This window comes from Mangifera indica, chromosome 13 (assembly GCF_011075055.1).
Source record: "Mangifera indica cultivar Alphonso chromosome 13, CATAS_Mindica_2.1, whole genome shotgun sequence".
NCBI classification, from domain to species: domain Eukaryota; kingdom Viridiplantae; phylum Streptophyta; class Magnoliopsida; order Sapindales; family Anacardiaceae; genus Mangifera; species Mangifera indica.
In genome coordinates, this window is record NC_058149.1 from 1,810,314 (window position 1) to 1,954,492 (window position 144,179).

The window sequence follows — 144,179 nt, forward strand, 5'->3', positions numbered from 1 at the left end:
GATTAGGTGGCATTGTGTCAAGCCATGAATTGGCCACTCAATATAGTGGAGTTTGAATGCTTGGATTGTTGGGCAAAATTTGTCACTGCACCGAAAAACAAGAAAGGCAAAGGGTCATTTGTAGCTGCTGAATTTGGAGCTAAATAATGAGAGAGATGATAAAGATTATTATAGAGGAAGAATATGCTTAGAAAGTAAAAGATTTTGCATTAGCGATAGTGGGTTTAGTCAATAATTAATCAATTAATTGAATGATTTTGGAGGGATTAACATTAATCAATTTGTTAATCTAAGGTTAGTATATCTTCTATGATGTTGCAGTTTACACGTATCATTTTCCAATCTTATGCTCTATTGCATAGTGTAATTCATAATTCAAGATGATTTATCTATAGATGATCCTCGGATTCGTAGATTTCTTTTTCATATAGTGGTTTTTCTAGCGGGTAATACAAAACTAATCCCCAACCCTAGAATTATACCTTTGTAACCAATTATCTAAATTATACACTAAATTGCTTTCACCACAATTTTCAACAAAACCCTAATTTAAAAAATAACTGTATCAGTAGTAATTAAAAAGTCTCATTTTCAATCTCCATCACTTGAATTCAAAGAAGAAAGTTTGTTAAAATCATGTATTTAGATGAAAGATTAATTTTGGAAATCCATTTATTTAATTATTGTATAGCATAGTATGTGGATTTTTGCCTTTATTTTTCATTTTTTATAGGGTTAGATTTAATTCAAGTTAAGCCAACTTTGCAATTGGCTCGAACTCATATATGAGCTATAATGCATAGCACAAGCTTAAAGCTTGTTCGAAGTGGCACACAATATCGTTAGATGGTCTAATAGCTAGTAGTATAAACAATATTGTTGGAGAATGAATAACGTAGTTGATGGGATTTACAGTATAATCGACAGATAAATGAGTCAATCTTGAGTCAAATTACGAAACTAGAGCTTCAATTCGAAGTTGACTTATTTAGGCCAAGTCATGAATTCATTTTGAGCCAACTCAGATCACATGCATCCTAATTATTTGTATATGTATGTAAGGAAAAGCATTCACTTTTGAATGATAAAGGTTCTTTCTTTTAGCTTGGAATAATAATCTGATTTTGAAGCCTCTCCACTCACTTCTCAAGCATGCAACTTCCACTCAAACTTAGCTTCAGAAACTGGCAAGATAATCATCATTCAGATTCCTGCAATTCCAAGCAGACGCAAGCCAAGTTTTATACTGCGCCTAAGATTCTGTCTTCTGCAGACGTGTTTTAATGAAAATGAACGAAACATAAGCAAATAATTTTTTTTAACTTCTTATAGATCTCTCAATATACATAGAATTAGGGTGTAATCTCGTGCAAGAAAGCAAGGAGACAATAAGCAAGACTTTTAAGAGGTAAACTGACCTATAATTCAGAAACCTACATCATTGTTATATAATTGATGATTTAATAGTGTGTTGTATCTATATGTATCTATATGTATCTAAAATGTCATAATTCATACAAAAGTTTTAAGGGCGTCTTGATTCGGTGAGAAATGATTTATGGTTTTGAATAGAATATGAATGTGTTTTCGTGATAGTGAAAAACTGAATTAGCCATATAACTATGGGACGGAGGAAATCTGTCAAGTTTAACTCTTTTCAGTTTTTTTATAATTAAGGTCTATAAATCATCTGATAATCGAGAAACCTACATCAGTGTTATATAATTGATGATTTAATAGTGTATTGTATTTATATCTATCTAAAATGTCATGATTCATACAAAACATGAATGTGTTTTCGTGATAATAAGAAACTGAACTGGTCATGTTAGGGTAACTGTGGAACTAAGAAAATCTGTCAATTTGGGTTACTCTGCATATAGGCACATGATCAATAATTAATTATGAAAATAGTATTTTTTTTGGTGTTATTTCTGTGAGTTTGACTATCTAACACCCATGGATTCTCACATGTCTAAGAAATCTATTATTATGTTTTAATTGAATAATATAATTATAATATCTAATATAATTTTATTCTAGATTTATTTTTTCAAATATATTTAAGTGAATTAATTCCAAAGAGCACATTATAGATTATTCCAACTATCAATATTTCACAATCATCTTCAAAATACGAAAGGACTCAACTTCAGCAGCATCTTCTTATTTTTATACAAAATGGTGAAACACATTTTTAGTAAATAAAATTTTAAACTATCTTAATATGTAAATTTCTTGGCCGTAAAAAAATTCAGTTGCCGCGGCCCTCACCATAACCCTCGCCGTGGCCCTCACCGTATCCTTCACCGGCGCCATTTCCTCCTCCATAACCTCCGCCACGTCCCCCACCATATCCTGAACCACCTCCATTACCTCCCCGGTTTCCTCCGGATCCTGAACCCGCATAGGAGCCTGCATAGGACCCAGCTTCAGAACCTGCGCCAGAATTTCCTGAAGAACTGGACGAAGACGAGGACGAAGATGAAGATGATGACCTTGAACCTGAACCAGAACCAGAACCGGCCCCTGCTCCGGACCCCGAGCCACTGCCTCCGCCCAAGCCAATGCCGACTCCAGCTCCAATTCCGACCCCAATCCCTCCAAGGTCCACCCCCAAGTCCTTTCGAGCAACTCGGCACTCGGATTCAATAATGGATAGAGTTACAAGCAAAGACATGAAAATGAAAGAGGTTAATGATGCCATATTGGTGAAAAGAATGTGTATGAACTTGAAAGGAAGCCTTGGAGAAGCTTTTGTTCTTGGCAGGAGGAAGTATTGGGAGAGTGAGGTATTTATAGTTGTTAATGGAGGTGTTAGTGGGAGATTTGGTGGAAGCCTGATGCTGACAAATGGGTCTGACTTTGCCGACCCATTTTGATAGTGGGGTGTGACTGTATGGCTTGATTTTGTGAACGCATATTTGACTTGTGAAAAAAAAGAGTTTTAGGTTTGAGGTTGATAATTGACGTGCACTTATGAGAAATGATATATTCTAGTACGAGTTTGGCCAGCTCAAGTTTATATCAAAGATATAATATCTAGTTTAAGAGTTTGCTCAAACTGATATCCAGTATCACTAAAAAATTTATAATAACACAAATAATATCGTCGTATGGGTGAATAATAGTATTAATATGATTAATAATATCAGTAATTAACAAATGAACTATTTTTAAACGAAACTATTAGGTTGAAGTTCTAGTTCAAAATTAATTTATTTGAACTAAGTAATGCATTAAATCCAAGTTAACTCATGATGAAATCCACTTCTAATTCTGTATGTGTGTGTATACAACTCCTTAGAAGTAAACTACTTAATAATTATTTGGTTCAAGATAAGGTCTTTAATAGTGAAGTTTTTGTTTATGTGGGTTTGATTAGACTTTCCAATTACCTAGACAATGGTACTAAATATTTTATATATATATATATATATATTATAATAAATTCGCCGCACTTCAATTTGTTTTTGTAATGTTTAAGTTTGTTTAGGGAAGAGAAATAATATCTTATAATGAGTTACTATCTAAAGTGTGATTATAAAAATGTCTTAGTTTGGAAAACCATGAACATTTGTGTTCATATAATGAATTTTTTGTATGTACACATTTGCAAGTACACACAGTTGTATTATGTGTGAACATCTAACTAGGTTTTTTTTTTTTTAAGTGCAATTGTCAAGTTATTTAGTCTATATTCGAATTAGTTTTTTATTTTTTAGATATATTATTGTGATTTTTTATAAATGTCATCCTATGTTTTACTCTTGTTAGGTATTTGAACTAGTTTTCTTCTTTCAGTTGATGAACTTGGATATTCTCTATTTTATGTGCTAATTTTGAGTGCCATTTTAGAGGTTCATCTTTGTTTGTTAGTGTAACTTCATTATGCAATTTCTCTTTCTGTTTGTTTCTTTTATTCATCTTGCAAGTTAGCTTACTTACTCAAGTCATGGATATACATTTGTTACTCAACCTTGAAGGTATTTCAAGACTAGAGGTTGTAAGGATTTCAGTCTCAAAGTTTAGAGGGAGTTTGAACCATTGAGTTGGATGCCCAAAGTACTTTAGATTTAAAGATAAGTTGTTGTATGGGAGTTTTGAAAGTAATATTGCTATTTATTTATTTGTTGAATATGTATCATATGAATAATGAAAACATACCTGATGCTCTATTCATTGTTGTTTAAGTAAAATAATATAACACAAACTCACATATCTCCTTTGAGTGTCTTCTAACTTATATCAACGAAGTATAAAATAACAATATAATGATAATATTGTTATAGACATTTTTTTTATACTAGTTAGACTAGAGACCTTTCATTTGTAGGTATTTTGATAAAAAAAAAGTTTTATGCCATCATGGAAACATAATTGGTGTATTGAATATTAATTAACTATTAGTCACAAAGAATTAATGTAAAAGCCATCTTTAAGTCTCAAAAGGGAGTTACAAAAACTTAACATAATGCCTAGTAAGTAGGTCATTTTTAAGTCTTAAAAGAGAGTTACAAAGAATTAACATAATGTCTAATAAGTAGGTCATTTTTAAGTCTTAAAAAAGAGTTATAAAGAATTAATATAATATCTAATAAATAGATCATCTTTAAGTTTCAAAAATGAGACGTGTATAACATTCTCTCACTTGACCTACTTGAACAAACTGATAGTTGAAAATTATTATGATCATCGATGAAAACTCTAGTATTGATGATGAAATGGTCCATTTAAAATCTTGAAGACATACAAAATTTTTTTGTGCATAAAATAATATTTCCTTTATTTTAATTTTCTTTTTGCAAAAATTATTAACCTAAACATCCAAATAAAAAGCAAAATAAAATCAAAACTTGAATAAAATAACAAGCCTCATACAATCCACATGATCTTTATACTATTTAGCCAACAATCCTCTAGTCATAGAATCAACAATCATTAGTTTTGTACTAACATGTTGGACATCCATTTCGTACTTCTTAATATGATCTTTAACAACAAGATATTTTATGTCAACAAGCATGCTGCGACTTCCACTTTTGTCATTTTTTGAGAAAAAGACTGTTGTTGAGTTGTCACAATAAATCTTTAAGGGTTTATCTATTGAATTGACAATTTTTAATCTAGAAACAAAATTTCTTAACCATAATGCCTGTGATATAGCTTCATAGCATGCAATGAATTATTGTCTAAGATAAACACCCGAAGTGGATGAAACAACTATTGTTTGTTTAACACTTCTCCAAGATATAGCTCATTCAACAAGAAGAAAAATATTACTCGAAGTGGACTTTCTTGTGTCCGTACATCCACCAAAATGTTAGTCTTTATATATAACTAATTCCAAATGGTTAGTATACCTATTAGTAAACATGTTTTCTTTGGTCCCTTGCAAATATCTCATGACCTTTTTAGCAGCTTTCCAATGTTCCAATCTTGATTACTTTGATACTTGTCAAACATTCTTGCTGCAAATGCAATATCAGACCTTGTACAAACTTGTGCATACATCAAACTTCCTACTTTAGATGCATAAGGCACATCTTTCATTTTTTTCATTTTTCAAATCACTTTATGGACATTGAGTGTGACTAAATTTGTTCCCTTTAACAATAGGTGCTAGAGTAAAAGAACAACTTTGCATCTTAAATCTTTTTAAAACTTCATTAATGTAGGCCTTTTGAGATAAACCTAATATCCTTAAGAATCTATCTGTGTGAATCTCTATGCCAGTGATGTAAGAAGCTTCACCTAAATCCTCCATTTCAAAGTTTTAGCAAAGAAAGTGTTTTGTTTCATGTAGCATAAACATTTCATTAGTTGCTAGCAAGATATCATCAACATATAAGACTAAAAAAATGATTCTACTCCTATTAACTTTAAGGTATACACATTGATCAACAATAATTTCAATAAAATCGAAAGAGGTTATAGTATTATGAAATTTTGTATACCATTGGCAAGATGCTTATTTTAGCCAATTTATTGATTTTCCTAACTTGCAAACCAAATGATTTATCTCACTAAAACTTTTAGATTATATCATATATATCTTTTCTTTAAGATCTCCATTAAAAAATATTGTTTTTACATCCATTTGATGTAACTCTAAGTCAAAATGAGCTACTAAAACTATGATAATTCTAAATTAATCATTCTTTGAAACTGGAAAAAAGGTTTCATGGTAGTTAGTACTTTCCTTTTGAGTGAAACCTTTGACTATTAGTCTAGTTTTTTATCATTCTACATTACCTAAAGAATCTCTTTTGGTTTTATAAACCCATTTACAACCAATAGTTGTTGCTTTTCTTGGTAACTTAATGAGATCCCAAACTTTATTTTTAATCATTGATTACATCTCTTCTTTTATGACAATAAACAGAGTGCAAAATTGCTACCATTCATGGCTTGTGAAAAATATTTAGGATCATCTTTAGGTCTGACGTCAAATTCAAACTCTTGTAGGTATATAACATAATCATTAGAAATTGTTGATCTTTTTTCTCTTAAGGATCTTCTTACTCTTATTGTTTCTTGAATTTCTTGTTCATTATGAACTTGTTCTAGATTTTCATTATGAATTTGTTCCCCATGGAATATTTGCTCTTGAATTGGTTAATTTAATGTGAGATTCATAGTTTGGTCTTTTATTCTCTCAAATTCTATTTTTTGAGGGAAGTCACTTCCATTATACTCAAAATTCTTAAGAAATTTAGCATTTCTAGCTTCAACAATTCTAAGAGAATGATTGGGATAATAAAATTTGAGTCCTTTAGAGTTTACTGTATAACCAATAAAATATCCACTAAAGGGTCATTTAGTTCCAGTATTTAAAGATTACCTTTATAATTTATTTTTTATTACCTTGTTTGGTTTGTTAATAATAAAAGATTACGATAATTTTCTATTATCAATATTGACATGACAGATAATATAAGTGATAATCTGATTATCACCTTTACCTTAGGTATTAAAAAATTACCAACGTAATTTTGATTTTATTATAATTATATTATTATTTATTAATTTTTTAAAACAAAAATAAATTTATTTTTAATTAATATGACAAATAACATAAAAATAATTAAATTCAAGGGCATTTAAGTAAAATAATTTACTAGTATTTTTTTATTACATTTAACCAAACACAATAATTATTTATACCTATCAAATTTTATCAAATATCGTAATCATTTATACCTAGTAATTTTCTAAGTAATTTATCTTCAAGGTAATTTTTCTATTTTGGTAATAAAATATTATCCAAACCAAACGCCTCATAATTGTTCTTGGATTTAGTTTCTTTAAGTTTGGGTTATATGTCCTTACTTCAACTGGGCATCCTCATACAAAAATATGATTCAAACTAGGCTTCCATCATTTCTACAATTTAAAAGGTGTTTTAAAAATAGCTTTTGATGGAACTCTATTTAGGATATATACTACAATTTTGAAAGGTTCACTCTAAAAGGACATTGGAGGATTGGTTTAACTAATCATGCTTTTCACCATGTCCATAAGCATACAATTTCTTATTTCAGTTACACTATTTTGTTGTGATGTACCAAACATAGTATGCTGATCAATTATGCCTTCTTCCTCAAGAAATTTAACACATGGATGCATATTTGTCCCTTTTCTATGTACCTTCTATAATATTCCCCACTTCAATCTAACCTTATTATCTTATTTTCTTTTTCTTTTATTTCTCAACTTTTGTTTTATATATTTTAAAGACATAAAGTGCTCTGCTTTATCATGTAGAAGATAGAGATACATATATCTAGTATGGTCATCAATGAATGAAATGAAATAATTCTAACCATTGAAGCAAGGAATATCAAATGGTCTATATATGTTTGTGTGTATGATTTTTAAGGTTTCAAAACTCCTTTTGACATCTTTAGTGGTCTTGTTGGTTAGCTTTCCCTTTATGCAACTTAAACAAGTACTAGAATTAGTTTTTTAAAAAAAACCTTTTAGAACTCCATCATTTACTAGTCTTTTGATTCTCTCAATGAAGACGCATCCTAATCTCTTATGTCATAAACTATATGAATTCTCATTAATAATACTACGCTTTTTGCGAATATTGTTATCATGCACATCTAAAAAATTGCATTCATAAATATGACTCAAATTAAATTTTTATAAACCATCAACTAGCAAATCAGTGCCAATAACACTTTAAAAAAAAATGCTAAACATAAAGTCTTCAAAAGGAAAACTAAACCAATTTTAACAAGTTTATAAATAGAAACTAAAATTTCTTGAAAATGAAGGAACATAAAAGGTGTTTTCAAGATCCAAAATAAAACCACTTTCTAAAACCAAACGAAGAGTCCCCACAACTTTAACTTGTGAATGCATCTGATTGCTAGAATGGTTACTTTGTTCACGTCCCTTTGGCTTCCTTTGGTTGAGAGATCCCTACATGGTATTGACAATGTGAATTGTAAAACCAAAATCAATCTGCTAAGTATTATTTGGAACATCAACCAATAAGGATTCATAATACACTAGGGATACGAAAGTACCTTTCTCTTTTAGCCACTTCTTATACTTGGCACAATCCTACTTCATATGTCCATTCTTCTTGCAAAAGAAGCATGTATCTTTATTACCAATTTTCTTTATTGACACTTTTCCATCCTTCTTCCCTTTAGGAATAGCTTTGCCATTTGTCTTATTCCTATTTTCATGAGTCACAAGATTAGCACTTTCTTGCTTTATATCAAGTTTCTCATGTTTCAATCTTTCTTCCTCTTGTACATGTAGTCAAAAGTTCATTGACTGACCAATTTTTCTTATGTGTATTATAGGATTTCTTGAAGGGGTTGTACTCCATAGGCAAAGAATTAAGGACAAAATGCATAAGAATAGAGTTTGAAATATTAATGTTCAAGAACTTGAGTTTACCAACAATATCTCCCATCCTTATAATGGGCTTACACACTCCCTTAGAATGGTCAAATTTTATTCCTGAAAGCTTTTTCATGAGGGTACTTGCTAATGTCCTACATAAGTTACAAATTGTTCTTCAGTTGCCTTCATTAGATCTTTGACCTTCCATATTGAAGGACTCATCCCCTAATGCTCTTACTCACATGAGCCTTCATGAGCATCATGCTCAAGCAATTAGATTTCTCTCATTGTTCATGATGAGCAATTTGTTATGGCGTGCTTGATTCTGTAAGAGTAGGAGGCTTTTTCTCATGAATTGCCAAGTCAAGATCCATACACCCAAGTGTTAAGAGGATTTATTCTTTTCAATTAGCAAAATTATCACCACTTATCATTGGAATATGAGAAGTGTTGTTAAATAAAGTTGTAGGAAGATTGCAATAAACCTAGAAATATATAAATCTCATGTAACAAAGTAGAAAAATAAATCTAACCTCCCTATAGACAAAGGTTGTGTCAAATATGAATTTATCAATTAACTTTAAAACTAATGAGGTTCAAATAAAAAACGAATTATTTATACATGAGGGTTTAAGAGTATTATTTTTGCATCTTAAATTCACTATCTAATAATTAATTTATAAAAACAATCACATTCCTATGGGTAAGGTGACTATATTCTATAAATCAATTATAAAATTTATATGTCTATCAATCTTTGTTCAATATATATATTGTTATACTTTATGACTTAGGATGTTGTGTCCATTCATAAGATATCAATATGAAAATCTAATACTCAGAATGAGACATCCGTAGAAATCTGTATCAAAGAATAAGAAACCAAATATTTAATACTTTTTTTTTTATGTATAAAACAAAGGTTTAACATACATGCATATATGGTTTTTAAAACTAGAACTAAAACTTTATACCATAGTGTGCATGTACAAGTCCATCAAACTCTTTTAATCAAAAGTTAAAATTCATTTATATACATTTATGCTTTTATGTCCAATCCAATTATTTATAAAGAACTTCTAATGGAAAATAACTTTAAAACAGGTGCAATAATTCATACTCTCAACCACTAAGATATGTAGATCTTGAGATAAATACATGCATAAAAAAGAAATCAAATTGATAGCCAAAACTTGAACAAGCCATATGATTCAATTTCATAAAATTATATGATATCAACATCATATATATGTATGTCATATACGATTAATCTTATAATGCAAAATAGATGACAAGAAAACTATGACTTAAATACTAAACAACATGGCAAAAGTGAGGCTCCAATATCACTATTGAAAGCAATATTGCTACTTATCTATTTGTTGAATATGCATCATATGAATAATGAAAACATACTCGATATTCCAACTATTGTTATTCAAGTAAAACAATAAAACACAAACTCACACATTTCCTTTGAGTGTTTTCTAGCCTATGCTATTGAAGTACAAACCCTTTTTTTTTTACTGGTTAGACTATGGATCTTTCATCTGTAGGTATATTAATAAAAAAAAATGTTTTCCACCATCAATAAAACATAATTATGTGTTAGACCTTTAGGTGTTTTGATTATCTCAAAACTAAGTTTAAAGTTGATAATTAATATTTATTGAGCTAATAAAGTCCATGATATAAAATTCCTATGACTGAAAGATGAGTGAAATATAAATGTTTAATTTTTCAGGTTAGGGATGCCAGTTTTAGATGAGATGCTAGTTCTTGTGCTCGTCCCATATTGTCCCTAGAAGATTGGAGCTCTTGGGAATTTTTACAAAATGAATAGAGATGACTATCCTAAATTAAGGGATTCTTGTCCCATATTAGAAGACGACCATAGGATGTATGTTCCTTCTTCGATGCATTCATATGCAAAAATGGGATGGTCAACAAAGTCAATATATTGGGACACCCGTCCTCATGGTAGTCCCTTGCCTATCATTTCATGTTTGATGCTCTCTGAAATTTTAAGGAGCAAAGCTGGATGCCCATCCTGGAAAACGGGTTGCCCATCTTTCAAGTGATGCATTTCAAAAATTCGACCATTGGATGATTATTTCGGATCTGCCAAAGTAGCGATATGTAAGAGGACGCCTGTCTATTCGTGTTTTCAATGCTAAAATGTCAATTTTACAAGTCAACGACTAGTAAAATCATTCCCATTGATCTTTCAAGTCTCAAGGCTATATGAACAAATTGGATTAAAGTCAAAAGGGTTAGAGAATATATCCAAAACATTCAAGAATCATTATCTTAATCTCTAAACTCTTAATCTCCCTCTAGAAAACAAAAACTCATATCTTTAAGAGAAACACTTGTACAAATTAGTAAAATTACCCTATTAGAGACATATTCTACTTGTAAATCTTCTTTCTAATTACGCTTGGGTGAAATCTTGTATCACTATTGTAAAAGGGTGCAATCTCGGTTCAGCTAGTGTAATTTGGATGTAATTCGAATGAAAACTTCAAATTGGTTGCTTGAAGAAGTGGACGTAGGAGGTTTAGAACAAAAAACTCTGAACCACTCTAAAAATTCTAAGTATTCTCTAAACTCTACTCTTTTATATTATGCTTTGGTTGATTATTTGATTGTTGTTTGTGGAAATTTGATTAAAAATTTCATTTAATAATTTTGTGATTAATTTTTTAATAATTTTATTGACTTCCCTCTAGGATTAATTTGCATTAGAGGTTTTTCATGGTGTATTAAATCTTAATTAACTATCAGTTATAAAGAATAAATGTAAAAGCCATCAAAATCGACTTACAAAAAATTAACATAATGCCTAAAAAGTAGGTCATCTTTAAGTATCAAAAAAGAGTTACAAAAAATTAACATAATACCTAATAAGTAAGCCATCTTTAACTTTTAAAAGAGAGTTATAAAAAATTAATATAATGTTTAATAAGTAGATAATCTTTAAGTCTCAAAAAGAGAGTTATAAAAATTAACATAATATTTAATAAGTAGACCATTTTAAATTTCAAATGAGAGTTATCGATAATTACCCAAATGCTTAACAAGTAGACCATTTTTAAGTTTCAAAAGATAGACATGTACAAGTAGTTATAGATATTGGTTGAGTGGACAGATAATATTCATTTATGTGTTAGTTTCAACTTGTAATTGAAAATTGGTTTATTATTTTGTGAATTATGTTTGTTGGAATTGATCCAATAAATGTTGATTATGTTAGTTTAGTCCAACTATGTAAAAATTATTGCGTCCACTTTATATTTCTATTTTTTCGTTTTACTTCCACTATGATTGTTGATTGTATGTGAAGACTGGTTAATATCATAACACAATTTAAGCTAAGTACAAACTTAATAAACTAAACTTGTCTTCACATGTGGTGAAAGTTTCAAAATGTTAAGATTGTATCTTAAATCTTTAACCTACATCGTTTGTTTATTAAAAGGAGGGGTAAAATAATAATTTTATTGTTTTTTTATTAAAATTTATAAAGTTTATTACTTTTCCCTCCCCTAAAGTTTTAAAAACTAATATTTCACCTTTACCTAAAGTTTTTAAACTTTAAAAAGTAACATTTTCACCCCCAAACCTAGAGTTTTCATATTTTTCAAACTTAATCGCGTCTCATAACTTTCACAACAACAGTTTCACCCACATTCTTCAACTTCATCTTCAGGCGTTGTCTCTGGCCTCCTCTTTCGCTTAGTACGACGGTTGTAGTGCGACGAAGAGACCACCCAGATGATGAAGGAAGACGTTTCGTCGTTCTTCATCACTCGTCGCATCGTCCAAACGTGACGACGAAGCATCGTCCTTCGTCTGTTCTTCCAGATTTGAAAGATGAAAGGTCATTCTTTATAGTCAGAGATGGAAGATTGGTGAAAAGCATCGACCATCGGTGGTGGCCAGAAGAGCAAACAAACTCTAGGGGTGAAATCTAAATTTTTCAAACTTTGAAAATGGGTTGAAAGTTAGTTTTTAAAACCTAAAGGGCAAAATGATTAAAATTTTAAATTTTTAAAGTTTATAGGTAAAATAATGATTTTAGCCTCGTCTTTAACTGAAAATTTGGACGATAGTTTATCCATAAGTGAGAGTTTGAGCTTTTCATCTTCCATAGGTGTGAGTTTGAATTTGGGCGAAAAATAGTCCTTTTCCTAATTGATTAACAAGGAATGTTCGATTGTATTGAATGCAATGTGATTGTCAGAACAATTCAAAAATCGAATTGGATTGGTTGGCCAAATCGGTTGAACCATTGATTGAAAGAAGAAATAAAAACTGTTCATTAAAAAACTAATTGGACTAAAGGCTTGTCACCGCTCCGCGGTTGAATCCAGTTCAATTACCGGTCCATGATAATTTTAGTTTAAAATTAAAATGAAAACAAGAAAAAAAAAAAAACTTTTATAATAAGGAAACGTCACGCATACAAAGCTGAAGGGTAACTCTTGTTAAAGCCTTTACAGCAGAACCAGAGAGCAGACTACTTCAGTTTTTCTCCCGCCACGCACGAACACAAGCCTCCGCCAAAATCCCAATTCTTCAATTTCAGCTCCACGTATCCCTTTAATATATTGACGGACTACTCGTAAAATTAATCTACCCACAAAATTTGATCATCAGTTCTGCCTCAAAACTGGCCGGGCTCTGAGCGTGCAGGACCTCCATATCGTATGTTATTCTGATTCCCTTTGTTGCTTCATTTTCTTATTCTTTTTAAGCTTCAATGGCGTTAAATTTTGTTAATTTTAAATTGGTTTTGTTTAATTTTTGTTAAAGTGTTGATAGATTTTGATGTTGCATTACTTTATTGAAACCAAACAAATGTTAAAGTTTCATTTTTGATATATGGGTAGTTTTATTTCTGTCACTTAAGGTTAAAAGTCATTGAATTTAATGGGAAAATGAAAAGAATATAAAGAGGTAGTAGAGTGGATTATGATAATTAGTTAGGGTTTGTTTTTATCTCTCATTGCTGTGAGAATTCAATAGTGTTTTTATTTACATGATGATTCATTTTTTGGGTTGAATGTAATTTGCTTTTTACGTAAATGAATTTATTACTTTGATTGTTATTAAAAGTGTTGATATTTTTCTATGTTGAATTAACTTTACTCCATTGTGCACCGAGTAAGTAGATGGGTGGATACATGGGCCTATATATTTTTGCTAGTTTGTCCCTTTTCATTCTAATATGGGAATTGGGTAGGAGTTAAAGGGATTTTTAAGAAGTTTGGAGTGGAACATAAGATTGTGAATTAGTGTTATTGGAAAAAGAGGTCAGAAAGATTGTGTAGAGGAAGATGGAAGATTATAGGACCGTACATTTTTATATACAGCTTGTTTAGGGAAATTGTAAATTGAAGAGAAGACTTCAACTTGTTTGTATGTATAGCCTTTTACACTTATCAGTGATTCTATTGATTGCTAAACATAAGGTAGTGAATCAGGGTTATTGGTGGAAGATTGCTTTGTGAATTTTTTATTGGATTTCATGGACAAAATGGAATGTTTTTTTCTTAGCCCTTAGGGTAGACCAAATAGTCATTGTAGTTTTTATTTATTAAGAGGAGTACTGGCCTCCGTGATTAGTACGACAAATGATTAAACTGAGGAAAACACAATTGCATGTGCCTTATATACCTTTCTGTGTAAACAGGCTTGAAATTAGTCAGAAACCTATATCTTGATTAGTTATTATACTTGAAGACAACCAAACCAAGCCTGATAATTTATGAATATGCATTGAATACATTGTAAAACAATTTCGAATATATCTTTGGCATTCCTTTTGTTGGGCTGCCTCCTGTTAGAAGCTTTCAGAATCTGGTTTCATCACAGCTGGAACTTTAATCGTAATTGGAGATATTCTCATGAATTTACCTGTTACTAGTTATACTTTTACATGGCAATGATTGCTTGTCATGATTAAACAGCAAGTATTAACATCTCAGGACCTGGATTGTCACTATATATGTTGGTCATAGATTGAGTGGATTCTCTGAAAGATGGCTGGCAGAGGACGTATTACAGCTTTTGAGGGGCATACCCAAGCACCTGGAATGTTGCAGCATGGTTCATTTCGTGGTTATCGAACGTTGGAGCCACCTCCTCCTGAGCTCTTAGAGGATAAAATTGCTGTTCAGGCAGCAGAAATTGAACAACTTGCTGTGGACAATCATAAATTGGCAGCTTCCCATGTTTCCTTGAGGCAGGAACTTGCTGCTGCTCAGGAGGAAATACCAAGACTCAAGGCACACATTAGAAGCATCGATGCTGAAAGTGATATTCAGATCAGAGTGTTACTGGGTAAAATAGCGAAAATGGAAGATATTATTAGGACAGGTGAGAGCGTGAAAAAAGACCTTCAACAAGCACACATTGAGGCACAGAACTTGGTTGGAGTCAGACAAGAGCTGACTGCCAAAATTCAACAGGCTTCACAGGAATTGCAGAAAGCTCGGCGTGATGTTAACAGTTTACCTGATTTATATGCTGAACTTGACAGATTGAGGCAAGAACATCAGAGTGTACGGTGAGTAATGCTAGTTCTTAAGTTTCTCTTTCAGTGTTTCCCATATTAGACAGTTAAACCTTTACTTGCGATTATTACAATAACCACTGCAAGCGTTATAACCTATACCTTTTATTATGCTAAAATGGGTATAATAAGGTGAAGATTGCATTATTGCAGTTTAAGGTTCCATTTCTACTTCTAGCATTCTGAAAATCTTTAGTTTCAAGCCTTATTGAGGCTAATTATATATTTTAGTGCATGAGGTGAGAAATACTGTTAGTCATAATAAGGGTTCCATTTCTCCCATTATTATGTTTGGAATATGAAACTGACTTTCAGTTGCTAGTGCCTTTGATGTAGTTTGAACAGAGAGATCGTAAAGCATGGTGTGATAATGAACTTATTTGTGTGGATTTACAACAATTTCATTTTCCGGGTTTGAGGAAAGTGAAAAACACACCCAAGGGTTTTGGATAGTAGCAAATGCATGAATTTTTTTTTTTAATTTTACTAAAAAGACTATAATAACCCCTTTATCTTTTTACATATTCTTCAATTTTTCAGTTGAGACCAAACCCTTAAACTTCTATGTTGAAGTCATACTATGGGTGATGATTATGTTCTCAAGTGTGCCAAGGATACGTTAAAATATCTTTGTTTCAGTTTCCATGGTTATTTTCTTCTTTTGGCAGGACTCAGCAATTTATCTGTTTGTTCTAACTTGATTCCATTTATTTGTTTTAATCTGTTGATCGGGTAAAAAGTGCTATGTTTGAATACGAGAAGGGTAGAAACATAGAGAAAGTGGAGCAATTAAAAGTGAAGGAGAAAGATTTAATTGGGATGGCAAGAGAGATGGAAAAGTTACAAGCTGAGGTGAAGAACTCTGAGAGGATAGTACATGGTAACTTTTCTTGTGCATATGCATGGTTTTATTGGTTGAAATTTCATTACTCTGATTCTTCCAGCTTGCTGTAATGCTTATACTGGTGTTTTTTTATGCAGCTCCAATCCCATACACTGCAGGTTACATGAATCGTTATCCTGCTTACCCTCCACCTATACAAGGTGGTGCCATCTATAATGGCTACAGACAACCTCCTGTGCATATGGGTGTTGTGCAAACAGTAGAGGGAACGACTCCACATGGAAGTAGTAAAGAGATGGCTGCTTCCGGCATGGTCAGGGTTGCTGATGTCCCCACAGCCGGTGGTGCAATGTGGGGAGGACTGTATGATCCATCTCCTGCTCGGAGGTGAAGTTGGACAAGCTGCAATTGTATGTGCAGACAATTTTATTCCTGTCCCAACATTGCTAGCATGCGTCAGAGGATGAAGTATTCAGTTTTATTGTTGTGAAAACTATAGTTACTCTGTCATGCTTGCAAAGAATTGTTCATTTATGTATACTCTCTTAGTTCTAGTTCAGTAGGTCATTGAAAGGAAGTTTTTCTTTCCTATTTAATCTGGAGCCAACTGCATGAGGAAACTGAAAATTGGGTGATAAAGTCTATAGCAATGTTTATGAACAGAGGCTTTACATAATTTAAAAAAATTTTCTTAGGCCCCCCTAGTTATTTCTGAAATGCTACATTTTGTCTCTTTTAAATGCAGAGTTGAGAGAATTTTGGTTCGGCTTAAACCCTCTTATCATGTCAGTATCGTGGTATATGAGCTTGTTTTGCTCTAGTTAAGCAGGTTTAATCCTGAGTTAGTTTTTATTTAGGTTTAGTTTGGTTACAATTCATCTTTACTCAGTCATAAAAATATTACACCTTGGTTTTTAACTGATTCTCTTGATTAAAAATCTTTTAGTTTGATTCGAATTCACTTTTATATAAACTTTTGCATTATAAATTTGAAAGATGATTATGATCGAACATCTATAATTTGACTAATTATTATATATGAATTTATATTGAAAATCTCACAAATCAAGCTCTCTTATATAGTCTTTAAACGGACCGAATTGGCTGCTTAAAGAATTATCGAGTCAATGTTTAGTCTAAGTTTGAAAACATTTATCAAGTCGACAAAAATGCAAGTGCTTTGATTAGTCTTTTATTAATCAAAGTAAAACCTAGCCCTTTACAAACAAAAATAAAAAACAGAAAAGAAAAGGAACACTATCCCAAAAAAGAAACAAAACAGAGCTTGCCTTCTAGTTCTAACTTTGCCTAGACGGCAAAACGCTCCAACATGGTGGCAATAAAGAGCAACAAATGAGAAACAATGAGCAATAAAGCAATTAAAACGAGGAAGAGGCCAAACTTCCACCACTTGCTTCTCAAGGTTGAGAGAAAACCGTCTTTGCAGGCTTGGCAACTGTAGCACAAAATGGTTCTGTCATTTCCCCAAATATCGCAATCTGAATAACATGGAGCTGATGAATCGTTCATGGTTGCTTCATTTTTCCTCCAAAACGTTGCGTTCACGAACTCCATCTGACAGACCGATGGTGGCTTGCAACATCCCGCCTGCAAAAATCACAAACATGTTTATTGTATGCACCTTTTAAGTATTGCAAATGTGTTTCACATTTGTCCCTGCAGCTCACTAGATGATATCCCATTGTTTATTTTATCGATGACATTGTTTACTTTTTTTTTTTATGTTATATTAATAGTTTTTAGGGGATATTATACACCAATTCAAATGAATTCATGTTAGATATTATGACTTTGATTTGAGCTTGAGTCAACTATAGACCCGATTAGGTTCGGATCGAATCCACCCATAACATTAGCATGAGGGTTAAACTGCTCTAGTTATCATCAATGAAACCGTAACCTGAGATGATTCATCTAGTTCAACCCCTGATCAATGTGGTTTGATGAGTGATGATTAGAACAAGTTTTAACTATAAATTAGATCAAATTTGTCATAGTTCTCAATTAGACCATCTAATTTTATCGGCATTTTAAAACACTCTATTAACCTAGAGATGGAACAATATTAATGAAAATGTAGGCAAAACTTTATTAGTGACACTGTTTACCCTTCTGGTAATATTATTCACTTTGTCAGTAACCCTCTGGTATTATGCATCAATTTGAATGAGCTTGAATTAGGTATTATGACTTTGATTCAAGTTTGAGTCGACCATAGACTCAATTACATTAAGGTCAAATCCAATCGTAACATCAACAGGAAGGTCAAACCAGTTTGATCATATGATTGAATCAAAACTTGACACGATTCTCCAGTTTAACCTTAAATCACTTTAGTTTGATACTAAATCGAGTTTTAAACATGAATTGTATTAAATTTGTCATCGATTTCCTGCTAGACCAGCCAATCCGTCCGGGCTTTAAAGGAACTAGAGATGAAACAATGCTACTGAAACTATAGGCAAAACGTTATCCTGCTGGCAACACAAAACTATAGAGGGAACAGTATGATAAAGTTTTTTACCTCGATGGAAGATAACTTGCTCATACTAAAATCATAAGATTTGGAGCTGATTGATCTTGAAAACAAATCATCACAAATTTTTGTCTCATAAATGCAGGTTTTGATATAATTCCAATTCAGAGGATCTGTAACCTTCGACCTCAACCATTTAGGTGAAGCAGGAATTCTTCTACTCTCCAAATCATAAGCCCCCACGAGAGCCAATCCAACGACAAGCATCACCAGCAGCGGCACCATAACCAGGAGGAAACCCGGCATCGGAAACCGCCGACTTAGCACCAAGGAGGCAATGCAAATGATGAACATGAAGATCAACGCAATGCCGATCCCAAACTGAAGCTGTGGCAGCCTCAAGAGGCTCTCGCAGTCAGATTCTCTCATGTAGAGAAGCCATATGACTGAGGCGAGAACTGGAAGCGACAGAATGAAAGACAGCATTGTCAATAACCCTGAAATGACTTTTGCTTTGACAAGTGCTGCTTTTGGGCCTCCTGGTGGCAGTGGTGCTTCTGCGGCTGCTGTTTTGTCTGCCATTTTTGTGGGTTGGGGAGGTGCTTCTGCGGCTGGTGCTGGTGGGGTGGATTTTTCTTCAGTAGTTGTTGTAGTTGCTAAAACTGTTTCAGCCATGCCAGTGTGGAGTAGACTGATTGGGGGTAATAAATGTTGATTTTCATATTTCATTTTTGCATGTAAGAAATATTTAATTTACCAAGTCAATTGTCTAAGTTTGTTTCAGAGAAATCCATGGCGATTCGAGAGATATTAGGGGAAAATTAGGAACAACTATTTTGACATTACCTTTCCAGGTTTCATTAAAGTGAAAACCCTAGGGTTTGGTGTTATAACGTGGTTTTCCTTCAATCTTGGAAATTCAACGTTGCAACCTCAAAGAAATGGCTATATCGCTCATAATATGCAGAGGTGCCCATGGTCGAATCTTGACATAAAGGGAGACATGCAGTGTAATACTGGCATAATAGTTGGTGGGTGAATTGTAAATTTTTAAAGATGTTAGGAGTGTTAAAAAATTTTTAGAGGGTTTTTTGAACTTTCAATAGAAATTTGGGGTGTACTTTAAATTTCAATATGTGCCTCAATAGTTTACATAAGAACAGTTATACCCTCAAATAATTGAACAAAGACACAAATTTTAAGGTTGGTTTGAGTTCTGACCTTTGTAGGGATTTAAGTGATGAATTTTAAATTGCTAATAATGTATTGATAATTTTAAGTGTAAATGACAATTCTGTAATTTCAATAAAAGGACAAAATAATCATTTATAAGGAAATCATACATAATTCATTAATGAAAATAGATGATTATGAAAATTTAAATTTTTAAAATTTAAAAAGGTGAGAATTTATCGTTTCATCATCCTTAAGTGGGAAATAATCATTTGGCCAATACTTAACTAATCAACTAGTTTGATCAAAATTTTTAGTAGTTTTACTAACTATGGCAATTGTTTGGTAAAAATCAGCAGGGTCAGAAAATTTAACAATAAAATTAAGTATACATATTTTTTAGTACATAAATAATATATTACATATGATTATATTATTTTGAATTAAAAATAAAATAATATTCAGTCATATAATAATATAATATTTGTATACCTAATTATATATTTGGAAGAATATAACATTACTCAAAATCTAAATATAATTTAGGGTAGAAAAATCAGTTTACCAAACTTTGGGGGAGCGGCCATACTTTGTAAATATTATTTTAATGTATAAATTCTTGAGTATGAACATATGTTAATAATATATTTGGAAATTTAGTTTTTTAGCCATGCTATCTGCACATGGTTTTTAGTATTGGTACTCAAATAATATATTATTATATAATTGAATGTTACTTTATTTTTAATTCAAAAATTTCTAATCACGATATATCATTCAGGTATATAATTAAGTAGTTGAAACCCGATATACATATATTTATTATTTTTTTCAAGAAAAATAAAAAGTAATTGGTATATCTAAGTAGATATTTTATTGTTCTTATGGGGCATTTGATTGGGAGTATATAAAGATTATTCTAATAATCTATATTTTATTATTTACATTACTATATTTGATTTATAAGTAATAAAAAATTTCGATAATTTTTTATTACCAATAGTATTGTGATAAGTAATATAAGGGGGTGTTTGGTTATGAGAGATTAAAAATTACTTGATAATTTATATTTTATTATTTATATTACTTTGTTTGGTTTATAGGTAATAAAAAATTCTGATAATGTTCTATTACCAATAGTGATGTGAGACCACCTCTAACTTATATATTAAAAGATTACTAAAGTAATCTTTATTTTATTATAATTATATTATTATTTATTAATTTTTTTGGGGGCACAAATAATCTTATTTTCAATTAATATAACAAATAACATAAAAAATATTTTAAAATTGTTATACCTAACGGTATTTAAATAAAATAATATAGTAGTATTCTTTTATTACCTCTAATCAAACACCTTAATTATTTATACTTACCCAGTTTTATCAAATTTTATTAAATATAGTAATAATTTATACCTAATAATTCTCAAGGTAATCTATTATCAAGGAAATATTCTTCAAACCAAACGCCTCATAAAGATAATCTTATTACCAATTTCACTTTAGATATTAAACTATTACTAATATAATTTTGATTTTATTATAATTATATTTTGATTTATTAATTTTTTAAGATAAAAATAACTTTATTTTCAATTAATATAAGAAGTAACATAAAAAATATTTTAAAATAATTATATATAAAAATATTTAAATAAAATAATATTTTTTAAAGGAAAAATAACTATTTCTTATCTAAGTTTTAGCTGAAATTTAAAATCACACCCGTAACAGTTGAAAAACCGAAACTCTCACTTATAACCCAACTTTTGTTAACTTTACTATTTATATTAAAAAGATAAAAAATTTGTTACTTTTTGTCAGAGTAAAATTGAGTTGAGTGATAAAGGTAGGCATGTGACAGAGTGAGAAGAGAGGTTAGTGAAACAACAACAGTATAAGTGAAATGGTGTGTATAGCCCAAATGCACCGTTTCAATAATGAAGAAAAATGAACAGTTTAGTGTTGAGACTTTCTTAGTCTCTTGAAGAAAAGTTCACGCAGAGTGTCTGTTTCCGCAAGACTTTAGTTGCTAGTTTCACGTGAAAGAGTATGGTTTTGGAGTTTCAACAAAGAGTTTTGAAGATAATTAGATATGGAGTTTGATCAACGGTGCTGATATAGTCCCACCAGGTTTTTAGAAACTAATATTTCACCATTGTCTAAAGTTTTCAAACTTTGAAAAGTAATATTTTCACCCCCAAACCTAGGATTTTCATATTTTTTAAACTCAGCCGCCCTTAGAACTTTCAAAAATAGTAGTTTCACCCCACTCTTCACCTTCAGTGTTTGGCATCCCCTTCGACATTGTCTCCAACCTTTTCCTTTTCCTTTTCCTAGGAAGACAATAGGTGATTTAGGGTAGAGATCTCTGTGTGACAAAGAGACGGATATCTCTTCGTCATATGATAGGATGAAGAGACAAAGATCTTTACCCTAAATCACCTACCATCACACTAAGAGAAACAGAAGGCTGGAGACAACACTGGAGATGACATTGGAGGGAATGTCGACCGTTGAAGGTAAATAGTGGGGGTGAAACTGCTATTTTTGAAAGTTCTGAGGGGTAGCTGAGTTTGAAAATTATGGAAACCCTAAGTTTGAGGGTGAAAATGTTACTTTTCTAAGTTTGAAAACTTTAAGCAAGCGTGAAATGTTAGTTTCTAAAATCTGAGGGGTAAAAATGTTATATCTTTTTAATATAAACAGTAAAATGATCATTTTACCTTTACTTCTAACAGAAAAAGTTAACAAAAATTGGCTCATGGGTGGAAGTTTGAGTTTTTCAACTGTTATGGGTATGATTTAAATTTCAGCTAAAGCTTGGGTGGGAAATAGTACTTTTCCCCTTTTTTTTATTATCTCTAATAAAATATAATAATTATTTATACCTACTGAATTTTATCAAATATAGTAATCATTTATACTTAGTAATGTTAAAAGGAATTTATCTTCAAGATAATATTTCAATTTTAATGATAAAATATTACTCAAACTAAACATACCTTTAGAGTTATAGTCAAGATCCAATACGCTAATTTAAGACTAAAACCAACTATACAATGGCAAAATGAATCCTACGTTATAGTTTTTCTTATTTTTATTTTCATTTTTATCTCTATCTTAACTTATCATTTTCATTTTTTAAAACACAATACAAAGGCTCACTCGTCATTTTTATTTTCTAATACGAATTACAAGAAAAATAGAGAACTTTATATATAAGGTCGAGCTAAGATAGTTTAAAATGAGTTGTAGTTATAATTTAAATTTGAGTTACGGCTGCACAAGTTTGAATCTAGTGACTCATCAAAAAATTTGTCAATAAATTCATCTTTTTTAGTAAATTTTTTCTTTTTTGACAATTATTTTTCTTTATCATCTTCGACAATCTTTTATTTTCTTTAATGTTTTTTTAACTATTTTATTGCTAATTTGAGTTATACTTTAAATATTCAAACGAAACTTGGGTCATTCTCTGTTTGAACTCAACCAGGTTAGAATCCATCTCTAAATTATTTATAGATAATTTAAAAAATTGAAAAACATTCAAATAGAAAAAAAAAATTTTAAGTGAAAAATCATAAGTATATAAACCATGTGACAAACACGTGAGCTGTTGGCTCATTTTAATTTTTACACGTGGCTCAGTCTAATATGCAATTGTACAAACCTAATATATAAACTTTGACAGAGAAGCACAAATTCATTTTGTTAAGGCTTTTCTTTTGTGCCATCTGCCGAGTCGCTATATAAAATTCAAAACCACAAGTTTTTCGTGTTCGTTGATCGGATCACTCATGGCGGACGAGGTAAACTTTCTGTTTGGTTCCCTAGAAACTGCAGGAAAGTAGATAAAATTTCGAGCGAACTCGTTTCTTTATCGGATTCAAAATTTATTTTTCACGCCGTCGTATTATTTTTTTTATCGCCATTAACTCGTTTCGCTAAATTGATTTCGTTATCATCTCAATCGCGGTTAATTGTTTTTTTGATTTTGCAAATTTTCGTCTATATATAGTTTCAGGTTAGTGTTCGTGTTAGGTCTGATAACGTTACCTGCCTCTCGTGGCCGTTGGATTGATAATTTTATGTTTACGCCAGTTTGTTAAAAGTCGTTTATGTTTGCAAGATTTTTAATTGGAAAAAAATAATTGTCTAGTAACATTACAGGGACTTTGCATTGCAGTAATTGTTTGCCATTTGTGTGTGGTGTAATTTTCTATCGGAATTGTGGTTTTGTTGTTTAGATTGAACTCAAAACAGCTCCTGCTGATTACCGTTTTCCAACTACTAATCAAACAAGACACTGCTTCACCCGCTACATTGAGTTTCATAGGTAAAGTTCATGAATTTTGTGCAGTTTTTGTTGTGATGGAAATGTTTTGTGTATATTGTGGGTTTTTCATGAGATTTGAATGCTTGTTGTAGATGCATTGCTGTGAAGGGTGAAGAATCAAATGAATGTGAAAGATTTGCCAAATACTATCGTTCGCTCTGCCCGGGTGAATGGGTGAGTTTGCTGAGCTTTGTATCCTAAGTTACTTGCAGTTCACTTAGTTGTAAGATGTAAATTGTTATCTTATAAGATGAACTTTGAGTATATTGGCTCACTCTTATGGAGTCCTGTTTTCTATTTCCTAATTTTGAGATATCAATTCCTTTTTATGGGACAAGGAAATTATACTAGTATTTTCAAGGGATTGGAGGAAACTGCTATATAATAATTATCAATTTATCATGTCAAACTTTTAGGGTGCTACTCTTTACTCCATCAATGCCTGACATTCATATATACATGAAGAAATATATCATCATATATTTGCATGTCCATTTAAATTTACAATACTGTAAATTCATTAATATACTCGATTGTACTCACACTGTTGTTTCTATGTTAGACTAGTTGTATCTGTGTCAAATTTTTGAGACTAATTCGTGAATATTCATATCATCAAATACTGGAAACAGTTTCTATATATGTAAAAATCGTCAAGGTTGAGATGGCGATGGGATAAAATATTATTTTTATTTAAGATCTAACCCATTGCTTTTCATTTTACATATTGATAATGGTGGTTTTCAATATCAAATTCTGTCATATAGAAGAATGTGCTTATGATAGGCATTATCTCATCTATGTTTATGGAGGTCAGCTGATACTTAGCAACAAATGTTTTGTTGAGTTGAAATTTGATTTTGAGAGTGTGATTAAATCACAGGATGCTTGCAAGATATGCTGGTTTCATTGTTCATGATCAAAACTGAAATTTCTTTCTTTGTTCAGTGGTTGTTGGCATCTGTATTTCTGCTGAAACAGTGAAGTAGTTGTTTTTGCATTCATTTGTTATCAGATGATTACTTTGTAAGAAAGGATCACTGTTTGTTAGATGGTCATTTGTATACCATAACCTTTTGTTGGATGTTTTCTAATTGCTTGGGTGGTAGTGATTTGCATAAATGATTGGAATAGACCATCATTTATTTCTTAATCTTTGTTTGTTTTTAAATTGCTGCAGATTGAAAGGTGGAATGAGCAAAGGGAGAATGGGACTTTCCCAGGTCCTCTTTAATCATTAGCAGCTTGGTTGACTCATCTGGGGTGTGGGAAGTTTATATTTCTCTCTTTATTTGCTTTTATGCTGTTTCATTTGCTGTCATTGAATCGTCCAAATCAATAAAGCACCATGGAGATTCTTTTGAGTTAATTGAATCTCAATTGTTGTGTATGGAAAGTTGCTAAAGAACTTTGGAAGCCTGACTTCTTTCTGATGTCCTTAATTTTATGATCCTGCACAGCAGTTTTCTTGTTTTATTATGCTCCAACCTGGGATATTGTTTTGTTATGCTTCAATTAGAATTGGTGTGATATCTTGTCTGTGTGTTTTATCGGCATGTATCCTCCCATTTATGTTTCTTATGCACCCCTTAGATGATGCTTTGAGACTGAATGAAGTAAATAGAAGACAAGATAAGGTCTTAGCCTGGATTTTAAGAAGTTGCATGAAGGAGGGGGAGAAGCTAGAGCTATCTACATAGGTTTGTCTTTAGATTGAATTAAAGTACGTGGGACTGTTGAGAACAAAGCAGTGTGGTTGAATTTCTGGTTGATATTTTAGTTAAACAAGTAGGACTCCGCAGACAGGACTTGGACTACATGTTAGAGGCTGTAAAAAGTGAAGAGGATTTAGATTGTAAGATATGAAGGGCGTCACCTGACCCTTACTTATATATCGGACTGACAGTTGACCCAAACCAAGGCCTATGTAAAATAACTGTCTCATAAAATATAAAAGAACTTTGGTTTTAACCATTCATAATATAATGAGTCAATTTTTAAAGTTTTAAAGTATCATGTGATAGTGGCGTTGGATAACTTATAAAAGGGCATTTTATATCCATTGAAATATTTTCCGTAGGCAATGGTTGCAAAATTATGTTTTTTCTTTTTCGTACCATGAGATATGAATAGTTGTTTTCATCTAATTGATTTATTAAGATTAGATAAATAATTGTTACTCTTTGGAAAAAATATGTGCTTATTAACATATATTTGGATATTTTGATTGATTGTTTTTTTTTTTTCTGCAAAATCAGCCAATTATTCTAATATCATTTTTTAAAAATTTATTATAATTTGATAATAAACTGAATAGGTCGGTTGGATCGGTCAAACTGTAAATTAGTGGATAACCAATTTAATCATCAGTTTAATTTTAAAAATATTGATTGATTTCATTCTCCTTTGAGAGACCTTTGGATCTCAAGCAATTATTTGTACATATTTTAAATAATTTTGTAACTTTCAGTTATATCCTAATTTTCATTTATAATAATTTTGTAAATATTAGAGAGATATATTTCTTTGTAAAGTTCTTGCTGTTTCTACTTAAAATACTTATCCACAACTTAAATGGATGAATGTAATTAGTTGTTTATCATGACTCGTTTAATAATGTACATACAAATTGAGATATGGAAGAGTTTTACCTTTCATATATATATATATATATATATATATATATATATATATATATATATATATATATTTATATATAAATTGATTGTTGATGAATGCCCATGTGGTGTAATGTGAAGTGGTCCACACATTACACGTTCTGAAACTGACAGCAAGGCATGTTTTGACTTGTCTCGTTGATATTTTTTATATTTGTCAAAAAAGTAATTATCTTATGGGAAATTTTAAAAAATAGCCAAAATGCCCTCCCATTAAGCCAAAATGCCCAAAATCACTATTTCCAAGCCAAAATGCCCAAAATCACTGTTTCAAAAAAAAAATGCCTATGACTTTTTTTAAATACCGAAATTACCCTTTCCCTCATATTTATATAACTCTCCCACTCACTTTAGGGGTTTTAATGGAATTTTAGATAAATATGGGGGGTTTTAAGATATTTTACACTATAAAAGATTTTGATATTTATTTATTTATTTAAAACTTTTTTCTAAAATGACAAAATTACCCCTCCCTTCATTTATATAACTCTTCTCACTCATTATAGGGTTACATGTCATTTAGGATAAATATGGGGGGTTTTTGGATATTTTACATTGTAAAGGCATTTTCATATTTATTAATATATTTTATTACTTTTTCTAAAATGTCAAAAATACCCTTCCCCTCATCTATATAAACTCTCCTCACTCATTTTATTTCCACACACTTCTCATATCATTCAAACATTCACTCTCATTTTCATTTTTTTTCAACATCAATTAGTAGGGATTCGTTCGGACGAAGAAAGTTCGTATTTTTGAATTCGATTCGAAAAAATACTATTAATCAAAAAAAGGTATTTATGTCAATCTTATCCTAAAACTTCATTTTATTTGTTAAGTATAGTTTTTATGTCGTAATATGGGGGTTAAATGTAATATTTGACAAGTATTGGGGGTTAAATATAATTTAGGATAAATATGAGGGGTTTTTGGATATTTTACATTGTAAAGGCATTTTCATATTTATTTATCTATTTCATTACTTTTTCTAAAATGTCAAAAATACCCTTCCCTTCATCTATATAAACCCTCCTCACTCATTTTATTTCTACACACTTCTCATATCACTCAAACACTTACTCTCACTTTCATTTTTTTTGTTAACATCAATTAGTAGGGATTCGTTCGGATGAAGGAAGTTCGTATTTTTGAATTCGACTCGAAAAAATACTATTTATCAAAAAAAGGTATTTATGTCAATCTTACCCTAAAACTTCATTTTATTTGTTAAGTATAGTTTTTATGTCGTAATATGGGGGTTAATGCAATATTTGACAAGTATTGGAGGTTAAATGTAATTTAGGATAAATATGAGGGGTTTTTGGATATTTTACATTGTAAAGGCATTTTCATATTTATTTATATATTTCATTACTTTTTCTAAAATGTCAAAAATACCCTTCCCCTCATCTATATAAATCCTCCTCACTCATTTTATTTCCACACACTTCTCATATCACTCAAACACTCACTCTCACTTTCATTTTTTTTGTTAACATCAATTAGTAGGGATTCGTTCGGACGAAGAAAGTTCGTATTTTTGAATTCGACTCGAAAAAATACTATTCATCAAAAAAAGGTATTTATGTCAGTCTTACCCTAAAACTTCATTTTATTTGTTAAGTAAAGTTTTTATGTCGTAATTAGGGGGTTAAATGTAATATTTGACAAGTATAGGGGGTTAAATATAATTTAAGATAAATATAGGGGGTTTTTGGATATTTTATATTGTTATGGGGGTTTTAGATATTTTACAATATATACAGGATTTATATAACATGTTAAAAATATATAGGGATTGCTTTGATACAAGACGACATACAAGGGTGTCAAATGAAATGTTATTAAAATTAGGGCGTATTTTCATGTTAAACATTGTAGGCGCATTATAATTAAAATTATAGGTTTTTTCGAGTTTCACCGCTTTAGGATATATCAATGCACATTTTTCTTATTTCTGAAGAATTTTTCGATTGTTGTCATTCTATGGTATTTCAACTTTTAGGATTCAAATTTCAGTTTTGTTTTTTTGAATTTCACCGTTTTAGCATATATCAACTCGTATTTTTCAGATTTTTTTAGAATTGTTCGATTATTACCATTATAGGGTATTTCAATTTTTAGAATTCGAATTTAAGCTCAGTTTTTTTTTTAATTTATCGTTTTAGGATATATCCACTAGCATTTTTCAGATTTCTGCAGAAATTATTTATTATTGACATTTTAAAGTAATTCAAAGTATAAAATTTGAATATCTATTTCAAAGTATAGATATTATAAAAACGTTTTAAATAAAACGTTACAAACAGATAGATGCATTTTGATATAAGATAACATACGAAAGTGTTATATAAATTGTTAAATAATTATAGGGGGGTAAATAACATATTAGAAAAATATGAGGAGTTTTTTTTTTAATTATTAATAATTGTACGGCTGATTTACATAGTTATTATTGATTTTTTTTTATACCTGAATAATTATCTTCAAAAACTTGTCATTGCAGGATTGATATTTAAAATGGAGGGTTATGCATCGGTTTGTTACCAGGGAGAATGGATTCAAGGTCGCAACAACACAATGAAATATGTTGGAGGAGCCAAACAATTGATTAAAATCCCTTATGGAACAACATTCGAGGGATTTATTGAGCTTTTGACGGAGTATTGCAGTATTGATCCAATGAAAAACTACATTCAAGTATCAATGAAGCCAAGAAAAATTGAGCTCGACTGTCCCATCCAGATCCAAAATGATGAAGATGTGCAAGGTCTTCTTGAGATGTCCCAGTACTTTCAGGAATGTATTCCTGTTTTTGTTATATGTATCCCAATTGAAGGGGTGCGAACCAGTGGACCCTTCCGGACGATTCGACCACGTGCAGTACGAACCAACTGCATGTTACAAAAAACTATTAATTCATTATTTCATTCAACAAAAAACATACACATTATTCGATTTATGTTACCTTCTGTACGTATGCGGGAGGAGGTTTAACCGGAGAATCCTGAATCACGGTCAAGTCAATATCGCGTGCTCCGTCGACAGACTGCATAATTATATATTCAAATATCTTAGTGACATATATTTAACAATTATATTTATTTAGTAATTATAATTGACAAACCTCAATGTGAACGGTCTCATAAACATCCTCTTGGACGTCCTCCTCCTGTGAACTAATACCCACAAGCTTTTTGGTCGAGCTCGGGATATCAGCAAGTAACCAGAGTCGCTCATCCTGAAAAAGAGACAAAACATCATTTAAAAAAATATATAATATTAAAGACAAATTGAGTCATCTGGATATTTTTTAAATCCCCATAACCTGAACTTCCGGGGAAGGTGTCCGGAGATAACCCTCGATCGATGATATGTCAATGTCGAGTCCCTATATATATGAAAAGGAAAAAATGGTTAATGATATTTAATATAAAATATCATATGAACAATAATTTTCATACCTCCAGTGGATGATCTAAAACGATAGGAGATCGGATCGGTGAAGTCACCGAAGGGTCAAGCGGTGCCCCATCCTGTCGATGACCCTAAGATAATAGTAATATTAAAACTATTCAGTGACATTTTATATATAACGATATTGTAATATAATAACAACATTGGACATTAAATATAAATTTGAAATTATATTCGTACCTCATGTGACTGATGGGATGGTATTGCGGTATCAATGGGGGAGGTCATCCCAATAACGTCATCCCTCTCCTGTACGAATGGTTCGAATAGTTGTCAGAATAATAACACTAAACGCATTTTATATAAGTAATAAATTAGAAGTAATTTTATAACCTCAACGACGGGGGCTGAATATGTACGCGTGACGATGTCCTCCAAATGAGTCATACGATCCTCTAATCGAGTCATCTGGGAATAGATATCGTCACATAATCGAGTCATCTGCGAAGAGATATCGTCACGAAAACTCGATATCTCACGTAAAATCGTAGCACCCCAGTGCGCTAATGTAGTATCTGATGTAGAAATACTGGGTGCTACAAATGGGGGACACTGCTCGGTGGCGTGATAGGTAGTGCGGTCCTCCACACCAGGATGCTCGTCCACGTTAGGGTGCTCCTCCATTCTAGGATGGTCTGTCGTCCGTGGGCTCTGAACAACAGGGGAACATACATGCTGCTCGATAACAGGAGGCTGAATAGGCTCCTCACGTGTCTCAGAAGTCTCTACGGGTACATCTGAATGTCTCGAGGATGGAAGAGCCACGTCTGCAGTCGCGGTCGGGGCCGAAGAAGATGAGGAGGAATCAACATCCGATAAACCGGTGTACTCACGAATCTCAGCATACCACGGTAAACCCTCCTCGATGACTGATGGACGAAGAGGGAATGTGACATCCTCCTAATGATGAAGATATATAAGTCAAAATAATTGTAATATATAATGAATTAATCGACTTATTAATTTACTAGTACATACCGGATCACTAGTGAAAATACGACCGATATGAGTCCAAACAGGGACGTCTCGCGTACGCCACCTCAACATCCGTGGGGACACATAGAGATCGACAAGGTCAATCCACTCGTGTAACGTCTCTAGAGTCTCATATATCCAATACTGCAATATAATCATTTACGATGTAAATAAATCAATTTATATTTTTGCCAATTAATATATATAAATAATAATATAAAACTTACCTGAAATGCGAAAGGAAATCCGTAAAGGTCGTATTTACGGATTTCCTGCATCCGTCCGGAACAGACTCTCTCACTCGCCTGTGACATAGAATCGTATGTCATCTGCCATACAGCGACGCCCCACGGGTAAGAATTAAACCCGTCCAAATGATCAACTAACTGTAAGTACTCCGTGGACACCTTCTTTCGTCGATCATTGCCCAACAAAACCATGTGTAGAATATACAACAAGGCGAGCTTGACAGCGTCAACATCGTCATCCCCCCATGGCCTCGACAAGAAAACACGCTCGATGTCGTGATACTGCACCTTCGGACAACCGCGAAAGTACGTAGATCTGATCCTATGTCCGGAGGAGCGAGGAATATATGAAGAAACATTGGTCCGACGGCTAAACGAAAGCCCTGTCACCAACGCAAACTCGAACGGACTAAACCTCACATCAACCCCGCTAACCCTAAACCAAAACTCGTCTCTGGCAAATGGTGGATGTAACTGTCGGAGTAAAAATGCATGAACCAATATCCCGCAGAATTTGGTTTCGGGTAAACGAAGGAAGGACTCGAAACACGTCCTCTCAAATAGTCGCAGCTGCCGAGGGGTCAATGTAGAAGAAATCCGGGATAATGCCGTACGCTGTGCACGAGATATCGCATCTGCCCGGAAGTGTCTGGACTCGTCGGGAATGCGCAGCTCGCTCTCAATCCGTCTTCTTTTGCGAGAAATATCCTGTAACAATCACGTAAAATTTGTTAGATATTCATAAAAATAAATATGTAAACAAATGTATTAGTGAAAATAACATATAAAGATGAGAAATACCAAATAATTAAAAAGGAAATGACAAAACTTAACAAATAAGAACAGAAATTCGAGTTCTATACGTTCAACTTCTGTAGAATGTTAACAATCGAAAAAGTTATCCTTAAATGATGGAAAATAGAAAAAATGAAACTGAAATTCATACTTTATAGGTTGAAATACCTTGAAGTGACGATAATCAGAAAATTGTTCGAAAATTTTGAAAATACGAATCGCTATATCCTAAAATGGTCAAATTTGAAAAACGGATGTGAAATTCAAATTCTATACGTTGAAGTACCTTAAAGTGATGATAATAAAAAATTCATTAAGAGATCGTGAAAATACGAATCGATATATCCTAAAATGGTTAAATTCGAAAAAACAGAAATGAAATTCGAATTCTATACGTTGAAATACCTTAAAGTGACGATACTCAGAAAATCATTCGGATATCGTGAAAATACGAATCAATATAACCTAAAATGGTGAAATCCAAAAAAACGGAACTGAAATTCGAATTCTATACGTTGAAATACCTTAAAGTGATGATAATTGAAAAATCGTTCGGAGATCATGAAAATACGACTCGATATATCCTGAAATGGTGAAATTTGAAAAAACGGAGTTGCAATTCGAATTCCATACGTTAAAATACCTTAAAGTGACGATACTCAGAAAATCATTCGGAAATCGTGAAAATACGAATCGATATATCCTAAAATGGTGAATTTCGAAAAAACGGAACTGAAATTCGAATTCTAAACGTTGAAATACCTTAAAGTGACGATAATTGAAAAATCGTTCGGAGATCATGAAAATACGATTCGATATATCCTGAAATGATGAAATTTGAAAAAACGGAGTTGCAATTTGAATTCGATACGTTAAAATACCTCAAAGTGACGATACTCGGAAATTCATTCGAAAATCGTGAAAATACGAATCGATATATCCTAAAATGGTTAAATTCGAAAAAACGTAAATGAAATTCGAATTCTATACGTTGAAATACCTTAAAGTGACGATACTCAGAAAATCATTCAGATATCGTGAAAATATGAATCGATATAACCTAAAATGGTGAAATCCGAAAAAACGGAACTGAAATTCGAATTCTATACGTTGAAATACCTTAAAGTGACGATAATTGAAAAATCGTTCGGAGATCATGAAAATACGATTCGATATATCCTGAAATTGTGAAATTTGAAAAATGGAGTTGTAATTCGAATTCGATACGTTGAAATACCTTAAAGTAACGATACTCAGAAAATTATTCGAAAATCGTGAAAATACGAATCGATATAACCTAAAATGGTGAAATCTGAAAAAACGAAACTGAAATTCGAATTCTATACGTTGAAATACTTTAAAGTGACGATACTCGGAAAATCATTCGGAAATCATGAAAATACGAATCGATATATCCTAAAATGGTGAATTTCGAAAAAACGGAACTGAAATTCGAATTCTAAACGTTGAATACCTTAAAGTAACGATATTTGAAAAATCGTTCAGAGATCATGAAAATACGATTCGATATATCCTGAAATGGTGAAATTCGAAAAAACGTAGTTACAATTCGAATTCGATACGTTGAAATACCTCAAAGTGACGATACTCGGAAATTCATTCGGAAATCGTGAAAATACGAATCGATATAACCTAAAATGGTGAAATCCGAAAAAACAGAACTGAAATTCGAATTCGAAAAAACGAAACTGAAATAACGTCGTTACATCGTAAGTTGTGTCAAAAAACACCAAAATTTGAAAACTCGAATTTGAAATTTGAAAAATACATATAGGAAAACCTAAAACAGAAAAAACGGATATAAAATTCGAAAACTATACGATCAGAAACCGTGGATAAGAAAAATCTCAATTTAACCCCTAATGAAAATTCTTTAATTTAAAAGGTCCAATGTTATATCAAAAATTTCCATAAAACCCCCTTTGTTGTAATGAATCTCATCCAGCTCTCCAAGATTTTAAAAAACCCAATTTACCCCCCAACTAAGTTTGAAAAGGACGCTGCCGTGGGAAATTTCGCTCTGCCGTGGGAAACTCCGTTCCCACGGCAGACTGCCGATCCAAGTTTCAGCCAATTTCGGCCAATTTTTGGTCGTTTTGACCTCCGATTTTTGCATAAATCAAATCTACACATTGTATAACATAAAACCCCTCAATCAATTCAACAAAAACAACCAAAAATCCAAACATTTTAAGCAATATTCAAAGCGTAAACCCTAGATTTTCAAACCCAAAATTCTCAATCAAATCTCAATTATATCAGCAATAAATTGATCCAAACAAGATTACGGGAGATATACTAACCTTCTTTGCCATTTGCGGTTGCCGGGAAGCTTCAAAATCGACGGAAATGACGGTTGCCGTGGGATTGACGTGGGAGGAGGAAACTTTTGCGTTTTTTCGTGGAAATGCAGAACCTGCCGTGGGAAAATTTTCTTTGTATATAAAGGGGGGCAGTTTCGTAATTGCGCTTTTCCCACGACAATGTGCGAAATTTCAAAAAAACCCGACGTGGGCTAAGGATTTTCCCGACACCCCAATGTTTTAAAAAAGCCAGTTTACCCCCCCACAACCCATTGTCCATTCAACTGCCGTGGGAGAATTCGTCCTGCCGTGGGAAATTCCGTTCCCACGGCAGACTGCCGATCCATTCGGCAGCCAATTTCGGCCAATTTTTGGTCGTTTCGACCTCCGATTTTCACAAAAATCAAATCTACACATTGTATAACATAAAACCCCTCAATCAATTCAACAAAAACAACCAAAAATCGAAACATTTTAAGCATTATTTTAACCGTAAACCCTAAAATTTCAAACCCAAAATTCTCAATCAAATCGCAATAATATTAGCAATAACTTGATCCAAAAACGATTACGGGAGATATAATAACCTTATTTGCCATTTTCAGTTGCCGGAATGAAAGAAAATCGACGGAAATGACGATCGCCGTGGGATTGCCGTGGGATGTGTTAAAAATTCGAATTTTCTCTCTCTTGTACAGTGAAAATTTGCTGTGTTTATATATGGGGGCATTTTCGTCATTTCACAAAACCTGGGCATTTTTGCTTAATCCTGAATTTTTTGGGCAATTTCGCTTAGACCCCTTTGATTTTGCCTAATTTTTAAAATTTCCCTTATCTTATCCTGAAAACTTTTCTTGTGTCATTTCAATGTGTACACATCCATATTTCCACATTTTTAATTGAAATTGAAAGTTATAATATTTGTGGGACTCATTCGTAATGGAGGACAGGTAAGACCCCACGAGATTATTTATGGGATTTTTTTTTTTAAGGTATAATAAAAGACAAAATTATCACTTTCAATAATTTCTATGTGAAACGAAAATAAGGTCAAGTTTTACATTAGGGTTATTAAATTAATTGTAGTAAACATTAAAGGTTTAAATAAAATTATCTAATTTTTTAAATTTAAGCAAAAATATCTTATTTACATGAAATAATCAAAATGCCATTATATATCAACAAAACAAAATTCATATCTCCACACATATTTTCCCTATTCACTGGTTCCAAAATCAGAGAATTCTTGAGGCTTTCACGAAGTAAAGGTGACAACGAGATTTTCAATTTTTTGGACGACATATTTGATGTTTTCAACAACAAAAATGACAAATAATGTGAGTAAATCGTCACATATCTTGTTTGAATAATTTTGGAGTTTAAATTTTATCGATTAGAAAATAATTTCAGATGTTTTTGGTTTAGGATTTTCGGATTCGAACAATTGGTTTTGTGACTTAATTTTTGCTTGTTTTGGATGAATTAGTTTAGGGTAATTGTGTTTTAATAGGTGTAAAATCGTTTGTTGTTGAAATGGTAGTCAAAAACTGAGATTTTGGTTGGAAAATACTGATTTTTCATGCTGGGCATCACCTTGAGGGAAAAATTTCAACTCGAGGAATCCTGGGTTTGATAAATATCCCTCGAGTTAAATTGATACCACTAGGGAGGGGGGAATGCTATATTTTAAATAGTAACCACATCGGGAGGTCGATGGGAGAACCTTAGGGGAGGGAAAATTGTGCTTTTTTGAACAGTATCCCATGGGGGAACCTCGGGAGAGGGGGAGAAGTTTAGATTTTTTAAGTACTGGAACCCATGGGAGGGGGGAATTTTAGTTTTTAAACATTTTGGACTTGTGGGAGGAAAATTGTTAGGGGGCAAATTGATAGTTTTTCCCTTATAGGGTTTATTGATGCATAGTTCTTGAATTTCATGTCTCTTTTTTCTTCTTCTAGGGTATTTCGATGTATAGTTTTTAAATTTCAGATTGATTTTTTAATTTTTGTTATTCTAGGGTTTTTTGACTTATAGTTTTCGGATTTCAGATTAGTTTTTCGAATTTTGTTATTCTAGAGTTTTTTGACATGTAGTTTTCGAATTTGAGATCTGTTATTCAATTTTTTTCATTCTAAGATATTTTGATGTGTAGTTTTTAAATTTCAAATCGGTTTTTTGATTTAAACCATTCTAAGGTTTTTCGATATGTACTTTTTGAATTTTAAATTGGTTTTTGGATTTTTGATATTCTAAGGTTTTTGACGTGTATTTTTCAAATTTCAGATCGGTTTTTTTATTTTTGTCATTTTAAAATTTTTTTATGTGTAGTTTTCGAATTTTTGGTTGGTTTTTTTTATTTTTGTCATTCTAATATATTTTGACATGTAGTTTTTGAATTCCATATAATTCTCTTTGCCTCACACGCCCCTACACTTTACTTCTTATACAAAATTCCATGACCGATTCTTTATTTGCTTTTTATGCTGTTTCGTTTGTTGTCATTGAATTGTCCGAATCAGTAAGGCACCATGGAGATTCTTTTGAGTTAATTGAATGTCAATACTCAATTGTTGTGTATGGAAAGTTGCTAAAGAACTTTGAAAGCCTGACTTCTTTCTGATGTCCTTAATTTTATGATCCTGTATAGCAGTTTTCTTGTTTTATTATGCTCCAACCTGGGATATTGTTTTGTTATGCTTCAATTAGAATAGGCGTGGTATCTTGTCTGTGTTTTTTATCGGCATGTATCCTCTCATTTATGTTTCTTATGCACCCCTTAGATGATGCTTTGAGACTGAATAAAGTAAATATAGGATAAGATAAGGTCTTAGCCTGGATTTTAAGAAGTTGCATGAGGAAGGGGGAGAAGCTAGAGCTATCTACATAGGGTTGTCTTTAGATTGAATTAAAGTGTATCAGTCTGTTGGGAACAAAGCAATGTGGTTGAATTTTTGATCGATATTTTAGTTAAACAAGTAGGACTTAGCAGACAGGACCTGGATTACATATTAGAGGCTGTAAAAAGTGAAGAGGATTTGGAATGTAAGATATGGAGGCACCTGACAAAGTTGGAGTGTTATGAGTTACACAACTGATCTTATTCCTAATATTTTGACAACTTTGGGAAAACACTGAAAGACCATTTCTTTTAGCTCACCATTAAGAGATTATGTCGATTGCATTTCTTTCAACGACGTTTTGATGATAAGTTATGATCAAATTATGTAGTGAACTAAGTAATCAGATGCCATTGAACCCCATTAGGAAATCTCAAGTTCTGAACAGAGCCCGGGTTTGGCCCAGTGTAGTGGAAATTACATTTTGGTGGATTCAAATCGATCCTGGATTAAGTTCCACCTCGACACAAGTTTAAGGGTCATTGGTGTCACCATATCAAAGTTTTTTTCTTTAGCAATTCATTTTTCCAACTAGTATTTTTCTCCTTCAATTTTTTTTAATCTTTTTGGTATTACTATTCACCATTTGAATTGGCTATTTCAGATTTGATTTGAGTTTGGATTAGTATTTGTTTAGATTCAGTTTGAATCTATCCTTGTATTTTTTAAAAAAACTTAAGCTATTCTTTCTTTTGTACCGGATGATAAATTATTTGAAAACAAAAAATAAAATCAATAATTTCTTGAGAAATTTATATATTGGTTGAAAACAATGGTAGGCAAGGCAAGCATATTTTGGTAGGTCAAGTTTCCCAACGACTGCCACCAACTTCTCCCTTCTGTTGGAAAATGCTGTAGTACAAACATAAATTGAAATAAACTTATGGTAACTTATTGATTAGGTAATGTTATTTTCTGTTTCTTCTACCAAGGAATATCTTGTCCATAGCAAAAAGAATAAATAGAATCATGAAGCAATCCAAGCAATTCCAAAGTTCCATCGTCAATATTGGATTTAGCCATAAAGAAAGGATGTCATTATTATGACCCTGGGGTGGATACAAACCAATCGAGTTTGAACATTTTCTAGTTTAAGATTAGCTCAAATTAAAAAAAAGGTGGTATGAGTTCAGCTTAGTCCTTAAGTTTGAAGCTCAATTTGAGCTCCTAATTGTGATTTATGGTTTGAGTTTATGATTCATTGGCAAAACGATATTTTACCAAATAATGGGCAAAAAAATATCATTTTGATTATTTCTAGATATAACTCAAGTCAAACCACAAATCGAGTTCAAATTGAATCGAGTCATCTGTTCAACTCACAAGCTATATCGAGCCAAATGCTCTCTACCTTGAGTTCGATCTGATTTAAAAAATGAGTAAACTCTTTTGACTCAAACTTGATTTGAATTTGCCTTAAACAAATTTGAGTTAAGTTTAATTAAGCCGAGTCAATTTTCAAGAATGAACCAACTTATTTTGGGTCCCACCCTAATTTGAACCCTAAAAGGATTGTTTAATTTCATAAGAAATCGGTTTATTAAAAGATGTAAGTTTATACAATGAACTATTCAGAGTAATACTATATATGTAAATATTCTCTTACTAATGTATACAAACAAATTGATGTGTCTTTATAATATTGAGTAATTTGATCGTTTATTTTATCTCGAATTCAAAATCATCTAATCAAATGATGATATGAGATGAATTCGAGCTAAACTGATTTAAGCTTGACTCGGTGTTCTATTATAAAAATCAGACTCGAGATAGGGTTACCTCAACTCAACTTGAGTGAATTGATAACAAATTCATTTTCTTTAATAACTTTTCTGATAATTAATCTTCTTTATCATCTCCGATAATCTTTCATTTTCATCTCTAATAACTCTTTTTTTTATTCTTTCAACTTAAATCTATCCTTATTAATAATACGTCAATTTATATCTATTAATATTCAATGTATATTTATGAAATATTTATGTCTTGTTAAAAAATAATAAATATGATACATTTCAAACTTTTTAAGGTGATCAAATAAACCTCAAATACAAAAAGATACGAAACAAGCGAAGATGCTTAAAAGAATTTGTGAATCTGAGAGGACTGTCAACTTTTATCGGCGTGGCTATCTTTCCAAAGAATAAAGAGAACGAACAAAAGAAAGGCACAATACAAACCAGAGGAAGACAAACCATTCATATTCTTACTTTATTTTTGTGAACGAATCCTAGTATGGACTGCTCAGAATTGAGAATAATTGCACATAGAAGGTGGCTGTTTCAACAGTATATTATTCATGTCGAGACAGTCACCACCGCAGACGCTCTAGAAGAGAATTGCAAGAATCAAACGTGTACATTCAGTGTAAGTGGGGTTGTAATAAACATTAGTTAATCAAAAAGGAAGGCCCCAGGTTGGGTCAACGACGGTTCAATTGACCTAATCAATGATCAAACTGATAAAAAATTAGAAGGTGGTTTTGTTGAATTTTTATTTAGAGGTCAAATCAATAAATACAAAAAGTGATTTTATTATTTTCATTTTATATAAGAACTAAAATAATATATATTTTTTTAAGGAAAGCATAAAAAAAATGTGAAAGGTTGAAGAAACGCTAGGTTTTGTGATAGAAACCTTAGCTGTTGATCTCTTTTTTGGCAACTTTTCTTGGAAAGTCATATAAACCTTGTATTAGAAGTCTATACTTGTTTATCTAAGTTTTATACCTTACATTTGAAATTCTAACACACCATCACATGTCATAGCGCTTATGCTTACACAAATTAGTTGTATGTTAGTTTCCTGCTAACAAGGACAAACCTTGCTAGGGTCAAGAGGGGTCAATTGACCCTCTTGCTGTTGAAAAATTATAAATTTGGTATATGTAAAATATCGTTAACTCCTTGATTTTGAAAAATTTTAAGAATATATTTTCCTTTTATTCAAACCACCCTCCTCCCCCAAAATTTTATTTATGGGTCTATCACTGTCTGCTAACTTTAGGCAAATAGGGCAATACTTGTATCATCATTTATGTTGTATGATTATAACTAAAAGACATGATAGTGACTTTGATATCAAATAATTTGAATTGTGAGATAACCATACATCAAAAGCTAATTATAGAAATTGAAGAGTCCAAAACCATATAAATCATATACCAGAAGTTCATAAATTTTAATATGAGATTCAAGTCTCATACATTATATAAACAAACCTTTAAAAAAAAACACACATATTTCTTGTAATTGAATTTTTTTTTTTTGGCCAAAGGACTTATTCCCACCCAAAGTATGTTAATTTTCCAAGTTCCCACCCCTTGAGTTCAAAAATCTCATTTACCTACCTATAGTTAAGTCTATTAGTTTTAAGGGCAAAATCATCATTTTATATTTAATATTAAAAATAGACTTAAATTTCATTTCATTTTCCCCTCTAAACCCTAAAAACTAACAATTTTCCCCTAACCTAAGTTCTCAAAAATAGCATTTCCCCCTAGGGTTTCCAATTTTTCGAGTTAATTTTTTCAGGCGATGAAAAGACTTATTTGATGATCTCCAAGTAATGTCTTTTACTTTCTGGCAAATCCTCTTTTCGGTGCTGTGTGGTATTGTTGTCATTAGAGAAAGAAGACGACTCGTCTTCATAAGAGCGTTGAAGATGACTTGTCTTCATTAGAGCGTCTTTGTATCTGGATGAAAACAAGTTGTTTTCATTCTCTGATGATGATGATGCTGACATCGCATAATGCCAGAAGAAGGACTTGTCAGAGAGGAAGAGATATTGTTTGGAGATCGTCGAAAAGTCTCTTCGTTGTTGAAAAAATTGAATATGAAAAATTGGAAACTCTAGGGGGAAAATGCTACTTTTGAAAACTTGGATGGGAAAAAATTATTAGTCTTTAGGGTTTAGAGGGGAAAATGATATAATTAACGGATTCAGTTAATTTTAACTGTCTATAGGTGGATAAATGAGATTTTTAAAGTTAAAAAGTGAAAATTTGAGAAAATAACATACTTTGCTTGAAAATAAGTCCTTTGTGTTATAAATATAATATAAACAAATTGCAAGATGAGTTAATTGAAGAATGGGAACTATTATTTCATTAAACCAAGGCTGCGAAAAAAAGAAGAAAAAAGTAAGAGTGAAGAAACAGGGGGCAAGAAGTAGGGAGATTTTATGAAAGTGTTCCAGCCAAATGAAAAAAAAGGGTAGGAGCCTTTATATAGCCAATATCTCCTGCTAGCCTTTATTCTCATTTATTGCATTCCCACCAAAGTTTTCTAAATTGTCTGCTTGGCTTCTTCTTCTTCCATTAAATGCATTCCCATTCTATTTTTCAATTTTTACTGTATGTGATGGAAAATCCATCAGATATGTAACACTCTCTATTAGATTTCCACCATTTACAGATAATTATATTACCCTTGCTAAGGAAAAACTCAGTGAGATAAAAACCGAAGCAAAAGAACATAATTATTAAATGTCTTGTAAGTTGGCGTTGGATGTGCTTAAACTGTCTCATTAAAAACCTTACTAGGAAAACCCAATGGGACAAAACCTAGTAAAGGAAAAAATAGTATAGTGCACCTTTTGTCCAATATTTGATAAACTTCAAAATTTTCCCTGATGAATGCTTCCCCTCTTTGTAGTAGGATTAATTTGGTTGCTTGTTGAGCCACCGCATACCGATGTTATACACTAACTTTTCAAATGTTGATATTGGTAGTGTCTCAGTAAACAAATCTGCAAGATTCTCACTAAATCTTATTTTCTTGACATCAATCTGTTTGCTCTGCTAGAGCTCATAAGTGTAAAAAAACTTCAGTAAGATATGTTTGGTTTTGTCTCCTTTGATGTATCCACCTCTAATTTGGGCAATACATGTTGCATTGTCTTCATATAATGTGGAAAAAGTGTCTGTTGTAGAAGAAAGACTGCATGCATTTTAGATAAACTGTAACCATATGCCTTCTTGGTTGGCTTCATGGAGAGCTAAAATGTTTGAATGATTTGAAGAAGTTGCAACCAAGGTCTGTTTGGTAGAGCACCATGATATAGCTGTGTCATTATAAGTGAAAACATATCCCGTTTGTGAACGGGCCTTATAGGGGTCAGAAAGATAACCAATATCTGCATATCCAACCAAACTAGGATTTTTAGGGGATTTAACAAAATAGAATAATCTCAAATCTCTAGTTTCACATAGGTAACGGAGTATATGTTTGATTCCGTTCCAGTGGCGACAGGTTGGTGTAGAGCTAAATCAGGCCAATAAATTGACTGCGAAGGATATATTCGGTCTCGTGCATTGGGCCAAATATAATAAAGCTCTAATGGCATTAAGATATGATACTTCAGGACCAAGTATCTTTTTATCTTCTTTTTTAGGACGAAATGGGTCCATTTTTGGATCAAGAGACCGAATAACCATTGGGGTGCTCAAAGGATAAACTTTATCCATATTAAAGCGTTTTAATAATTTTTCAATATACGTTGATTGATGGAAAAATATTCCATTTGAACTGTGCTCGATCTGCAGGTTGAGATAATATTTTGTTTTCCCCAAATCCTTCATTTCAAATTCTTTTTTTAAATATTAAGCAGTTTTTGAGAGCTCTTCAAGAGTCCCAATTAAATTCATGTCATCAACATAAACTGCTACAATAGCAAATCTCAATTCTGACATTTTGATAAAGACACATAGGCATATAGGGTCATTCACATAGCCCTCTTTTTTCAAATATTCATTGAGGCGATTGTACCACATACGTCTGAATTGTTTTAATCTGTACAATGATCGTTGTAATTTAATTGAGTACAAGCCTCTTGAATTGATCCTTTTTGCTTCAAGCAATTTGTATCCTTAAGAGAGTTTTATATAAATTTCAGTGTTCAAATTTTCATACAAATAAGGAGTAACTACGTCCATTAGACGTATATCCAGTCATTCAGAGACTGTTAAACTGATTAAATATCTGAATGTGATTATATCCATCACAGGTGCATATGTTTCATCAAAGTCTATACCAAGCCTTTGGGAAAAGCCTTGGGCTACAAGTCTGGTTTTATATCTAACAATTTTATTTTTTTCATTTCTTTTTCTCACAAATACCAATTTATATCCAACGGGTTGTACGTCTTAAGGTGTTGGAACTACAGGCCCAAACACTTGACGTTTTGTTAGAGAAGCTAATTCTGCTTGAATTGTTTTTTCCCATTTAGGTCAATCATGTCTTTATTTGCACTCAGCCACAGTACGTGGTTTAAAATCATCATTATTCAGAATTTCAGTAGCTACTGCAAATGAGAATATATCATCAATTATAATTGTTTCACGATTCCACATCTCTCGTATATGAACATAATTTAAAGATATTTCAATATTTTTATTTTCCTGTTCTTTAAGATTTTGTACCACTTTAGGGGTTTGTGCCACTTCAGGGGCTTGAGTCTCTTCAGAGACCATAACCTCTTCTGAAGGAATATTAGAGAGTGTGGATTTTTCAATTATCTTAGGATTATCATGATTGATATTTGTTTGATTATTCGCCTTTTTTTTTTTAGGAATAGTATCTTTCGATCCAATAGGTCTACCACGCTTCTGGCGTAAGGTAGATTGATCAGTCATGGCTTGAATAGACTATTCAACAATCACATTGATTCTTGCTGGTACATTAGTAGCTGGAACATGTGATCTTGTCACTTTTGTCGTATCTACAAATGCATCAGGCATTTGGTTGGGAATAATTTATAAACGTACTATCCTCTGTACTTCAGTTTCACTTTGGGATATGCGAGGATCTAAATGAGACATGGTAGGTATATACCAAGTAAGTTCATGCTTAACTTCAGAAGACATTTTCTTTTTTCCTAAAGAAGGGAAAGTTGTCTCATTAAAGTGACAATCTGTAAATCGTGCAGTAAAAAGATCACATGTTAATGGTTCCAGGTACTTGATAATGGATGGTGAATTATATCCAACATATATTTCCAAACGATGTTGAAGTCCTATTTTTGTGCATTGAGGAGACGCAATAGGGACATATACAACATAACCAAATATTCTCAAATGAGATACATCAGGTTGGTAACCAAGGACTAATTGTAGGGGAGAATATTGATGATAAGAAAAAGGTCGCAAGTGAATTAACGTTGCAACATGTAATATAACATGTCCCCACATAGAAGTAGGTAATTGACTTTTTAATAATAAAGTGCATGCAATTACCTGAAGTTGTTTGACAAAAGACTCAGCTAATCCATTATGTGTGTGGACATGCGGGACTGGATGTTCAACCTCAATCCCCATAGACATGCAATAATCATCAAATGTTTTGGATGTAAATTCATCAGCATTATCTAGCCGTATTGACTTGATCGAATAATCTGTGAAATATGTCTTTAATTTGATAATTTGTGCTAACAATTTAGCAAATGCAACATTTCAAGTAGGTAATAAACAAACATGAGACCATCGTGCAGATGTATCAATTAAGACCATAAAATATCGAAATGACCCACTTGGTGGATGAATGAGTCCACATATATCCCTTTTAATCCTTTGCAAGAATGATGGGGATTCACCTCAAATTTTAGAGGGAGATGGTCTTATTACTAATTTGCCTTGAGAACAGGCGATGCAGAATTGTTCATTGGATGATAAAATTTTATAATTCTGTAATGTATGTCAATGTGAATTTTCAATAATCCTACGCATTATTGTAGATCCTAGGTGGCCTAAACGGTCATGCCAAAGCATAAATGCTTTTGGATCAACAAACTTCTGGTTCGATATTGCGTAGGTTTCAATTGCCTTTATGATTGTATAATACAATTCAAATGATAAAGCATACAATTTTTCTAGTATAAACCTTCTTCCAGAGGCATTATTAGTTATATAGATGAATTTTATATCATTTTCATTTATGGTTTCAAGATGATAACCATTTTTCTTTATATCTTTAAAACTCAATAGATTTCTCCTGGATCTATTTGAATATAATGCATCATTGATGCTTAATTTGGTCACATTGTTTAACATAATTGTGGCTCTTCTGGAGCCTTCTATCAGATTAATTGATTTTGATATGGTATGTACTTTAGCTTCAATTAATGCTAAAGTTGAGAAAAATTTCTTTTCCTTGAGAATTGTGTGCATTGTTGCACTATCCACCAAACACATGTCTCCCACATCAACTTTTGAAGTTAATGCTTCAATTTTGGAGTCCATTTTCTTTTATTTAAAAATTACGTTAGTTATAACGTACACAAAATATTGAAAGGAAGATAACATGATACTGAAAGATAAAATAATATTTATAACTCTAAAATATATATGATGGACTTATAAAAATTTTGGGCATCCTTGTCACTATTCAAGTGACCCATATTGTTATTCTTTGAAAGAAGATTTGAAACATCAAGAATTATTAGATCGACAGGATCTAACTTATTAAAAATTTAATTTTTATGAGTGCTTAATATAGATCCACCCAATGTTTATGTGTACTACAGGTACACCACCAATTATATTTATAACCACACTTATTATTTTGTGGTTTACTCTGCATTATAATTTACTTCATCTCAGTCTTAGTCTACTTCTGGTAGTATGTCTGAGATTTTCTATTATTTCTCACATCCATGATACTCATACTCATGATAATTACTTCTAGTAGTTGTGTTCACTTCAGGGAACGATGTATAACGAGAAAATATTAATTCAGAATTTCTTTTTCCGATATTCCTACTACAGGAGCATAAAATAAAATGTGAAAAATATTTTATCTTCCACATTCAGGAAAAGATTCTGAACATTGCAGAGTTATACTAAATTATAGAATCATTGAGAGTATTATTAAATTTGATGTTCAAATCTATCTTTCAAATTTCTTCACAAATTTAATGGATTTATCATTATATCTATATTTTGGCTTGCAATCCTTTAGGGATATGATGCCGAAAGATAATAGTCTTGTATTTGTCATTCTGGGACATTTTATTTGGTCAATTTTTCAAGGCTCATCAATTATAAGTAGAGAATCATGTAAAAAGCCCATTTAATATTATCCATCCAATTTTAGGAACTTCAGGTTCAATTATTGTTATATTTACAAAACTTCTGGTTTTGTAGACAATATATATGAGTTAATCTTTGAAACTTTAGGTTCAAATATTATCTCATATTTACAAAATAGCTAATTTTGTAAGAAAAATATTGAGATTAATTTTGGAAGCTTCAGGTCCATATATTATCTCATATCTACAAAACTTCTTGTTTTGTAATTAGTATTCAGAATATTATAATACATATTCTGATTATATTTTGGACTTCAAGTCCATATTTTCACACTTAATGCAAACTTCAAGTTGCAAAGGTGATATCATTATTCTAAAATAAAGACTTTGGTGAAACTTGGAACTTCCGGCCCATATATATGTATTTTCATGATTTTACAAACTTCAAGTTGTAAATCGTAAAACTTGGGACTTCGGGCCCATAGATATTGTCACGATTTTACAAGCTTCAGGTTGTAAATTGGATATAAATAAAAATAAAGATTCAAATAAATAAAGATATAAATAAATAAATATTTAAATAAATGGAATACAATAAAAATAAATATTTAAATAATATCAGAACTTCTGATCCAGATTCTTGGTTTTTGTAAACTTCAGGTTAAAAATGATATTTATGACTTCAGGTCTAAATTTATGATTTTATAAACTTCGAGTTACGAATGATATTTAGGATTTCAGATTCAGATTCTTGATATTCAGGACTGCAAGTCTAGATTCATAATTTTGTAAACTTCAAATTACAAATAAGATTCAGAACTTCGGGTCCAGATTTATGATATTTCAGACTTCAAGTCTAGATTCATAATTATGTAAACTTTAGGTTACAAATAATATTCAGGACTTTAGGTCCAAATTTATAATATTCTAGACTTCAAGTCTAGATTCAAGGGTTTCAGGACTTCAGGTCCAGATTTACAATTTTGTAAACTTCGGGTTGTAAATATGATACAATTATAAAGAAAAAATAAATAGAAGCATAACAGAAATTAAAAGATAACTGAGATATCACAATTGGGATATTTGTATTTATAATATATGAGCAGTATAACGATATAATGGAAAGATTATGATATGCCTAAGCTGATCGTACTGATAACTTGTTATAAATATAATATAAACAAATTGCAAGATGAGTTAATTGAAGAATGGGAACTATTATTTCATCAAACCAAGACTGCGAAAAGAAGAAGAAAAAAGTAAGAGTGAAGAAACAAAGGGTAAGAAGCAAAAAGATTTTATGAAAGTGTTCCAGCCAAATGAAAAAAGGGGAAAAGAGCCTTTATATAGCCAATAACTCCCGCTAGCCTCCATTCTCATTTATTGCATTCCCACCTGAGTTTTCTAAATTGTCTGCTTGGCTTCTTTTTCTTCCATTAAATGCATTCCCATTCTATTTTTCAATTTTTACTGCATGTGGTGGAAAATCCACCAGATATGTAACACTTTGGTTGTTTTTTCTTTATTTAGCAAGACTTTTCACCAGAGTGAACTTTTCTTTGGTTGGTAAGAAAAAGCAGATGTTTCACATTCCCCTTTGATTGGATCAACTATCAAGACTCAAACAGAGCAAAATATCCATGAAAAAAGCAGCAAACACATTACTGGTATTCACATTCTCCCTAGATTGGAACTAAATCAAGTTGGTTTGATCTCAAAAGTTGACTTAATTTAGTTTGATTTAATTTAAATTTATTTAAATTGAATTTAAATTAAGTTCGAATTGAGAATGTCAATTTGTTTTTTACCCTAAAACCAACTTAAACTCAAATCGAATTCAAACTAAATCATTTTTTATTTGAACTAGAAGGTGTTGATTCAATTCAGTTCGTATCCACACCTAGATTCAGCAAAATTATTAACTTCCAAACCTTAATCTTAACATTTATTCCAAATCATAACAATTTATACTAATAATGTCGACTTCCTCCCTCGCAAAGAATCACCTAAAAGAAGTAATGTTGAAAGCAAATTAATCACCTTAATTCATATTTGTTATGATTAATGTTCAAATAAGTGATTGGATCTTTACAATGCAAAATGACTCCAATATTTTTCTTGAAAAGAGAAAGAAAAGTAGAAAAAAATGTCAGATTCATAGGTTATATGCATGAAAGTTGAATCATATATCATATTATATATTTTGTAGAAGTATATTATATTGTATCGTATGATATACTTTAAAAAAAAAAAAATTCTTGTTTATCTCATCATTTTTCTTAGAAAATATAACAAACCCCTTAAAGTTTTGAAATTTCTTAGATATACATTTTTTCATATAAGAAAGGTGTATTAGTCCGTATTAGTGAAATTATTGATATATACTAATAAATATTATATCATATAATATCATATTGTCTCGTACTAATTTTCTTATATACCCGAAGATATGTGGAGTTTTCTACTAGTATTGTATTGTATTATATGGCAATAATATAAGATAAATAAATCATAAATATATATCTATTGTTAATAAGATTTTTCATCATCAAACAAATGTCTTTAATTTAGATTTTTATGCAAAAAATAGACAATGGTACTAGCACTGATAAGAGGCCATAAATCAATCCTGTAATCTATTATGCTGTGGTATAAATGAAAATTTAATAAAAATATGACTCATGTTGTAAATATAAGTTAAACAAAATAAATGAGACTTGAAGTAAAGAAGATAAAGGAGAATTGAAGGAAGAATTGAGAGAAAAAAGTGAAAGAGATGGAGAGTAATTTTTACGTATAAATCCGGATATTTCAATTACAAAGGGAAAGGGACTATTCATAGGCATTCTTGCCGCCCCTCAAGTCAAGAAAAATGGCTATATTTTCTAAAGATAATTTGCAAGGCATTTAATATGTTTAATTGTCATAAATACAATTAAATGCCCTAAGAATGACTTAATTATAGACAAGGGTGTTAAGAAGAATCGACATATTTTTATAAAGGTTTTTCAATACATTGGAGGATAATTTTTAGAGATAAATTATAAAAATATTAAAAGATAATATTAATAGTAGTTAAAATCTTTATAGATTGTATATAGTTATATATTATGTATTTTATTAATAATAAATTAAAATAATTTGATAAAAAATTAAAACAATATAAATATTTTGAATAATAAAAATAATAAATAATTTTATATTAATTTAAATCAAATTGGATGAATTTAAATATTTAAATATAATTTTAATTAAAAATTTTTAATATAAAATTTAAATTAACACGTGGAAAACTACCAAGTCATTATAATCCACAAATAAGAGCGGGAATGGAAGGATGATTAAATGGATAAGAAGGACAAGAAGCACCATGTGGCGTATTATCACGTGGCCCACAATTGCACGTTATGAAACTTAGAACCAGACAAGCTTTGATTGTCTCCTTGATATTAAACAATTATCTTATCTTCAGTTCACCCAACTTTTCCTGCACTATATTCCTGTGTACGCATCCACATTTGAAGTCAATGATCCTTCATTTTTATAATCAATGTTTTTTTATTTAAAATTGTGATTATTTAATTAATTATTTAGACGATATAAATTATAATTAGATATTATTTTTTTAATTTAAAATTATTTAATTATATATTATTTAGATATTTAATTAGATATTTATAATTTGGTATACATAATTTTATTATTAATTTTTATTTAATAGTAATTTTTGAAATTTATAATTAAAATTAAAAATTATAACATTTGTGGGACTCGTTTCTGATAGAGGACAAGTAAAGCAGTCTCAACTCAATTATTAAGATCATAAGACATCGGGGCCTCATGATATTCCTTTCCTTTAATTCATTCTTCGGGGTATTAAACAAAATTATTACTCAATAATTTCTTTATGAAATGACAAATATGGTCACGTTTTCAGTCACCTTCCACTAAAAGATAAGGGGTGTAATATAATGGGCATCTAGGATGAAATTATATAATCCCATATATATATATATAAAATTTTAAAGTAATGATATACGTATAATTTTTATATAAAAACAATTATATGTTATCAAATAATTGAATAATTAAAAATTAAAGATAAAATAACATATAATTATATGATGTGTCATTATGTGTGTGTATATGTTATAACCGTTTTATTATAGGAGTAATGCTATTATACTTATTTTTTAGCACATAAATAAATACATATATGATGTGTCATCATATAATTAAATGTTATTTTATTTTTAATTTAAAATTAATCAATCACGACTATTATTTTATTTTTAATTCAAAATAACTCAATTACTTAATGACATATACCAAATGTATATTTATTTATACATTCAAAATAGGTACACTAATTTTATTATTACTATAATTATATAATTTTCACACTTAAATATCGATGAGGATTCTTTAAGGGTTGTGCTAAAATTTAACTTATTGGAGTTAATGGCCAACTCTAAGTTGGTTCAGATTTATGACACTAGTTTGAAATTGATTTCAACTTGTTTGAATGGTGAATAATACTTTGAAAAAAAAAAATCAAAGAAGAAAAAGTCATAAAAAAGGAAGAATTGTTCAAATAAAAAATAATTATTGGCGAGACAAACTTCGATCCAACAATACAAATGAAACATTCATCTTAAAATTTTAAATCAAACTCAACTTATTTGAGTGTAGTGACAACATGAGTTGAGTTAGACGCCTATAATTTCATCGGTAAGATTGAAACCATATCTTTTAGAATCATATAAACATGACTAGAGGACTCACATTATACTTATATAATATATATAGAATTTTTTTGAAGGTCAAAGGACTTATTCCCACTCAAGTTTTGATGCATTTGTAAAGTTTCAGTCACGAAATTTTAAAAATTTAAATATTTATCTATGATTGTTAACTTTAACCGAAATTATTAGTTATAAGAGGTAAAATCGTTATTTTATTACTAAATCCTAAAACCCTCAGAATTTATATAATTTTCTCTCAATCCAAAAGTTTGAAAAATATACTTTACCCTATAAGGTTTTTTCTTCATTCTTTGATGATCGAAATCTACTGCTGTAGTCGATCGGTCACCCTAATATCTTCTTCTTTGATTGTTGGCCTTCCCACCAGAGCAAGTTTGTTAGATGAAGATGAACCATCTTCGTCTAACAAAGAGTCTTTTTGTCTCTTCGGCTAGACGAAGACGATTTGTCTTCATTCGACAGACTAATCGACATTAGAAGAATCTTTTGATGTAGATCTATCGGCCAGACAAAGACAATGTTAGTTAAAGACGAATCGTCTTCGTCTAGTTGAAGAGACAAATATAGTTCATCTTCCTCTGACAAACCTACTTCGGTGAAAAGGTTGACGACTGGAGAAGAAGATGCTAAATAACGAAGAAAAAATCTTAGGGGGAAAAGTATAATTTTTAAACTTTTGGGTAAAAAAAATTGTTAGTTTTTCAAACTATTTTTGGGAGGGGGGGGGGGAATGATATACTTAAGATTTTAAGGTTTAATGATAAAATAATTATTTTACCCCCTATAACTAATAGTTTTGGTTAAGGTTAACAACCTATAAGTAGGTATTTGAGTTTTTGAAATCTTATGAGTAGGACTTTGAGAACATATAAGGGTGTGCATGGTCTAGTTTGATGCAGGTTAAAAGATTTTTCAAACCAAACTAAAAAAAAAGAGTTTAAAAATTTTTCAAACCAAACTGAAAAAATATGGTTTGGTCCAGTTTGTATTATACTTTGAATTATAGTTATCAGTATTTTACGATACATGATATGTATCATACGATATGATATGATATAAATAGAAAATGGTATGTATTATAAGATGTATTAAATTAATATGATATAATAAATGTATCATACAATATAATGTGTCTTACAATACGATATATATTATTGATACACTTTTTTTAAAGAAAATGATAGTGTAGCAGGGGTGTATATGAAAAATTTTTAAATGTCAAATATGTTTATGATAGTTTTCAAAATGATTATGTGCTAATTATAATATTTTATTAGTGTTTTATTGTTTTGATTTTTAAATATGTGTCATACGATGCGATTAGACATGTCAATTGGCCAGGCAAATAGAGGTCTAATTTGAAACACGAATTTAAAGCCCAACTCGATAAGGGCCCACCTGATACTGTAATATATCAGGCTAGGGTTGGGCCTAGCTTATGGGCCTTTTAGGCCATGCCATAGGTGCCAGCTCAGGCCGGCTAGTTTGATGCAGGTTGAAAGATTTTTCAAACCAAACTGAAAAAAAAAAGTTTGAAAATTTTTTAAACTAAACTGAAAAAATACGGTTTGATCTGGTTTGTATTATACTTTGAATCATAGTTATCAGTATTTTACAATACACGATACGTATCCTACGATATGATATAATATAAATAGAAAATTATATGTATTAAATTAATATAATATAATAAATGTATCTTACAATACGATATATATTACAAATACAAATTGATACACTTTTTTTAAAGAAAATGATAGTGCAGTAGGGGTGTATATGAAAAATTTTAAAATGTCAAATATGTTTGTGATATTTTTCAAAATGATTATGTGCTAATATAATATTTTATTAGTGTTTATTATTTTGATTTATAAAGATGTGTCATACGATGCGATTAGACATGTCAATTGGCCAAGCAAATAGAGGTCTAGCTTGAAACACGAATTTAAAACCCAATCCGATAAGGGCCTGTCTGATACTGTAATATGTCGGGCTAGGGTTGGGCCTAGCTTATAGGCCTTTCGGGCCAGGTCATAAGTGTCAACTCAGGCGACCTATTACTATTTAAAAAAATAAAAAATAAAATATATGTATATATAAGAGGACATTGCTTCTACCACAAAGGCAAAAGCCTTTAACTTTATTTATTTTGTTTTAAATTTATTTATTTCTATATAAAACAATCCAACTCTTCTTCAATTTTAATTTCTCTTCATCTCAATTTTTTCATTATATTTTTAATCTCATTTTCTTTCATCAACTCTCTTTTGAAAACTATTTAAATTAGCAAATAATAATTATTTGGGTTTATAATTTCATTTTTATTATTACAAAATATTATAAATGGATTAAATATCAAAAGAATTCAGAAATTTGGATGTTAAAAATGAGTAGATAAATAGTATAACATATATATTTTATTTATGTTTGTAATTTATATAGTGTGTAAATTAATTTATTTATACTATATTATAAACTTATAATATTTTTTCATCATGTAACCATAATATTCTTCCGCAAAAAAATGAGAGATTATAAATAAAATGTTCAAGATATTGTCTTCAGTTTTAATAATTGAAAAATAATGTGTATTTAAAAATTTTAATTACTTTTTCTTTAAAATTGTTTAAATGGGCCAGACCAGCCAGTTTAAGATCTGACCCGACCCAATTAAGGTCTGACCCTATATATATATGGCTAAGCCTTGGGCCTTCACATATTAATGTGTCGGCCTAGCCTGGAGGCCCATTATTGTATGGGCCTTGACCCGACCAAGCCTAGCCCATTAGCCGGTGGTTCGAGTTGGAGCTAACTGGACTCGGCTCGATCTAACCCATTGACACCTCTGGATGCAATATATGATATAGTAAATTAGGTTTTTGATATACAATATGAAAAAAGATTTGACTATCATAGTTTGAACATTTTAAAATTATTCATTTTTAAATGCATATACATTTAATAAAATTCACTGAATTATAGTTTTATAAGACATAATATATATGTGTAAAATAAATATAAAAAATATATATACAATATACATGTAAAGAGAATGAAAAAATAAATATGAAAAACAAATTATACACTTAATTGCTTATTAAATTTTTTTTATCAAATATAATTATATATATATATATATATATACTTTAAAAAAAATGATTTATAATTTGATTCAGTTTAAAAATTACTTGACTCATAACCCAAATTGAGAAAAATAGTATAAAATTTTTTTAAGTAAATTAAATAATTTTATAAATTAAATCAAATTAAATTATAATTTTTAAATAATTTAATTCGATTCAATTTTATAATTTGACATTAAATTATATACACTTTTACAAACGCGTTAATACTTAGGTGGGAAAATGTCCTTAGGCCTTTTTAAGAATTATATAATAATATCCACTATCTGTCACGTTGTGATAGAATTTTTTAAGTTGCAAATTTGAGTACTGTTGACCGTCAACTCTTTTAAAAATCATTTAAAAATAAATAAACAGAATAAAAATATTGTGAACATTTCAAATTTCAAATTTGGTCGACACCGACTCGCTTAACTTATTAAACAGAACACGCGTGTACGGTACGCGAATGACCCAATCAAAGCGTTAGCCGCGGCTAACAAGAACATCAGAAACGGATCACACATGCAGATGAAGTCACGTGGAGAGGATAAATAGTTATCATGGGCAAGAGCACTGGGGATCATAACCGACGCGGTGAACCGAAGAGCCGTTGGAAAAGCGTATGATTTCTAACATCACAGGAATACGTAAAAGCGAATAGTGACAGTCATGCCACGTTTTAATTGCGCAACATTACGGGGATGTTTAGTACAGTTACCGAGGAGGATTTGACCGTTAACAAAATGAAGTTTGACCACAAAGTTTGGCGTGTAAAGGCTTTATGCTATCTTATAAACTGAGTCAATGTGTAGTTTTAATAAAATAATAAATCAATTCTTTAATTTATTTTTTATTTTTTAATTCAGGTTAAAGTTTGAGTGTTCCAAGTTATGATTTCGAATATAAATTTTTTACATTATTTTTTTATAAGAGATTTGAATTTTGGTTTTTCCTATAAGATTTGATTTCGTTTTTTATTTTATATAATATATAATTAAAATATTTAATTATATTATTAAAATAGAAAGACATAATTTTTATTAACCACAATTTTGTGTTAGCTTTTTTGGGTGTTCAAAACTTAAAAATCGAATATGTTTCACAATTTTTTAAATTGAACCGAATTTTTGATTAATTAATTTTAAACAAAATTATAAAATATTATTTTATTAATTTTTTAAAAACCGATTGATCCAATCAACCAATTTTAAAAATATATAAACTAATAATTAAATTAAAAAATCAATTTTTTTTATATTTTTAAATTGATATTCAAACTTTTTTTAATTTAAAAATTAATTCATTTAGATTAGTTTTCACCTCCCCTAGTTCTCTCTAAGCTAATAATAAGATGTAAACCATTCACATTGGGATTAGAGAATTCATGAGGAAAATCCTAGTGACTCAAGCAATATATATATATATATATATATATATATATATATATATATATATATATATATATATATATATATAAATAAAAGTCAATAATTGATATAATATTTAATAATTAAAAAGAGGAAATTACTACCAATTCATCTATTAGGTTACCTGTTCTGACATTTTTTTGTAAGAATGGAAATAGTCTTTCTCATAAATATTTTCTTAAACGGAAATCCATTTATTGAAGGATTCCCAATTCTCCACGCCTTTACTATTTATTCCTTTTAAAGTTCCATAATTATCACAATTCTTAGATAGCACAAAAAGAATATTTCTTTAAAAAAATAATATTTCTAAAAATTTGGATAATCAAATTGGTAAATTTAAAAGAGATTAATACAATATCGAAAAAGTCTTTGATTCAAAACTTTTTCTTAAGAAAAAGTATCAACAAGTTTTGTAATTATAAAATATATAATATTTATCTCTAATTATTAAATTTTTAAAATAAGTTATACTATTATTTATTTATATTTATCGACTTTTTCTTTTGTATTTTTTATATTTGATAAGAATTTAGGCATGTCTATGTATGCTGTATCCAAACACAGCCTTACGAAATCCAGATATCAAAAGTTCGCGTCCATTTGAAACATACCCAATACGCCACGTGTCCAAATCAAAGGTCACCAAAAACGTGTGCAACCACAACAACTATTCCCCAGATAGTAACCACCATCTTTCCTCTCTCTCTCTTTAAGAGGAACTTTCTCCGCAGTTACTCAAAAAATCTCAAACCTTTTCTTCTTCACAACCATATAAATTCCCCCTTCGAACCTCAGATCTTCATCAAGGGCTTCTGTTTTTCTCCCTAAAGCTTGAAATTTTCTTCACCTTTTTCGTCCCTGTACCTAGGTTTTTGTTTTCACAATGTTTCGTTTGAGTAATAACTTGATCGGCATTCTCAACATCATCACTTTTCTTCTTTCGATTCCCATCCTCTGGGCCGGAATTTGGCTCTCCAAACATGGCGCTTCAGAGTGCGAGAAGTTCCTCGACAAGCCGGTGATTATTCTCGGAGTGTTTCTCATGTTGGTTTCTTTGGCCGGTTTGATTGGCGCATGCTGTGGAGTCTCCTGGCTTCTTTGGCTCTACTTGGTGGTCATGTTCTTGCTGATTGTCGTCCTGTTTTGCTTCACCATCTTTGCCTTCGTTGTCACCAACAAAGGCGCCGGCGAAGTGTTGTCCAATAGAGGATATAAAGAGTACAGATTGGGAGATTACTCAAACTGGTTGCAGAAAAGGGTGAATAGTACTAGTAACTGGAACAGAATCAAGAGCTGTTTGGCTGATAGCAAAGTTTGTTCTAGCTTTTCCAACAAGTTTATTAATGATACTGCTCAGGAGTTTTATGCTGAAAACTTGTCCGCAGTTCAGGTACTACTTTTATATACATCTTTTCTACGATTTTTTTCAATAAAAATTGAATCTTTAGACTCCAAATGGGTCTTTCATGAGAAAGTTTCTAAATATCGCCTGGGTTTTATGTGTGTGTTACAGATCTTGAGTTCTAGTTTCAGTTTCAAACACAATTTTGCTCAAATTTTGATTAAATTATGATCTGCGTTTCAGCAATCAGACTGAAAAAGTTGTTTTTCTTTTTCCTGATTATATGTTTGTGCTCTTTATTGAAAGAAAAAAATTACACTAAATGATTGCTTCTGGGACTTTTTGTTTATTATTAAAGCACAAATGATGACGTCTTACTAAAGTCATATGGGAAATGGTTATCGCTTTCTCTGGTTGGTGCCTGGTTGCCATCATAGCTTATTGCTTATCAAAATCTGGTTTGACTTTTACATGGTGATGAAATTAAAATTTTATCTATATCTTGATGAAGAGGTCTAATTTGTTTGGATAAGTATTAGGTGCTTCCAGTTTTGAGTACTTATGTATATGAATTCCTACCTGATTCATCCAATTATATGATGTTATTTATATATGAATTTTCACATGATTCATCTAATCATACGATGACATTTCATCTCAGTATGCAAATAGGAACTTAAAACTTGGTACTTTTTGTGGTTATCAAAACTGGGTGCCTTCTTTGTGGTTATTTTGGTGAAGCTTCTGTTTTGAATGAGCTGATTGATTTCTTCTTTCTGTGCAGTCTGGATGCTGTAAGCCATCAAATGATTGCGGATTCACATATGAAGCCCCAACACAATGGACTAATAATGGCACAACTTCGACCAACCCCGACTGTACGGCCTGGTCAAACGACCAAAGTGTGTTGTGCTACAACTGCCAATCGTGCAAAGCTGGGCTGCTGGACCAAGTCAAGACTGACTGGAAGAAGGTGGCCATCATCAACATTGTCTTCCTCATTGTGCTCATTGTCGTCTACTCCATCGGATGCTGTGCGTTCAGGAACAACAGGAGGGACAATGCTTATGGGAAGTACCCCTGAGGAGGGAGGTCTTATTGGAAGGATGACTGATTAGGCTTATTGTTATTATTAGTAACTTTGTTTTATGTTGTTGTTATTAATTTGTTTTGGCTATTGTATAGCTTTTATGTTGATTATTTTTGCTTGCTATTAGAACATATCGGATTCCTGTAATCCTTAATTCTTGTTTGGAGTTTCTTTTGTATTTCGTGCAACATTGAACAATAACACGCCGGATCGGATTGATAGGTTGGGGCAGTCCACCAGGACCTGTGGCAAGCCTGATCCAAGTTTGCCCTAAAACCGGGACAAGCTGGTCAAAGTCAAGCCTGGTTTGACTAGCACCCGGCTTGCCCCCAAACCGAGACTAGTTATTGGATCGGTCTGAACTGTGATCTAATTGTAGGAATCCATGACATTCACATAGGAACGACCCACTATGTTGTGGGTTGGGACATAGGTTTTCAAAATATAGGGGCCGGCACAGGCTGTCAGGGCTTGTATTTGCATGGGCCTTGCTTGGTCTTAATTGTTCACGGCTCATGGCAGCGGATAGAGACATTATTAAGCTCATGGTCTTGCTTGTGCTGTGCTAGGGTTCGCCCCAAAACCAAAGCTTGGGCCATGACCCATAGCCCTCCAAGTTATGCCTCTGGTTTTCACTAGGATGACTCGCTAAAAATATTTTTTTTTATATTTTATTTTTTTTATTTTTATAATTTTTATAACTTTATGGACAAGGCCAGCCCATGGGCCTTCCATGCAAACCCAACATGATCCATTTTGAAAGCGGGCCTACAGGTTGTATCCCTTAAATCTTAACAGCCGTTATCAGGTCTAATAATACATATATAAACACTAGCCTATTATTCTAATATTAAACGTTTTTGTTATAAAAATATAGTAATATACAATTATATAATAGCTCGTCAAATATTTTTAATAATTTTAGTAGTTGGTACAACTCTTTATATCAAAAGACAAATAAAATGATGCACAAATCTTATATTTTATAGGTCCCTTCACTCAAATATCAATTACAATTTGATTTTTTTTCCTTTTTTTAAGGACTTTTCTGAAAGTGGGGTACATAAAACATGTAAACGATTGGTATGAGAAGAGATTTTTGGGTTGAGATACACTTGAAAGGAACTAGAGCTTGAACAACTTACATGATGTCAATTTCAAGTTTCGGACTAGTGGATGCATACTGTTTTGTCGGCCAATTATTATATGTGGCAATCAATTCATTATACAATAGATTTGAATCTTAAATGATTAGTTCGTATTTGAGTTTGAACTTATTTGAATTGATAAGAGAGAGTTATTAATCTTATAATTTAATTAATTTGGTAAGTCAAGAACAAGATTTTTGGCTTCGTGCTAGGAATATAACTAAACATAGTGACAACTCGGGTGATGTTGTGCCTAATTTGTTGTGGTTTGTTGTATTACAGGTCATATCATGCCAAGGTTCATCAAAAGAAAAGCCTTAGTAATAAGGTCGACGACATGACCCATAGCTCTCTAGCACATGCTTTGGTGGGCTTATTGAAGGGACCAACCCATTAAAAATATTTTTTAACAGTTTTTTAATATTTTAATTTTTAAAAATGTTTTGTGGGTCATATTGGATTGACCCAAACGCCCTTTTTTCAAGTTAGGGATGTGTATAATTAGGTTTAAACAGTAAAATAAAAACTAAATTGTTTAAAAATAATAATTTGGTTTGTAAAATAATTTGATTTTGGTTGAAAATTTTCAAACTTTTTTTTTCAGTTTGGGTTGCGATTTGGATGATTTTTAAATTAAACTAAATTGTAAATCATATTTTTTAAAAATACATATATAAAGCTATGTTTGGCATAATTTTCTAATAAGTAATTAGGTATAAAACTTTTTTTTAATATTTATTTTGTCATTTTTTATACATTGTATATATATTTTAAAAAGCTATAATCCTATTAATTTGATTAAATTATATATATATATATATATATGATTTTAAAATATTGAAACTATAATTATCAAATCGTATATCTTATATCAAAAATCTAATTTACGTATGATACACTTTTTAAAAATTAAAATAATAAATACTAATAAAATAGTAAAATATTATAATTGATATGTCATCATTTTGAAAAATATCATAGACACCCTTAACATTTAAAATTTTTTCATATACACCCCTAAAGCACTATCATTTTCTCTAAAAAAGTGTAGTAATTCAAATCAGTAATATGTATCGTATTATAAGACATGTATTATATCGTATGATATATTTATTGTATCGTATTATTTCAATATACCTTATAATATGTATCATTTTCATCTATTTGGTGTCTATCGTAGGATATGATATGTATCATGTATCATTAAATACTGATAATTATGATTCAAATCATACTCTAAACCGAACCAAACCGTATTTTTTTAGTTTAATTTGAAATATAAAATGGTTTGGTTTGGTTTCAAAATTTTTCAATCCGTTTTTTTCAATTTGATTTAAAAAACTCTTAAATTACATCAAATCGGTTAGCTCCAACATGATTTGCCTTAAAAATGAGCCTTGGCATGGTTGATAATTTTGCTGACCGCGTTGCTAATCGTTTCACCTAGATTTTAGAATCATGAGGGCTAGATTCAAATCGACCATGTTCCAGCTCGAGCTTGGCTCAAATAAGTTCGAAACTAGCCAATCCTATGTAAGCTCACTCAAGCTAACACTTTCGAGCTTGAGCTTGAGCTACTCGTCAAATTTGTGAATTAAAAATTTTGATACAAAACGAAGTCATTTTAATAACAAGCTAGTTAAAAGCTCGAGTTCAAAATGAGTCGAATCGAGTTCTAGTTTAACTTTCACAAGTTTGAGCTCGAACTTGAACTCTATTATGTAAAACTGAGCTAAACTTGAGCTCAAATGAATTTAAACTTGATTCAGTTTGAATTCAACTTTGACCATATTGGTGCACAAATAGGTCGTGAACGACAAACCTTTAGTGGGCCTAGAAGGTCCAAATTATATTAACTAGACAGATAACTCAAAGTTAGCCTTTCAAATTTGTAATGAAATTCAAAATAAATTATATTAATTTTGAAAAAAAAAAGGTTATTTCCTTTTTAGCCCTTATGATAATGTTTGGTCAACATCATATGGTACAGTATGATAAATATATGAGTAATTGCTTCTTGTCTAATGTACTATGTTCATAACTTCTACTGTTTTTTTTTTTTTACAAGCATTTAGTCTATCATATAAGACAAACGACCCACAAACAAAACATCATGTCTCGTTATTCCTGTCTGACAATTCTGGCAAATCCATAATATATATATATTTTTGTTAAAATTGTGAAACATTAAGTTAAAATTGTGATATTATGTGATTATATATGATTTTATTTTTAATTTAAAATTATCGAATAATATGATAACATATTATTTAAATATCTAATTATATATTTAAAAATTGGTGTATATAATTTTATTATTATTAAATATATCGATATATATCAATTTTTATGTTAGATTTTGTTATTGGTTTTGAAGTGTTGTTTGGTTGAACTCTCACTTTTTTGTTTCAATTTTGTCCTCCGTTAGAAGTTGAAGTTAAAAAGGGGTGGGTTTATGATTATTGTTGTTGTTTGAATGTTATATTAGATGGACTCCGACCCATGTTATCCTCTTTTTCTTGTATTAGCACTGCATTTGTTAATTGGGAGGTTTTGAGCCTTTGTGTTTGGTCATTCGACCATTACCCATGGTATCTTCTGATACTTTGTATTTTTTTAATATATATAAAATTAATAATTTCCAAAAAAATAAATGTCACATTAAAACTTGGACCATATTATTAACTATGGTGACACCCCCAACGATTTTTTGGTTATGTCATCACATGTACCACTGAATTTTAAAGCTGATAGATACCAATTCATTGGTAGTTTGGCTTGAATTAATGCTTATATAGTCAAGTGGCTTGCCATTCCGACACGGTACACAACCAAGAGGGCCACGTGCCCCCATTTGATTTTTTTAATTTAAGCCCTTAATGTTCTACCTAATTATTGTTGTCAATTTTATTTTTCAACATTTCAAATGAATCATCTATTTTTACGAGGCCAAAAGACGTATTCCCACCAAGGTTTGGTGTATTCCTAAACTCCCATCCACAGGGTTTTAAAAATTTAAATATCCATTATTCTGTTAAAATTTTCTATTAGAGTTAAACAGTAAAACCGTTATTTAACAAAAAATTAAAAAAATCAAAATTTACCTCATTTTTCCTTTTACTTTAAAGAACTAACAATTTTCTCCTATTCAAAGATTTTGAAACTTTCATTTCACCCCCATTTCTACGGTTTCAACTCATTTAGCTGTAAGGGATCCGGATGCTGACCAATCTTCTTCGTGGTGCTTTCCTTCTCTTTGTTGGCCCACTATCTTCGTCGACTCTCCTTTGAATTTGATAGATCAAGCGCTTCATTTCGTTTTTGCATTCACTGAGCTTAAGAGATTGAAGATCGATCTTTGGATCTCCTTCTCATCTCTCTTCGTCAGCTCGTTGCACTTGAGAGAAATGAAACAAAGATGATTCACAATAATCGACCGACAATTACCATCTCTTGAGGGACATATGAGCATCTCTCGATGCTCGACTAGATGGACAAGGAGATGAAGACTCTTCGTTGGATGGAAACGAAGATGAAGATTGTTTGTTAGATGAAAATAAATAGTCTTTATCTATTTCTTTGGCCGTTGACAACATCTCCCAAGTGGTTGGAATAGAAAGATGGGTGGGAATGACCGACCATTGGTTGGAATGGAGGAGGTGGTCAGAGAAGAGAAAAAAATCCTTAAGAAAAATGATAACATTTCAAACTTTGGATAAGAAAAAATTGTTAGTTTTTTAAACTAAAGAGAGGAAATAAGATAAAATTTTAGTTTTTTTTAATTTTTTGTTAAATGATAATTTTATCCTTAATTCTAACAGAAAATTTTAACAAAAAGATGGATATTTGGATTTTTGAAACCTTACCGATGAAAGTTTGGGAATACATAAAACCTCGGGTGGGAATACGTCTTTTATCCATTTTAAGATTACATTGAGACTTGAATTACTCTTATATAGTGTTCTTATACAATATAGTATATTTCTGTAAGGGTTAGGGAAATATATGTCCCATTATTTATATTTGCTCTGTTTGAATGTAATACTAGTCAATTCATCAAAATAATTATAGAAGAGAGATAAAATTTATGAACAAATTTTGAGTATCTAGATAATATGTTATTATATTAATAGGTGTTATTTTTATCATTAATTTAAATCACTCAATCACATAATGATATATCATATAAATATTTAATTTGATATTCAAAATTAGGTATACGTAGTTTATTAAATTTATATTTATAAAGTTATGTCACATTAATGATACAAAACTTTGGAAAGAATACGAGGGAAAGTAATTATAAATGCAAATCCCATAATTTTGGGATTTGGACCATCAATACAAGAATTTGAGCTCTTAATGAGAATTTACTGTCGGGGTAACATCTTTTTACGTATTTTTATTTTCATTGCACCTGTTTATGTTTAAAGAAGAACATCAAAACCCCGACTCAGGGAAACTAACATTGTAAACATCAAGTACTTGACGATTCCAATTTTTCCTGTTACTTTCCTCAACCCTATGTTTCATAAAGAGACTAAGAGGGAGATTACTGTCCACTAAATTTCAAGGGTGATAATGTAAATAAGTAGTAAATCAGAGATGGTATAAATTAAATTAAGGTGCCAGTGTTAGTTTCTACAAACCACAGAGACTTTAATAAATTCCACAAAACCTTAGGGTTGGCTTTAGCCTCAGTATTTTTTCCACACAAATTGTACGAGGCTCCTACCACGGCCTAATTCAAGGGCTCTCCAACTACGGTCTCATAGAGACTATTTCTTGACTTTGTTTTCAATTTCAGATATATTGATAATGTATCATATGATTAAGTGTAATTTTATTTTTAATTTAAAATTATATAATTATATAATTATATAAATATTTAATTAAATATTTAAAATTGAGTATACATAGTTTAATTATCATGATTTCAGATCTTTTAACATATATGATATATATATATATATATATATATATATATATATATATATATATATATATATATATATATATATTGTGTTTCAATTTTATATAAATATATTATTAAAGAGTTAATACAACCTGAGGTCTTATGAATTAACTAAAACCCTCTAAGTTTATCGAAATATAATTTTTTCTTATTGTTAATTAACTATAATCACATTTTCATTATTCATTGGTTTCAAATAAATCTCTTCATTTAAAATATTTTTTTAAATAAACTATTGAGATTTATTTTACTCATGGATAATTAAAACTTTCCCTTTTAAGTTTGTGGAAAATTTAACGTCCCTATATTTTTGTAAATATACATTTTTCATTTATATTTTGGTGGTTCAGAAATAAATCCAACTCAACCCATGCATATCAATGTTTCCAAATTTAGACTAGGTCTTAGCTTGATCAAAGGGTTGATCTAGGTTTTAATTGGTTTAATTGATCCAATCTATGAACTATTTAAATAAAAATTAAAATAATATTTAACTAAACAAAATTATGGTACCGTATGACTTGATTTGAGTCTCTTCAAAAATACAAATTTTTTCAATCAATTGCAAAATTTTACAAAACAATATGATGGTTTGACCAGATTGACTCAATACGGTTAACTCAAGTCAATCTAATCTAATGGCTAAATTATATTTAAATATCGATCTCAACCAAACTGCCCACTAGATCTTCGACTAGTCGTGTAACGCTCACAAATACGTCTCAAGGGCATAGTGATCATTTTATTTCGATTATGTGATGCACGTACACATTCATGTGAAAATAAATTTTAAAGTAACAAATTTAAGTTAGGGGCAGTCGTGCATGGGATGACCACACTCGTGTGTTGGTTGCCATATTAGCCGCATAAGATAAACACTGCAATATTTGAAATTTAAGTGACACATGACCGTGTGTTGGGAGGACACACATCCATGTGTGGTGTTACGTAGAAATAGTTTATAAAAGACACATTTGTTGCATTTTAGGGATTTTTATCCTTAATCAAATGCACACATTTTTTTGGAAGAGAGAGAGGGCCTTTGAGTTTGATTTTCCAACATTATTGTGGCAATTTCGATGATATTTTCCATCAAGGAAAGAGGTGGCAATTATCGAGAGATGGAGGGCTTCTAATCATCTTGACCCTTTTGCACTAGAACCTCCAAGTAATGGATTCTCATTGACTCTCTTTGTCAAATGAATTCTAGTGGACTAAGGGTTTTTCCCTTTGCCAAATGTTGATTTATTGATCCGAATATGATTATGGATGGATGATGTGTAAGTTTGATTTTAATGTTTGATGGCTATGTTATCCATTTATTTGATACCTGATTGGCTAGAATAATATAGGGTTGTGTATAATTTCTAACATTTGATATGATAAATAGGCTACTATTTTGATGATTCTGATGGTGCGTTGATATGGATAATTCATGGAGCATATATGTTGGTAAGAATTACAAATATGGTCCAAATACTTGTTTGATCCATAGTTGGTTGATAGAGACAATACATGTGGGCTTCAATTTTTATGTTTTACTACTTGATTATTCAAACATGTGAATAACATCGGTAGAAAGATCATAGAGACCAATTAGGATGCGATCCTAAAGGTGTTTGTTTGTTTTTTGGGTACGTGACAAGACTGTGTGGTATAAGACACACACATGTATGCATGAAACCTAGATTTTAATTTGAGTTTTTCTGACGTTTTAACGACTATTAGACGTCGTTGATTGTTAAGTGGTCAATTAGGACACGAAGTTCACCCATTTATGTTACATTTATGATTGTGTGTCTACTGACATGATTAGAATATCCTTAAGAAGTAGAGTAGTTGAGATGAGGTTGAGTTTTGAAAAGTCTAAGTATAGAAAGAGAGCACACACTTATGCTTAAAGGCACACATACCCATGTATAGTTGATTTTGGTTGCATGAGGAGAGTTCAAGGTGAATGAAGACCATGTACAATATAAAGAGATAACATGCTCGTGTGCATGACATAGATGTGACACTCCCTTAAAGGGATAGTTATGTCTCTTGCATAAGGAAAATGTACATGCTCGTGTATCCCAAGAGGGAAGTCTGTGTATAAAAGGGGTAGATTAGGGAAAGAAAAAGGGAACTAAACTAGGAATTTATAGGTTGTCCTAAGAGACAGTATAAAGGTTTTGGGTACATAGTAGTTCTAAATGTGTCAAGAGATGAGAATATGATAGGGCATGAGTTATGATTAAGACGAGCCCAAGGTGATCTGAAGCTCCAGATGCATGCATGCTAGACGTCTTAGGGTTGTTACAAGAAGGCACCATGAGCATATACTCCTTACACAACTCGCTGTAGGACACATCTGTAGTAGGATATTTTACCTACAGTAGAGTACTAGCTTGTAGTAGAGTCCAGTTAAGATTACATTTGACAATCCAATAGTGGTGTAGGTGAATGGACTGCACAATGAGTGCTCACATGACGAATGTGTCAAATCTTTATATTCAATCCAATCTGATTGACTTAGTATACAACTATTGGGCATAACTTCCATATGATAGTACTTTCACTTAGAGATGGCATGGTTACACCAGTAGGGATCCAAAAAGTGTTTTTTTAGAGATTGAGCAGTACCTAGTTTGACCTAAGAGTTAGGAAATGTAGCCTAAATGTTCCTATGCACAATATCAGTTATAGATATGAAATACATATTATTCTAATGGGAGTTTAGTGACAAACTCCGGATGACAGAGTTAACAGGGGTCAAGTCAAGGGCATTTTGGAGATTATGTAAAAGTTAACAGTAAAATCTCGTATTTTTTAAGTATTTCATTGCTTACTCCCTTGTTTTTATGTGTGCAGATACAAGTGATCATGATGGTTGTCAAGCGAGTGGTGATCAACGGATACATAGTAGTGGAGGGGATTTTTGTCATTTTAAATATTGATTAGTTCATGTATTTGGTTTTTGGTTTGATGCATTATGCTACACATGATCAGTTGTTATGAGTGATGATGATTATGTTTAAACATCCTATGTATGCTTTTGAGTATTGACTTTTCAAACAAAGGTATTTTGGTAATTTACAAATAATGTTTGATATTTTTAATTAATTGCCATATATTTTGTATTCTCAAATAGACTAAATGGTAACATCTTCCTTTGAATAATAATACTTACGGAGAGAAGTGTTATAGGCTGGTTTAATGTCGGTGCTCTATATAAATTAATTGTCCAAATCGACTAGGTGAAAAGATGTTCGACACAGACACAATCTTGCCTGGTGTGGGAACAATAAATGCCCCCGTGTTTTCCAATCCACAGTATCTGAGTAAAATTTATTTAGTGAACCGGCAAGAAATTAATATGAACATATTGACAGGCTGTTGACTTGCCAAATCAATATGATTCATCAGTATGTCATTATTTTGACACAAAAAACAGATGTCGATATGTGGTTGAAAATAAAATACGGCCTCTAGAGGGGTAGGTAAGGACGTAAATTAACTACTGACGTTGATAAAACCGACACAAAAATAATTTCCTTCTACGCCTCTGGCATAATAAATGTCCAAAATCGACTTGACACAAATTAAGCAGTAAAATATGATTTCCATTGGGGATATTAACTAAAATCGATAAAATTTTTTTCGCGTAAATATTTTTAAGTAAACGTACAATAGTTTTATTTTTATAATTAAATTTTTTTATAATTTCAAAAATACCCTCTAGCTTATTATACGTCATTTTCAACCATTCCGTATGTGAGATGTCAAGGGTTGTATAGAGTACATGAGTGCGTGCAGAGTGTGTGGGTGTACGCAGGGTGCATGTGTGCGTGCAGGTGCGTACAGAGTATATGGGTGCGTACAAAGTGCATACAAGGTGTGTGGGTGCGTGTGAGATGCCTGAGTGCGTACGGAGTGCGTGAGTGCGTGAGTGTGTGCAGGTGCATACGCATCCTCATATATATAGTACGCGGTGCGTGAACTGCATAACTAAAAAATTGATTATTTCTAATCAACTACAAACATATTTAAAAATAAAAATGGATTATAATATAATATATTTAATATTTAATAAAAAATATATAAATAATAATAATATTATTATTATATATATTTATTATATTTTTTAAATATTATATTATATTATTTAATTATATATATAATTAAATAATATAATATAATATTTAAAAAATATAATAAATATATATAATAATAATATTATTATTATTTATATATTTTTTATTAAATATTAAATATATTATATTATAATCCATTTTTATTTTTAAATATGTTTGTAGTTGATTAGAAATAATCAATTTTTTAGTTATGCAGTTCACGCACCGCACACTCCACATGCATCGCGCGCACTCTGCACTCACCGTGCACTCCGCACGCACCGCGCGCACTCCGCACTCACCGCGCACTCCGCACGCACCCCGCACCCCTCGCACTCCGTACGCACTGAAGCATTCATTTCCGTGCCTACGCACCCTGTATGACACCTACAGGGTCTGGAGGGTATTTTTAGAATTACAAATAAATTTACTTATAAAGATAAAATGACTATACGTTTGCCTAAAACGGTTTAAGCGGAAATTTTTTTGCCTATTTTAATTAATATCTCTTTTCATTGATTGCTTTTGAATTTTCAAACTAAAATTTTATATTGAATTTAAATTGATTTAAATTAAATTTAAATTTAAATAATTAATTCTTAAATTTGTTTGAGAGATATTATTAAATGTTATTGATGAGATAAATAATAAATAATATTATATATATTATTTTTGTGTATAAATAATTATGTATTATTATGTGATTAGATAAGTAAAAATTAAAAATAAAATAATACTCAAAATCAGTTTTTCTACTATATATCGGTGTCAGAAGACAATGACAAAGGGTTAGACCTGACCATGGTTCATGAACCGACGGTTTCGAAAAATAAGGACCCTAAACCGAAATCGTAATAGGACGGTTCGAAATCGACGGTTTCGGTTCATGGCCTCGATTCAGAACCGACGATTTCGATTCGAAATCGACATTGAACCGTCAATTCTAATACATGATCTTGATTTAATTTTTAAATTATTAATTACAATAATTGAAAATTAAAAGAAAGGCTTGGACTTAATTTTTCAATTAAGCTTCCTACGTATCTTCTTGGGTTTAGAAAAATCAAAGCCTACGTAGTTCTCTTACCTTTGCATATTTAATAGCTGACAGTACCCCCTTACCTTATCATTCACCTCCACTATCTTGAGTATTATTTCCGTCATCGAACTATTCGTAGTTAAATCAAGCGATTCTTCATTGAAGTCCACTTTTATTTCTTGTTGGCGTAATTCGGCTCTTGTCCAATCGTCCACGCATACTTGGGCTTCAATAGATTTGGGAGCCAAACTTGATCGCCTCTCATCCAATATATTACCCCCTTGACTAAAAACTTGTTTTACTACTGCAGTTGATACTGGTGCTGTCAGAACTTGTTTAGCAATAGCTGCTAATGTTGGAAAAGTTGATGCATGTTGACTCCACCATTCTAAAACTGGAAAGTTTTTACCTATATTGCTGTCACCAAACTCAAAAATAGTAGTTAAATAAATATCAAGCTCCGAGGTGGAGCCCAATGTTCCTCTTAGTCTTTTACCCCTTTGCATCATAATACGATCACCATAACTCATATTTTGGGTTGATGATGGGGCAATAGGTGGTAGAGAGGAAGAAGAACCACCATAAATTAATGAATATTCAGCATAAATTTCTTTAATTAAATTCATAATATTAGTTATAGTTAATGGAATATTAACTTCATCTAATTGCAAACGTTCATAATATAATGTCAAATAATCTGTGACACTATCTAATTTAAATCTAAGATAAAAAAAACATGCAATAAGAAAAAGTTCTGGAATTGTTTTATAGTAACTTAACTATTTTGTTTTCATTAAAAACATAGCTTCTTGTAGAATAATATCTTGTTCGGCTTCTTGTAAAGCCCCAATAATATTAACAGCTTCATTTAAAAACAAATGAGAAGTGAGATAATAAACCTCACTTAAAGTATATGTTGCATTATTAAAATTTCTTAATACATTTAAAATTTTTTTACAAATATCCCAATGTTGGGGATATAATGTAACTTATGACACATGTTGTGAAATAAATGAGCATAATAAATCCCTATAATCAAAAGACTTGTTGAGTAATTCATATGTTGAATTCCAACGAGTCGACACGTCTTTAAGAAATCTTTTTGGTCTTTTATTATGTTGTTTACAAAATTTACCCCATTCTTTCATAGTTTGGGGATGTGTCCATAAAAATGAAATTGTTGTTTTTATTAGACTAATAAAATTATTAAGACAATGTAAACCATCTTGTACACATAAATTTAATACATGACATGCACATCTAATATGAAAAAATCTACCACCTAAATTAGGTTTGCAAATATTAATTAAATCATTTATTGAGGCAGTATTTGAACGTGCATTATCAAATGAAATTGAAAAAATTTTATAAAGTAATTTATATTCTTCTAATATTCCTTTAATTATTCTATAAATATTATCGGCCGTATGTCGTTCATCAAACACCCTAAATGATAAAATTCCTTTTTTGTAATAGAAAATTGTCATCTATCCAATGACAAGTTATATCTATATAAGAGTGAACTTGCCAATGGTCACTCCAAATATCACTACATATAGATACACGTCCACTAAAATTTGTAAAAAATTGAATTAATTCATTTTTTGTTTTTTATATAAAATAAATAATATTCTTTTTAATGTATTTCTTGGAATAGTTTTATGTGTAGGATTTAATGCAGTTTTACAATAATTATTAAAACTTAAATTTTCACCAAAACTAAATGCTAAATGATCTATTGCTACCATTTTTGTAAATTCTTTTTTACTTTTATTATCACTATACATAAATAAAGATTTGTGTGTAGAACCATACCTGGTTATTTGTGTTTGGCCTCGGCTTTGCCCCATTTTTTTCGGATGCTTTGACTCCAAGTGCTTTTTGAATGTCTCGTATCCACCTCCTTGTTTGAATTTATAAATTTGCCTACAATAATTGCAAGCAACATCGAAATTACCATCTTCCTTTTGTATTTTCTTGAAATGAATCTTGAAAATATCGGATGTAGGAATTTTTTGAGAGTGTTGTTCCATCTCCATCTGTTGTTGATGTTGTTGTTGTTGCTCCACCTCTTCATATTGACTTTCACTTTCTTGTGTTGAAAAATCATCTATAAGTTGATTTTCATTCACATTTAATATATGTGAATATTGACCAAATCTCCTATTACCGGAAGAATTTCTACTACTTGTCATTTTTTGATAATAAATAAAATTAATTATATAAATAAATTATATGATTAATTATAAAAGATAATAAATAAATAACAAATAAAATTAATTATAGAAATAAATTCTATAATTAATTATGAATTGTATAATAAAAATTGAAATTGAAATTAATAAAAAATTAAGAAAGAATTTAATTAAATTTAAGAGAATTTGATTGAATTGAAAGATTGTGAGAGTATTAAGAGTTGAAAGAATGAGAATGAGAGTTTGAAGGATTGAGTGAGAGAGTGGAGAGATTGAAATTTGAGAGAATGAAATTTGAATGGGTATATATAGGAAAATTTTTTTTTGAAAAAAATTAAAAAATAGGGGGGTGAATTGCGATTTTAAAAGTTGCAGGGGACCAACGGTCCCCTGCAATTTCTCCTTCAGGCTTCAGCAAGCCAACGGTTCCCTGCGCAGGGAACCGTTGGCTGTTTAAATAAATTTAAAAAAAATTCAAAATTTTTCGGTTCAGCACAGTAAACCACTGGTTTACATGTCGGTTCATAAACCGGGTGTGAACCGATGATTTTACGGTTCAAATTTATGTAAACCGGAATCGAACCGCTAAAATCCGGTTTCGGTTCTGGTTCAGTCCGATTTCAGTTTTATTCGGGTCGGTTTCGATCCAGTTCACGGGCCAAACCGGCCCGTGGCCAGGTCTACAAAGGGTTTATTGTTGTCTTCTGACATTGATCTATGACAGACAAAAATGAATTGTCTTCATTCGCCTGAAGAGATGAAGACATCTTTGTTCGTTGTTTTTGACATGTTTTGGCTAGAGAAAAGGAGTCTAGTAAGGCTGACTGTTGGAGATGGTCATTGAAGAAGGGAAAAGAAAACTCTAGGGGATTCGGTCACTTTTCAAACTTTGGGTTATAGAGAAATTGTTAATTTTTAAACCTAGGGGGAAAATACCATAAATTTTTAATTTTTAAAATATTTTTGTTAAATGACATTTTTACCTCTAACTTTAACAGTGAATTTTAACAGATGAGTGGACATTTGAGTTTTTTTAAGTTAATGAGTGAAAATTTGTTATTTCACTAAACTGTGGGTGGGAAATAGTTTTTTTGCCTTTAAGTAAATATCAACTAAACAGTTTTTCATAATTTTGAATACTCAATTAGATAACCAAATAATGTGTTGTTATGTGATCATAATATGATTGAAACTAATCTCATAATGATATATTATTTGAATATCTAATTGAATACTTAAATCTGGGTATACATAACTTAAATATACTATTTTTGAAACTATTTTTATGCATGGTTAATTCTTTTTTCCATTTTTTCAGAACTTAAATATACTTAAAAAACAATTAATGAGATAGTTAATGAACATCAAGGATTATTTAGAAGGCCAAAAGACTATTTCCTACCCAAAGTATAGTGAAATCCCAACTTTTACTTTTTAATTTTTAAAAATTCAAACACCCACTCACAATCAAAATTTCGTTAAATATTTTAGTTAAAGTTAGGGGTAAAATTTTTATTTATTAAAAATAAAATTTTATCACATTTTCCTCTTCCATATTTAAAAACTTATATTTTCCCCTGAATCCAAAATTTGAAAAATCACAAAACTGCCTTAGAGTTTGTTCCTCTTCCTCCGTCGTCCATTCCTCTTTCCCTAACCTTCAGCCGTCCTCCCTTCCCCCCCTCATCTCTCCTCTGATTTCTCTCTCTTGCCTCTCTAGTCATCTTTGATAGGAGACGAAGGTGATCGATCTTTGTCGAGACGAAAACATGTCATCTTCGTCAAAGAGACGAAGACCGTTTGTCTTCATCTTCGGTCGAAGATGGCTAGAGAGGCAAGAGAGAGAGACCAGAGGAGAGATAAGGGGGGAAGGAGAAATCAACGTATGAGGAAGAGGAACAAACCCTAAGGGGGTTTTTGTCAATTTTTAAACTTTGGGTTAGGGGAAAATATAAGTTTTTAAACACGAGAGAGGAAAATATGATAAAACTTTAATTTTTTAGTAAATAACGGTTTTATCCTTAATCTTAATTAAAATTTTTAATGAAAATTTAGTTATGAGTGGGTGTTTGAGTTTTTAAAAGTTAGAGGATAGAAGTTTGAAATTTTACTATACCTTGGGTGAAATAGTCCTTTGGCCAATTTAGAAATTATCGAAACTTTGACAATGGCTTTGCTATTTGATCTTATTTTATAATTACATATTGCTTTGTCAAAATTTATGAAAATTTGACGGATCAACTTAAATTGTAATTATGAAATTTGGTATAACGATCAGAATATATACTTCACTAGTTAATGCCTCGATGAAATTCATAATATATGTGTAAATAGCATTTTCTACTCCAAGCTTTAACTTAAAATTATTTTTTCACTTTTAGTTAATATGAAAACACTTTTTTCATCTAAACAAAACTCTGTTTTTGAAAAAAATAATTAATAATTTATAGACAAAATAGTAGTTTTAGCATCTATTAATTTTGAAAAAAATAAAAAAATACCTTACCGATTAGACTTATATGTTTTCAATATGACAATTGGACTCTTAAAAATGTTTAAAACTCACAAATCAATCTTTCAAAATTTTAATTTAAACCTCCATGTATTTTGAAAATACTGGTGTGACCCAAATAGTTATAATATGCATTAGAACCCTTAATTTGTTATATTTTTTTCAAATACTTAGGTGTATTCTTATCATTTTTAAAATTACTGAGAAATATATTAAAATTTTAAAAAATTACAAAACACTTCAAACTTTTTTCAAATTTTCAAAAACTCCTTAAAATTTTTTTATTAAAAACTCTAATATTTTCAATAATTATGTTTATCTTGAAATATACAATTATACGTTATTCTCTGTATAAGTAAAGAGGAAGAAGGGGTGAGAGTGAAAATAAAGGAAAATAAATGAGTTCTTATATTATTGTTTATTATCTTTTTATATAATCAATTATATGAATTAAAAAAAACCAAAATATCATAATAAAAAATCTATATAAGTTTACAACTTCAACTTTAAAATATTATTATCAATAACCAACAAGATTAACAACTACTTGTCAAATATTTAAAATATTTAATTTTCAATCTAGATGATGAATGTTACTATCATAAATACTAAAACTATTAACAAGTATATGAATATGACACACCAAAGTTCAAATTAATAGTACTTTTAACACACTATCGAAAAAATAAATAAACTACAAATAGTTTTTTATAAATTTGTCAAAAAGAGTCGTTATATCAGAACAAATGTCTTTAGTAGAAAATGATAATTTTTTACCAAAAAGCCTAAGACTAGCTTCTCCAAGTATACATTTAACTAACCTATACAATATTTCAATGAGTCATATCATTTAAGGGTTAATTTAAAGTAACTATCATAATTGAACTAATGAAAGAACTAAAATTAAGTTTGAATTAAAAAAATCCTAATACAACAGAGTGTTAGAGCATTGTTTTTATTAAATATCTTATTTGCTTATATAAGTATTAGTAATATCTTATGTATGCTCATTCAAATTAAAGTTATTATCTTTTGAATCAATATAAAGAGGAAATAGTGAAAAATAAATATATAAATCTAAAAAACTCCTAATAACAAATTAATCCTAGAGTAGAGAGGGCGGGGGAGGGTGAATATGATTATTAAAAAAATTTTAAACAACAAATTTACCAAATGAGATTTTTACTCAAAATTTCACAAACAATAATCAAATGAACAATCAAAACATAAAGTAAAAGAGTAGAGTTCAGAGAATGCTCAAGATTTTTAGAGTGGTTCAGAATTTTTCATCTCAACCCTCCTATGTCCACTTTTTCAACCAACCGACTTGAAGTTTCCACTCGAATCACTTTAGGGTTGCACTAATTGAATTGGGATTGTACCTTTTTACAATAATGATACGAGATTTTGCCTAAGTGTATTTAGAAGAAAAATTGACAAGTAGAATGTGCCTCTAATAGGTTGATTTTACTAATGTGTACAAGTGTTTCTCTTGAAGATATTAGGCTTTGGTTTCTAGAGAGAGATTAAGAGCTTCGAGATTGAGATGATGATTCTTGAATACTTTTGATATGTTCACATGCTCTTTTGACTTCAATATAACTTGTTTATATAATTTTGAGACCTAAAAGATCTGTTGGATTCATTTTAGTAGCCGTTGAATTGTAAAAATGACATTTTTAGCCTTAAAAACGCAACTGGATGGGAGTCCTATATTGAAGAATGATTGTCCTCTTACACATTCAAACTTTGGCGACCTTGAAACAGTCATCTAACTGTCGAATTCTTGAAATGTGCCAGTCGAGGGATGGGTATCCCTTTTTCTAGGATGGGCATTCTTCTTTACACCTTAAAATTCCAAAAGGCTTCAGACATGAGAGGACAGGTAAGGAACATGCAGAGGGATAGACGTCCTACTATGTTGACTCTGTTGATGATCTCAAATTTGCTTTTAAATGAATTAGAGAGAGGATAAGCATCACATGGTTGTCTTTCAATATAGGATGGGAGTCCTTTGATTGAGAACGGGCGTCATTATTCATTTGACAAAAATTTTTTAGAGTTCCAGACTTCTAAAGATAAGTATGGGACAAACAAATGAACTGACATCCTATTGGGGGTGGGAGTCTTGTACCTGAAAAATTAAACATCTATATTTCGCTCATATTTTGGTCATAAGAATTTTATGCTATAGACTTAATTAGCTCAATAAGTATTGATCAACAACTTTAAATTAATTTTGATATAATTAAAATACCTTGGGGTCCAACAAAATCATATTTGGAACTATAATAATAATAATAATAATTTTGTTGAGTAACAAATCTGACCAAATAATTAATCTCTAGTGCAAACAAGTGTTTCAACTATATTGAGTTGGCCTTGAGTACTAATTTTTAGTAGTAGTGTTATCACTTTTCAGGTTAGTCATTCGGGTTAGTTTTGTATCAATCCGAATACAACCAAATTTTTTGGAGCCAATTCAAACTATTTTTTGTGTCATAAATCATAATTTTAATCCGATTTTTTTGTATCGTATTATATTGAGTTCACAAGTTATGTTAAACTTTGTCTGATCTAATTCACTTTATATATATATATATATATTCCTTGAAGCCTTGATTGCGAGCTCATGTCAATACCATGGTGCTTATCGCTATAACATGGACTGAAATTAACCACACAAACTTCTGGTTCAATTCAAATTATATGTCAATTTCAACCCATGTCTTAATCCGAAATTAAACATATTTTATAATCAATTAAGAGGCATTAATTAACCAAAAGAAAAGATTAAAATTTACGAGTGAGGTGTCCCTATATTTACGAGTGAGGTGTCCCTATGCAAGAAAATCAATCACTTATATTTCATAATCAGTTGGGCAGATATAAAAACAAATCCCAAATAATATTAATTAATTTATAAATTAACCAAGACTACTTAGGTTTCTCTTTCCCTTTCCTTTTCATATACCAAAGACAAATACGAAAACTTAATAATATTTCATAAATAATAATATATGTATAAATAAATTACATAAATTTATTCATATAATTTAATATAATAATATTTGGTTGAATGAATTTAATAAATAAAACAAAAAAAAGGTAAAAATCATATCCTTCAAATATAAGTTGTCATGTCAGTTTGTACAGGACAATTAATAAGTAATTAATAGGTTTTGTTGATATAAATGTTTTATTTTTATTTTATTTGTGAAATCGCAGAATATTTTAAATAAATTAATTTGTACCGACATGATAAGAAAATTGAAAGCCCATGCATGCATGCATGCATCTTCCATTTCCCCAACTAAATTGTTTGGAGTAGTTAAGGGAATTCAATGGCGATGTACGACTAATTTTCTCAAGCCTTGTCCTTGCTTGATCAATAACTTTGAATACATGGCAAAATCTGTTACCATGTATTACCAAATTATAATTTTGTTGGCTGCTATCAGTCTTATCTTAACCATTCCTTGTCTATGTAGCGATTTGAAAATTAGTGGAAATTCGATTTTGCTAACCATATTTTGAGTCCAAGATAATGCAATTTAAGGTAGGAAATCATACGAAAAGCGATATTATATAAATCTAAATTTGAATAACTAATTAAATATTTAATTAATATATTATTATGTAATTAAAAATTTTTTACTTATAGATACATCATTTAGTTACTCAAAACTAAAACTCAAAAATCAAAACTTAGTGTGCGTGATTTTTACAAGAATTTGGGTGTATTTGATTCAGGTAATGTTTTATTACCAATATGAAAGATTACCGTAAAGATATATTATTTAAAAGATTACTAATATAATTATAGATTATTATTTTTAATAAAAAATTGTAGATATATATAATTATTGTATTTAATTGAATATATTAAAAAATATTAAGATATTATTTTATTTAAATGACTTTAGGTATAATTATTCTAAAATATTTTTTATATTACTTATATTAATTAAAAATAAAATTATTTTTTAAGAATATAATTATAATAAAATATAGATTATATTAATATCTAAGATGGATCTGATAAGCAGATTATCGTTTATATTATATATCATATCATAATTGATAATAAAAAATTATTAAAATATTTTATTATTTGAAAAATCAAATAAATTAACATCAATAATAATAAAAAATGTAATAGTATTGTGATAGGAAAAATAATAATAGAAAATTGAAAAAAATGAGTTATATTAAATATTTCATCAAATTTTAAATTTGGATTATTATATAGCAAATGATGTGAGATGGACTTACCCGACAATAAGCATTTATTAAGTCGGTAATCACTTGAATTTCAAGCCACATTGATGTAATGACTCAAGGAAATTCGTGTTTTATGCCTTTCTATTTTCTCACAACTTTGACATTCATGTCCCCACGTTTCATATCATAATTACAAAAAGTATTACAATTATATATTAAGATAAAATAACCTTTCATCAATAAAATTATATATACCTAATTTTAAATATCTAATTTAATAATTAGATAAAATGTCACATATCATATAAATATAAGTTTAAAAGACATGTAACTAATAATACTCTTTTATAGATCTAAATACAAACTTAAGCTCAATATAGATAAAATGTCACATATCATATAAATAAGTATTTAGCTTTAAATACTTAAATGATATATCAGTGTTGATTAAGGATTAATTTATTTTTCATCCAAACAAATTTACTATTTTTCTGTCTGATAATAATAATAATAATAAAAGGGATGTAGCGCATGAGGACCCCAAATAGTTGGGGTGGTTAGAAATTAGGCCAAAAACTTCGACCGAGTATCCCCCGTTCTCCCAACCATACAAGGCATTTAATTGGTGAAGCATTAGGCCATCACTACAGCTGTGCCGTGCCGTGTCACAGTAAGAGAGAGATTTCAACACATTATAACTCAATATATACACCTTTTCTCACATAATTCATCATCTTCCCTGAGTGACAATTTTTTTTGGGAAAAAAAAAATATATACTGTGAACTAGAAACTGCTTGATTATTAAGACCCCTAACTGTATTTTGAAATTCTCTTGTCAACCCTTTAATACTTGTTCATCATTTCTCTCTCTCTCTCTATATATATCTATCCATCTGTTCTTTCTTGGATAGCTAGGAAACCAGACAAACAAGCAAACATGGTATTTGCTCCTTTATCAACTTGGCCTTGGGAGAACTTAGGCATTTTCAAGGTTTTTTTTTTTTTTTTTTTTTCATGTAAATATATAAATCTGTTACTTTTATGCTTTATATTTCATGTTTAACAATTTTTTTCTTTGTTGCTTTTTGGTATTGTTAAGTATTTGCTTTATGGACCATTTGCTGCAAAAGTGTTACATTCATGGATGCAAGAGGAGCCAAGAATTGAATACTGGTGTATTCATATTCTCATCTTATCTTTAGTTAGATGTCTCATTCATCTCTACTGGAACTCCTACAGCAACATGCTTTTTCTTACTCGAAATCGCCGGATTATTGAGAAAGGGATCGATTTTAAGCAGATTGACAGTGAATGGAACTGGTATATAATTATTTATTCATCAATCATTCTTTCTTCTTTGATCTTGTTCTATCAGATTCATGATATTGATTTTTTAATTTTTTTTTCAGGGATAATTTTGTTATTCTTCATGCTCTAGTTGCAGCCATGGCCTATTACAGCTTCCCTTGCCTTGAACATCTTCCTATATGGAACACAAAAGGGTTTATTGCAGCATTAATTCTCCATGTCACAGTTTCAGAGCCTTTGTATTATTATTTTCACAGATTCTTCCATCAAAATTACCTTTTCACAAATTACCATTCTCTCCATCATTCATCTCCAGTTCCTCAGTGTGTATCAGGTAAAATTAATTAATAAACTCAATTTTCTTTCAATTCAATTCATTTCATAGTGATTTTCAATTTAATTATTTGATTTCTAATTTTTATTTTTTTCCTATTCAGCTGGGCATGCAACTCCTTTAGAGCATCTAGCATTAAGTGTAGTAATTGCAATTCCAGTTCTTGGATCTTCTCTCATGGGATTTGGATCAATAAGCTTGATTTATGGCTACATCATGGTGTTTGATTTTTTAAGATCTATGGCGCATTCCAATGTTGAAATTGTTTCACATAAATTGTTTGAGTCCCTACCAATTCTTCGATACCTTCTTTGTACTCCCACGTAAGTATATATCTTCTTTTGTTCGGTAAGCATATATTAACAAATCAAAACCGAAGCCTCTACGAAAGAAGCAAGTACCATGAATTAAGGCATTTTAAAGCATATATTACAGTTTTCTTCATCTAAATTTAGTTTAAGTTTCCAAATCAAGTATTAGATGATACCCCGAATAATTAGAAACCCCAATCTGATGTTGAGACATAAGCACTCTTGTAAATTATCATCTTGTTTTTGTCCATCATAAGAAGCTAATTTTGTACCTTTTTTTTCCATTTTAATATGGTTAATTATTTTGAGAGACATTTTTTAAGCAATATTTCACCAGTATGATTATAATGGTAGATAGGAAAGTAAATGGGAACTAATGGAGACAACCCAACTACCAACAGACAGAAACTTAAATGATAGTGCAGGGGCATTGATTTTTGTTAATAATTTGTTTGATTTTTTTTTCTGAATTTTGTGCATATTGCAGATACCACAGCCTGCATCACACAGAAATGGACACCAATTTCTGCCTCTTTATGCCTGTATTTGACGCCATGGGGAACACACTTAATGCCAAATCTTGGCAAAAACATAAAGAAATTTCTCTAGCTGCAGGTATACCCTACGAAAGCTTCACCATAAATTTCCATGGTTGAAATTTGAACCCATTTCATTCATTCATTCATTCATTCAAGCACCACAAAGGGCAACTGAGTCATTAATGATAAAGGTGGCCTAAATTTTTCTCATCAATGCAGGAAAAAATGGGAGGGTTCCAGATTTTGTTTTCCTCGTACATGTGGTGGATATTCAATCTTCTATGCACGTGCCATTTGCTATTCGAACTGTGTCTTCTTTGCCCTGCGGAACTCTCTACTATTTAATCCCATTTTGGCCTGTTGCTTTCATGTATATGCTTCTCATGTGGGCATGGTCCAAAACTTTCTTAGTCTCCTTTTACTATCTCAGAGGAAAATTGCACCAAACTTGGGCTGTGCCTCGATATGGCTTTCATGTAAACTTCGTAAATTTGTCTCACTTTTCTGCTAATTAATCTTATCTTGTATTATCCAAACATATACATGAATTTTTTTGTCCTTTTTTGGCAGTATTTCTTGCCATTTGCAAGAGAAGGCATCAATAATCTGATTGAGCAGGCGATTTTGAGGGCAGATAGACTTGGGGTTAAAGTCATCAGCCTTGCTGCATTGAATAAGGTTCGTAAAATTAATTATTTCAGCTGGTTTCTGAAAAGGGTAGTTGGAAGAATTAATTTTTATGCAGCAAATAAATGAAATTGGACCTTTTTTTTAGCTTCACTTCAGTTCACTATACCATTTGCCAGTGTCCCATCATAGCTTGTCCTTTAAAATCAATTTCTATCTCTTTCAATTCCTGTGTTTAATTTTGTTGGATTTATTTAGCAATATTTAGCTTAACTTTTAAGTTTATTTTACAGAAAGTAGTAGTAATCAACTAGACCTACCATTGAGCAGTTTTATTAAATTAGTACCTAAGAAAAGGTCCACCATATTCATGTTTAATACTGAGTCGTTGATTTTGTTGCATGTGCAGAATGAATCTTTAAATGGAGGTGGAACCCTCTTTGTTGACAAGCATCCAAACCTTAAAGTTAGAGTTGTTCATGGAAATACCTTGACTGCTGCTGTCATTTTGAATGAAATTCCAAAGGATGTCAAAGAAGTTTTCTTAACAGGAGCTACTTCAAAGCTTGGAAGAGCTATTGCCCTTTACCTTTGCAGAAGGAGAGTTAGAGTCCTGGTAAATTAATCTTGCCCTACCATTAATCTTCTTTATTAATTTCAATGGTGAACAATTTTATGATTGTCTATTTTAAATACACAAATAGATATATATTTATGTGTGTTATCATATAATTCAATGTTACTTTATTTATAATTTTAAATCACACAATTACATAGTAACTAACATAAAGTGGGTAAACATAGTTATTGTTTTATGGTATACAATTTTTTATTATATAAAAATGTCAAGTTCTTGAATTTTGCTTGTAACCCATCAAGGGCTTTGAATGAATTCGTAGAAGCGACAAAATGCCATCCGTTAACTGGCCTTTGTCTTGTTCTTTTCTTCTGAATAAGATGCATATGGAGGGTCCCTTAATCATTTTCCCACAAAACTAACACATTATTGGCCTTTGAAATTCTGCAGATGTTGACTCTATCAACTGAAAGATTTCAAAAAATTCAAAAGGAAGCTCCTGTAGACTGTCAAAATTACCTTGTTCAAGTAACAAAATACCAGGCAGCAAAAAATTGTAAGGTGGGTTATATATGATTTTGCTAAGTTTGGCATTAATAAACAATGTTTTAATAAACTTAAAAGTCTAAAAATATAGTAATTTGGTCCTCAATTTCAGACTTGGATAGTGGGCAAATGGATTACACTAAGAGAGCAAAGTTGGGCTCCATCTGGGACTCATTTTCACCAATTTGTGGTGCCACCAATTCTGCATTTCAGAAAAGACTGCACTTATGGCGATCTTGCAGCCATGAAATTGCCAGATGATGTTGAAGGGCTCGGATGTTGTGAGGTAACCAACCATCCTTCAACTACTATTTTTGCTTCGATAAAACTATGCATATACATTTTTTATAATATAAATAGATGCACAAATGACGTGTTATTATGTGATTGAATGATTTTAAATTAATGATAAAATAACATTAAATTACATAATGACATATTATATATATATTTATTCGTATATTTAAAAGTGTGTACACGTAGTATTGTTCTTTCTGCTTTCAAAAAATTATTAAATTCTTCACATGCATATACACATGACTATACAAATGAGTATACAGATAATTTGTCATCATATGATTGTGTGATTTGAATTAATGATAAAATAACACTTACTATCATGATGACATATCATGTGTGTATCCATCACTATACTCAAAAGTTTGTACACATTGCATTGCTCTTTCTGCATTTGGAAACTTGCCAAATTCTTCACACACACATAACACAATGCACAAAACATCTAATTTCCGTGACTCCAGGGTTGTTGAGAGCCGAGGAAAAAGTGCAAACAGTTGCAGGTTCATCACACATTTTTACATAAAAAAAAACAAACCAAGCTCATGATTTTCTGCTAATCTCAAGCTCAGAATAACGTATAGAGTTTAATTTATTTTCACTTTGATTTGTTAAAACAGTATTCCATGGATCGAGGAGTTGTTCATGCATGCCATGCAGGAGGAGTTGTGCATTTTTTGGAAGGATGGAACCACCATGAAGTTGGAGCCATTGATGTCGACAAAATTGACTTAGTTTGGAAAGCTGCAATGAAACATGGACTCAAGCCTGTGTCAAGTTTCAAAGAAGGAATGATCAAAGGAGATGAATAATTGAATTAAACAGTTGGCTAGCTATAATTGTAACAAGCCACTTTTAAATTTTCTTCTCTTTAGTTTTTGGGTTTTATATATATATATTTACATAGATGAACAACAGCAAGAAATGTTAAAAGTAATTTGACCTGAATGTTGTGTGATATGCATTTGTTATGATTTATATATACCTAATTAAGCAAATCTATACTATTATTACTATGTTATTAATTAAATAAAAGCTTCACAATTCTAGAATTGGCATATGTTGAGACATGCCAAAAGTTCCTTATGATCAATAATGGTTGAAATATATAAGTCCTAAATTGAGAGGAAGAGAAAAGTGAAATATTGGATATCCAAATGTTTAAATCATTTTAACAATTAAAACACAAAACATGTTACACGTCATAATAAATAATCCTAGAAGGATTTGGATTTCTAAAAGACCTAAAGTCCAACTGTTTGACCGTGGTGGGCTGAGAGCCTGAGATGGAAAAATCCAAACTTATGTTAAAAGTTTAAGTGGACTGAGTCGTTAGTCAAGAAGAGCCAGATCAAGTTGTATTTTAACTACGTCAAGTTTAAACTAGTTTAAATTTGAGTTTGACTTAGTTTAATAGAATCAAGTTCAAATTTGAATTCGAACTCATTTCAAAAGTGTTCGAACTTGACTTGTTTAAAAAGAATTGAGTTTGAGTTCGAGCTCAAATCAAATTTTGAGCTCGACGCAATATTAAAACTATGTTGTTTTGATCTGTATTAGTCAAAACAATATTGTTTTAGTTAATTTATATCAAAATTTTCAGACTTACAAGTTTTATGAGTTGAATACACTTAAAACTCGAGTTTGAGTTTGAAAATATTGAATTTTCATATTCGAACTCGAGTTTAAACAAGTTTGATTCGAACTAACCTTATTTGAAAGGACATGTTGAAATATGTAAGTGTCGGGAAGATATTGGATATCCAAGTTAGATTGTCTTAGGTTATTTTAACACCTAGATACTAAAATATGTTAAAGACCAAAATATAATATAACTCATAATTAATAATCCAAAAAGGACTTAAATTTCTAACATTATCCCTCAGTTAACATTCATTATAACTATTCTTCATTAATTAGTGAAATGCATCAATACAATGGATTAAAAATTGCCTAAAAAGTGTAATTAATAAAATTGTTAGAAGATTACTCATAAAACACATATAAATAAAGTTGTATATATATATTTCTTACTAATTTATATATATAAATTATTATGATTAGGTGATATAATTGTTCATTTTTTTCTGTTATCATAAAATTATCAAATTACATATTATCACATCAGTTTATATTAATAAATTAATAAAAAATGCTTGTGTATATGATATTTCTTATGAATTAAACTACCTATATCACATGATTTGAGGTGTTCAAAACCGATTAATCGAACTAATTTGTCAAGTTTTTGAACCAAATTGAATTTTCGGTTTGAAAAAATCATGAATCGAAACTGAACTGATTTAAAGATTAATCAATTTTGAATCGAACTGAAAATACAAATTAACCAAATCGAATTTTCGGTTAACCGATTTTTGAACCAAATTTTAAAAATTATCATATTTTATTATTTTTTTCAAATTTTTCAAAAATATTTTCACTATTTTATTAATTTTTATTCAACTTTTTAAAACCGGTCTGATTAATTGGTTTTGAAAATTAAACAAACAAGTGATCGAACTGAAAAGTTGATTTTTCTATATTTTTGAAGTGGCATTCGGACTAATTTTTAAATAATTATTTTTTTATTTGATTTTGGGTTCAAAAATTGGTTTGATTTGGTTATAAAATAATTTTGAACACCCTTACATATGATACAAAAGGTAAATGTAATAACTTGGAACCTTGAGATTGAAAGTGTTAGTTAGCTAAAAATGGTTGAAGGTAATTAATTATATATATATATATATATATATATGTAAGTATTTATTACATTTAATATCCGTACATGTGAAAACTTTTATGATTTAATATGTTGAACCAACATTCTGTAGCTTGATTTAATACCGTAAAGGAAATTGAGACTTTTTTGTGGCCCTGGAGCCCTTCCGCATTGCGGACATAAATGCCATGTTCGACGGAGGGTTTAAGGCAGTCGGTGGTCGATAGGGCGTAAATCTCATCTCAGAATCTTTTAATGAGTCAATTAATGAATTAGGTTCGTGTTAGGTTTGTGTACATTGACTTCATAACAACTGATACGGAAGCAGATTTGTGTTAAATCAAATTAAAAAAATATACGAGAATGGATTAACCTAAACAGTAAATTTACCCAGTATATGGTAATTATATTTTAAAGAAGCTATTGAAAACTAAAAAAAAATGAGTTTTAAGTAAGTAAAATGAATGATATATAAATATGATAGATTAAACTTTAATATAAATTAATAGGTTTCGTATAATATAAATTTTGATCTCTATATTTGTAAATTTAATATATTTTTAATATATATTTACTCTCGTTATTGTTTAAAAAGATATATTGAATAAATTTAACAACATCTAAAACATCTGATTCAACAATATAATTCATTATCATGATATTGTTTATTTTATATACATTTGTCGTCAGGGATAGAACAAAGGGTTTTAACTCTAAGGAGGCCAAATTAATATCACATGTTTTCACTTTTATAGTGCTCTTTGGATTGCAATTTTATTCGTTAAAATTTATTCCATTTTTATTTATACTTTATTTTATTTAAAAACTCAAAAAAATTTTGAAGCCTACAGGGACCAGGACGCCCTCCAGTCATCATCGCCCAGGAAGATATTCAAAGTGATTTGGATACAACTTGTGCTAGTTGTAAACCCAGTTTTAGGGATATTTTTGGCCAAGTCATTGTCAGTTGGTGGAGTCATTATTTACTTATGTGCCACTATAATATTGCTCACCTAATTTTTTGGTAACTACTGTGTTGTGACTTACTAAACAACTAACTTTTAATCATTTGTTTTGACTGCATTGTTTATTAATAAATTATGTTTATTCCTTCTCCATCCTCTTATTTTATTTAATTATTAATAAATTATTACTTATTTAGTAGATATTAATGGCATCACTGTTAGGTTTGGTTCAATTCGGATTTTTATTTTCATTTTGAATGGTAAAAACTGTGATAGGTGCTATCTTCAAATGAGGGTGTTGTTTGATTACCACGTATTGCTAGGAGTTGTGGAAAATGGAATTACAGATATTGTTGAGAATGCAATAGAGACCATCCACCGTGAGGCCGGGAAAAAAGATAAAAAAGCACTGTATTTTATTCATCAAGGAGTCAATGATGAGATTTTTGAGAAGACTGCAGGAGCAACTTCGTTGAAGGAAGCTTGGGATATTTTAGTCACGGCGTTCCAGGCAGTGGACAAAGTTAAAAAGGTGAAACTCCAGACCATACGATGCTAGAATGAGCTGTTAAAGATGGAATTCTCTGAAACTATTACCAATTATGTAAGTTCAGCTCTTGATTTGACAAACTAGATGAAGTCCTACGGAGAGGAGTATAAAGATGAGATCAAAGTGGTGAAGATTTTATGGACGCTCACACCCAAATTTGATCATGTTGTGGTGCCAAGAAAGGAAGCCCATGATTGTCCGAGTTGACAATTGAGGAATTTTTTGGTAAGTTGCAAGCCCATGAGCAATAGATGAATGAGAAGAAGTCAGAAAAGCTCACCGAGCAAGCATTCCAAAGTCAACTCTCTATCAAAGGTGATCGGGGTGAAAACAATCAATAGAGTCATGGTTCTCGAGGCAGAGAACGAGGACGTGGTGGTCATAGTAATGGCCATGGAGGGCATGGTGGCCACAAAAACAATCATGAAGGTATAGGCAACCAAAATAACGGAGATATTAATTAAATCAATCTATTTCTTTTTCTTGTATATATATAATTTAAAATATAAAATATCTAAAATATTTTTAGGGTTTATACTTATTCAATTAGGACTCATCTAACCAAGTATAAATTTACGCAATCAAAACATAAAATTCACCTACTTATCTAATCAAAATTGAAATATGAGATAAAATGAAATGAAATATAAGGTAATTTATTTTTAAAAAATTGATTGACTAACTAATTTATTTTTAAAAAATTAGTTGGTCAAACAGCCAATCTCAAATCTCATAATCTTATTTTTTTAATCAATATCACAAAATAATGGCCAAGAAAGCTTAGACTCAAGCCAGAAAAGTCAAGGTAGAAGTCGAGGCTATGGACATGGCAAGGAAAGGTAAAATAAATCTATTGTTTAAAGTTATTCTTATCACCGATTTGACCATTATTGTAACATCCCACCTCAAAGGTCAAATCCTTTGGAGGAAATGTTAATTGAAATTGAGAGAGAAATAAATAAGTAAATTTAAAGTATCATTTACTCAAAATTAAGAAATAATTTAATTTCTTTAATAATTTATGTAAAAACCAAATAACAAGCCAAGTGTTATCTGAAAACCAACAATAGAATAACATAAAACTATGTTAAAATTCAAAACAAACAATTAAATAGTATGTTCAAGTTTCATATATCAAGCTTAAGATAATTTATTATATAGCATAAAAGAGATTCTAAATTTCCTATGGCTCCACCACTGATCAGCAGCCCCGTAGTCTATCATAAGCTCATTTCATCCTGCAAGACCAAAAAGAAAATGAGTGAGTGACAAGTCACTTAGTAAATAAGAATCTTTAATTGATTTTATTATTCAATCTTTTGGAATTTTCATTTATCTCACATTCAGCGTTTTAAAATTCATATTCTTCTAAGAATAATTCTCATTTTAATTTATTTCATTCCTCAACACCGATCTGTCTATGCTGTATCAAGGATTTGACATTTTGGTTATGTGACTTTTCTCTTACGACTATTACAATCCACAGTGTGTATCATTTAATCTCAATCATGTCACATTCCAATAGGTATCCCTCTATATGAGTGCATTCCATAGACTAAGAGTCATCTCTATGAATCAACACCTCTCAATGGTACATACTTTATGTCATGGGTATCCCTTCAATACAATCCTTAATCTCAAGTATTTGTATGTCTATTCAAGAGTTTTATTTTTATTCATGAACATTTGAATAAATATTCATAATATTCTTTAAACTAAATAAAAACTTCTTAATCAAGACTTTTTTTTATTATTATTTTTTAAATAAATGGAAGAACAATCAAACTATGTGCATCCTTACACCATGGAGCCATGACAATACGAGCGTACACAATGCCCTTAATAAATCTATTTCATATCGGGCTATACCAACGATTGTACAAAATCTCTCTGTGACCACAATCTATCTAGCAGCCTATAACTCTTTGTTTTTTTCATCAACAATACTCACAAAAACATTAAAAGCCAGATAATATAAATTCAATAATTTACATTAAATTATTGATATGGAACAAAACAAAATTCCCCTGTATATGTACTTTTTTTGAGGCTTCTTAGATACTGAACAAGACTCAAATATACATTTACTTTAATTATAAATTAAAATCCTCATCAAATCCAGTAATCATTAATAATCTACACAATAATTTCACATAAATGACACAGCAATAATTATTAAAAGGGCATATTCCACTTACCTTTCTCCCAGCAAAAAGATTTGATGCAGACTTGCTCTCCGAAAAAATCCTTCAAAAATTGTTCTCTGCTCCCGTAAATGTTTCTCTGTTTGCCAAAAAAATATTCTCTCTATAAATGCTAAAAAACTATGTTTAAGAGAAAATGACCGTAATCTCAACAATTTGTATTTAAATAGTTTTCCCATCCTTATCCATTTTTTTGTAATTATGAAATATCCTAATTGCCTTTTGTAACATGCCTGAGATATTAAAATTATTCAAATGAGTGTAGATACATGGAGAATAATCAGAAGGCTCATTATGCACAAGAAAAAGAAGATAATGAAAATCAAGCTTTTTTTCATGGTTACTGCAAGAAGTGAAGCGTCAAACAACCACACAATGTCTTTTGACATGGGGTGTACCAATCACATGTGCGGCAAGAAAGAGCTTTTTGTTGAAGAACTATACTAGAAACGGGTAAAGGGCGAATACTCATTAAGTTGAAGAATGGAGATCAAATGTATTTTATGTGCCAGACATAAAGAGAAATATACTTAGCATGGGTCAGCTGCTTGAAAAAGGGTATGAGATGCACTTACGTGGCAATCAATTCTCTATTCTTGATAATAATGGTATATATTCTTAAAATTCCTGTGACGAAAAATCATATGTTATAAGTTGACATTACTAATGATGAAAAATCATAGTGCTCAGAAGATCTATTTTATAGATATTAAAATAACTATTTATATGAATATTTTTTGATTGGGTTAGTTCGGTGAACATGTTTATAATATGCATCTATATATTATACTAAATTATCTACAATAACTTTGATATGTGAAAATTATCATCATCTTTTAATGAGATCATTCAACATTATGATAATCTCATTATCATTACATGTGTCTTAGTTCATTATAATATCAAGATTACAAATGTTTGTAGAATGAGCACTTAATATGTGTATTCGTGCGATCATATAATTAAACGACATAAATTGAATAACAATATATCATTTATAAATTATTAATATAAAATTATAATTACAAATGTTAAATATGATTTACTTAATGACACCTACCCTAACATCACTTTTACTAGTTGGTGCTCCATCTATTTCATATTAATCATCAATAATATCATCAGTGTTGATATGATAATATTCAAATAAATTGAAATAATTTAACCTTGGATCCATTTGAAAAATATTTTTGATAAATTAAATTATAACAAAAAACTATAATTGATTGATAAAATAAAAATAAAAATAAAATTATAAACATAGAAAATTATTATTTATAAATTCAGAGAGTTTTAGTGTAAGAGTTGATGAAAGAATATAAGATTGAGAGATTGGTAGTGTTAGGGCTGGATTCGAGCCGAGCCGAGCTCGGGCTCGGGCTCGGCTCGGCTTTTTAATGGTCGGCTCGAGTTCGGCTCGTTTTCAGCTCGGCTCGGTAACGGCTCTGCTCGACTCGTTTTTTATATCAAAACGACACCGTTTTGTATATATATATGGATCAAAACGACGTCGTTTTGTATAAAAAAATTTTAAAAAAAAATATACCGAGCCAACCGGAGCCAGCTCGAGCTCGATCGAGCTGAGCTGAGCCCGGCTCGTTTCGGGCTCGAATCGAGCCAAGCTGAGCCCGGCTCGTTTCGGGCTCGAATCGAGCCGAGCCGAGCTCGAGCTCGAGCTGGCTCGGCTCGAATCCAGCCCTAAGTAGTGTGAGTGTATATGAAATTTGGAAAAGGGAAGAAGGTCCATATAGGAAAATTGATATGAAAAAAAAAAAAAATCTTTTTGGCAATGGCTACTAGTAAGTCAGGAGTCGTTGGGCTGCCCAATGGCTACCAGCAGTTCTAACTTTAAAAAAATTTGAAAATTTATTTTTTTTCAATTTATTAAGTGAACCCTGGTAGGTTGGCCCGTAGACCCGATGCCCAAACCCATTTTACAACCCAAAAGGTCCATAGGCCTAGTACGGCCTGCTATAGTAGTGGGTTGTGCTTTTTTGGGCTGGTCTATTTTTTTCATGATTCGGACTAAGCTGTGGGCCAACCCGACCCATTTAATATGTCTAATCCCACATGAAAGTAACAAGCATATCGAGACACACTTTCATTTTTTGAGAAATCAAGTTGACAAGACGAAGATTGAGTTAGAGTATTGCAAGTCAGAAAATCAAGTGGCTAACATCCTCACTAAACCTTTAAAATATGAAACCTTTGTTAAGTTGAAGCGTTTGCTAGGAATGACAGTTATTAAATTAGACTTAAGAGGAGAAATGTTGGTTGTAAGTCTAATTCGAGGGATATTTTTCATTGTGTTGAATAAGTTTTTATCAGTTAGTAAAGTCACTATTTGTTGTTTTATAGTTATTTAGGTGCCACTACAATGCTACTCACCTTATCTTTAGGTAATCGTTGTTAGTTGCATCTCATTAGGAATTTGATTATGTTATAGCTTCTTAAATAGCCATCTTAGACATTTGTTTTAAGTGTATTGTTTATTCATTTGATTAGAAAAATAAAATAAAATCAGTTTATTTCTTTTCCATCTTCTTGTCTTATATAATTATTAGTAAATTATCACTTATTTTGTAAATATTAATTTGAAACATTCGATCTAACAACCTGTAAAACCCCTCATTTAGAACATACTCTTAACAGTAATTTATATTATTATTATTATTTTTAAAGAAATAATATAATAACCATAAAATTTGATGCTTATGATGAACCATCAAAATATTTATTAAAAATCGATGAGTGTCTCAAGATTTCCCAAAAAAAATTCATAAATTATAAATAAACTAGTAATTTTGGAATGGATAAGTTCTATAAAATAAATTATCATAATAACAAACGAAATAGCAATAAAAATAATTGTAGCCAAAAACGCAACTCAACGTGCTGATTCACTTGCCTTTCCGCCTGTCCCGTTGTTTTTCCTACCTTCAACATCCCAAATAAATATATATAAGTTATAAAACTCAGTAGACCTTTAGAATAAATTTGATATCCTTTATGATTATTCTTGACGGAACCTCACCGTCACACGCGTCATTGACGCAATCGGCTAGACGCCTGTCTAAGGTGCCTCTTACATCAACCTATTGGGGCATTTGTCTCAGATATCTCTTATTTCATACTCTTCAATTTCGAATACCATCATAGATGTTGTTTACATCATTATCACAAATTTATTTAATAGTAGTTTTTCATTAATTGAAACCGTGATGTCTCATCAAACGGTTCAAACATTCACAAGGCCGGGAAGTCTCATCCACTGATTTCCAATTACGAGCGATACTATTGATTCAATTAGTATGATTATGTTATTCCATGAAATTATATATATATATATATATATACACACACACACACATAAAATTAATTTAAAAAAACAATCCACAAAATTATTATTCAAGATAATAAATCAATTTGTGCATATAATCACTCTACATCATACAAAATTTATCTTATCCACTTAGAAAACTAATTAATCTACTCTCTGTGATTTAATTAAATGGTGTATGTGCATTGTAGCAAGTGTGGATGCATGCACAATATCCTATCTACCAAAAGTAACTTACAAATGCGTAACTCCTCCTTCTTTTCTTTATTTCTTCTTCATTCCTACCGACTACGTGATATAAGCTGTCTTCTTGGAAAGAAGACGACAGCAACTTCGCACGTCCTTTCAAACCCCGCTTTCTTAACAGTTTCGAGCGGTGATCCAGTCAAAGCACCACCACACCGTTTCTGTGCAAGTGTGCCTAGTGTCTATTGCCGCGGGTATAACAGTCGATCTCCGTTGTCTAAAACAATATTTCCAAAATTTTAAGCATCTCCGATTATTCATCAGATATCCATGATCACTCTCGCTCTAACTCTCAATCGTCAAAACATCCCATAACCAATCATCATCATCAATACCTTATACTAACTCCTCATGATACAAACATACATTCACACATATATATGTGCAGACATCTCACCCATGACAGGCTTTTATATATATATATATATATATATATATATATATATATATATATATATATATCTCCTACCAACTTTCATAATATAGTTTACGACATGCAAAGCTTTAACATAGAATTTCGGCTTAAAAACAATAGAATCGATGGCTTACCTCTCCCCCGGCGATTACGTCGGTCTTCACATGGCAATTGTCTCCTTGTCAACTTCCTTTCCTAGTCGGCAAACAACAAGTTCTGCTCTCTCCCTTTCTGACCAAAAGAATCGATTTCAAGAAAAGGAAAATGGGAAGATGTAAACTGCAACAGCCAAAGAAGAATGGTTGTTTTCTTTTCTTTATATAAGGAAGTAGCAAAGTATCCGTCTCCAGGAAAGTAACCGCTTTAATAATAAAAGGAGACGTTTCCCTTTCTCTGCCCCATTTTTCAACATTGATATCTCTCTAAAAACGCCTCCAGAAAAGTCATTTGCGGCCTTAAATTCCCATATCAGTGTGTCTTTTATATAAAAGGTGTATATATATATATATTCAAAAATATAGCCACGAAATGCTCTTTTGAGTTCTCCCTTGGTGTATATAATTTCTGGATACAAACATGTAATCACAATATAATACCAACAAAATAATTAGACAATAAATATAATATTGAATGATAACGAAATAACCAAATTATTCGTTTTATTAATTTGAAAATAATGCATAACCTAATACATTATTAAAATATTGTCCGTTTTAGATATATTATCTATCATGAATTATTTTTAAATTTTATGATCTAAAACATGTATCAATAACTTACAAGTTTACACGCTATTTAACCAACCTCTAATCTCCAATCAACATTTCTAAGCAATGTGTAATGCTTACACTTACCTAATTTTGATTTAACGTTTTATGTATGTGGTTGATTTTGAAGTTAATTTCCCTAGTAATAGGTGAGATATTAAAACAACATTAAAATAAATATATTGGAATGTATGAAGATATGATTCATTAACCATTTTGATTCAATGCTAAAAATTTGCATTAAATCTCATACCTTCAAACTCACAGTAATGTAATGTTTCAAATTTTATGTCATAAATTATATTTAAAAAATAGAAATATGATTTGAAAAATTATGTCATAAATATTCTCATGTTCATTCACGTAATTAAGTTCTATTCAAATTCAAAGTAAATCACTATTTTTCACCCAAGATTTGAGAAACCATAAGTTCTCACCCTCTGAATTCTTAAACTACAAACTCTCACTTAATTTGTAATTTTGTTAGAAAAAACAATTAATAGCAGAAAGGAATAAAAATTATTTCAACTTCCCAATTTTGAAAGAAAATTGGTTGGCACTAGATCACTAAATCACACTCAACTTGATGCAATTTTATTGGTCGAAATCACAAATTTTTTGTTGTAATTTAGGTTAATGACACCCAAAAAGTATAATTTTGTCAAAATTAAACGAGATGGTTGTGATTCATCAAAATTGCACTTGAAAAGAAACAATTTGATTGGACTCAATTTGAATTGCATGAGGTTAGATGTGATCCTTCAAAATCACACGTGAATTAGTATAATTCAGATCAAATCCAACCAAATCGTCAAGGACCATTTGCAAGTTCAAATTGATAAATATAGAAAATTTTAAAAATATTGGGGCAGTCTTCAGAATAGTGGTCTAGCTTATTACATAGAAAACATCTTGCCCTCTTTGGGTTTTATTTGTTCGACTTTATGTCTAAATTTTTTTTTGTTAACGGAGTTACATTTTGAATGAGAATATTGTTGTTTAAGAATTTAAGATGTGAGAATTTGTGGTTTCCCAAAAACGTACTTAGGAATATAGGATTTCACTCTTCAAATTTATTATGATAATCTATTCATATAAATATTTTCATTCACACCTATTTGCTATCAACCAAAGTTATATAGACTTTGAATGCAAGATGATAGTCCAAGCTCCGTTAAAGAGTAATTCTTATAAACAACAAAAGTTACATTATTTATTAGCCTTAAAATTATTATTATTTTTTCTTTATTGACAAGTAAAACGATAATAAAAGTGTCAGTATTTTAAGGTGTCAAATCATAAAAAAGAAAATAAGTTTACGCTATTAGAAAGGGTAGGCAAGAAAATTGACATTTATCTTATATAACTTAATGTATTAATATATGTTGGATTTAAACATGACAATGAGAAGGCTAAAGAAGTCTAGTTTAGGCGTATAATATGTAAGATTATAAGTCATACCAAGACCCGCTTTTAAGATAGATTGTGTCAAGGCTTGTAAGAAAGCTTGTAGGTCAATCTAACATTTTCTAGACAAAATTAGAAAATTGTAAAAACCCTAAAAAATTTGATTTTTGATAGGCTAGTCAAGAAAGTAAGTGAGTTAGAATGTATGATCCAGGGGCTATATATGGGTTGTGCCTTGGGTTTTAGTATTGAGGTGGGTTAACACAGTTTGTCAAAACCCCTATTTTAGTATACTTTAACACGACATGACCCATAATATGATGAGTTGTATCAAATTAGGCAAAATCCGACCACTGTACCTAATTTGATTATGTACTATATTACAAAAACTTAAAACACACTTATGAAAAGTTGTATTAAATTAATAAATTTGTTCCCTTGTAATTGAAGATGTTTCAAATGTTAACAAAGATCAATATATTTAGCAAACGAAGAATGATATATAAAAATTGGTACAAGCGGTAACATATCATATAATTAGGTTATTTTGAATTAGAAATAAAAAATATAATATGATATAATGGCATATCAATAATTATATTTGTATTTATACTCATTTTAAATACATATAATACTCTCTATGCATTTGTTGAAGCGTGATATTGTTCATGCGGCAGCTTATCCCCTTTAATGGATTCAAATTTTAAAGTGGGTTGGGCTGGTTTTGGGCCTACTTAATTAATATCTATAGCAGGCTCACTGATTTGATGGGCCTATTACCAAATGGGTTAAAGCGACTAAGCTTCAAGCAGAAGCCCATGTATGTTGCTTGTGTAACCACTGGGGTATATCAATTTCATTGATCAGTCATTTGAAGTCACTCCTAAACAAAGAAAAAGAAAATAAGATTGTCATTGATTTCTCGTCTACGATGTCAGCAATTAAAATTGATTAATCAGTTTTGTTATCCATTATTACGAGAGTAATGAACGATATATGTGGATTGGATATAAATAAATTTTTAACGTAATTTAATCTACTATTTAAAAGTTTATATTAACGGCTATGTTATAAACAATTTGGGAAGACGTTTTGATATAGTAAAAACTAAAATTACAAGAGAATTTGTCTTGTGAGAATTTTATTTTGAAGAATCATCTGAGGATGTATAGTGGGCTTTTTCTGAGTTATTTCATCTATCATAATATAAGAAATATCTTATTTCAAATTTTAGAAATGAACTATTTTCATTACAGGAATTTTTTTTTTTTACATTATAAGATAGAAAGGATGCACTACAATCTTATTATTTTATACAAAAATAAAATAATGATCATGTTATGATAGAAAGTTATTGTCTTCTATTACAAGCGTGAGATAAGAAATGAAAACAAGTTAATAGATTGTTTTCACAGGGTGAGAGATGTTTACCTACATTCCAGGTCTTTGGTTATTATTCATATAGTTAATCACATTTTCAAATATTATTTACAAGTTCAATCAAGAAGGAGTTCTTCCGTATGATAGCAGCGATAGAAACTTTGTAGGCATCGTGCCTATATAGATGATTGGACAGAGTAAAAATGCTACATAAACCTATATATATGAGTCAAAAAGTGATAGAGTTTTGTTTGTTAATAAAATTTATTTTCCTATTTGATTTAATTTTGATTAATTTGATTCGATCTAATTTAAATTTAATATAATTCTGATTTATTATATTTTTTTTTATTTTATAGTATTATAGTTCATTTTAGGTTATATTATAAATATTATATATTATAGAATATTTCATTAATAATATATATTTAATTTATACCTTAATTCATAAATCTTACTTCGATTATACCTATCCGAACTTGAACTTTAGGTTGGCCCAAGGTTAATAACGCCTGGACTATGATATTTATTTTAGGCCAAATGACTATTTCCCACCCAAGGTTTGATGTTTTCTCAAATATCTACCCTTTAACTATGAAAACACCAAACACCCACCCATAACCGGTTAGATTTAACAAAACCCTAACCTCTAAAAATTTAATCTCATTTTCCCTCCTAAAAGTTTAAAAGCTAACATTTTTTCCCTAAACTAAGTTTGAAAAGATCATATTTCCCCCCTATGGGTTATTTCCAAACCCTTTCACTTTCTCCAGCGCCATCACCGACCGTCTTCCCCTCCCGACGGTTTCTCTTCTACCGACGGCCCCCCTAAACTCCAACCCAATGCATCCGACACAGAGAGAAGTCGTCTGGAAAGAGAAATCGTCTTTCCAGACGATGAAGACGATCGTCTTCCCAGATGAAGATGACTCGTTTTCCCAGAGGACAATGAGTCGTCTCGTCTTCATCTGGGAAGACGATCGTCTTCCCAGACGATGACGACTGGGAAGACGAAGAACTTCGCCTTCGTCTTCCACGGCTTCTCCGACTCCGATTGGACGTCCAAATACGAGGAAAGAGATTGTCAGAAGGAGAGGATGCTTCGGAAGGGAGAGGTCATCGGCAATGGAGCCGGAGATGTCGCCGGAGATTTCAAAACGAAACTCTAGGGTCAAACTATGATTTTTTAAAACTTAGGCTGGAGGAAAATTTTAGTTTTTAAAGTTTAGGGGGGTAAAATGAGATTCTATTTTAGTTTATTTTTAATATTATAGAAAAAATGACGATTTTACTTTTACTATCGTTAGAATTTTGTTAAATCTAATCGATCATGGATAGGTATTTGATATTTCTATAGTTAAAAAGTGAAAACATGAGAAAACATCAAACCTTGGGTGGGAAATAGTCGTTTGGCCTTTATTTCACCTTTTCGTTATCATTTGTAATTCTGACGCGTTGAGTTTACGTTTGGACATTTTGTAATTCTGATAGAAACGAGCTTGATAAATTTAATTTGACACGGTTGAAGAAGCATTTCTTGCTAGATGAATTGTACTTGATTAATGATTTTGTGAATGATTAGACTGATCAGACAAATGCAGCAAACAATCCGTAGAATTATTAGACTCGACAAGAAGTTGATTGGCAGTGGCTTGTCCAAGTCAAGCCATTATTAGGCTGCTGCTTGCAAGATGCTTTAATGGCTGAGCTGAACTGAATGGTACCATGATTGTAGATACATTTCATGCAAGCGAAGATTATGAAACTCTGCGAAATTGATTTTAATAGTTCCGTTTTGTTTTTTCCGGGATTTTGTCATTAGGGCATGTCATTGTAGAGATCATTTGAAGTCTTGTGAATTATTGGAGTGATGGGTTTGCAAACAGTTAAATAGTCTGTTGGATATGTCGACCTATTAAATATAACTATTTGGCCTAATAATTTAGTTTATTGTTATGATATTATTTATTTTAGATATATAATTCAAAATAGTTTACTTTTAAATTTTACAACTCTAACTACGTTTTAATAGTTTAAGAGACTATTTAACAATTGTTCTTTTAATATCTTCAAATGACATGAAATATACATATATGTTTAATATCTTTTTCGTATTTTATTGATATAAGATTTGTCTAAATATGTTACAACAAAAACCATAAAAAGTAGGTATCATGTCAAAAACAAAGAGTGTTTTGTCATGTTTCATAGAATAGTGTTGGACAAGTTAGAAGTCCAAATCAATGTGAGAATTGCTAAGATATATTGTCACTTATCACATGGAAGAAGAAATGAATTGTCTAATTGATGTGAAAGTTGTTCATTTTTTTATTTGTAAGGATCAAATGGAATAACAGAAACAAGTGCATTGTGTTGAATGACAAGCTTTAATGGGGAAGGATTCGACTTACCCAAGCGTGAGTTTATGTAGCTAGATTTTGATTTAGTTTAAAAGAATCGAGTTTCAAAGTTTGATGAACTCTCTTTAAATGAATTTAAATTCGATTCGACTCAACTTAAGAGAGGTTGAACTCGAGTTTGGCTCTAATATCAAGTTGTGTTCTGTTTGGTATTATGGTCAAGCTAAAATTGATCAAACAATGTTATTTTGATGTATATTAGTAAAAATAACGTCGTTTTGATAAATTCAAAAACTTGTAAGCTTGACAAATCGAATATTCCCCAAGTTCAAACTCAAACTTTAGCTCACTTAAACCAAAATAAATTTGAACTCATTCAAACTGAACAAATAATCAAACTTGAACTAATTTAATTCAAAGTTAAACATATATCAAAAAATTTTCTGAATTTATATATGTAAAACTTCTCTTAGCTTTCCTTTCAAGTGTTTTTCTTGCTAAATATATAGCTTCTTTATATTCTACTCAGATTATTCACCAAAAAGTTTAGAAGAGAAATTTAAAATTTGAGTATCTCAATTGAGTTTATTTAAAATAAAATCCGTATCCTATGTTTTTTCTTTTTTCTTTACATCCATTATTAAGCTTAAAGAGAGTAGCCTAGTAGTATATTATGAATGTCTCTCCCATCAATACCATCATATCAAAAGACATAAACTTGTATATTCAAATCTATTTATGAAGTGTGAAGTTATATCTAAATTCTATAGACGTACAGATTTCACACTTTAACCAGTTATTTTATTGATTACCAATTTTACTATTTGGTCTATTATATTAAAATTTGTTTAATAAATTCTAGAAACTAAGTTTTTTTTTAAATATTTTTCAATCAATAATTAATACGTTTATTATAAAAATTATATTTTCATATGTTCTTACTTTAATTAATTCAAATCGTAATTGTCTATAAATTTCATTGAAACAAATTTTACACCTTATAAATACTATCACACACATAGAAAAATTTATGTTTTTTTTCAATTTGATATAGGATTGCAATCTTCGAATAATTGAGATCACAAATTTTCATTAAATATGGTCGATGAATTCTTTATTTTTTTTATTTTTACAAAATGTTATTTTTAGATCCCTTCTTATGTATCTCTAATGCAAAATACATATACATTTAATTTATACATCACAATCAAGTCAATATCATAAAACAAATAGTCCGATGTCGTTTTATGCAAAGTCCAATCTCATGGATAAGAAATACCTTGTACCCTTTGCCACAAGTTACAATAACAAATACTTGCCCTTCAACTCTTTTAAATTTGATGAGAAGACAAATTATCATCTTTTAAATCTCAAAAATCAAATTCTTGTCCTCCACTTCTATTAATAAATATGTTAAATTTCCCTTACAATTATTTTGTCCTTATAAAATTGATATGTTATAGTTAATATAAACAATAAAACTATAAGTATATATTTTTAATACATATATATTGTGTAACGTGATTATTAGATGATTTTGAATTAAAAATAAAATAATATATAATTATATGATAACATATCACTTGTATACAAAAAATGTGTACACATAGTATTGCTCTAATATAAATATCAAATTTCAATATGTTTTTACCAATTTAAAAATTTATCACTTAGACTCCTGAAAATATCAAAACTCTAACTAACTTTAAAATGTTGCATTTTAATAAGTTATTCGAGGGTATAACTATTATTTTTGAAATTACTAAATGATATTTTAAGATTTTAATAATGCTTCAAAAACTCATAAAAATTTCATTAACACTCTTAATATTTTTAAAAGTTATATTGTACCCCCTAAATTTTTGAAAAGGGAAAATAGATATATAAGGAGAAGAGAAAAATAAAAAGAATAATGAACAAAATCAAAAAACTATGTAAAATAACATTTTTACTCTTTCACTTAACAAAATTCATTAATGAAATTATATAACAAATGAAAACTTGGCTCTTTGAAACTTAACTGATGGAAATTTTTTATCTTAACATTTCTTTGGTGGGAAATACTCTTGTGGCCATTTCACGAACTTAAAATTAATATAAAACAAGAAGAATTGCAGAAATGGGTTGTAAAGAACCTTTTCTTTTTCAGAAAATCAATGGAGCGGGTCCTATCTATATTAACAAAATGGTCAAAGGACTTATTCCTACTCAAAGTATCATCTTATTTTAAGTTTTCACTTTTTAACTTTAAAAATTTCAAACACCCACTTATAAGTGATTAAAATTAACAGTTTTATGGGTAAATTATTATTTTATCTGTAATATTAAAAATAAACTAAAATTTAATCTCTTTCTCCTCCTAAACCTTAAAAAGTAAAAGTTTTTCTTTAATCCAAGTTTTAAAAAATGACATTTTTCCCCTAGGGCTTAGTTTTCAGATCTTTGACACCAAATTTGATGTCATTGCTGACGACGAATATCTCTCGATGTCCCCTCTCCCTTTCACGATCAAGCTTCTCTTATTTGGAAGTTTGGACGTCGTCGATTGACTTCGAAATAACTCCTAGCTTTGTTGAGGAAGACGACAACGAGATCCCATAAAAACAAGAGATCTCATCTTTGTTAGGGAAGACAAGAGATCTCATCTTCGTTAGGGAGACGATATTTCATCTTTTCCGATGAAACATTTTCTCCTGTTAGGTTTAGGACTGCCAGTCGGAGGGGGAGATGGTAAGGGATCGACCGTCGGAGAAAGAAAAAGGAGATGTCGTCAAAGAAGAGCTGGAGTTTGAAAACTAAACCCCTGGGGGAGAAAACTTCATTTTTTAAAACTTTGCCTATGTGAAAAATTATTAGTTTTTAGGGTTTAAGAGGGGGAAAGAAATAAAATTTTTAGGAGTTAGAGTTTTATTGACTTTAACTGCTCATGGATGAGTAAATGAGATTTTCAAAGTTAAGGGATGGAAACTTGAGATAAGAGAATACTTTGGGTGGAAAATAGTCCTTTGGCCTAACAAAATACTAAAACTAATTAATTACACAAGTGGTGTAAAATATGAAAGGGAAATTAAGTTTCAATAGTGTCCACATGTTATAGTGTCAAAAGCTTGAGGTCTTTGGTTATGTTTTTATGGTGGCCATCATCATCATCTTCATCAAGTTTTGTTTCAATGAATTAATGTTGAAAGCTACATTGCCTTACTGAATATGAGAGATCGAGACTTGCACGTGTGTGGCATTCAATTGGATTTAAAGCCTATTGAGGAAAGTGATTTGCGTCAATGGTCGATGGCACATTGTTGCACAGAAATGTGTCACCTCAGTTTTTGCATTGGCTAGGCTGGTTTGTTGGCCGCTTTCTGTACAACCCATGTTCGTTGAAACAAGGAAGAACCGCCATGAACATGCAAAGCATTAATTCATTTTGTTTCTCTTTGGGTTTAATCCAATCCACGAATGCATGGCCATGCATGGTACTGCAAATACATCTCAATTTTTGTGGGCCAGGTTATTTTATATGAGAATTTTCTTTAATCTTGAGATTGTGTGTGTACATGAAAACCTTCTAACCATACTAGATTACACAAACGAAAATCATAGAAGACAAGAGAATTTTTTAATAATACCTTGATTTTTTTTTAATTAAAAAGAAGATCAAGGTTTACAGATCTATTTTATAAACAATACAACATCGGTTGGAATAATGTAATGAAATATAGGCAGATGAAGAGAATTCAAAATAAATATAGTATCTCAGGAATTTTATCACACAATTCGTAGGCAAAGGAAATGAGCTAAGAACAAGATATAAAAAAAATGTAACTTCAATTCACTATTAAATCTATCAATAAGACATATATATATAGGCAAACAAATGAGAAAAAAAATGTTATTTTATGATTTTGTGGCTATTAACTACACCTACCAACAATACCATTAAATTAAATATTAAAATAAATTTAACCCATTAAGCTAAAGACTAGGATAAATTTAACCTACTAACAATACTTATTAAACTAAATATTAGGACACATTTAACTAACTCAAGCCATAAATAAAAGTTAACTTTGCATCAGTTTTTTAACATCCCCCCTTGATGCAAAGTCAGCAACTCCAAGTGATGATCGAAACTTCACAAATTTGGAGTAACCAAGTCCCTTAGTAAAGCCATCAACCACTTGATAATTTGTTGAGTAATACTTCATCACAATCAACCCTTCTGCCACAACATCTTGAATAAAGTGATGATGAAGCTTGATGTGTTTTGTTCTTTAGTGAAACACTGGGTTCTTAGTCATTGAGATTGTTGCTTTGTTATCACAAAAAAATCTTTGTAGCCTTTGCTTGAGTTTGGTGTAAACCTTCCATAATCCTTCGCATCCAAATTGCTTGACAAGTAGCTGAGGTTGCAACAATATACTTGTTTGCTTCTGAAGATGATAATGTTATGCTTGCTTGCTTCTTTGAGCTCCATGACACAACTCCTGAGCCAAAATTGAAAATACAGCCACTTGTACTCTTTCTATCATTACAAAACCTACCCAATCACTATCAGTGAAACCAAATAGTTTAAAGTTAGGAATTGATTTGTACCGAATTCCAAAATTGCTTGTAGCTCGAATGCAACGAAGTATTCGCTTTGCTGCCCCAAGGTGATGTAAGGAGGGATTATGCATAAACTTGAGACTAAACTGACTAGGAACATGATATCTAAACAGTATGAGTTAAATACATCAACTCTCTAACCAAACTTCTTAAATACTTCTCATCGGCCCTTGAGGTTCCATCATCTATTGTCAACTTCCCATTAGTTTTCATGAGAGTAGAAGGCATCCTACAATTCTGCATATTAAACTTCTTTAACATATCTAAAACATATTTTTCTTGTGAAACAAAAATACCATAATCAGTTTGGCAAATTTGCAACCCAAGAAAATAATGCAACAACCTCAAGTTTGACATTTCAAATTCATTAGTCATGCTCTTCTTGAATTCCCTAATAAGAACTTCAGAAGAACTAGAGTAAATAATGTCATCCACATAAACACAAACAATGAGAATATTGCCTCATTTTTTCTTCAGATACAAATTGGGTTCGCTACTACTATGATAAAAACTATTATCATTCAAATAAGAATCAAGTCTACCATACCATGTTGATGGTGCTTGTTTGAGTCCACAAAGGGCCTTCTTGAGCTTATACACCTTATCTTTTTTGCCTTCAATAATAAAACCTTGTGGCTGCTCAACATAAACATCTTCAGCCAAGCAACCATTCACAAAGGCAGATTTCACATCAAATTGAAACACATTCCACTTCATATGAGCTGTCAATGCTAATATCAATCTTACAATCTCAAATCTAGCAATTGAAAAGAAGGTTTCAAAGAAATCTTTACAATACTTTTGCACATATCCTTTAGCCACTAGCCTTGCCTTATGTTTTTGCACACTTCCATTTGCATGATACTTCACTTTGTAGATCCATTTCACACCAATTGCTTCTTTTCCCTTTGGCATATCAACTAGCTCTTAAGTGTTATATTTTTCTCAATGAAAGCCATTTCCTCCTTCATAGATATCTCCTAATCATCTTTCCACATGTTTTATCAAAACTCATGGGTTCTGTCATTGAAAGAGCAAATGTATTAGAGTCACAAACATTTTCCCAAGGTTTTACCTTTCTTGGAAGAACCCCAAGCATGCTTCTAGTAGTCATTCTTGATGGCTAAGGAGTTGGAGAAGCTTACGGCAACAACCTTGAAGAATTAGATGTAGGAGAATCTTCTTATGTCACTTCATTTTTTTCGCCTTATAACCCTTTTTGACTCATTTTCTTCACATGAAAGATGCCAGATTTTTTCTGCATTCCACTTCCAAAAACTATTCTCATAAAAAATAACATCTTTTTGAATGATTAGCTTTTTAGTAATAGGATTATATAACCTATATCCCATTGTCTCATCACTATACCCAACAAAAATGCACTCCTCGCTCTTCTTATCCATCTTCGTTTGATCATTAGTAGCTAGCATAACATAAGCAATACACCAAAAAATCTTCAAATCATTTACATTAGGTTTGCGGTTCTACCATGCTTCATAAAGAGTTGTATTATGCACTGCTTTTGTTGGTGAGATATTGAAAACATAAACTGATGTAGCAACTGTTTCAGCCCAAAAATCATTCGAAAGTTTTTTCTCATTCAACATACTCCTTGCCATCTTCACTACCGTTCGATTCTTCTTTTCGGTGACTCCATTTTGCTTGGGTGTTCTTCTCTCAGTTAGCTGGCTCTTGATCTCATTTTGCTTGTAGAATGATGTAAACTCATCAGATAAAAATTCTCTTCTCTTATCGATTCAAAGAATTTTTAATTGATGACCAAATTCTTTTTCTGTAGAGGCCTTAAATTCTTGAAACTTCTCCAACGCTTCTAATTTTTGAATAAGAAAAAACACCCAACTCATCCAAGTAAAATCATCAGTAAATAACAAAAAATATCTACTCTTGTTCAAGGATAGGGTGTTCATTGGCCTACAAATATCTACATGCACCAATTCTAAAGGTTCTTTTGCTCTCTATGTTTTCCCAATTGGAAATGATTGTCTATGCTACTTTCCATAAATACAACCTTCACAAACATTATCAGTAAAAGAAATAGAAGGCAACCCATGAACTATATTTTTTTTACTCAACAGCTTCAACCCATTAAAATGCAAATGCCTATACTTCAAATGTCATAACTATGAGTCATTTTTAATACTAGTAACAAGTGTGCAATCATCTAAACATGAAATTCGAGAGGGAACATTTTATTTTCAACCATGGGAATTTTAACAAAAAAAGCATCAGATTTTTTGGTCTTGATTTCACATGCACTATTGTGAAACAAAACTGAATATCCCTTCTATACCAACTGCCCCATACTAAGTAAATTATGTGTCAAGCTAGGAATGTAGTAAACATCATGAATTAACCTTTCAATACCTATCTTGGTTTTTACTGCTATTGTTCTTTTGCCTTCAATTTGCACTTGCTTGTCATTTTCGAGATGAACTCACAACTTCACTGATTCATCAATGTTTTGAAAAAGACTTTTAATCCTTGTCATGTGATTACTACATCCACTATCTAGAAAACAAAGATCACAGTTAATCTCCTTTAGATTTATATAAGTTAGAAATAGTTTACCTTCATCTTCTTTTTCTTCAACAAAATATACTTGTTATTTTGCCTTTCTCCAATAGTTCGCCTCTATATGCCCCATCTTCTTGCAAAAATAGCACTGTTTACCCTTATAACTTGGCCTTTGATTGCCTTTGTCACCATTTTTAGTTTCTTGGTGGCTTGAATATGATCTTCCTTAATCTCTACCATGACCTCGATAGCCACCTCTACCTTTTCCTCTGTCTCTTCTAGCAAAATTAGTATCATTGTATTTTTTATCCTTGCCAAAAATCTCTATCTTCGTCTGAAAGGCTTGTTTCATACTCTTCTCTTCAGACCTGTTCATCCTCTCTTTATGTACTAAGAGTGAACCTATCAACTCATTAAGAGAATAAGTAGAAGGATTTTTTGACTCCTTAATAGCATCAACAACATGATTAAATTTAGAAGTTAAACTTCTCAAAACTTTTTCTACTATTGTTTGATCTTTAATTTGTTCCCCATAAGTTTTCATTTGATTCACAATGACAAAAACTCTACCAATATAATCTTGAATCGACTTAGTACCTTTCATACATAGATTCTCAAATTCTCTACGAAGAGTTTGGAGTTTCACAATAGTTACCTTATTATCTCTATGGAACTTTTTATGCAGAATGGTCCAAGTTTCATTTGCTTTTGTCACATTAGCAATGCGAGGAAAAATTGAGTCTGTCATTGCTTATTGCAATATAAGTAACGCCTTTGCATTCATCTTCCACCATTCTCTCATCTCTACCTCCCTTTCTGGTCTACTAGATTATGTATTCTCATTTTCTACAAGATCTCACAACTCTTGGGCAATGAAAAACGTTTTCATCTTTATGCTCCAAAAAGCATAATTTTCTCCATTGAAGATGGGCACCAATGTTTGAGAACCATTTAGAGTATTCACACCGTTAGACATGATGAATACAAGGCTCTTCACTTGCTTCAACAATAATCTCAGTCACATAATATGCCCACTCTAATAAGAACTTGGCTATGATGCCTTAAGTGTTGGAATAAAGTAATGAAATATGGGCAGATGAAGAGAATTCATAACAAAGATAGTATCTCAGGAATTTTATCACACAATTTGTAGGCAAAGGAAATGAACTAAGAACAAGATACAAAAAAAATGTAGCTTCAATTTACTATTAAATCTATCAACAAGACACATATATATAGGCAAACAAAGGAGAAAAAAATGTTACTTTATGATTTAATGGCTATTAACTAAACCCACTAAGAATACTATTAAATTAAGCATTAAAATAAATTCAACTCGTTAACTAGACCCATTAAGCTAAATACTAGAATAGATTTACTCCACTAACATTAAACTAAATATTAGGATATATTTAACTAACCCAAACCACAAATAAAAGTTAACTTTGCATCAATTTTTTAACAACATCAACCATATGTAACCATAATCATTGATTTTTAAATGAAAAAATAACTAACTCAGCATCAGATCTTGGTAGCATCAGCCACTGGTAGACTTGATTCCTAGGGAGAGATTAGAGAAAAATGACTTCTGAATTTAGGTTTCAATTGTGAGAAGCATCAAAAATCTATGCAAAGTAATATATATATATATATATATATATATATATATATAAAGAGAGAGAGAGAGAGTAAAAATTTTAAATTAAAAATAAAATAACATTTAATCATAATTATTAATACCCAAATAGATATTTTTTATAAGTGTATATAATATTATTTTTAAAATAATATGATTAGCAAATTTTTATGGATAAATAAATATTAGGGCTATGATTAATAACTCTTTTTTTAACACAATTTTTGAGCCATTGGATTAAAATTTAAATAACTGAGATTGAATCTAAATTATGTAATTTTCCAAGTTCATTAAATGTTCAAGATGCATTAGCTCTCAACCATCCTAAATATGTATGATAGTTATATAAAATGTTTTCTCAGTATTATTAATGAGTAGAAACTTCCTTTGTAATCCAACCCTAACTTAAGCACGATCAACTTCCTTTTCTTCTCGTTGTCTTAATTTGTCAAATTTCTACTCTCCAAATTCTAAACTTTTGGCTTGCATGTTCTCATTTGCTTAAAAATCAATAATGTTGCAATCTGAATTCAATTGGGATATAGACCTCTAAACTTCCAGCAATGCCTTTCATTGGAAAATAAAGTGCAATAATCTGCACACTGACACCTACTTGGCTAATCCAATAATTAAAAAAAAAAAATTTATAATTTATTTTTAAAGATGTAATTAGGTATTTTAATAATGTCATAGATGAATAAAAAATTAATTTTTTAAATTTAAAATTAATTAACCTTATAATGATATAATATATAAATATTTAATTTTGAACACACCGCGGAAAATTATACAAGAAATTAACGTCACATTAATGGTGGTTCAGTCGTCCAGTACCGCATGATTTTTGAATCATAAATGCTATGCCAGCAGCTGCAGTCGACAGAAGGTTTAAGGTCTTACAAATTTTGGTTGTGGGCAGCTGAAACAGGTTTAAATTGGGCGAAAACCCTTGCTCCCATCCAAAGTTTAGAGTATTTCTAAATTGATACGTATTAATTGATAAAAATTTAAATATTTATTAATAAATTGTTAAAATTAACAAAATTAATTAAATTTTAAAAGTTAAATTCTTGTTTAACTAATAATAAATTAAAAATAATAAAATATTATCTATTTATCTTATAAATTTAAAAAACTAACAATTTTATATCATGATTAAACTTTGAAATATTATAAGTTTCTTTAGTGACAAAAAAGTTCTTCGTCTGGTTTTTAGTACCAAAAAAGGGAAGGGAGAGAGAAGTTCATTGGTGACGATGTAAAAAAATGAAGGGAGTAAAAGAAAGAACTCTTAGAGGAGAAATGTAACATTTTAAACTTTAATTTTGAGAAGAAATTGTTAGTTTTTTAAATATAAAGATAAATGGATAATGTTAATTAGTTTCGTTAATTTTAATAGAAATTGTTAGTTTTTTAAACATAAAGAGAAATAGATAATTTTAATTGGTTTCGTTAATTTTAATGACTCACAGGTAAGTATTTGAGTTTTTAATAGTTAATAAATATTAGTTTTGGAATGCAATGAGCTTTGGGTGGGATTAAGTCCTTTGGCCATTAAATTAATTTGATCTCACAATCTTCTAATGAGTCAATTATTGAATTAGGTTTGTGTCCAACTTGATAAGAATTGATATAAATCCAAGTTTAAAAAATATCAGCAAACATCACATCCAATAACTAGGTTCATTGTCAAAATATTATTTATGGATGTATTATCATTTTATTTTAGGCTTTATAATTGAAAGACTTCGAATGAAAGATTCCGACTAACCAGAGCAAGAAATTACAGAGCTTTAACTGAATAATTTCTCAAGATTTCATATTCTATCAACCGGTCTAGGCTTTACAAATATTTATAAAAGAAAAGCAAATGCCAGTCGGCTATAGTTAGTACAACACATCGCAAACGTAGATTTAATATGAAAAACAAACAAAATCGTACCTATTTTCACCATATCAACCGGTTAAAGAGAGAGAGAAAGAAAAACGAAAGAGAGATAGCACAAGATACTTTGATGAATAAAGGAAGAGCATTTGAGAAGTCTGATAAAAATACCCTCCTCCACCATAACGTTGCATTTTGTTATTAAAATATTTTCATAACAAAATATCTCGTTTCTGGAATGTGGGCTTTACAATAATTCTTATAAAAAAAAAAAAAAAAACATTATAGGTACTTACCAGCAATTTAACCAATGTGTTTTTTTTTTTTTGTTATTTTAAACTATATGAGCTACTTATATATACATTCAATATTTTTTCATAATTTGTCAATATAAGATTTACTTAAAGATGTTATATTCTCTTTCACTATCGTTTAAGAAGATACATAGAATGATTTTAATATTATATGAAAGAATCGGTCTAACAACTTGAGTTATTGTCAAAATATTGTTTATTTTGGACACACTATACTATTTTTCACCCAAGGTTTGGGAAACCATAAGTTCTCACCCTGTGAATTCTTAAACTATAAACTCTCACTTAAATTGTAATTTCATTGGAAAAAAACGGTGCTAGAAGGGCATAAAATTATTTTAACTTTCTATAATTTTGAAAAAAAAAATGGTTGGTGCTAGATCACTAGATCATACTTTGCCTAGTGCGATCTTAGTAGCCAAAATCATATATTTTTTTGTTGTGATTTAGCTAATGACACCTAAAAAATATAAGCTTGTCAAAATTACACCTGAAGGGTGAGATTTATCAAGATTTCACTTGAAAAGGAACAATCTAATTGTATTTCATCTGAATTGCATGAGGTTAAATGTGATTAGACAAAATCACATGTTGGCTGCTATAATTTAGGTCAAATCCAGCCAAATTATAGATGACCACTTTTAAGGTCAAATTGATAAATGTGGAAAATTTTAAAAATAATATTGTAATTGACTTTTCTGACATTGTATCCAAATCATTTTCTATTAACAAAGTTACATTTTAAATAAAAAGTGTTGTTTAAAACAAGAGAATTTATGATTTCCTGAAATTGTACTTGGGATTTTTCTTTTCAAAATTATTATGATTATTAATGAGGATAGAATTAAAACAAAATTAATGTTATTAATGTTGATAACATTAATCGAGAAAGAATTAAGGAAAAGATTAATTCTTATTAATGCTAATAAATAAGTAGTATTAATATTGATAAATAAGATGAAAAATGTTAAAGTTAGATAAGATAAAATTAATTTAAATTATTTGAATTTTACATGTATGATATGATAAGATTGATGTTGTTGTAACATGTATTTACGGAATATCAATGATAATAGAAAGACAACCTTTGAACCCCATTCTTTGTGATAGCAGAGCCATAGCCTAATAGCATTTTTTCTATCTCTTTTAGTTCTTGTCTTCTATCTACCTATGGTAACCAAAACAACAATCACAAATGCTACTTTTGGATCTCTCGTCTCTTAAAAAAAATTTTTCTTTCCATCCCCAAATATTTCTCAACAACTCTCGATCAAACTCAATTCATCTAATTATCTCTTATGAAAAACACAACTTTTACCTTTGCTAAAAGGCTATGATCTAATCCATCATATTGATGGTTCTCAAGAGAGCCCTCCTACCAATCTATCAAATGAAGATCCTAATTCTACGTATTCACGTTGGTTCAAAGAAGACCATATTGTTTTGAGTTGGTTAACTGCATTAGTTTCAGAAAACTTATTTACCCAAATTGTTGGAGTAGAAACTGCATATTCTACCTGGACAACATTCGCAATGATTTATGCCTCTAGCTCATGAACACAAGTGCGTTATCTCAAAGGAGCATTGCATAAACTCTCTAAAGGGAATGACTCAATTGCTACATATATGGAACGTGCTAAAAGCATTGCTAATCAATTAGTTGCACTAAATAGTGCTATCAATAATGATGATTTAGTTGGGGAATTCTTGAAAGTTGGGTATGGTTTATTGCCCTTTTGTACATGTTGTGGAAGCACAATTTGAGCTAATTTCCTATGATGACTTATATGGCTTACTTTTAAGCAAGCAATTGCAATTGAAAAATGATGGTTCTTCTACTTTAGACATAGTTCCACCAACTGCACACCGTGGAAATCATCAATCATCCTTCTTTTCATTTAGAAGTGGTGGTCGAAATTCTCAAAAGGGTGAAAGAGATAGAGGACATAATTGTACTCATGATGATTGTCATTTTGCTTCTCTTAGTAATTTTTCAAATAATGAATATTGAAGTCCTGATTGTGGGGCACATAATTTTTCATTCAATTCTTCTTCCATTACGAATGAAAATTCAATTAAATACCATAAGTGCTAGGATTCGAGCATATTGCTCGTATATGCTCTAATCCAAAATTTTCAATAGCTTCATATCCAAGTCCTTTTAAGCCTATGTCTAATTTAGTCTCAACTATCAATTCTACCAACTCTCAATCTTGGATTGTTGATTCTAGAGTGAATCATCATCTTACAGCAAAATTGGAAAATCTACATGTCCACACTGATTATCAAGACACTGATGAGATCACAATAGGTGATGGTAAAAAAAATTCTATCTCTCACATTGGCTTTTTTATAATTTCATAGAATAATAATTCATTTATTCTTAATGGTATCTCATGTGCCCCAAATTCATGTCAAAATCTCTTGTTTATGAGTTCGTTTATAAGAAATAATTGTGTTTCTATTGAGTTCTTTTTTGAATTTTTTATTGTGAAGGATATCTTCATGAAATAGGTGTTTTACAAAGGATGGAATAATCGTAGGCTTTACACCATGCATGTTCTCAAATTGACATCAAATTTTGTCTCTACTTCTACGTCGTTTCTTGTCTTATTCTAAATTTGGCATTCTCGGCTTGGACATGCAAATTATCGCCTTGTGAAACAAGTTTTGCATCACCATGATATTTCTTATTCTAATAATGATGTGTCTAGTTTGTGTCATGCTTGTCAAGTTAGTAAGTCTCATAAATTACCTTTTTATGATTCTAGTTTTTGTGCTACAAAACCACTAAAATTAACTTATTATGATGTTTAAGGTTTTCACCTATTGCTTCTTCTGCAGGTCACTGTTATTATGTAATCTTTTTTTATCATTATAGCACATATTATTAGATTTATTTTCTTCAATATAAGTCTGAAGTGTTTGATATCGTTGTTCAATTTCGAAAATTGGTAGAAAAATTTTTTGATTTGCCAATAAAATCCTTTCAGGCTGACTAAGGTGGTAAATTTAGAGTCTTAACTTCATATCTTAAAGATAATGGGATTAGTCAAAGAATTTTTTGTTCACATACACCTATGCAAAATGGACATGTTAGAGCTTTAATACATAATGCTTCTATTCCTTCAAAATATCGGTATGAAGTTTAAGCATGCAATTTTTTTGATTAATCAATTTCCTATTAATCACTCTCATAAAATTTCTTCTTATGAGATTCTTTTTAATATCGAGCTAAATTATAATAATCTCAAAGTTTTTGGTTGTCTATGTTACCCTTGGCTAAAACCATATTAAAAAAATAAATTAAATTGTCATTCTAAAACTTGTGCTTTTCTTGGTTTTTTATGAGCTAGTGTTTTCATTTGCTGTAAAAAAATGTTGGGTCCACTCTAATCAATAATTCAAGTACACATTCAAATACCACAATTGGGTTTCAAATTCACTAACAATTTGAAACTTTTTGCCACCACATAATGGGCCAGGCATTTTAGGTGTCACTTCTCAATCAAACTCAATTCTAACAAGTCCTAAGCCAAATCAATTGACTTCAAACTCCTCCTTGTCTCAACCCTTATCTACTTTAAGTCATGGTTTACCACTTATTGTAAATTTGTCTAAACATTTTGATTTAACCATAACCATTACAGATTTAAATTCTTCACAACCAGCCAAAACCCATCATATAATTACCTAAGATTAGATAGGAAATTTAAAGCCAAAACAATTTTTTGATGAGTCTTCTTTTACCTTAACATCAGAGCAAAAATTTCCTAAGTGGCATGAAACAATGCAAGAGGAGATCAAGCATTCATATGTAATGGTATTTAGGTGCTAGTTTCTCACGATAATAAACAAAATGTAATTGGATGCAAGTGGGTGTATAGAATTAAACAGAAAATGGATGAGACTATTGACAAGTATGAAGCTCATTTGGTGGCGAAGGGATTTCATCAATGCCTTGGAATAGACTTTTCTGAAATTTTTTCACTGTTAGTGAAACCAACTACAATAAGAATAATTCTTTGGCTTGTTTGGGATGTCAAACAGTTGGATGTTAGTAATGTCTTTTTACATGGCAATTTGGAGGAAGATGTATTCATGACTCAACCACTAGGTTTTGTTGATAAGGAAGATCTTGATTTTGTTTGTCATTTGAAGCAATCTCTCTACGATTTAAAGCAGACCCCACAAAAATGGCATAAGCATCTTGCTAATGCTCTTGTTCACAATGGTTTTATTCAATCTCACATGGATTCATTGTTGTTCTTTCAAAACAAAAATGGTGTTTTTATTTTTTACTTTATTTATATGGATGATATGTTGCTTACAAGCAGCAATAATAAAGCTTTGTAAAATTTAATACTTTCTTTAGGCTAAGAATTTCATCTTAAAAACTTGGGGAGACTGGAGTATCTTTTAGGCGTGAAGGCTCAATGGCGTAAGGATGGTTTATTGTTAATTCAATCCAAGTATATTCAAGATTTGTTATACAAGGCAAACATACATGAAACTAATGCAATTAGCACTCCTATGAGCACAAGTGAATCCTTAACCAGCAAAAATTGTGTTCTCTTTCCTAATGCCACCCTATACCATAGTATTGTTGGAGGATTGCAATACCTATTTTTAACTCAACTAAATATATCCTTTATAGTTAACAAAACCAGTCAACTCATGCACTCACCAAATGAAAAACATTAGGCAACTGTTAAGAGAATACTTGGCTATCTAGAAGGTACTATTTTCCATGGCTTATTCATAAATCCAATTTTAATCATATTAATGCTTATTTAGATTCAGATTGGGTGGGCAACATAGATGATAGAAAATCAACGACTAGTTATAAGTTTATCTTGGTGCTAATCTAGTTTTATGGTTGAGTAAATAGCAAAGAGCAGTTTCACAATCATCCATAAAGGCAGAATATAAGGCATTGGCAACTACTAGTTTTAAAATCACATGGGTACAAAATTTGTTGCACGAACTTGGTTATAAGGCTAATTGTCCAAAGTTATGGTGTGACAATCTCGGAGCAACTTATTTAAGTGTCAATCCTATGTTTCACACAAGAATGAAGCATCTAAAAGTCAATGTCTATTTTGTATGTGATAAGGTCTCTCAAAAGCAACTACAAGTTCTTCATCTTTCTACAATAGACCAAATCACTTATGCGCTCACAAAAGCTTTGTCAAAGAATCGATTTAATTACTTAAAGGGCAAGTTGAGAATTTTAGCTCAACTTGAGGGAGAGTAATGAAGATAGAATCAAAATAAAATTAATGTCATTAATGTTGATAACATTAATTGGGAGAGAATTGAGGAAAATATTAATTCTTATTAATGTTGATAGATAAGATGGATAGAGTTAAGGTTAGATAAGATAAAATTAATTTAAATTATTTGAATTTCAAAAGTATGATATGATAATACTGATGTTGTTGTAACATGTATTTATAAAAGATCAATAATAATGGAAAGACAACCTTTGAGCCCAATTCTTTAATGATCAATTCATATAAATATTTTCATTCACGTACATTTACTATCAACCAAAGTTCTAAAGTTTGTATGGAAGATGAAATAGTCCAAGTTCCATGGAAGAATAATTATTATAAGCCACAAAAGATAACTTATTTATTAGCTTTATAGTTATTATTATTATTTCTTTATTCCTAATAAGAAAAGAAAAGAAAAAGGGTCACAAGGCTATTGATGTGAAGTGGGTGTTCAAAATAAAGATGAAGTCAAATGGTGAAGTGGAAAGGTATAAAGCAAGACTAGTGGCAAAATGTTTTAAGTAAAGTTCCGGCCATGATTACCAAGAGGTATTTTCTCCTGTAGTATGAATGGAAATCATCAAACTAATAATTGCTTGGACTGCACAAAATCATTGGAAAATTTATCAAATGGATGTCAAGTCGGCCTTCTTAAATGGCTCACTTGAAGACGGAGTTACTATTAAGCAACCACCAAGTTTTATGAAGAAAGAGAGTGAAGATAAACTATATAAATTGAAGAAAGCACTATATGGGCTGAAACAAGCACCAAAAGCATGGAATAAGCACATTGATTCTTTTTGTAGAATATTGGGTTCCAAAAGTGTCCTTTTGAACATGTCTTATATGTGAAGGTTAATGAATTTGGTGATACATTATTATTGTGTCTTTATGTTAATGGTTTGGTCTTTAGAGGTAATAATTCCACAATGATTGAAGTTTTTAAGAAGTCCATGTTGCAAGAATTTGAAACGATAGATCTTAGCTTAATGTCATATTTTCTTGGAATAGAACTAATTCAAAGCAATGATCGGATATTTATCTGCCAAAAGAGATATGTTACTAAACTTCTAAAGAGGTTTCATATGCATGACCATAATCCTATAAGAACTCCAGTGGAGGTTGGAACTAAATTGTCAAAAGAAAGGGATAAAGTCAATATTGACTTCACCTATTTCAAACAGATCATTGGGAGTTTGAGATATCTTTCATGCACCAGACCTGATATTTCTTATCGAGTTGGGTTAATTAATAAGTTTTTGGATTCCCCTCATCAATCTCATATGGAAGGTGCCAAAAGGATCCTACATATACTAAGGGCACTTATGGCCATGACCTATTTTATTCTTCATCTAACAATTGTGTTCTTATAGGCTATTATGATAGTGACTGGGGTGAAGATATAGATGATTGTAGAATTACTTCTGGGTACTGTTTTAATTTTAGTGGTATTGCTTGTTCATGGTAAAAAAAAAAAATAGTCCGCTATTGCACTGTCAACCTGTGAAACAAAGTATGTAGGCATTGCCTCAAGTATGTGCCAAGCAATCTAGTTGCATAACTTAATGAATCACATTTATGTTCCCATTGAATGACCCATCAAGATTTTTGTTGATTAACTTTCTAAAATCAATTTGGCAAAGAACCTAGTTGCACATAGGTGGAGTAAGCATATCAACACACGCTTTCATTTTTTGAGAAATCAAGTTGACAAGAAAAAGACTGACTTAGAGTATTGCAAGTTAGAAAATCAACTAACTGAAATCCTTACTAAGCCTTTATCAAGTTGAAGCATTTGTTGGGAATGACAAAGTTATTAAATTAGGTTTAGGGGGGAAATGTTGGTTATAAGCCTAATTTTAAAGATATTTTTTATTTTGTTGAGTAACTCTTTGTTAGTTGGTAGAGTCATTATTTGTTGTTTGACTACAATACTACTCACCTGATCTTTAGGTAACTGTTGTTAGTAGCATATCATTAGAAATTTAGTTATATTATGGCTTATTAAATAACCAACTTAATCATTTATTTTAAGTGTGTTGTTTATTCATCTAGTTAGAAAAAATAAAATCAGTTTATTCCTTGTCCATCTTCTTGTCTTATTTAATTACTAGTAAATTACCACTTGTTTTGTAGATATCAATTTAAAGCGTTTGATTTAACAACCTGACTCATTGTTAAAATATTATCCACTTTAAACATTATATTTGTCACGATTTATTTTTTAACTTTACAATCTAAAACATATATTGACAACTTACAAGTTCACACTATTTAACCAATCTTCAATCAACATTTCTAAGTAACGAGTCATGCTCATACTTACTTAATTTTGATTTAATGTTACATGAACGTGGTTGATATTGAATTCAATTTATTTGGTAATAGGTGAGATATGAAAACAACATTAAAATAAATATATTGGATTATATAAATATATAATTCATTCATGATTCATTCTTTAACACTCACGAAAATATAATATTTCAAAATTTATGTTATAATTTATATTTAAAAAAATATAAATATAATTTAAAAGATTGTGTCATCAATATTCTCATGCTCTCACCCTGTGAATTCTTAGATTAATTTGTAATTTTGTTAAAAAAAAAAAAAAAACTAACGCTAGAAGAGTATAAAAATTATTTGAACTTTCCAATTTTAAAAGAAAATTGGTTGGCACTAGATTACTAGATCACACTTAATCTGATGCGATTTTAGTGATCCAACTCACTTATTTTTTGTTGTCATTATGTGAATAGCACCAAAAAAGTACGGTTTTGTCTAAATTACACTAGGCGAGTGCAATCCATCAAAAGCGCATTTGAAAAGAAACAATCTAATTGAATTCAACCTAAATTGCATGAGGTTAGACGTGATTTGACAAAATCACATGTGAGTTAATATGATTCAGATTAAATCCAACCAAATTGTCGATGATTGCCTATAAGGTCAAATTGATAAATGTAAAAAATTTTAAAAATAATATGATAATTTATTTGTTTAACTTTATATCTAAACCATTTTATGTTAACGGATTTTGAATATGACTTTGTCATTTAAGAATTTAAGACTATGAGAATTTGTGATTTCCCAAAACTGCATGTGGAAATATAGGATTTTACTCTTCCAATTTATTATGATAACCAGTTTATATAAATATTTTCATTCACATGCATTTGCTATGAACCAAAACTTCTAAAGTTTGAATGGAAGATGGAATAGTCCAAGCTCCTTGGAATAATAATTCTTATAAGGCCAAAGGACTATTTCCCACCCAAGGTATGTTGTTTTCCCAAGTTTCCCCCCTTAAACTTTGAAAATCTCATTTACCTACCCATGAGCTGTTAAAATTAACGGTTTAAAGGGCAAAATCGTTTTTTTATCTATAATATTAAAATTTAATCCAATTTTCCTGCCTAACCCCTAAAAATTAACCAATTTTTTCGAGCATAGTAGTGCATCGGGAAAGCTTCATCGTTGACGATGACGTCAGATTTGGCATCGGGGATTGAAAACTAAACCCTAGGGGGGGAATGCTATTTTTCAAAACTTGGCTTAAAGGGAAATGATTAGTTTTTAGGGGTTAGTGGGGGAAAAAAGATAAAATTTTAAGGGGTTAGGGTTCTATTAAATTTAACTGCTTATAGATAGATATTTGAAATTTTCAAAGTTAAAGGGAGGAAACTTGGGAATGTAGCATACCTTGGATGGGAAATAGTCCTTTGGCCTTCTTGTAAACCACAAAAGATACCTTATTTATTAGTTTTAAAATTATTATTATTATTTCTTTATTGATAAATAAAAAGAAAATAAAAAGTGTCAATATTTTAAGATGTCAAATCATAAAAAAGAAAATAAGTTTGTGTTATCAAAAAGGGTAGGCAAGAAAATTGACATTTAATTGATATAATTCAATGTATTAGTATGTGTTTGATTTAGACTTAGCAATTGCCATGAACTGACATGGCTCGAGGCTAAAAATGTCTAGTTTGGAGATACAATCTATAAAATATTGTCATACCAAGACCCGCTTTTAAGATAAATTGTGTCAGAGTTTGTGAGAAAGCTCATAGATAAGTCTAGCATGTTCCATACAAATTTGAATAATTGTAAAAATAAAAAAATAAAAAAATTTGATTTTTGGCATACTGGTAAGCAAAACATGTGAGTTAGCTTTCCAAAAGTCCACAAAGGTATTGTTTAGGGGCTATATATGGGTTGTTCCTCGGGTTTTAGTATTGAGATGAGTCAACACAACCTGTCAAAACCCTCGTTTTGATAGACTTTGACACAACATAACCTATGACATAATAAGTCATAACAAATTAGACAAGGCCTAGTTGTAACACCTAGTTTGATTATGTACTATATTACAAAAAATAAAAACACACCCATGAAAAGTTGTATTAAATTAATAAATTTGTTCCCTTATAATTGAAGATTTTTCTAACAGAGATCAATAAATTTAGTAATCGAAGAATAGTATTTAAAAATGGGTAGAAATAATAACATATGATCATATAATTAAATTATTTAGAATTAGAGATAAAAAATATAATATGATATGATGATACATCAGTATTTATATTTGTATTGGTACTTATTTTTAGTATATATAATATTCTCTCTATGCATTTGTTGAAGTGTAATATTGTTCATGTGGCACCCTTATCCCCTTTCAATGGATTCAAATTATAAAGTGGGTTGGCCTGGTTTTGGGCCTACTTGATTAGTATCTGTATCAGTCTCACTAATTTGATGGCCTGATTACCAAATAGGTTAAAACCCCAAGCAGAAGTCCATGTCTGTTGCTGGCGTAACCACTGGGGTATATCAATTTCATTGATCAGTCATTTGAAGTCACTCCTAAACAAAGACGAAAAAGAAAATAAGATAGTTGTTGTTGTGATTTGTCCTCTACGATGTCAGCAATTAAAATTGATTAATCAGTTTTGTGATCCATTACTATGAGAGTAATTAACAATATAAGTGGATTGAACATAAATAAGTTTTTAACATGATTTAATGGACTATTTAAAACTCTATATTAACGGTTATGTTATTAACAATTTTAAGAAAATATTTCGATATAACAAAAACTGAAATTACAAGAGAATTTGTCTTGTGAGAATTTGATTTTAAAGAATCATCTCAGGAGGATTTATAATGGGTTTCTTCTGCGTCATTTCGTCTATCATAAGATGAGAATTATCTTATTCAAGCTATAGAAGTTAACTATTTTCATTACAGGATTTTTTTTTTTTATACCTCTCTTTCACATCAAGTTGAATATGCATGATAGAAAGGAGCTTGATAAATTTAATTTGGCCAAAGGACTATTTCCCACCCAAGTTTAGTTGTATTTTCAAAGTTATACTTATCGGATTTTAAAAACTCAAACTCTCATCTATGAGACAACTACTATTAGAAAAGATAGAGATAAAATCATTGTTTTATTAATTATATTAAAAAATATAAAATTGATTATATTTTTCCTTAAGTTTTAAAAACTAATAACTTCCTCATGTCTAAAGTTTTCTAACTTTAAAAAGTCAAATGTTTTCCTTAAACTTAAAGTTTTTTCCTTCACCCCTTCAGCCACCATCTCTAGCACTGACCACCTCTCCTCTCCACTATAAAACATCGACTGATGCACAATAGGGCCTGACGACCTCCCTTCTTCAGATCTCTTAATTAGAGACAAAGAAATTTGATGTCGACCTATGTTTTAGGGTGAAAATGGCAGGTTGTCAACATCGGAGATAGTGGCTAAAGTGGAGAAAAAAAAAATCTTAGGTTTAGGAGAAGAGAGAAAATGTAACTTTTTAAAATTAAAAAACTTTAGACAGAAGTAAAGTTATTAGTTTTTCAAACTTATGAAAAAAAATATAATAAATTTTATATATTTTTAATATTATTAATAAAATAACGATTTTATTACAATCTCTAACAAAAATTTTAATCTTAATTGATTAATAAATAAAACTTTAAAATTTTAAAATCTTATAAATATAATTTTTAAAACACGACTAAACTTGATAGAAAATAGTCCATTGGCCATTTCATTTTACACGGTTGGAGAAGCATTTCTTGCTAGATGAATTGTACTTGGTTAATGATCTTGTGAATGATTAGACTGATCAGACAAATCCAGCAAACAGTATGTACGATTATTAGACTCGACAAGAAGTTGATTGGCAGTGTCGAAGTCAAGCCATTATTAGGCTGCTGCTGCATGCTTGCAAAATGCTTTAATGGCTGAACTGAATGGTACCATGATTGTAGATACATTTCATGTAAGCAAAGATTACGAACCTGTACGAAATTGATTTTAACAGGGTATGTCATTGTAGAGATCATTTGAAATCTTGAGAATTATTGGAGCGATGGGTTTGTAAACAGTTAAATAGTCTCATTGCAAATTTTGACCTGTTAAAGATAACATTTGGTCCAATAATTTAGTTTACTGTCTGATATTATTCACTTTATTTATATAATTTAAAATAATTTTATTTTTAAATTTTATAACTTTACCACGTTTTAATAGTTTGAGAGACTATTTAATAATTATTCTTTTAACATCTTCAGACGACATAAAATATATATATATATATATTCAATATTTTTTTCGTATTTTATCAATATGAGATCTGTTTAAATATATCATGTCAAAAATCATAAAAAGTAAGTATTATGTCAAGAATGAATGTGTTTTGTCATGTTTTATGGAATAGTGTTAGACAAGTCAAAAGTCCAAATCGGTGTGAGAATTGCTAAGATATACTGTCACTTATCACATGGAAGAAGAAATTAATTGTTCAATTGATGTGAAAGTTGTTCATTTTTTCCTGGGTAAGGATCACATGGTATAGCATAAACAAGTGCATTGTCTTGAATGGCAAGCTTTAGTGGGGATGGATTCGACCTACCCAAGTTTGAGCTTAGGTCAACTCAAGTTTAACTTAGTTTAAAAAAGTCGAGTTTCAAAGTTTGACAAACTCTCTTTAAATCAATTCAAATTCTATTCGACTCTACTTGAGGGGGGTTGAACTCGAGTTTGACTCTAATATCAAGCTAAGTTCTGCTTGGTATTATAGTCAAGCTAAAATTGATCAAACGATGTTATTTTGATACATATTAGTAAAAATATTGTTGTTTTGATAAATTTGAAAGTTTGCAAGTTTGACAAATCGAATATTCCCTAAGCTTAAGCTCAAACTCGATAATATAAAACTAGTAAGCTCAAGCTCACTTGAACCAAAATCAATTTGAACTCATTCAAATTGAACAAATAATCAAACTTAAACTAACTCGACTAAAAGTTGAACAAATATAAAAAAAAAAATTGAATTTATCTATGAAAAACTTTTCTTACCTTTCCTTCCAAGTGTTTTTACAATATATAGTTTCTTTATATTCTTAATAGATTGCTCACTAAAAATTTAGGAGAGATTTAAATTTTGAGTACCTCAATTGAGTTTATTTAAAATAAAATTTGTTTCCTATGTTTTTTATCTTTTTTATAATGAGAAATTCATTTTTAAGTTTGAAGAGAATAGTCTAGTCGTATACTATCAAAGTCTCTTATATCAATACCAACATATCAAAACAAGTAAATTTGTACATCCAAGTTTATTTACAGAATGTAAAGTTATACATGAATTCTATAATAGTATAGATTTTACACTTTAATTAGTTATTTTACCACTTACTAATTTTACTGTTAGCTCTCTTATATTAAAAATTCGTTTAAGAAGTTCTGGAAACTAAGTTTTTTTAAACATTTTTTTAAGCAATAATTAATAAATTTATTATAAAAATTATATTTTCATATGCTCTTACTTTCATTAATTCAAATCGTAATTGTCTATAAATTTCATAGAAAAAATTTTGTTTTTTTTTTCAATTTGATATAGGATTGCAATCTTCGAAAAATTATATTTATGTTTGTGATGAATTCCTTTTTTTTTTTTGTATTTTTTTATTTTTACAAAATGTAATTATCAGATTATTGGCTCCAAGGCCTTTTTCATCCCTTCTTGCGTATATAAAAATACATACACATTCAATTTATACATCTCAATCAAATCAACAAGTAGTCTTTTCACCTTTTCACAAACTCAATCAAAAACATAAAAAACAAGAAGAATTGCACAAATTAGAATGTAAAGAACTTTTTTTTTTTTTTTAGGAAAAAGATGGAGCACAAATTGGGTCATATTTTATGTCCATTCCTATCTATATTACCAAAATAATGAAACTAATTAAATACAGAATTGGTGTGAAATATGAAAGGGAAATTAAGTTTCAATAGTGTCCACATGTTATAGTGCCAAAAGTGAGAAAAAATAATATTAGGTAAAACTTCGGACCTATACATTCCAATATTGTGTAAAAATATATACAATAAAAATATCTCCTAATAAGGAAAAAAAGAATACAATGAATATACAATGAGATAATTAAGCAGCTAAATAAAGGTCATTTAATATGTATAAGGTAATCAGAATATTTGATTGCATCGATTCATATCATCTAGAATATTTGGCCATATGAATCTATATCAACCATATTGATTAGAATATTTGATATATCAATTCAATATGTTAATTGTATCTATTAGAATATTTGACATATCAACTCAATATGTTAAATATATATTCTCAACACTCTCTCCTCAAGTTAGAGCATGGAGATCTCAAATACTTGCAAAGAAGACAAAGAAAAATAGCTTTTCCTAATGCTTTGGTGAAAAGATGAGCTACTTGATGAGAAGAATGAACGTGGGCAGTGCATATTTCCTTGGTGAGCAATCAATTTCAAATGAAATTGTAGTCAATCTCAATATATTTGATGCATTCATGAAAAACTGGGTTTGCAATAATATAAGTAGCAATTTAATTATCACAAATTAAAGACATTGGGCTAGAGAATTGGACTTGCAAAGCTAAAAATAAGGACCAATGTCATAACAATTCACTGATAGCATCAGTCATAGCACGAGAAATTGTGGGTTGTTTCTGGACTTCTAAGAAATTGGACTATGTCCAAGAAAATTGGCATAACTTGTAGTGGACCTTCATGTCGTTAGACAACTAGCCCAATTAAAGTCGTTGTAGGGAATTAGTTAGAGGGAACTAGATGAGGACAAAATGATTCCTTGACTCGATGCTCATTTCAAGTATCTGAGGACACGATGTGTAGCTTATAAGTGTGGTCTACGAGGACTATGCATAAATTGGCTAAGTACTTGTATTGGATAAGTGATGTCTAGTTTTATGATAGTGAGACATAATAGTCGTCTTACAAGTCATCGATATTAGTCTGCATCTTCAATTAGATCTCCTATATTTTTAGTCAAATGATGTTTGGATTAGGGATGGGAATTTAAACCCGACTTTAGGGGTCCCGACCCTCTCCGACCCTAACGGGGAGGGGATTTTCCGATAAAAATAGGGAAAGGAGCGGGGATGGGATGGGATGGGGATGAAAAAAATCCCCGTAATCGGAGACGGAGATACATATGTCCCCGCCCCTCCCCTTCCCTCCCCTCCCCACCCCACCCCACCCCACCCTCTAAATCTAATATATTAATATAATAATTTCTAGTATATTTTAATTAGTTTAATATTTTTAATTACAAATTTGTTAGTATTTCCTATGTAAGCTGTTTTTAAATTAATTTTGCTTTTAAAATTGATTATTGTACGTTAGTTTTTAAAATGTTACTTTGTATCAGCATGAAGAATTAATGATGATATCAACATGAAGAGCTACTAATGAAGAGATTGATTATTGCATATTGTTAAATTTTGTAAAACTTTGTATTTGAACTAAAATAACAATGAATATTTTATAACTCTTGTAGCAAGTGATATTTTGGAAAAGTATGATTTATTTTATTTATTGAAATATTTGAAGGAATTAAAATTTATATTTACGGGTATGGGGAGGGGATTTTTCCGCACGGGGATGGGGAGGGGATTTTCCTTCCCGGGGAGAGGACGGGGATTCTTTGTTATCCCCGTAACGGGGATGGGCCAGGAACGGGGATTGATATCCCCTCCCCGCCCCTCCCCATTGCCATCCCTAGTTTGGATTCCATTGTAAAGTTTGCAGGCTTGGCATATAAGAGTTTGACTTCATCAAGCAAATCCAAAGTATATTTACGTTGACTCATTACAATCCCTTCTTTATTCTTGGTTGTTTCTATGCCAAAAAAATATTTATAGGTTCCCAAATCTTTGATACTAGAGGCATTATTGAGATGATATTTAACCTTTTGAATGGTGATTGGATTATTTCTTATAATAGTCACATCATCTATATAAACCAAAATAGGAATGAAGAAGGTACCTCTCATAAAAGTAAAAAGAGATGTGTCAGTCTTAGATTGGTGGAAACCAATTCCCTAAAGATCAGTGGCAAACTTTTGAAACCAGTTTTGGGATGCTTGTTTTAATCCATAGAGAGATTTTTGTAATCTATACGTCTGATTATCTCTAGGTTTTGCAAAACCTTGGGGAACTTTTATGTATACTTCTTCTAAGTCGTTGTGTAAAAAGGTATTGTTCACATCTAATTGGTGTAATTCCCAATGATGGATTGTTGCTAGAGACAAAATGACTCGTAAGGTTGTAATCTTGGCTATGGGTGCAAATGTATCATGATAATCAATTTCCTCAACTTGAGTGTAACCCTTGGCCACTAAACATGTTTTAAAGCGCTCCACTATTCCATCTGACCTATATTTGATCTTATAGACCCATTTTGAATTAATGACCTTTTCTCCTGGTAGCAACTCTTCAAGGCTCCATGTTTGGCTTTGCTCAAGTGCATTAATTTCTTGTTGCATATCATGTTTCCATCTTAGGTCTTGAATAGCTTGGTTAAAATTCCTAAGTTCATCTAGGGAAGAAATAGAAGCTACAAAAACTCATAGTCATATAATCACGAGTTTGAGATTTGAATTTCATGAGAAATACACAAGTGCATCTAGAAAAGTTATCAACAATTGTTAAAAAATAAGGTGTTCCACTTAAAGAAGGCTAATTATATCGACCCCAAATATCCACATGAATAAGAACAAAACATTTTGATAATTATTTCCATTCTTTCCACAATGATCACATACCTTTTGATAATTATTTCCAGTTTGTTTGGTTTGTCCTCGTGAACGATCAGTCTTTGTTGCAAAGATTGCACCTTCAAATGTGGGTTACGGTTGTCGTCTTTGTGTGATTGTTTGTTGTTCTTGCAAAGCTAAAGAAAATATCTTGCTTAAAGTTGGTGTTGGCTCCATGGATAAAGCGTTTGATCAAAGACAATCAAAATTACTATTCAGTCTTAAAAATTGATATGTCTTTTCCATCTCTCAACATCGTTAATGATCTTTTGTGACATGACAGGTGCAAATTGGTATAGGATCACACATATGCAATTCCTCCCACAAGGTTTTAAATTTGGTGAAATATTGAGTCAACAATTCATCGTCTCCTTGGACCAAATTCAAGAATCCCTTTTGAATTTTGTATAGGCAGGGGGCATTGCTTTGCTCTTATCTCTCACAAAGCTCATTCCATATATTGCAAGCAATCTCTGCATATTAAACATTCTCTTGGATTTCTTTTCCCAAAGAATTTCTAAACCACGCATGCACCATCGTTTTATTTTTTTCCATCGTTGAAAATCTCTCAAGGTATTGTTTGGCTGAGGCAAACTTCCATTAATGAAGTTGCCCTTCCCTTTTGCATATAAAGTTGTCTCCATCGAACTCTTCCATGCTGCAAAATTGTCACTGTTATAAGATGTTGGTACAAAGATTAGGCTTGGATGATCTAAAGGATACAGAAGGTATAGAGAATCATTTATCTCGTTTGTCGTGATACTGGCTAAAAACAATGACTTGTATTGGTTTGTATTTTATATGAGGTAGGCTCTGATACTATGAGAAAAAATAATATTTGATAAAACTTTCAACTTATGCATTCCAATATTGTGTAAGATTATAAACAATGGAGATACCTCCTAATAAGGAAGAAAAAATATACAATGAGATAATTAAACTGTTAAATAAAGGTCTTATAATATGTATAAGGTAACTAACATATTTGAGTTTATTGATTCATATCAATTAGATTATTTAGTCATATCAATTATACTAATTAAAATATTTGATCTATCAACTCAATATATTAACTGTATCGATTAAAATATTTGACACATTAAAATATTTGACATATCAACTCAATATGTCAATGTATATTCTCAACCAAAAAAAACTTGAGTTTTCTAGTTATGGTTTTGACAGTGGTAGTCATAATCATCTTCATCAAGTTTTGTTTCAATGAATTAATGTTGAAAGCTACCTACATTGCCTTACTGAAGATGAATACCTGTTATTATTATGAGAGATCGAGACTTGCACGTGTGTGGCGTTCAATTGGATTTAGAGCCCATTGAAGAAAGTGATTTGTGACAACGGTCAATGGCACACGGTTGCACAGAAATGTGTCACCTCAATCTTTGTCTTGGCTAGGCTGGTTTGTTGGCCGCTTTCTGTACAACCCATGTTCGATGAAACAAGGAAGAACGGACATTAACACGCAAAGCTTTATTTCATTGTCGTCTCTTTGAGTTTAATCCAATCCACAAATGCATGGCATTGCATTTATCACAACAGCTAGCGTCGTTATTTCTATTAAGACCATATATTTTCTCTAAATTTTTGTACAGTCCATGTTATTTTAATGGGATTTTTCTTCAGTCTTGATTGTGTTTGTATGTGAAAAGCTTCTAACTATACTAGATTACACAAAAGAAAATCAGCTAACTCAAGAGAATTTCTTCATAATACCTTGATTTTTCATTAAAAATGAGATTAGAGTTTATAAATCTTTTTATGCACAATACAAAATTGCCAAAATACAATAGTTGTCAGATGTAACAATAATCGTTAATTTCTAACTGAAAAAAATAACTAACTTAATTACAGATCTTGGTAACATCAACCACCGGTACAATATCTCCTGCAATTTAGGTTTCGATTGTAAGAAGCATCCAAATTTATACAAAGTAAAATATCTCCTACAATAAAACAACGTGCATATATATATATATATATATATATATATATATATATATATATATATATTCCGTACAACGTGTTTTACAAATTTTTGTGTATATATAAATAACAAACTTATGTACACCCAATTTTAAATATTCAAACGGATATCTAAATTACATGTCAATATATAAATGAGTAATTTTGAATTAATGATAAAATAATACTTGATTATATGATGATATATCATCTAAATATTTAATTGAATATTCAAAACTAGATACACATAATATTATTCGTATTTAAATATTAGGGCTATGATTAATGACCTTTTTTTTGCACAATTTTTGAGCCGTTAGATTAAAAACTTTACATGGCTGAAACTGAATCTAAATTATGTTATTTTACAAGTTCATTAGATGTTCAAGATGCTTGAACTCTCAGCCATCCAAAATATATCTGATAGTTATATAAAAAAAAATTTCAATATTATTAATGGTACTTTTGAGTAGAAACTTCCTCTGTAATCCAACCCTAAATTAGGCACAATCAACTTCCTTATCTTCCAGTTGTCTTAATTTGTCAATTTTCTACTTTCCAAATTCTAAAATTATGGCTTGCATGTTTTTATTTGCTTAAAAATCCAATAATGTCACCAACCTGAATTCAATTGGGATATCGACCTTTAAACTTCCAGCAATGCTTCTCATTGAAAAATTAAGTGCAATGATTTGCACTTAATTGACTAACACCTACTTGGCTAATCCAATTATTCAAAAATAATAATATAACTAGGTGCATTCAATCTTAATTATTTGATTGAATATTCAAATAATTTATTATCATATAATTAAATAATTTTAAATTAAAAATAAAATAATATTTAATCACGTAATAATATATAATTTAAATATTGGTCGGAGGACTTATTCCCACCCAAGTTTAGATACATTTTAAAAGTCATATCCACAAAATTTAAAAACACAAAGTCTTATTCATGTGCTAACTGTCATTAAAATTTTCTCTTAGAAGCAAAGATAAAATCATTATTTTACTAATAATATTAAAAAATATAAAATCTATTTTTGCAGTAAAATTTTAAAAATTAACAACTTCACCCCTAGCTAAAGTATTCTAACTTTCAAAAGTAACATTTCCTCCCCTCAAAAAAACCTAGGGTTTATTTTCTAGTTGCTCTTTGACCATCAGAGACGACGCTTTAACACACAAATTTCTGACCACCTTTCATCTCTCCTGTGTTTCTAGGAGATGCGACGAAGATGTGTCGTCGACTCTATCAATTCTTCTAGAATAGACGAAGTCTTCATCAATTCTAGACAAATCGACGAAGATGAGCATCTTTGTTGATTTTTTTTTAAATCGATGACGTCTTCTTACTTCAGAGAGTGAAGATCTGGTGATCAGAGATGGTAAGTTAAAATACAATCATAAGTGACCTAAGATGATGGTTATAGAACGTTTGAAAAAAAACCTTAAGTTTTGAAGGGAGAGAGAGAATGTTACTTTTAAAAGTTAAAAAACTTTAGATAGAAATGAAGTTGTTATTTTTTAAAATTTTGAAAAAAAAACATATAAAATTTTTTTTTAATATTATTAATAAAATAATAATTTTACTTTTATCTCAAATAATAAATTTTAATAATAATTAATTTATAAATAAGATTTTAAATTTTTTAAATTTTATAAATATGATGTACACTTAAATATTTTATTAGATATTGGTATCATTGCTTTTCAAAAAATTATACAGGAAATTAATGTTACATTAATGGTGGTTCAGTTGTTTTTAGGTCATGTCGGCAGCAGTCGGCAAATTTTGATTGGATTTTGCCCAAACAAAGGCTTGCCCAGCATACCTTTTTGAAGATTAATCAGATGAAAAGTGCATGGTTTAAACTGTTCGATATCGATCGGCAGAGTTCACAGGAAAAGTTTGATTTTACTTCTTATCTCCAAGAATCTTTTAATGATTTGTAATCCTTTCAGTTTTATTGATTGATGGATGGATGGAAACATTCCACTTCTCACTATTCACATTGAATTTAATCACGTCGAGAGTAAAATTTTTACATTTTTGTAATGAGTCCAATCAAGGACCAGCTCAAAATTAAAATTATAATCCAACTGGTAAGTTAGGATTTCAGTGTGAGTTTAATTTGTTCGAATCAATATGAACTCTTATTTAGACCAGTTTTATTGTCGTTTGACCAAAATTTGTATACATTTTAATTTCATTTTCAAAGTGCCGTAATAATGGTATAATAAAATTATGTATATATAATTTTAAATATTTAATTAGATATTTAGATTATGTATTATTATATAATTGAATGATTTTGAATTAAAAATAAAATAACATAAAATTATATAATGATATACCTGAATATTCAATTATATGCTCAAAATTAAATGTATATAATATTATTGTATAAATATTATTTTATTATACATTCGTGTGCACTTTCACCCATGTGCGAATGTTTCTTTCTGATGCATATATTGCCTATAAAAGCCATCTCCTTGATCATAATAAACCAATTCGTTTTTCTTTCATTAATCTCTGCATCATAATGAGATCAAGGAGGTCTCTCCGTTTGAGAAGAAAGAAAGCAGGAGTGATGAATCATAAGGCTTCTCAAACTTCATCAACTCAAAGGAAGATTAAGCAGCTTCAAAGGATCGTTAATATTAATCCTGGCAGCAGCCAAGAAATGGACATGGAGACTTTGTTTCAAAGAGTTGCTGATTACATCTTTTCACTGCAAGTTAAAGTGAGTTTGCTCCAGAAATTATCTGATTTTTATGATGTTTAGAGACATCTTGGTTGCATCTTGTTTTGATAAGATTTTATTAAGTGGTATGTTCATGCAATTATATTAAATAAATAAGTTCGCCTATGAAGAGAGAAGGCAAAGGCGTAAAGATCTCTTTCTCTTTCATCTTCACAAATCAGGGTGGATTTGATTTGAATTGTTCAAGTTTGAATCGATATTCAATTCGAGCAAACTAAGTTTGAGTAGAGTAGTTGTAGTTCAACTCAATCATGTTGTTGAAAATTTGTTGGTAAATTCATCTTTTCCAGTAATTTTTCTTTTTCTTTAACTTTTTACTTTCTAATAACCTAATTTATTTTTCTCTAACAACCTTTTTTCTTTTTATTCTTCCATAGTTTTCTAGAGACTTTTCCAATGATTGCATCACCAATCAAGTGAATCGAATCTTATTTCGAATTCGAATTGAGCTCGCTAACCTTGTTTGGGTTAGATCTGGCTCAAATTCACCCATATTTACAAGTTGAGAAGGGTTCATAACTATAATATTATTAACTAGTGATTAGATTAATACGTATACGTTAAGAAATTATTAATAATCTATTTTATCTTTACTGATATTATTTAAAATTTTGAGATAATTAGATGGTTTTCAATACTGTTTATTTTATCAGCATCTTTCTAATAATATTATGCATTTAACTTAAATAAGGTCAAGTTTAAGTGATCTCAAACTTAATTCAAGTTAAATCTATCCGTAATTTTGAGATTAGGTATACGAACAGTCAAATTTACCACCGCAAATTTTTATTTTATATATTCATTTTGGAAAGTGGGAAACATTCAAAACGATAAGTACAAGAAGATTAATTAATTGCAACTAACGAATTATAAATTGTTAATGGTAGGGCTACCTGCATGCAAAACATGATACTGTAAAATTTGGTAGTTGAATGCATCTATCAAACTCCAATTATTTTGCAGTTGTATCGAAGCTTGGACTGAGAACGACAACCCTAAAGTGTTTTTTGGTTTTTTCCATTCCAAGTCAAAGCCAATCTTATTATAAATCTCATATGTGTCGATGAACATATATACGGTCAATAAAATATATTTAATAAAATTATATGTATTTAATTTTAAATATCTAATTAAATATACAGTTTACGTGTTATATATATATATATATATATATATATATATATATATATATATATATATATATATCTAATCATATGATAACATATCATTTAGATATCCAATTAGATATTTAAAACTAAACGTACATAACATTGTTTATATATTTTTGTTCACAGGTTGTTACAATTTTTAGTCAAAATTAAATAAAAATCAATGATTTTTTATTGAACTTTGAACCTTTTGGCGGCTTAAATTTATACCAAGATGCGTGTAACAATATGATATTACATTATCATTTGTTATGTGTTATCATATGATTGATATTGAATGCACATATTAAATATTGAATTAGGTTTTTAAAACTAGATAAATATAATATATATTTTTTTTATAACCAAAGACTCATCCATATTTATTTGATAGGTAAACCCGAGGTACAGTGTTAAACATATAATCACTGTACTAGATAAATCAAGGTTTCACAAACATAACTAAACTCAAATCAGATAAACATAATATTATTTGTATATTTTATTGTTAAAAAATTTTAATCCAAATTAATTAAAGATGATGATTTGTAATTGAGCCTCTTGACAAATTAATTTTCTAAGTTTATCACATGAAATCTTCATAAGACCCAACTTATAAATGGTAAGGTCTATAATTAAACTTTTTATTATGAAATTATTTAATTTGTATAAATTATCGATAATTATATCATTCACGTATATGGTATAAATTAATCTTATATTAACATAAATTTTTTTATAACCATATGAGAGATTAATTATTATCATATAGATAGTACTATAACTGTACCATTCTACAAATATTCATATAATAAATTCAATCTGATTAATCGATCAAAATTGAATTTGATATAACTAATTAGTTATATTGACACATAAGAGGAACGACAAAATAAAATTTAATTCAATGAGGTAAAATTATCAATCAATCATTTGAATTTGGAACGAAATTAATTAAAATTTCCAACTTCGTACCTCGTTACTAGGAAGGAAGAGTTACCTTTTGACAAGTGGGCAATCAAACCAAGAATATGAAAAGCTTTAGTCAACAGGGAAGGTCAATTATTCAATAATTAGTCAATTTCGAAAATAACAATGTCGAAAAAGGTTATTTAAATATTATTATTATTATTATAATACAAATTAATCTCATTATAAAAATTTATAATTTTGTTATTTAGAAAATATTATAATTATACATATGAAAATATTTAATTTTATTTATCATTGTTTAATTATAATTCAAAGGTTATAACCATTAAAAACTTAACAACGTAGAGTATATTAAACCTTCTCATTTTAATTTTTCCTTCATCTTTCAAATTTTATTAAAACCCACTGTTGGTATGATATAATGATGGTTGGATCCATTTGAATTGCAATTCAACCTTAGAAAAAAATACAAATAAGTCAAGTCAAATTGAGTTAAGTATTGTTTGACTTGAGTTAAATTCGATTATATTATTATATAGCTTGAATTAGTAAGGTCTTAAATCGAGCTTAAGGCAAAAATGTTTAACTTCAGTTCAACTAAAACAATTACATTCAAACCATTTAACTTATATATTTATTATTTACTATCTATATTCAAAATTAGGAAATATAATCTTAGAGATATAATTACAAGACTTTAAATTTTTAAAGATTTGTTGATATCTTACTCTAGTTAAGTTATGAGCTTGCAAATTTATTGAGACAACCAATAATAAATTCAAGTTTAATTCAACAATAATTAAATCGAGTTAAGCTAACTTAACTTAAACTGGGTTAAAACGATTTTTAATCATAACCCGATTTGAATTTAAAATTTAATACGAGTTTGAAACTTTGACTCAACCAACATATAACAATATTTTTGTGACAATTAGGAATAATAGCGTGTTTGGTGAAAATGGGAATACCATGGATTCATAATAATAATAATAATAATATAGTTAAATTTGATAATTACAAATCGTCAAAATAAAAAATCAGAAAAGAAGAAATCAAATCAGAAGATTGGTGAAAAAATTAAGGAAAATAAGGTGATGATTGAAGGGTGAGTTGGTGTAAAGCTTTTCAAGGACAAGATAGGGTCCCATCCATGTGTTAACATGTGTCTGCGTACATATGTCACGTGCATGCATGCGTGCACCTCCCTCCCTTATTTAATGTCATTATTATTTTGTACCCTGTTGAAACCACAGTAAAATTATGTGTAAATTTTTTTATATTAAATATTATTTTATTTTAAATTTAAAATTATTTAATTATATAATAATATATTATTATTTATACATAAAATTACATATATATATAATATAACTCTTAAATGTATAATATCATATTTATAAAAATACAAATTAAAACTACACAAGAATAAGTATATGATCTCACATAAGAAGATAAAAATGAGTGGTATTTCTTATGTAATGGTGACGCTTTGTATAATTAATAAGAAAAATATAGTAACGAATAAAAGATGGTTTTTATATGATTCACTCTATTGTTTGGAAGTTTATATCTATATTATAACCACACTTTGATAGAATAAATATAAAATATTATAAATGAGTTATCGAAAGAGTTTTCGAAATGATTTTCTACCCCTATACAATCATTTGTTTATATAGAAGTACGAGATTAGATTCGATAAGAATTATATTAATATGATATTTTGATAAAATTAGGAGATAAAGACGTCATAATAATAATAATCTCATATAAATCCAAAATAAGGATAAAAGATTTTAAGGGTACAAGAGAATTGTTAATATTCATTTTTCCCCTTGTTTTTTTATGAGAAGCAATTGTACATTAATGAAGTTTGACCCAAAAGATTAAATTATGTAAGTGGCAAGAGAGTCAATTTAAAGTAATGCCGTAAATTACGGAAGTCGACCCCCCATCCCAAAGGGCCCAAACCATCGCTTTCTTTATTTGTTATATATATATATATATTACACATGATTACATTAAATTATTTCACATAATACTGGTACAAATTGTTGAAAAAATAAAACTGTTTGATCTTTTATATATATACAATAAAATTATATGTAAAAATAATAAACATAAATTTGTATAAAAACGATAATATATCACCATGTAATTGAGCGATTTTAAATTATAGATAAAATAATATTCAATCACATAGTGATATATTTTTATTAGTACATAAATTTGTAGTTATTATTTATGCACATAACATTATTATATAAGTATTTCTTTCATTCTGAAAGTTAAAAAAGTTTTGTAATTAGATGTTTCAAGTTTAATTGTCAATTCAGTTCGTTCAAACTCTATATGAGAGTTTGAACTTGAACAATGGGTAAGCAAGACTATTGATCTCTAGTCATAAAAAGTGTTTGGCTTGATAAAATCAACTCGTATATTTAGAATAAATGATATCATTTTAATCAATTTAAAATAATATCGTTTTTGTGCTAATATTATATTATGTAAGAAAATAATAATAATATCATTTTGCGTAAAGTTAAAAAGACATTATCTTTCTCTAAATTTATCATCCTCGGCCTCAATTCACATTGGTCCAGGCTTATATCTATGATATCAAGTTCATATTAGTTTGAGCTCACATTCATTGATAAGACGATTATACTTTTTAATAATATGGGCGACTTCAATATTCATTGATCCTAAATATGTATATGAAACAATCAGCCTTATTTTAATTAGGCCACAAAGAAAATCTATAATATTTTGTAGTAGATTTAGACCGAATTGAATTTGAATGAAGATCAATTTGAACTTAACTAAAATTTAGAAAAACAATTCAAATTAATAAACAAAAATACTAAAAAAATAGAAGAATTATCATCAAAAAAAGAAAAAAAAATTACTAACAAGATGAACTTTGGTGTCAACATCGATCTTGAGCTAAGTTTGATGAGTTGAAATTATTTTAGCTTGAATTCAAATTATTTAAATTGAATGTGAATTAAAGTTTGAACCAATTTAATTCGAATCCACTATTAATTAATGATATTCCAATTACACTATAATTAAGTTTTTGTACCCAATAACATAAACTTTAATAAATAAATTCATTTCAAGGGTTTCTTGCCATTGCAATGAAAGGTCCCATTGTATCAAATGATAGAACAACAATGCCAAATATTAAGTTAGAGTTACAAATATTGCGTAAGCTTTCAAGAATTGTTAAAAAGAGAAAAAGATTTGAGAGACAAAGTAGGCACTTGAAAAGAAGAAAATGCATGGCAAAGAAAAGGATTTGATACGCATACATTTAGGGTACTCAAATTATGTGTTATTATGAATATTTAATTAAATACTTATATGATGTGTTATTATGTGATTGAATATTGTTTTATTCTTAATTCAAAATCACTGAATTACATAATAATATATCATCTACGTATACAAAATTAGGTACATATAATTTTATTACTGAACAAAAATACATAGTTAAAGTTAATTATTTATACATGTCTACAAGTAGACCTAAGTGTCCATATCTTCACACATTCTTCAAGATAGATGATTATGATTTGTTTTACAAAACTATGAATCTTAAAACAAGTCTAATTTCCTCTTAGAGCTTTAAAAAAACTCTACTTTCCTCTATGAGATTATTTATTAAAGTTTTTACAAAGATTCTCTTATGTATTTTGTAATGCTTATGAGACAAGTTGAATCAAACCTAATCGGATCTCATACGAGCTCAAGCTTTATTCCGAATGTGACACAATGTTAAAGATGCATATTGCAACATTGTTTGAATCGTAATATTCACAAAACTAAGCATGTGAATTGACAATGCAACCATGGTGTTGCTTTCTTTAACAACTTTGGTCAATTTAATTAATTAACTTTTACATATAAGTAATGTAATGGGTTATATATATACAAATTATATATATGTTAATGCGGAAAAAAAGGTATATATATAAAGATAAAATTATCTTAAAGTATATATAAATGGAAATTAATAAAACAAGTAATTGTTGAAGAAAATCAGAGGATTGAGGGAGGCCTCATAAGGGCAATACTTTTAAAACCCCCATGTGGAGACCATGTGGGGGACTTTTTTTTTTCAATAGCCAAAGCTCATGCCCTAGAATTTCTCATCATAGGACCCATTTTCTTTCTCAACTTCTCCATATTTTCCGGATCCTGCCAATTCTTCCTTTCGCTTTCTTTTTTCTCTCTCTCTTTCTAGTGAGCATGTTGTCTATTCAAACACTAGAGCCCCCCCCTCCCCATTTAATTTCTTTACTTTTTTATTAATATTACCTTTTAATCTTTTTATGTGATATAATCATATGTTTATAAACGTTTGGTTCAATAAAACTTGGTCGAAAATTTCAGTTTAATGAAAAATAAGATTATATTATTTATATGTAATCCACCATAATATATTTTTTATCCTTTAAATCGCTATCTTAATAACAATAAAAGGTTATTATAGGTTAAATGATTTTTTATTACAATAAAAAATGTGTCATTGTGTGATTGAATAATTTTGAATTAAAAATAAAATATCATTTTATCATATAATAATACATTATTTATGTATCAATTAGATACTCAAAATTGAGTGTATATAATATTATTTTTCTAATTATTGGGCAAGATTTTCCAAGCGAGACGGATTTTTATTGATTTACTTAGTTTAATTGGATTTAATAAGAATAAAGAGGAGAAAAAATTAGCTGAACATATTAGAACCCTAAGCTCAAAGTATAATTAATATCTAGAATGGTTTCAAATGCTTTATTCTCTTCTTCGTATGAGGATGATAGTTAATTATAGGTAATATTATGTAACCATCTCTTTTGAATAAAGCTCCATATAGGCTAATATTTTGACTTTTTTAGACATTGATTTAATTCTATGAATTTAAGCTTGCAAAATTAGCGGGTTAGAACAGATGAAAGGCCTTCCTCTCTCGAGAAAATTGCCATAAATTATGAACTACAAGTTCATGCTAAAGTATTGAAGTCATTATGGTTAAACTAATAAAACAGTGATTAATTATTTAATTAAATTTGGATGAACAATTTATTTATTTATTAAGTAGTGTTATGAGTATAAATAATGTGCACAACTTCGTGTACAAATAATGACATGTTACTATATGATTGAGTAATTTAAATTTTTTTTCTCAAAGACTATTGAGACTGCTTTTTCAATCAATAATCAATCATTTTCTCCCAGTGGCTTGTAGCTTTCTTGCTTCTGTAACCTCATCAAGCACATCTCATGTGTTGGTGCTGCAAAAAAGAACACAACATACTTCATATACAATCCCAAATAATTGCCATATATAATCCCTATCATGAGTGTAAATAAATTTTCTGATAGTAACTAGCTAGCACAACTACGAGGACACAGGTCGAATTTCTCATGAAATTAACAATAAAATTATGTGTTCACACTTTTGATATATAATTTAGGTATATAAATATTGAATTATTATGTGATTGAATGATTTTAAATTAAAGATAAAATAACATTCAATCACATGATAACGTATTATTTGTATATTCAAACTATATATTAAAAATGTGTAACATAGTATTGATTTGAAATTAAATGTGTTTTGGCAATGTGGAAGGTGAAAAGAGAAGGAAAAAAGGCATAAGGTTGAATTCAATTGTCAATTTCTGATTCATTTCTCTTCTGTGTTTAAACACAAACCAATTGGTCATTTACTGCATTTTGTTTGTATTCACAACAACGTACAAATGTTAGGCACCTTTAATTTTGAATAAAACAATACTTACAAACAAATTGAATTTATCTTTAAAAATTAAAGTAACAATTTATAATTAAATAATATAATTATTAATTTTTTTCTGTCACATCAAAATCCTTTAATTAGATATTATCACATTAAATTATATAAATAAATTTATATAATTTATTTATATATATAATATACTCATAAAGTTTTTAGTAATATACATATAATTTTAAATACTTAATTAAGTATTTAAATAATGTATCATTATATAATTGATCTATCCAAATAATATATCATTATATAACTATTTTTAAATATCTAATTGAATACTTAAAATTATATGTATAAAATTTTATTTTATTGTAAATCTTTTCACTCTCTCTTTCTTTGTATTTTCCTATTAAATTTCTATATATATATATATATTCTCTAGGGTTTCCTAGTGGGCCATGCACACCATGTGCCCGCATGTGCTGTGTCTTTCTCTAAAAGGCCCACCACCTCTCTTAGCCCTTAAATGGAGTTTCCTCATATTCCTTCTCTTTGTCATTCCTCCATTTTCATCTCTCTCAAAACTTTCATTCACTTTCTTGGATCTGTAACTCTGCAACTCTTTGCTCATCTTGTTCCTCACACAATCTCATGATTCTAATTTCTTCTTCTCTTCTTTCATACGCAACAACAGGTTAACATATCTAGCAATTACTCAGGTACGTACATTAATTTCACATACGTATGTTTCCACTTCATTAACTAGTTAATTTTTGCTTGTAGTCATTCATTCGCGCAATTTTAAACCCTAGTTGAATTTTTTCTTCCATTAAACTCAAGACTTTTCCTTTCATGAAGAACATTATTTTTACTTGAAGAAGCTTTACACATCAACTTCTTTTTCAGATATTTTAATTTAGTTGAAAGAAGTCAAAAAAAAAAACCTATATCTTTTTCTGCAGGATGCGTTCATCGAGCTCATTGAAGCGGGAGTTTCTGAAGAAATGGATATTGGGTCTCCAGGTATGTAATTCTTCGAAGAATATGAGCGTTTTCGAGAGAAAGAAGGCGATAAAGCTATCGGCGGACGTGGCGATGGCGTCTGCCAGAAAAGGTAAAACTTGTTGGAGCCGTGCTTTGATTGCTAACGCTTCAAGCAACGAAAATGGCGAAGAATTAGTCAAAAAAATTCTGGGTTCTGATTACGAGAAGCTAAAGAGGAATTCAACAGTGAGCAGGAGGAGGACGAGATGCAGGAAGATCTTGAAGAGGAGCTACAATAGAATTCGAAAAGCGATGAAAAGATCAACACCTTCTCGAGCAAAACGTTTCGACTCTTCATCAGTTGCGAAGAAAATGATTAAAAAGAGAACACAAGTGTTGAAAAGCTTAGTCCCGGGTGGAGAATCCATGGATGAAGCACTGTTGATTGAAGAAACCCTAGATTACATAATGTCGGTTCGAGCTCAAATAGATGTAATGAGGAGTTTTGCCAACGCCACTGAGACAAAAAACCCAAGAGAAGATCAACAATGGTGAACAAACAGTAGATTCTCTCTATTTAATTCCGAATATTATTACAATTAATTACCTTTTACTTTCCTCAATTTTATCTCCCTTTTTTGCAAGAATATAGATAGATAGTTATCATGAAGTTGCCTCTAGGTATGTAAATATGAACTCTATAAATTTATAAATGTTACTTTACTTAATTCCCTTGATTTTCTTTTCACTTTTTGCTTTCATATATGAAATTTTGAATATTGGAATTGAATGTCTCTTGGCGTTTGAAGTATCGCTTACACAGCAAGGTGTGTTATTCTTCTGTACTAATTTTGGTTAAGAGACTGAGAGGGGTTTCGTATTGTTGAAGACAAACTGCACGGCCGTGCAAATTCTTCGGAGAATTGCATTTATCAGGGATTCTTCTCCTCCATATATCATCCATTGCCACATTTTATTTATTATATACGTTTGAGAATCAATTTTGGTATGCGTACAAAGATTTATACGCATAATTTTCCGAGGTATATATGTACTGTTTTGAGTTTAATCAAGAGATTGAAATTAAGGGTAAACAGGAATAACAATTTGATCAGTAAGAGTGAGACCTGGTCAGCATATATTCAACATTTCAAGGGGAATGTTCAAACCTTGGACTTGCAAAAAAGCAAACAGTCTCTTTCTTTCTTTCTTCTTTTGACTTATGCTATGTATATTGACATCAGTGAATTAATCAATGAAAATTTGTAGAGGAATGCTATGTGTGCGGTGCACCAAGTTTTAAGTATCAAACTGATTGTATCTAGATAATGTGTTACTATATAATTTAGTATTTTTTTATCTTTAATTCAAAATCATACAATCATATAATGACATTTTATTCAAATACTCAATTAGATACTCAAAATTGAGTTCTCACTGTTTTATTGAAGTTTGTATCAACAAAGAAGAATAATAATATTCAGTAAAAAAAAATTAAATTGTTGCCAAAATAACAATGAGCAATGTCTTCTCTTTTGTCTCCAAGAAGAGTTTTTGATTGATTGATGATGGAACACAAACATAATGTAGCCATTGAAGCCCAATGCATTAGTATTAATGTATGTCTATTTACAAAGATTTTCAACTAATAATTAAGCCCTGCAGTGTATCACACACATCAATCTGAGCTAGGCTCACGTAAAATGTTGAAATCAGTTTTCACAAGGATCTTAGTACCTTATTTATATCATTAATCTTATTTTCCACTTGAGATCAAGTGTTGCATTTATCTTATAACCCAATACTCAATCTGATGATGGGCAAAAATGTAATATTCAATATTCGATGATAAGATATATTTGATGATATGGGTAGTTGTATGAAAAGAAAGAAATGTAGGGGACTAGTGGATAATTTGTATTGAAATCGTATTAGAAGATGTCACTGTTACTATTAGTGGTGACGGAATCTGTTAAGTCTGTTTCATATAAAAACAAACATATATTTTTGTATCAAAACGTTTGAATCACCCATGAACTTTTCTTCAACTCTAGATTTAGGGTTTCTCTTGTCCTTGCTCTGTAATTTCGCTCAATCTTGATAGCTCCTCAATCAACCCCTTCTGCAGTTCCTTCAAGATAATTCAAATATCCTAAATTGTCAAGTTAGAACATTACTATAAATATCGTCTGAACGAGAATTTTTAGTGTCAAATAGAAGCATCGGAATACTCCTCAAATTTAAAATATCAAATTATATATATGAGAGTGTCATTTACAAAATACTAGTGTTTTAACTTGAAATTCTTGTTAGTACTAAAATTATTAAAAATATAATTATGTATATACACTTTTAAGTGATCAATTAAATATATAAATGATGTATTATTAATTATATGCTAACACATTAAAGATAAAATAATATTCAATCACATATTCAGGTTAACCTACTCTTCTAATTACTATTCAAAAATAAAGTAATCAATATATATTTCAATGGTCTCACATGTGCATGAATTAAATATAAACGAAAAATAACAAGGCATCCCATTTATGTCAATAGGACTCTTAATTCATCACCTGATTGTCACATCATTGATTATCACCAAAATAATGTATGGTGAGATAACAATATTCAAGGGCTAGCTAGCTAATAGCTATCAGTTTGATTAGAGGAAAAATTTTCATCACTTAGTTAAAAAAAAATTTGGCAAAGGTAGTTTAAATAGTAAAATAACGAGATTTCAAATTTAAAAATAAGGGTTTAAAACTTTTACAATGATATTGTAATATTTAACTTTTGATATACTTGGTATAATATTTGCATAGCCAATTTTGGATTTAAGATTTTACCTGTTTAGATTGTTCAATTCAATCTCAAATAAATGGTTTGACTCTAATAAGATTTTTTTTTTTTTAAAAAAATAGAAAGAAAATAATTGTTCTAAGATGAGGTTGAAAATGAATCATATATTGTACTTTATAATAAACAAACTAAACATATTTATGTTTCAATTATAAGATTGATCTGTCTTTTATGGTTCCTAAGTCTCCTATCTGATCAAATTGATGCTGTAAATTGGTAGCCAGCTATGTGCTTAAACTCTTTCGGTTTTCTTTATGTTGACTGAGCTTTCAAATCTCACCTTATCACAGCCACTCCGCAGCTTCAAGAAACAGTGGAAATGACTGGAGCATGCATGGAGATGTATGGCTATTTTTGGGTGCACGTCTCCATTTATAAAGTGGGTGACTTGCCTTTCATAATGATTTTTTTTTTTTTTGTATTTTATTCTTCCAAATCTGTAGAAATGATAGAGAATTTTTATTTTACCCTCTCAATTAATTAGACATATTTTACATGAGCAAATAAAATAAAAATACAGATTTTAAATGGTCAATTTAACATTTTTCTGGGTTAATACCCTTCCGGTTAATTAGATGTCTCGTCTTTTTCTTTTATCAATAATTTTTACTCTACACTACAGTATAGAAAATCAATATATATTATACAAGATCTTTCAACAAATTTGTAAAATTAACAAGAATTTAAGCATGGAGTAGCTTATAATTCTGTGGTAGATTACCTCAAAAATTGAAATAAAAGCCTTTTTTTATGCATGAA

At 30.2% G+C, this 144,179-nt stretch overlaps 7 protein-coding genes and 2 long non-coding RNA genes across 11 annotated transcripts; 6 read left to right on the top strand and 3 right to left on the bottom strand.

Annotated features, from left to right (window-relative positions):
• Nucleotides 1–2,128: 2,128 nt before the first annotated feature.
• LOC123194940 (glycine-rich cell wall structural protein 2-like) lies at nucleotides 2,129–4,183 on the bottom strand. Its single transcript, XM_044608449.1, has 2 exons — nucleotides 4,168–4,183; nucleotides 2,129–2,928 (listed from the first exon to the last, which is right to left on the bottom strand). The coding sequence occupies exons 1-2, from the start codon at nucleotides 4,181–4,183 to the stop codon at nucleotides 2,255–2,257; spliced, it is 690 nt and encodes a 229-aa protein (XP_044464384.1). The 3' UTR covers nucleotides 2,129–2,254.
• Nucleotides 4,184–13,334: 9,151 nt separating this feature from the next.
• Nucleotides 13,335–17,009, top strand: LOC123193827 (protein FLX-like 4). Of its 3 annotated transcripts, none has more exons than XM_044606885.1 (4): nucleotides 13,335–13,578; nucleotides 14,844–15,442; nucleotides 16,189–16,328; nucleotides 16,430–17,009. In XM_044606885.1, the coding sequence occupies exons 2-4, from the start codon at nucleotides 14,916–14,918 to the stop codon at nucleotides 16,681–16,683; spliced, it is 921 nt and encodes a 306-aa protein (XP_044462820.1). In that variant the 5' UTR covers nucleotides 13,335–13,578; nucleotides 14,844–14,915; the 3' UTR covers nucleotides 16,684–17,009. The 3 variants fall into 3 exon arrangements, with proteins under 3 accessions (XP_044462820.1, XP_044462819.1, XP_044462818.1); XM_044606884.1 differs by having other exon boundaries at nucleotides 14,895–15,442; XM_044606883.1 differs by having other exon boundaries at nucleotides 13,336–13,578; nucleotides 14,862–15,442.
• A 472-nt stretch (nucleotides 17,010–17,481) lies between these two features.
• LOC123193817 (tetraspanin-15-like) lies at nucleotides 17,482–19,388 on the bottom strand. Its single transcript, XM_044606870.1, has 2 exons — nucleotides 18,838–19,388; nucleotides 17,482–17,900 (listed from the first exon to the last, which is right to left on the bottom strand). Exons 1-2 carry the CDS (start codon nucleotides 19,369–19,371, stop codon nucleotides 17,601–17,603), a joined length of 834 nt encoding a protein of 277 aa, XP_044462805.1. The 5' UTR covers nucleotides 19,372–19,388; the 3' UTR covers nucleotides 17,482–17,600.
• A 4,232-nt stretch (nucleotides 19,389–23,620) lies between these two features.
• LOC123194048 (cytochrome c oxidase subunit 6b-2) lies at nucleotides 23,621–25,782 on the top strand. The gene is made up of 4 exons (XM_044607169.1): nucleotides 23,621–23,779; nucleotides 24,218–24,306; nucleotides 24,399–24,480; nucleotides 25,487–25,782. Exons 1-4 carry the CDS (start codon nucleotides 23,768–23,770, stop codon nucleotides 25,538–25,540), a joined length of 237 nt encoding a protein of 78 aa, XP_044463104.1. The 5' UTR covers nucleotides 23,621–23,767; the 3' UTR covers nucleotides 25,541–25,782.
• A 4,173-nt stretch (nucleotides 25,783–29,955) lies between these two features.
• On the bottom strand, nucleotides 29,956–30,482 carry LOC123194101. The gene is made up of 4 exons (XR_006497223.1): nucleotides 30,452–30,482; nucleotides 30,316–30,378; nucleotides 30,115–30,228; nucleotides 29,956–30,036 (listed from the first exon to the last, which is right to left on the bottom strand). It is a non-coding gene; the product is annotated as an uncharacterized LOC123194101 (long non-coding RNA).
• A 26,282-nt stretch (nucleotides 30,483–56,764) lies between these two features.
• Nucleotides 56,765–58,638, top strand: LOC123194797 (tetraspanin-8-like). The gene is made up of 2 exons (XM_044608222.1): nucleotides 56,765–57,438; nucleotides 58,175–58,638. The coding sequence occupies exons 1-2, from the start codon at nucleotides 56,932–56,934 to the stop codon at nucleotides 58,472–58,474; spliced, it is 807 nt and encodes a 268-aa protein (XP_044464157.1). The 5' UTR covers nucleotides 56,765–56,931; the 3' UTR covers nucleotides 58,475–58,638.
• Nucleotides 58,639–79,450: 20,812 nt separating this feature from the next.
• LOC123193876 (very-long-chain aldehyde decarbonylase CER3) lies at nucleotides 79,451–84,176 on the top strand. The gene is made up of 11 exons (XM_044606949.1): nucleotides 79,451–79,680; nucleotides 79,789–80,009; nucleotides 80,099–80,331; nucleotides 80,435–80,654; nucleotides 81,130–81,257; nucleotides 81,401–81,657; nucleotides 81,752–81,859; nucleotides 82,218–82,424; nucleotides 82,836–82,946; nucleotides 83,044–83,217; nucleotides 83,849–84,176. Exons 1-11 carry the CDS (start codon nucleotides 79,627–79,629, stop codon nucleotides 84,038–84,040), a joined length of 1,905 nt encoding a protein of 634 aa, XP_044462884.1. The 5' UTR covers nucleotides 79,451–79,626; the 3' UTR covers nucleotides 84,041–84,176.
• A 47,218-nt stretch (nucleotides 84,177–131,394) lies between these two features.
• On the top strand, nucleotides 131,395–132,825 carry LOC123194485. Its single transcript, XR_006497283.1, has 2 exons — nucleotides 131,395–131,702; nucleotides 132,611–132,825. It is a non-coding gene; the product is annotated as an uncharacterized LOC123194485 (long non-coding RNA).
• A 7,283-nt stretch (nucleotides 132,826–140,108) lies between these two features.
• On the top strand, nucleotides 140,109–141,283 carry LOC123194274 (transcription factor IBH1-like 1). Its single transcript, XM_044607441.1, has 2 exons — nucleotides 140,109–140,290; nucleotides 140,534–141,283. Exon 2 carries the CDS (start codon nucleotides 140,535–140,537, stop codon nucleotides 141,108–141,110), a length of 576 nt encoding a protein of 191 aa, XP_044463376.1. The 5' UTR covers nucleotides 140,109–140,290; nucleotide 140,534; the 3' UTR covers nucleotides 141,111–141,283.
• The last annotated feature ends 2,896 nt before the right edge of the window (nucleotides 141,284–144,179 follow it).

Excerpts from the sequence above, each read along its gene's own strand:
- LOC123193827 (XM_044606885.1), top strand. The coding sequence starts at position 14,916 with ATGGCTGGCAGAGGACGTATTACAGCTTTTGAGGGGCATACCCAAGCA. Across the intron at positions 15,443-16,188 it reads CAAGAACATCAGAGTGTACG|TGCTATGTTTGAATACGAGA; the intron begins GTGAGTAATGCT and ends TCGGGTAAAAAG. Across the intron at positions 16,329-16,429 it reads CTCTGAGAGGATAGTACATG|CTCCAATCCCATACACTGCA; the intron begins GTAACTTTTCTT and ends TTTTTTATGCAG.
- LOC123193817 (XM_044606870.1), bottom strand. The coding sequence starts at position 19,371 with ATGGCAGACAAAACAGCAGCCGCAGAAGCACCACTGCCACCAGGAGGC. Across the intron at positions 17,901-18,837 it reads GCAAGTTATCTTCCATCGAG|GCGGGATGTTGCAAGCCACC; the intron begins GTAAAAAACTTT and ends TGATTTTTGCAG.
- LOC123194048 (XM_044607169.1), top strand. Across the intron at positions 24,307-24,398 it reads CGCTACATTGAGTTTCATAG|ATGCATTGCTGTGAAGGGTG; the intron begins GTAAAGTTCATG and ends TGCTTGTTGTAG. Across the intron at positions 24,481-25,486 it reads CGCTCTGCCCGGGTGAATGG|ATTGAAAGGTGGAATGAGCA; the intron begins GTGAGTTTGCTG and ends AAATTGCTGCAG.
- LOC123194797 (XM_044608222.1), top strand. The coding sequence starts at position 56,932 with ATGTTTCGTTTGAGTAATAACTTGATCGGCATTCTCAACATCATCACT. Across the intron at positions 57,439-58,174 it reads AAAACTTGTCCGCAGTTCAG|TCTGGATGCTGTAAGCCATC; the intron begins GTACTACTTTTA and ends CTTTCTGTGCAG.
- LOC123193876 (XM_044606949.1), top strand. The coding sequence starts at position 79,627 with ATGGTATTTGCTCCTTTATCAACTTGGCCTTGGGAGAACTTAGGCATT. Across the intron at positions 80,010-80,098 it reads ATTGACAGTGAATGGAACTG|GGATAATTTTGTTATTCTTC; the intron begins GTATATAATTAT and ends TTTTTTTTTCAG. Across the intron at positions 82,425-82,835 it reads GAAGGAGAGTTAGAGTCCTG|ATGTTGACTCTATCAACTGA; the intron begins GTAAATTAATCT and ends GAAATTCTGCAG.
- LOC123194274 (XM_044607441.1), top strand. The coding sequence starts at position 140,535 with ATGCGTTCATCGAGCTCATTGAAGCGGGAGTTTCTGAAGAAATGGATA.